Source organism: Anopheles cruzii, chromosome 2, assembly GCF_943734635.1.
Source record: "Anopheles cruzii chromosome 2, idAnoCruzAS_RS32_06, whole genome shotgun sequence".
Classification (NCBI taxonomy): domain Eukaryota; kingdom Metazoa; phylum Arthropoda; class Insecta; order Diptera; family Culicidae; genus Anopheles; species Anopheles cruzii.
This window is the reverse complement of record NC_069144.1, coordinates 11,258,876-11,396,747: the sequence shown is the minus strand read 5'-3', so window position 1 is coordinate 11,396,747 and position 137,872 is coordinate 11,258,876. Positions and strand designations below refer to the sequence as shown.

The following is a 137,872-nucleotide window of genomic DNA, read 5'->3' as shown; positions in this document are numbered from 1 at the left end:
CCGGTTGCTAGATACGGTGGGAAGCGAGCGGTCCTTCGCTTGTCAATCCAATACCAATTTACATTATTATGCTATGCCCTCATATGCTATGTAGTAATGGACGAACGCGGAAGCAATCCCGTCCCTACGAAAGCACACCCGAAGAAAATGAAGTACATTGTAGCCTGATGGTTGGATGGTACATTGTTCCGAAGGGACGCTACGAACAATTTTGCAAGCCGCGCGCTAGTGTTTCATCAAAGTAAACCATGCGCACGGTTCCCTGCAGCTCGATCCGTCGATTCACGGCCATGCATCAAGGGCGACAGCGGCGAACGACATCACGCCATTAATAGGACGGACTGGTGCCACTGTCAAGTGCAATATGCCGGCCGGCCGGCAGAATGACCTTCGCGCCAATCGGGGGGCGCACCGACGAACTGGAAAGAGTTACGACGACGGCCACTATGCGGATCCGCCATTTTAGTTGGCCCCTTTGACGACGCGCGAGCGATTTTGGTGGTCCACGGCGCGCGCCGCGGTGGGCGATCTGTGTGACATTTAGTTCTTTCTTTTTTCTTTTCTCTCCACTAAACTCGCGCCATGCCTCTCTCTCTCTTTCTCACACGCTGCTGATGCTGATAGCGCGATTACGCATACCATAGCGATTCAATGATTCGGAGGTTCTATATAGCTTCCTTATCTATTTAGCGAGCACGGGGCGGTGACCAACACTAGCGCGCGCCTTAGGTCGAAGAATCTACGGACTTCTGTTAACGTTTCTGTGTTCTTTGCATGTGTTTTGATTAAGTTCAACGTTTTACGTGTGTTTTTTGCGTTCAAGTATGATAAATAGGGAATTATTATTGATTTTTTTTAAACCATACAAAGTTTTGTTGCGTACTGTAACTGAATGTTTTAGTGTGAATTAAAGAAAAAATGAAATCAATTAACAAAACATTATTTGGTGGATAAATTTTTCTAACGCATGTAACCCGCAACAATCGCGTAACGCGTTGTTGTCAAGTAATTGTAACGCCGTAACGCCAAATGATCGACCGTTTGTGGGAATTTAGAAAGTATTTATTACCATTCGAAGTATCCAACCCAGGAACTATTGTTTAAACGTTTGATAGAATACTTGTTAGTTTATTTCTTCTTCCAAACTTAAATCGATATTATCTACTTGAATCAATGCATGATCAATCGCGATATCGTCATTAATGTTTTCCTCCATGAAAAAACAATCTTTAACTACATCTTTTTATATAAGGAATACTAAGTTTATGGTTTTTCGCTGCCTATGACCCAATGAAATAGAACAAATTTTTGGGTCACTGCAATGTACTGTCCGAATGAAAGTGAAAATTGTTCTCTCTGAAAGATTAACTTCTTTCTGACGGCTCATTGTTATTAAAATATTCCTAATCCTTTCTATCGAGTTTTTATCGCTCAGGATCTGACAATATTCTTTCATTATATCGACAGAATTCTACTTATTAGCTGCAAAAATACTTATTACCGGCACGGCCACGCAACATCCGTGCCGGGCGTGAAATTTTCGCCCCCCAATGTTGCCCTCCCCGGTTCGCGGCCATGTGGCGCAAGTGGAGAGTTGGGTCCCCCCGGGCGGGCAAGCCTTTTACAACTACCACCTCATCAGCTTCGGTCCCCAGCAGGGTTCGGGTTTCCAATGGGGGGGAATCGGGGTTTACGCAATCCAACCCCTTCGCCCCTGCGTGTTACGCGTACACACACAAAACCGCGGAGGGTGCGCGCGCACACACTGCGGCGCCGCGTGTCAGCTTTCGAAAAGGGGGGCGACAGACACAGTGGAGCAGTAAATGGCCACGGCTAGATTGGGGCTAGTGAGCGACCGCGCCACCCGGTGAACGCGGTGCGCGTATGAGTGTGCGCACGCGGCGAGATTCGAAACACTCACCAAATTTTGACCGAATTTTCTCGACCATCTTCGGGGGCCGAACCTCCTCCAACCTCACTCCCCGCCCCGCCACCAGGCCTTGGGCCGACCGACGTCTGCTTCGCGGTTTTGTTCTTTTTGCCCCGCCGCGCACCCGGCTTTGCGGACGAACGTCGGACATTTTGGCAAATAATCGGGGCCACCCAAAGGCAGAACGCGCGCGAAGCGGGGAGCGGAACAAAACAGCAACAGCAACCAAGAGCACGAAATCGCAGTGGCTGCGCACGCGCGGCCCGCTTTTGGGTTGGAATGTGTTGGCCGAAGCGAACGATGCGAAAAGAGTAGCCGCAACCGATCCGATTCACCGATTCGGAAGCGCATCTTTTGGTGGTCAGAATTCAAGGTTCATGCGCGGGGAGAATGGTTCGTTGCATCGGAAGATTCAACGGCAGATTTGCTTCCGGCCCGAGGTTTACCGTGTGCACCAGAATTCGGGTTGGTATCTAGAAAAACGACGAAAAACAATGCAGATTAATCGGAGCGCACACGTATCGCGCGGGGTACGGCTTACCGACACCGATAATTTTGGACAACATTCGCACGATGGGCAACCTCAATGATGTGTCCGCTCGCTGATTGCGTATCTGGTTGCGTACGTTCTCGTGACCGCCTTTGGCTCGGAACATTGAGATTACCGGAACCGTTGGAAATTGTGTGCATCAGGCTCGTGCCCTACTTTCTGGTCATTCCAAAGGGCAAGGGCACCCCCTCCACAGACTAGCTTTGTTGATCCACCGTGGCCTACGCTGGTCCTTCGGTGTCCTGTCCCAGCGGTGGATGTGAGAAACTAGTATCCAATTAGTGAGATGCGTCGCCTGGAGAAAGAGAGAGTGTGGTGAGATTAGAGAAAGGGGTCACGGCGCGGCTGCTGAGTACTAAAACACACTACCCCGCGTTCGTGCCGCCACCCCGCAGTCCTCCAACATCCTTCTCTATCGTGCTCTCTCTCTCACACACACGCACACCGGAGCGTAGATTGTTTCTCTCTGCCTGCTTCGATCTCGTCCTGCTCTATCGGAGCGATCTGTGTGCCGTACTTCGTCAGCACTTCAGCTAGCTGGCTCTTTCTGGGGCCCGTAAAGTACCACCACTACCACTACTGCACTGCGGCGGTTCCATGTGTGTGGAGAGGACACGACGCCGCCACTTCCCTTCCCCCGCTTCCGTGTGGAGTAGTCTCGTCGTCGCTTGCATTTTAATCTCAACGCCGAACCTCTCTCTCACCTACCTCGCATCCTAGCACCCGTAGACGGCCGTCGACTGGCTAAAGGTGTGTGCAGTGATGGTCGCGCGCCTTCACCCCCCCACACATTGCACTCCGTCGGACCGACCCTTGGCTCGACTTTGTATGCGTGTCCGTGCGTGTGCGTTGTAGATGTGAGGTTATAGAGAGTGGATCCGATCGGCACTCAGGCATGTGGTGAGAACATCCGGACCCCGTCGTCGTCGTCGTCGTTCGTACACATCCGTACACTTGCTTGCTTTGGGGCCAGTTTTAAGTTATTTGTGAACGGTAGAAGGAACGCGCGCTCCAACCTTTCCGTCTTCGTCGTGCTGGTGTATTTTTTACCGTTCGATTCGATTCTTCCGGTCGTGATCGTTCCCTGGCAACACCGGGTTGGTTGGTTACTTATTGGCCCACTCGCGGCGGGTTCCATATGCTAACATACTTAGCGGACCCGTTTCCGGGAGCGTGCTGCTGCAACAGTGCAAAGAGTGTTGTCATATATTGGTTCTGCTTTTGACAGGCAGCTTTTCGCCACCAAATCGCCGAGTCGAGCCGAACCGAGCGCTCTCATCTCAGTCACCAGCGGAGTAGACTCTGTCACGTAACAGCAGCCGCAACGCGGTTTCCTCAGGTGTTCATCCACGACGATCATTTCGCGGTAGTCACACACAGGAAGGGTTAGTCCTTTTTCGGACGTGAACCCGAATATCTGACTCGTACTGACGTTGGGAAAGTGTGTGCTGTTTCCGAAGCAGTCGCCGGTGGAGCTTTAGTGGCCATCGTTTCACAGGATACGATAGTGCGTGACGTTTCGCGTAGAGTACACTCTATTAAAATTATATTTGGGTTTTTTTGTCCTGTCAGTGGCTAGCAGCACCAGCAGTGACTGTGTGTGAGTGCGAAGCAAATACAAAGTGGAAGTAGTAACCCTCTCGACAGTCAGTGGCTCAGAGCAGTGCGGTGGCAGTGACCGGCACCAACAGCAACAGCAACAGCGGCAGTAGAGTGAGAGAGATTGCGGGTGTTAGATACCGAAAGCGAGTGTGTGCTACTAAAACCTGGCGCGAGTGAGCGAGGGCGAAGCAAGAATGAATTACACTAGCAGCTTTGCAACAGGTATGTAACCTCCGATCAAAGCAAACACAGACCGTTCGCGTGGCTCTCTCGCAACGCTTTCGGCTCCTTTTTTAGTCGACCCCGGTTGCTAGGATTGTGCCGGGTACACGTCGTGAAAGCGAAGCTGGCACCAAGGCCAACCGGCCACAGACCGTCCCGTAAAAGGATCGGATTTATCTGGACCATATTTGCACAAAAATGCGCAAATGTGTTGCGAATTCGTCATCCACCTTCGTTCAGGCACGACGACGACGACGGAGCTTACCCCCGGCCCCCCCGGTATCCAGACCGATCCATCCGGATACGCTCGGCGACGGGGAGGCGGGGAGGTGCTACGATCGCGCTTGGCGCATTTTTGGCGCTGTGTGCAATTTTGTGTTCTTTTTGTTCGGTCTGCTGGTGGCTAAAAATCTTAGTCTTTCTTTTTCTCACGTGTACCCGCCGAAACTTTTTTACGCGATGGGGCACACACACACCCGCCGGCCGGTGTGTGTTGGTGAGCGAACACGTGTTTGTGTGTGGTGGCGGCGTTCGCTCATGTAACTCAAAAATGGGGAAACGGCGGGGTGATCGGTCATGCGGCCGCGTGCTTCAACTATTTGGGGAGTATACACGGGGACTCAGACGGGACGGCCCCAGTTCGCCTTGCACGCACACAGAGTAACACAGACCCCTTTCCCTCTCTGAATGGCGAGACACTCATACTCATTCTCACGCCGCACGCCGTGAGTGAGATCTGGCAAGTCACGTTGTTTACTTTGGTGAACCCCGTGAAGCGTTTTCCGGCGTGAGAAATGAGTGAGCCGGTTTTTGCGTGCGACTGTCGCGCGAATTTTACGCGAGACGCGCGCTCCACGTGTTGTACGCAATGTGTGTGTTTCGGGAGTGTGCGCAACGCGCGGGCGCCGTCTTTTGAAATACTAGGAAGTAGAAGATTAAATCTTTGTTTCCGGTTTCGGAATCGGAAATGGTTGCTGGTCCGCTCTCTGATTCTGGTTGGCAAAAACGTTTCTTTTCCGGCCACGCTCTAACATCTTTCTTCCGTTTATGGCGCCAATTCCAGGTGGTGGTTCCAGCAGCAGCGGGTTGAACGGTGTAAATTATGCAGCTGGTTCTGACCTAAGGTACGTACTGATCGCGGATTTTCATTATCTTCTCGGAACCCGTGCCCACTTTTCTCGCTTCAACCAAAATGCACCCACCCAGCGGCTGGGTTGATCCTGCCATCGGCAGCCTGCGCCATAATCCGATCGTAAAATCGATTTCTTTCTGCAACTCAGCTAAGCCCTGAAGGCACACCGGACACAGAAATAAAAATTAGCAATCATTTGACAACAGACCGCGCGGTCTGCAGCTTTTTATGATCATCCTCCGGAGAGGGCGCCCCCGGATGCCAATCGGTTGTTGTCCGATGTCTCCTTTTTCTAATGACGCGCGCGACGGCGCAGAGGAGGAGCACATCGGCACACCGGGTTTTTATTTGAGTTTCATTTCAGTTTTGCTTTATTCCATGTTTTAAACACACGAGAACAATAACACGCCGCGGAGCAGGTGCGCGCAGGTGGACCCTACTCTCTCTCTCTTTCTCTCTCTCTGTCTCTCTTGCTCTTCGGGCTTTTGGATCCTTTGGCGGAGGGATAATAATTGTGTGACCACAGCGCCGCCCCACTCGGACCCGGACGGACCAACTGTTTCGGCAATCCTCGCGGCGCGACGGTCACGAGACGATTAGGAACCGTGCGATTGGAACATTCAGCTAACATTTGGCAACATTTTTGTAAAGGTTTAGACCCACTGAACCACTCTCCGGAGCTTCCTGGACTTCGAACAAATATTATCGCTCCCCGGACGTCTCGTTATCGCGCCCGAATCTTGCGCCCTCCCGAACCTGGGGACCCTGCGGCCGAGCGAAAGAGAAAACCTGTCTACGTCCAGCGGCCAGCAGTAATTGAAAACCGTGTGCTGCTGCCTAGCCTCTTTGTGGCGTTGAAGCGCTAACCCTGAACGCTTAGAACATTCCGTTTTCGTTAACTTCTCGTTTCGCGAAGTCGCTCTACCCACCGGCAGCAGCAGCTGACGCCGATTGCGCTGGCCTGACCCGGACCGGATCAGCTGCTGCTGCTGCTGCGCTGCGCCTTAGAATTGTCTGTGCGCCCGGCAAAGGGAGCGAAAAAGGAGTGTTTTATGTGTGGATAGCACTGTGCACTTCGAGGAGGAGCACCAACACACGACCGCCCGGACCCGTATCCGCCGGTGGCGTGGTCCTAAGCACGGTCCAATTATCCTATCATGCGCTTGGCAGGCAGGACCCCCATCGACATATGCGGCCCGGCGCGGCGCGTGGCCCTAAGTCGCCGATTGTCTCGGCGATCGGTCAACTCCCCCCGGGGACAGGGGACCCACCTTTGGACTCCCGATCGAACATCCATAATTCATTCCAGCTACCCCACTTCTTCTCGGGCCAGTGGCGGCGATTTTGACCGGCCCAATACCGTTCCGTGGCGATTTTCCGAGCCAGAAGCGGGGAACGTGGCGTAATTTATGGTCTGAAGTACGGAGAGGAAGTCCTGTGCGAGGACCTGAACTGGGTCCAGTGTCTGTGGGACCCCGGGTTCCCGGTCTCCTTTTTCCGGTCTGATAAAGACCCGACGACTGACGCGCGATCGATACCACCACCAGGACGGTGTTTGCTGCCGTGTAATGAGACCTCTAAATGCACGGAAAATAGGCAGACAGGAAGGCCCGCTGCTGTCTGTCGGGGACGCAGCAGACCGAACTGTCTGCGTCTGGTGCACCGCGGACACCGAACTTAGGCGGGCACACAACAAGTTTAGAGAGAGAGGGCAAAACGAACCTCCGAAAAGGTAATTCTAACCCTACCCCAATTCCAGCAAGGCTCGTTGATCACTTGCAACGGCTCTTTGGAGGGCTATTAGTCGATCGGTCGATCGATCGGAAAATCAATCGATCGCTTGCGCACAATTACGGAACGGGCGGACGTGTTAAGGATTAGATTTATCGTTTCGCCCACCCCGCAAAATGATCTCGGTGGCAGATGGATAAAAATCGACAGTTTTAAGATTACAGACCCCAACAATCGTTGGGCCCCCAAGGCTGATTTGGCAGCGTGCTCGTTACATGGCGGTCGCCGGGGGATACGACAGAAATAAACGGCTTTTTGTGGTCGGACCGACGGGCGACTGATGAGCGCGACCCTTTTTTTTGCAAGCAGCCTCAAAACCTCAAACCCCATCGTCCTGCCCATCTGGTCACGATTTTCCTGGCCGGTCGGGCGACGGCAAGGCAACCACGTCAGGCGTCAGGCGCCGCTGAAATAAATTACTTCGTTTATGACCGTCCTTAAGTACCTGTTAGTGTTGATAATGGACTTTTGCCTGGACACAGTGCGCGGCAGCGGCCTGGCCACTCTGAACTGGCCTCTGCGGTCAACCCCCGGCAGAAGGATCGCAAGGATCAGGAGGACGCAACGATAATAAACCGGATGGAATGTGCGGATGTCTTCTCTACTTCGCCTCTTCACCTCTTCGCTCGCCATTGGCCATTAACATTTCGATTCGCGTCCCGACGACGATGATGACCGAAAAAACACAGAAACAGTTCGCTCGCAAGACTAGGAGCCGCCCGGGATGTTGTTGACCTAACAGTGCGCCGGACGCTCACGGCCACAGGACATTAATTTATTTTTAATTTTAAATTAAACAAAACTTACCACCGTACTCCCGGCCGTGATGTGTGCGGTTTCGGAGCACGCGCGGTGGAGGCCCGCCCAAAGTGTCGCGTGTCGGGCCCTCAGCTTTTGCTTCGTTATCTAATGATGTTTGATAATGCCCCAAGGGCCACGGACCGGGGCTTTGATCGATTAAGGACGCTCTACTCCTGGGCTGAGTTATGACCCACAGCTGAAAACATTTTAATTGGAGCGCTTCTTTTGGATACTTTGTAGGACACACGACGGAAGAGAAAACTTGAACAGGAACAGGCGCCCGCAAGATTTGTTGCTTGTAGCCTTGGCCACCGCTTTTGAAGATGTACGCGGGTAAATTCCGCGCGCGGTGATGAGAATGCTAATTTTTATGATCAAACTGTGCACAAGATGACAGCCGACAAATGGAACGAAACGGAGACGTATTATGGAAATGCTGTAACGATTATGTCAAGAGCGCAGGCAAAGTGTGTATTGGACTAGGGCTACTGAGATTGACATGGCTTGCTGCAAATGCGACGACGTTGGCTGATGGCTAAGGATCTGTCATACGAGGATGACTTGATAGGTTGAATGCCTCAGCTTGATGTTGATGGCAGCGCCAGTGAATGAAAGATTGTCGAGGTGTCATTAAATATAATATTGGAGAAAATGTGATCCATTCCTTTCTCGGTAGATGACTTTAGTGATCGATATCTTACGAAGTATCAATCGTACAGTTTCATGTTTATGCTCGTTTTAAAGCTGACTCTTTACACTTCAAAAAATGCTTTCGTTGTTTTTTTGGTGGGACTGTTCACAAGGTGGGACTTGAGAGGAATCGTTTATTATGAGTTGCTTCAAATCAGAGATTGCTAGAGTTGTTCGCCAATAACGAGCAAAACTTCAAAAAATAGCTAAAAACTTCAATAACGAGCAAAACTACAACAGAAATTTTGGACAGCTAAATTTAAATGTCACTGTAAGAGGGGACTTGGGAGACGACGATGAAAGTTTGCGGGACGCCCAAAAACTGCAATTACACCGCCGAAAACATCGCCTCTGAGTTCAGCAAATGGTATACGACGTTCGAATTGCGAGTCTTGCAGACGTTACGAACATGCTCAAAAAACGTGTTTGTCACATTTAACATCAACATTTGGACAAGAGAAAGCTACGTTGGCCCTGCGGTGGCCGTCCGCGCGCGTTGCTCATAACGAAAATCCACGAATTAAGGTTCGAGCTGCTTGACTATTCACGCCTTATTCACGCGGATCTAGCGCAAAGCGACTTCTTTCCCCCGGAATATTATTTGGACGTGTTACAGAGCCTCAGTGCGAAGGTAATTTGTGATTGTCGGGCATTAACAAATGAACTTTATCGTCGAATCCGCTTTTTTCGGTCCTTATTTCGGTCCCCCTTTTTCATTCTTCGGATCTTCCGATCGCAAAAGTGACTCTTTTGCCCACCAACCAATACGCGTAATATGGCGCGCGCGCGAGGCTCTGTTGCTGCCGGAGCGCCGGAGTGCAAGTGCAATTGCATTTCGATGCATGCGGCGAGCGCGCGCGCGGTCATTTCCCTTTCGCCGGTGGAATGACACATCCCAAGGAGCGAGGGAAAAATAAAAAAACGTCCACAAATACACACACACACCGGGGGCACCGGGTCCACACAATTAGGAGTCCTTTTGCGCACGAGCCAAAAGCACGTGCACACACACAATCGTAATGCTGAAAATCAGCAGGAGGACTCGACCGGGAGCACTGGGACTTTTTTGTGGACTCGACAGAGAGCGGGAGAGAGAGAGGTAAGATCGCATAGATGACGCGAAAGGGACAATGCACTTTGCTGCACTTTTCGAGTGCAGTGCAGTGCACACGGATCCGGTGCACTCCCTTTGCTCGTGTCGCGCGCGCGCACTGCGCGGAACCCGTTCCTCTGTCTCGCTCGCACGCCTGTTGCATCGGCGCGCGTGTGCACTGTTGCATCTCGCAAAAGGATGCAACTGCACTCAAGGCACCGAGGGCGAACAATATGGTGTGTGACAGGCCGGCCGGCCGGTCTCTCTCTGTTTGTAGTGGTTAGTTTCAAAGGATACGCGCGCAGGCCACAGGCGGGGCGGGGGGAACAACGTCGTTGGCCGCGAAGGGCGCAAAAAAGCGAAAGAAACGGGCGCGCGCGTTTGCCAAGTGCTTCGTCGTCGTCGTCGTCTGGTTTTATTTACCTTCAGCTTTGGTGGTTGTTTTGTGTTGGCTTTTGACGCACTTCCTTCCAGGTTTTTTTTTGGTTCCTCCATGGGGTTGCTCGCCCCCTTTCGCTCGGCACGCGCCACGTCGAAGCGATAAAATGCATCTGCGCGCATCGTCTGTGCCCCGCAGGCTGCACTCGCCTGCCGGTCGGGTCCCGTCCCGGAAACCTTGGCCTTGTACTGCGAGTTGCGGTGCGGTGCGAAAGGAAAGTGATGCACTTCGGACCGCGGGCCGGTGCACTTGACACGGGGCAACGCTACGTTCGCGGGGCATTTGATTTTGGCTGTTTAATTGGCGTATTCGTCCACCTTTCGGAGTCATCTCCCGAAGTGATCTCGATTCCTACAAAAGTGTCCAAATGTTGGAGATTGTTCCTGCACCCTATTTGTCGTTGAATGTTGTTAAAATAATCGACCCACTTGTGGGAGAAGAATGCAACAGAGCCAGAGAGCGGCAGCAATCAGACGAGAGAACAGCTTCAAACCCTAGGTCTCGGTGGCTGGCGGTCTCTTTGAAGCTTTTAATCAGCCCCCAATCGAGAGCGGTGGCCAAAAGGTGGCTTATGACACGCTCCGGGTTACGATTCGAGTTCTCTGTTTTCTCAAGTGGCACTCGGCTTTGGCGGCAAACCACTGGGCCACTGCCGAGGCTTTTGGGCTTTTTGATTCAAAACTTTTGTCGGCTTTTATTGACGCACCGCAACTCCACGAATTACTGGTGTGTGTCACAACGATCCTTTATTGTCTATGTGTCGTACGTATAATCTTTGTTCGTCTCATATTGACAATAACATGTCTTTTCGTCAGTGTCGTACTTTCCTCGCGCCCGTCAGATCTAGCGTCCTTTTAATGTACGGTTAACGGCTTTTTGTCCTCTCGTCTTCGCCAGTAGTCGTTTTCAATCAGCTAAGGCTTTTCTTTCGTTAGCTAAGTTTATTCTTTGTCAACTAGGCTCTGTTTCCCATTTTCTTATGTTATACTAAATAAATAAATATATAGATCTAAAACACAATGATATGCAACACGCGGGATACGGGTACGAGTTCCGTCCGGTGATCCGCGTTTGCGTGTGTTCTGTGTCTGATGAAGACGACTTCGCCGCTTAAAACAGGACGGACTTTCGGTTAGCTTTGTGCGCTGCGTTTCCTCTCTCAACCTGTGACACGACAAAGTCATCGCGATAGTTTTGACAATAAAAGCAATCCGCTCCGCTTTACACCGACAATTTTGCGATGATCCCTTCTCCTTCGAGCAAGGGGAAAGATCGATAAAGTTTGTGTGGATATCTTCAATTCGATAAAAAGCGGTTGAATATTTTTCGATGGTTAAACATTTATTTGAGCGGTTGATTCGTCAAATGAATGTATAAAATACAGTTTTGGTTGCAGAAAATTGGGAAATATGAAAAATCTATTTTCAAAGTGGTAGGTCTTCAACTCAAACGGTGCGATATTTGAAAAGCACATTACGATACGCGAAGTTAGGCGAACAAATCAGCAACCATTCGCGACTTTAAGACATAATTTCAAATTACCATTGCCAAAATGAAACCAGATCGAAAATGTACTCAAAACACCGGTCGACCGAATGGCTGTGGTTTTTTTACCAAAATTGTTTTTCACAAAAAAATGTTTTGAGTGAACTTTTCAAATAAATGTTCAACCATCGAAAACTATTCAGCCGCTTGTATTATTATTGGCCCCTTTTGTGGTTGGTCCCAATCTTTAACACGTTTTCCATCCACATTTTAAAGACCCCATCACATCGCCCGGGACCCTCGAACCCAAGTCGATCAGAAAGCCGTGGTGGGTGCATCCAAGAAGAAGTGCGCGTCGAATGCAAAAAACTGCATCGCCGTCGTCGATCCGTTTTTGCGCGTTGCGAATCCGCGAACCACACAGAGAGAAAGAGAGAGAGACAGAGAGAGAGGGTGATCTTGAAATTCTTCGATTTCAAGGTTAAAGCCGAAAAAGCGGCGGCGGGTGAGCCAAGCCGAGCCGTGTTTCACTTTTCAACGGCCGCGCAGCGGCAGCGTCAGCAGGAGGATGTTGTTGTGGCGCTGTGTCCTGGCCCTCCTCTTCTGTTGCCTTTTTGGTGGAACGTGGGAAGAAAAACGGAAGAATATTCTGCCGATGGTCGCGTCTCGATCTGCTTTTGGCTGGCGCGAACTTCTCCGCGGGTGCAAACGTTCGCATTAATGCTGTTGACGGAAAGCTGATTCACGCGAAATCTCGCGGGCTTTCCGGGGGTTCGCTCGTTGAGTCACTTTCTTGGAAGCTTGGAATGTTGCAGCTCGACGTCCACTGCAGAGGATGCATTCCCGGGCGCATTTTTGTGTTCCGCATTCACCGGAAGTGAATCACAACCCGGGAAAATACGCGCGCGCTCGTTCTACGGTCAACCAGCAGCATCCAGGATCCCCGTCGAAAGTCGTAAGCCGGGCATTTTCGGTTGGCTCACGCGCGCCTAGCCAGGATTTCTATTCCGCTGTGTGTGCGAGTGCGACTAGGCAATCGTAGATGGCTGTGTGTGAGTACGGTTGGGAGAAAGTGTGACGCTCAGCAGCGCTTTCTCACATCCATTTTCTTCGTTCTCGTCCGGACAAATCTTTGAGCGCAGGGCTTCATTCGTCTTTCTTAGTTGGCTGTTGTGGTCGATATTTGAAGTTGTTGCTAGTTGTAGTTTATCTGAAAGTATCCAGATTTGGGTGTATAATCCCGCTATTCTGAGGAAATTTTAAACGCTCTTTGTTAGAATGGTCGAAGAAGAATTGCGATATGTCTTGGTCTATTTTACAAATTGATCTTTCTGAGGAGTAGCCATAGCAGTCCAAAAGGATGTGGGCTACTGTGATGGTAACTCCACTCCACGAATGCGTTCAGCACACCTAACCTCCAAATTGATCCTTCAAGCGTCGTGTCTATTGGTCAACAAACGGTCCCCTTTAAAGACAAGGAATACGGCGCCAATGCTGCCGGCCGGGTCGGTCACAGGATCTTCGTACTCTCTAGGCCCGCTGTTACCTCCTCTCCCGAGTGTGTGTTTGGTGGAATAGAAAGTGTTACCCCTAACTCTGCCGATGTGCGGTTGTGTGTGTGAGTTTTTTGTGACGTTCATCGTCCTCTCGACGTCTATCCTTGTACGGGGCTCCCTGTGTGTACGGTGTGCTCCGTCTCGCTCCCTCTGCCATTATCTGCTAGTGCGCCTGCGTCGGGCAGCTCCTAATACCGGTGTGTGCGTGTGTGTGTGTGCGTGGGTCAAACAAACGTTGTGCACCGCGATGGCGTCCTTTTGCGCGACCCCTTGCTCCTTGCTGTGGTGTGTAGCCCGCCCCACGGGGAACAATGGGGGATCCACACAGGCGAGAGAATCCTTGCAGCTTTTTCGATTGCAATTTCGCGCTGTGTCCTCGCTGCTCGCTGATTCCTTCACGCTCTCTTCCCCTGTTCGTTCGTTCGTTCTAACGCCGGGTAGTGAAGGGTCCCGGACACGGAAAGCGTCCTGGAAGCGAACTCCTCGCGGATGTTACGCTTGTTGGCGCGTATCCTCTGCCAATGGCGGCTTTCTTGCCGGGTCGCTACTGGGTCTCTGTGTGTGTGTGTGTGTGTGTGTGTGTGTGGACGAGCGGACGTTTGTTGTCGGCCCGTCGTCAACCGATGATGGGACACGCATTGATTCTATCACTTTCTCACGACGCGGCTCAGTCAGTCACAGTAGTATGAGTGTGGTCCGAAAGATGGATGGTGACACACGCCACGCCGCTCCATTCGGATATTGACGTTTGGCGGGGAACAAAATTGTCCTTTGCGGCGCCCCCCCATGACAATTGGTTTAAAGAGTCCCCGAGCTCCCCATTCGGCTTGTGTCACTCTCGCTTTTCTCCGTTGGATTGTTGGAAAAGTCCCCGGCCACACCAGCCGGTTCCAGTTGTTCGGGGACACGCACACGACGCTCGCTTACCCATACACGCACGCCGGAACCGGGCCCGTGTTCCCGAGGGTGGTGGTGTCCCGTCCCGAGAGGACGCGCCGCGCGTGGTGGCGAAAGAGAGTCGCTCGCCAGGCTGACAGTTTCATCGGCACTCGGTTCCAAACCAGACGCGCGCGGGGCTCGTATTACGTTCCCAAAAACAAAACCCATAGCTAAATCAGAAGCAAAAAAACCTAATAAGGCAACAGGACCCCGGATCTGGAAAAAAATCCTTCACCCCCTTTTGGCGCCAGCAGCACCCATCACCTCCCTCTTTTGGCTTTCCAAGTTCGCGCGCGGCGGAACAAACGCGGATTTCGTGTTCAGTTTTCGTCGGTGGCTTTCGGTTCATCATTTCGCGTTCATTCGAGGCATTCAGTGTTTCAGATTTTCGGCAGCCAGTCCTTTTGTTTCCAAAAATTGCGGTACCCCCAGCGCCTTGGTTGGTACACACTTCCAGGATACCCTCTATTCTCCGGTGCGCGCAAAACCAGCAAACCTCAGGGTACGCAATCCTCATCCGACGACGGAGCGACGACGGTGCGTGTCACGCCGAACCACACACACACACACACCAACGCGTGCATCCGAGGAAAAGGGGGCGCCGAGAGGTCTCGGCGTCCGGGGACAACAGTTTTCCCGCTTGACGTCACTACATCAGGCGCATCGGCACGCGCGCCATGTTGCTTTATTGGTTCGAGCGTTCGAATTGTGGTTTGGTGTTCCGATCGTAGTGTGCACCGGTTGCTGTGGGTTTCAGTGCTTCGATGTATTGTCGTCCTTGAGAACTGCTCGAGCTGGTGGAAATCGATAATGGTGGAAAACTGAACAATTTGTGTGAAATGGCAACGCATAAAATGTGTGGTCTAATGGTTCCGCACACACACACACACAGACCGGGGTCCGGGGAGCTCTCACGGTGTCACGCGGATCGGATTTTCACGCGGCCAGAGGCGGGGATGCGTTCTCTCTCTCTCCTGGGGGTCGATGAACTTCCGAATCCGAGCGGGTGAAAAACCGGGGAACGGAAGGGCCGGATTGCGCGTTTTCCCGCCAGGTTCATCGTCCTGTGTTTTTCGGCACAATCACCACCGGCACCGGCACACACCTCCTCTCTCACAGGCGCACTAGATGAACGACCAATGAACACTGTAGAGATGAACTCTTCTTATACTCCGGAACAGTTTGCCGGAAGTTTCTTTCCGGGCAGAAAGATCGTCCCCCAGGCCGGGATGGGAAATCAGTGCCCATCGCTCAAAGATCCGGCTTTGCGACACACACGAGAGACGGGTTTTTGACACTTTATAACGTTAGCATGGAAAAGCATGGCGGTTCTCATCTCTCTCTCTCTCTAGGGCGCACGACGAAAGGTTATTGGCTTACTCCACAAGGAGCGGGTGGCGGCTCACGGCCCGGCCACTATTTAAAGGTTATGTCGCGCGGTGTTTTTTCGCTGCCCTGGTTAAAGATCTTCGATTTTGCCTCTTTCGGGGGTCGGCCCCCGGGTGTTGCGGCTTCGTCGTCGTTCCGATGACCCGATGCGCAGATCGTTAGCAAAAACAGTCAAATTGTTGGAGGAGCCCAACCGCAAAACGTGGCTCTCCTGTGGTTGCTCCGGCGGGTCCTTCTGACACTCGATTTGTTTTTCGAACTCCACGAGCGGCGGGAGGCGGAAGAGATTAGGAAAACGGAAACCACAGGAACGGGACAGGACAGGAACACCCAGCCACGGGTTCAATGCCAGTTAATGGGTGGGGCGCCGCACATACGAGGGCTGTCCAAAAAGTAGTAAGACATTTTATTTTCCGCAGGCTTCGTATGTTCGATTCTCGTTTTTTTTGCGCCAGGTTGCTGACAAGTTCGGCTATTTTGAGTAATCGATCAATTTTTGACAGACGTTTTACTTGGACGTGTTTTGGCTCATTTTCGATTTTCGATGTCTGCTCAAAAAAATGGATGGCAAAGAATCTGTATCAAATTTTGTGTGAAAAACGAAATTAAGTGCGCGGACGCATTCCGAATGTTGACTGTGGCTTATGGTGAAGCTTTTAAGACCAAAAGCAGCGTTTATTGGTGGTTCAACATTTTTTCAGAGGGCCGACAAGATGTGAACGTCGAAAAGCCAAGTTTGGTCGAATATGATGGTTTTGCTTATAGTTTTCTTCGATTGCAGGGTCGTGGTGCATCTTCGGTTGTTGCCAAAAGATAGAACAGTCAATAACGAATATTTCCTGCAAGTTATGCGCAATTCGCCCGGATTTGTGGGAAACCCAAAATTCGCGCTCCAGCTCAAATATCGTGATTTCTACGCGAATTTTTGGCCAAAACAACACACTAATGATGCCAATGCTATCGTATTCTTCAGATCTGGCCCCAGGTGACTTTTTCTTATTCCGGAAACTGAAGGAGGCCATGAAAGGACGAGTTTACGATACGATTAGGAGATAAAGACGGCATCGCCGATGAGCCAAATCTTGTCCAAGCAAAACAGTTGTCAAAAATTGACCGATTACTCAAAATGGACGAACTTTCCACCATAAGTCACTGACATATTTAGCAACCTAGCGCAACAAATTGATAATCGGATATACGTTGCCCGCGGAAATTCGAATGTCGCGAAACTTTTTGATCAGACCAAGTATGTGTGTCGATACCGACGGGTGGTGCCTCAAAAACATTGTTTTTTCGGTCGCTATAGGCGTTTTGTGGCTCTCGAGGCTCTCGAGTCGTTACACTTGAAGCTTGCATGCAGCTAATGCACTTTCTAGCCACGTTCTGCCCACCACACTTGTACACTGTGCCCGCCGTGGGGCAACTATTTACGTGTAGTTGATGGGGTAATGAGGTACCATTCACGATAATTCGATTAGCAAAACAAGCACCTCTGGGGCTCTGGTGTCCCTTCGGGCTATGACCGTGTCTCGCTTTCGCTGTACTTCTTGTGCAAACAAGCCGGGGCCGGGTCAAGATTTTGTCTAAATCCTTTACGTGTTTGGTTCCCGTTAACACACAGACTCTCTGGGACTTGGCTGCCTGGGATCGAAAAGAGGATGCATTCGTTGAGTGCGGCAACAATTGAACATAATTGGCGCTGGGCTGGACTGGGCGCAGCGAACAATGATTGGCGCACGCAACGCTGATCCTTCCGCCCCGGAATTCGGAAGGTTCTTTTTCACAACGCATTCGTTTCCGTTTGCAACGTTATTGATCCAAACGCACTTCAATCTTGCTTTAATGTTCAAAATGTTCGGTAACATCGCTTCCAATTCCTTTGGGTGGTGCCCTCGAGGGGCTGGTGAAGGGCTCCGATGTGTATCCGATACGCGCCCATTAATTTAAGTCGATTTACGATGGCATATTTTCCAAAAATAAATATTCGTCGCTGCCCGATGGGAAAGTGTGACCCTCCTCAGTGGCTATGGCTGGCTGAGAATGAGACCGATTGATATGCCACCTGCGGTTATGCTTGCGGCTATGCTTGCTTGCTATTTTGGCTATGCTTGCGGCTATGCCGAAGCATAGCCAAAATTTCTCCTAATTGCTGCCAGCGATAGCGATATCGTTCGGCGATCCTTTAATGGCGCCTTTAGAGGGCGTATATTAATTATCTAGAATTGTGTCCAAGATACGTTTGCATAAGAGATACGTTCTGTTCGAAGGACTTACTTTTGGAAGCGTTTCCATTGCCATCATCCCAACGCATCCCAAACCGTGGAAACCGGATCGAATTTTGCGTGAGGTTACTTCTTCTGGCGTGTCGGGTTGGTGTTGGTGCGACTGTTAGACAACTGTTCCCTCGGAATAGAAGGGTGATTAGAGAGGGTCGTGGCACACGGGTGTCATTTCACCAAACTCTCCCGAATTTAGGGGTCGCGGTCGCCCGGAGTCTTAGACTACGCGAGACAGGACGGGACCAGTGGTATAAAAAACCCTGTTGGCCTGTTCCTAGGCGGCCCCTCTCCAACGTACGGCTGCTGGCACTGAGTCTGGCAAAAAAGGATTTTTTATTCTTCTCATTTCTCAAACGTGTTTAAATACACGCCTGAATGACTTTCCGGGGCTTGTTGCCTCGGCCGGAGTAGAGAGGCAAATGATGGTGGGGTAAGAATTGAAAAACTATATATTGTGAAGAATAACGGCGCGCAAGCAGAAAACACGTTTGGGCCGGCGTTCCGAAACTAACATTATGTATTAAGTAACAACTAACAATGTCTTTTGAACTATTATAAGAATATTACTACGAATATGTTCATTTTATGTAATTTATATTGAAATAACCCTGTGGCCAATATGTCGGTGATTTACGTTCGCTGTTTTAAACTTTTCGTTTAACGAAATTATCCAAAATCCACGAAAAGGTTCCTGGCGAGCCTCAAATTCCACCAGGACACAGTACACAGAGGAGTGTCCACAGGCGGGACACGGCGGCGGGAGTTCCTGTGCGCGGCTTAACGCGTTTCTGCGAAACGACGATGATCCGCCATTTGCTTTCTAGGAAAGAGTCACTCTTTCACCATCGCGAGCGCGCGCGTCTTCATTTTGACGCATCTTTCTTTCATCTTTCGCACTACCATTGTGTTAGAGCTCCCCGATTATATACACGGTGCCGGCGCCGGCGGCGTGTCGTGGGCACACGCACGCCTCTGTCTGTCCTATGATTAGCGAATCTGTGCACACGCAAACTCGCGCTCAGCGGATACGCAAACAATCAAAGCGCGAAGAGTTCTCTCTCGCGCATGCGCGCGCGTTATCTCGCGCGACTGGCTTATTGTGAGTGTCTCTCGGTCTCCTCCCGCGTGTGCCAGATACCACCACCCCCCCGGCGGCGAGTGTGATTTACGCTCACCGCGCACACGCGACCGCGAGACTTCAATTTTTGCCGTGGTTTGCCAATTTAGGCAACGAACTCGGTTTTACCGTTACTACTTTCGAAGAGGTGTTGTAAAATGCTGAATGCCCGATTGTGGTGTTGTTCCACTGTGGCTGTTCCTCCGGCTTTGTTTAGTGGTCACTTGAACGATACCGCCCCAATCAAAGAACTGGCCTTACGCGCGTATCCTTTACAGGCGTTACCTTTCAATTGATCGATGTCCTGAAGAACAGAAAGCTTCTTTCCGAAGCCGACGCAGCTTTTAATTCGCATCGCAGTACCCTTTGACAGCGCGGTATGGTGTGAAGCCCCCCGACAGTGATTGCTAACAAAAGCAACCCTGCTCGGCGTGGTGGAGTGCACAGTAGTCTATCTTTTCGTCTATTTTTGACATTTTCATCCAAGTGAGCTTCCGATGGAGGTGAAACCGGTCAGTACTTATTAAATCGCCGAACTAAAATTGGAAATTGATTGGAATTGTAATGGTGATAACGCTATTGGGCGTGAGTAATGTGCACAGTTAGTTAAGGATTACTAACGAAATTACTGTCTCGAGTGCAGAGTCGTCTATCTTCTGAAATTTGCATCCAAGTAATCTTCCGCAGGACGAAGAAGAAATCGGTCAGTAGTTCAATTCGTCGAACGCACAGAAGGAAGGAACTAAAAGTGAAGATTTTTTGGAATGTTAATAGTGATAACGCTATCATGGGCGTGAGTAACGCGTGCACGAGGAGGTTAGTGCACGTGAGAATGCGTGAGCAAGCAGTGTGAGCTCATGTTGGTGGCGCTTGAGAATCGCGAGGAACGCTTTGGCGTTGTGATGGGGTTGATGAAACGCTTGAATCCGGTTGAAAGATTCCGGCTGTGAAGATCGCTCAGCGCCGCGCGGATTATCACACGACGAAGCAAGCGTAGAGTGGTGAGTGCTTTGTGAGTCCGAGAGTCGGATTCAATGAAACGCGCCGATGGTGACCCACCTTTTCGGGCGCCTGTGCCTGTGCCAGTGTGTGCGTTTCTAAGCGATTATATTATATTTTTCAGGCCAAAAACGTTCCCCGATGCCGCACGATCCAGAACTTGTATAGTGGTCCAACAATTCTCCGCATGCTCTTCGTCGATTCGATGTTGTAAACGCCACCGGCCGGCCTTTTCCGGGGCATCATCTCGGGAGTTGTGTGTCTCTCGTTTGGACCTTTGTGCCAAAGGTTTTTTCCACCGCTATAGGGATTTTAATTTCTCTTTTGGGCACGACGAATACAGGGCAGGCCGACACACCCTACCGCATTTGTCTTGCTGGCCCGCTGCTGTGGCCGCTCCTTTGCTCCGTGCACTGCGTGTATGCATTGCCTACCTGCAATAATGCGATCCGTTTTTGGCAAGATCGTTAGAGAGAGCATTATATGTTCCGGACCGGGACAAGCCGGGCGTTTGTTTTTGGGCCTGCGAAGGGCAAAAAGAATTGGAGAATGATCCTACGAGTGCGTGCGTGCGTGTGTGCGACCACGCTCGGCTCAGCTTCTTTCTCAGTCGTTCGCTCGGCCGTTCTAAGAAGCTCTCTCTGCCTCTTCCGCCGCCAAGGGGCAGCGCTGCTTGCTGCCATCCTTTTGTTTCTTGCATGCCGCAGCCGCAGTCCAAGATTCACGTCCCGCACCACTCGTTCGCACCGTTCTTGCTCTCTCGTTCTCTCTCGTTCTCTCGCTGTTTCCTTTCGCTAGAAGCAGCATTTCCCGTCGGATCAGATCGGTTGGTCGGGTTACGTTCTGTTCTCTTTTCCTGCGCTGTGCTGCGAACGGGGTGTTGTGTGCGTTCGCAACGTGGAATCAAAAACGTGGCTGTGTGTGCGTGTGCGGTTGTGTGAACCGGGGATGACAAAAAACCGTTCCATTGGCACATCAGGAGACAAGAGCTAGAGAGAGCGAGTGAGAGCGAGGGAATGGTAAGAGTGATGGAGAGTCGAAAAAGCTGGTGCTGTTGCTTCGCGAAGCAATTACCGCTCCGGATCCGGAGTCCGGGGCCGGGTTGCGCACTGCCTGAAGCCGATGAGTCAGTTTTAGTTCTCAAAGTACAACCGACCGGTGAAGACAACACGCGGGATCGAGGAGCCAACGGCACGACCGACGTCACGGAGAACCGACACAGAGTGTGCGGAGTGCGCGTTGCGTTTCTTTTTCGTTCCGTTTCGTTTCGTTTCGAATCGTGATTTGTTTGCTCCCTTCCGATTTTGGCAACTCCCCACACACAGCGAAAGAGACCTTATACTGTGAGCACCTTAAACGCGCGGCCAATGTGTTGTTGCCGGTTGTGTTGGTAGCGCAGAGTGTTTGTTGTGTGGCTCGAAAATTCCAAATTGTTCGTCCCGCTTTTCGTCGTCGCCGTCGTCGCCGTCGTCGTGCCCCCTTTCGGTGGAGTTTTCTAATTTTCCAAATTTTGTGCGCGGTGCCGACCGAAGGAAGCAAAAAGATAGAGAGAGAGGTTAAAAAGGCGCGCGCGCTCCTACCTCCTGAGCTGTGTGAGGTACTTTTTCCCTCACAATAATCGCAGCACCGCGCCGCGCGATTCAGCAACAACAAAGTGTGGGTTTTTAGTTCTTAGAAAATCTGTGTTCTGTGTTTGAGCAAAAACCAAAAACGAAAAAAACCCGACACACACAATCCACGCGGCGGACGCGCATTTTTACTCACCACCGTCGTCACCATAGAAATGCACACACACCCGGGAAAGAACGGAACAGCAAGGGCGACAGAGCGAGAGAGAGGGAGTGAGAGAGAACAGATGTATGAATATGAGTAGTGGAACGCCGCCAAAGGGAAATAGAGAGAAGTTGGTCGAGGTAGGCGAGAGCGAGAAAGCCTCTAGCTAATATGTGGGACGCGCACGCGAGAGGAGCAAAGGAAAGTTAGGGAATTCATCTTCGAAAACGCCATCCTCCGCGTGTGTAGGAACCCTCTCAGTTTGTAGGATTTTCCGTACTACTTCTGTCAATCGGTGGCGGCGGCGGCGGCAGTGCTTTAAGGGGCGTGTGTGCATCCGGGAAATAACCGGGCGATTCTAAAAATTCGGACTCCTGTAGAGCTCCCCCCACAGGGTCCGTTCCCCGACGACGTTTTGGAGTCACAAGCCTTTTGGGGTTAGCTTAGGAACTTAGGAATGTTCCGGCAGCTGGCTATGATGGATGGATGAGCTCTCCCTTCCGCTAGCGAGCCGGCCGGGGTGTATATGTGTGTGGGAATCGATGATCATGCATTGAATTTATCGTGCGTATCGTTTTTACCCGGAGCTACCGATAAAGTTTGAACTACACAACTACAGTCGCAGTCTGCCATCGGCAGTCCCCAATACCGCCGCACGTCCAAAACAGACCGGCACCGGGCTCTTGCTGTCACTTGCTTTCAGAGTAACGGGCACCATCACAATTCGTTTCCGCTATGTCCTGCGGATATGGAGTATATTACCAAAATTAGTTCAGAAGAGAAGTTCAATAATAGGAACTAATTAGCCATGAAAGGGGTGAACACTTTTTTGGGAACGTGTGTGTGTGTGTGGTTAAAAGGCGTGTGTTTCGTACCATTATCTATTGTCTACAACTTCACTAACTGTCTTTTCTCTACTTTACGGATCTACCATCCTGTTTCGTCGGACCCCCACAGAACCTCTAAGAAGGTCGGTCAGTTTCGAAAGATTTGAGCCAACCAGCGCGCCAGCACCGACCGAACCGGAACCGGAAACGAGGTCGGACCGGAAAAAAACGAGAAAACCTCCGCCGTCGCCGTGTGCTGCGCTCTCGAGTTTTGTTATCCGCAGCTTTATGTTTTATTGCTATTATTATTACTACCATTATTGTTGTTACTACTGGTTTAAGCGGCATAAAACGTTTGCGAAACGAAGATACTTTTAGTGTTTGGGGCGCGATCGAGTTGTCGAACAGCACACCACCATAATCGATCGAACGCAACAGAAAAATCGCAAAAACAACGAACCATTTTGGAGAGAAAGTACACACACCGGGCGCGGCCGCCGGTTCATCATCTCATATCGATCTTTCTCCACCTCGCGAGATCCTCGTCGTCATCGTCGTCGTCGTCGTCGGTGGTGTGTGTGTGTGTTTGTGTTGTGTGTGAAAGTGCCACTGAAAGTGGGAGGCGGTGTTGGAGGTGTGTCGTACGTCACCCGAGACCCGTCCGTCAGCATTATTGATCGATCGATCGCGCGCTCGCTTGGGCTAGAGAGAGGAGGAGTTCGTGCGACAACAGGAGGAAGATCAAAAGTGCATTCTATTGGCCTAAGGCTTGAAAGCAGCCCCATTCCAAGGTCGAGGTGCGCGCGTGCGTGTGAATCAAATCGAGCGCAGCCCGGAAAAGGAGTAGCTAACGCGCGCACATAACACGATGGCGTCGAATATGGAGCAATTTTCCGAACTAGAGCTATCGAAGGAGGATCGCGAGCAAATCTTCGACCCACCGCTGGACGCTCCGAAAGCACAAAATGGTTCCAGGTGAATATCGAAAGCAGTTTTAAAATGTAGCTCTCTTGTTAGCTTTTTCTTGTAGGAGAAGAATGTGGACACGTAACCCGTGACTGGATGGCGCAGTGAGTGGACGCCACAGGGAATCATCTCCAAACCACCCTCTCTTTAGGGGTGTGAATCATATTATTTCGTCCTTAATTCGTACTCTCGTTGCGCCACTAGTGGGCCTGTGGCTTAGGGGCTGCAGTGTTTGTAATAAACTACCTTCCCTTCCTGTGAGACACAGAGCCCGCTAAATACACTCACAAATGTTCGCAAAAACGCGCGGCGCCGCCATCAACAAGGACTTTTTAGGTTCAGCCACCACTGGGCATGGTTTCCGTGGTGGCAGCAGCAGCCGCCGTGTAGCCCTCTTTCTTCGTTGGCTCGGCGCTTCCTACACACAGAACACGGCCCAATTCACTTTCATAGTGCTACTCTCCCTCGCGTTTCCCTCTCGCCCATGAACCTTGGTTCGGCGGGCCCGGGTTCGTTGTTAGAATTCGGTACCATTCATTTTCTCATTACTTCCTTCGCCCTTCGCTCGCTCTGATGGAACATGCGGATCTCGATCGTCGTCGTCGTCGTTCCTTTGGCAAAAACCCGACGTGGCGAAACAACAACCAAACGAGAGGGAAAAAAAACCATTGCCGAAAACCCATTCCGTTTCGGGGCCCCCCGGATCATGTCGTACCTTTTTTTTGCGGCACGGTCTATTTAAGCACATGTGTATTTGAAGGTTAGGTTAGGTTGCCCCGCGCGCTCGCTTCCGTCGTTCCGACGACGAGGAACGGACCAATTGAAAGCCCAAAATTTTAACCGCCACTGCTGCGCTGCAGTTGCTTTTAACCGCGCTCTTCTGCTGCTGCTGTTGCTGTTGATTTCACCGTCTTAGGGGTGAATAAGGAGCGCCAACACGAGAAAGAGAGCAGTCTCTTTTGGTATGGTTTTGAATTTTTGGCCTAACAGCGAACCCGAGCGCCCCCGGTAACATCATTCACCGGATCCGGATACCTGCTCACACGGCGGCCCGGCCCCGGGAGTGCTTACAGAAGGATGCTTGCTTATCCATCTGCGCTTGTCCCGCGCGGTTTGAAGACAGCAAAAATAGGCCTGTTTGTTTAAATATATGGTCTGTACCGAGAAAATTCCCAAACGATCCACAACTACTGGTGGAGGTGATGTGCCTAAGAAAGTTGGCCAAGGTTCGATGGGCTCGCGTCTCATAAAAAACGCGAGTCTAGGTGGGGGACGATGGACGATGATTTGGTGTGCATTTCCACACAAGACGCTTTGTTAATGGCCCACAAACTTGAAGAACTAACTGTTTACTAGTTTTTGAAATTGATTTTAATTCGCCATCCCATCGGCCAAGGTCCGCGTGGCCTTTCTCAGACGATAGTGGCGACTCTCTAACTGTGCTATCCAGTATTTGTGTTTGTTTCTTCTGCATCCGCAATGGAGATCCTCTTCGACCTGTTCTCTTGGTGAGACAAGATAGCAAATGGCATGACAGAGAAGGAGAACAGAACCAGAACAGGAGGGCTATGGCTGCATTTATCACCTGTTCGTTTCCTGTGTTTGTCTGGCGCAATTGGTGGTGGGCCAGCAATCTGGTTTGGAAATCCAGGGCTTTGGAGCACTGGAACCACCGACCGACCGCGGGGTAATTTGCTTTATTTTTCAATTTCCCTTTCTTGCGTGTCTGCGATCAGCGACACAGCAGCGGCAGCAGCAGGAGCATCCCGAAAATCTGCACTTGCCAATTGGTGCGACTATCAGGACCTCCTCCACCGTATGTTGCGCCGTGTGCAGCGGAACGCGAGCATCGGATCGCGTCGGACCCGCGTCGCAATCTTCACTCTCCTAACCTTGATTGTGCACCACTTATACTATCATCATCATGCCGCGGGAGTCGTGTCTAGAACCGTTTTTTTTTGGGTCGGTTTGTTTCGGACGCTCGAAAGGGAAAAGCGCGACTGAACGCGAACCTTCTGTCTGCCTCGGCTCAGCTCAACCTTGGCCACAGGACACGACACAAGCAAAAGGTGCGAACGTCGTCGTCGTCGTCATAGCTGTTGTTTTTTTTCGCAAACCACCGTCTGCTGGCTTTCTTCCCATCCACGATCAATTTCGTTCCTTCAGATTCGGTTTGAGGCCCTCCGCTTGTGTGTGTGTGTGTGATTGGAATTGATTCTTTAACTACTATTTTCTCGTTTATTTTTTATTGTCTCTGGCTGGCCCCTCGGGCGCGTCCCGATCTACGGCTGGGGATGGTGTAGGGGGAGGTGTGTGTGGAATCCGCAGACTGCAGCAGAATGCATGCATCCTTCCGAGAATCGGCGCGGATGGGTCGGCTTTTTGGCTGTCTTTTCTCAGGGTGCAGACTAACCCGCCGGTTATTTCCGTCGCGATGGCAGCAGCGACCTTGAATTTTTGGACAGGATTTAAGGTTTGCGATTTCTCTGCCTCGGTCGTCGGCGTCGTTGTGATGTTAGAAGCCAGTTCGCCGAAAATGGCGCCAAATAAAATCATTCTACACATCACTTCACTTTCCCTAACTTGTGAGCGTGAGAGCAAGCGTGATTTAAATACCATTTTCAGCAATTCGTTCAGCAACGGTCATTTTAACCATCGGACACGTTGCGCTTTGCGAGCCGATGGGAAAAGAAACGGACGGAATATGCAGCAGAATGTGCAATCTTAGCAAATGCCGCCGACGAGCGCGCGCGTATCGTCTTCAGTTTCGCGCGCCAAGAAAAGAAGCATTATTTTTTGCTGCAATGGCACAAAAATTGGATCTCTTCGTACCGTGGAGAACCGTTGACACAGTTCCCACCACACACACTCCTCCCACTGCCTGCTGTCGATCCGCGACCGATCCTGTGCCGATCCGAGAGGTATGCGCGAGAGAGGTGTTGGTTCTTGAATCTGAGCGCGGCTATGGCAAAATGCGCGGCCCTGAATGGAGATCAAACCCATTCACGTGTTATTATGTAAGTGGAACCCGCAGCAGGGTATATCGTTACGCCACGAGCGACCGTGCTCGGCCACGTCCTGCTCCCTCGGGGAGAGGAAGTCGGGAGCGCACAGGACACAGGAGGAGGACAAAAAGTGCAATGTACGTGTTGCTCTGTTACTCAAGCAACCACGGCGGTTCTTGGAGAATGGAGCGGATGTGGTGATACCTTTTCTTGCGTCCGCCGCTTACGCGGGTTTCCAGGACTTTTGTGCGCGGCGGAGTACTGTTTCAGGCTACTTTTTGTGGTTGAGTACTGGAAGTACTAAGAAAGCCAATTTCACTGGCCATCTTCGAGCAGTTCTCCGCCTAGATCAGCCTATCCGGAACCTTCGTCGAACCGTTCGGAGAGAAGGAAATTCGCTTTCTAACCAAGTAGATCATCAAGAAGATCGCACTTTTCGCGCAAGGACAGACGGGAAGTAGGAGGTAGTGTAGCGCCCTTTTCATATATTTCCAAAAACCAGGGCCAGGGAAACGAACTTTGCTTCAAGTGTCAATCATCGCTCGTTTGGGGTTATTACGCGAACGCGGACGTCTTTTTCGCTCCGCTCGCAGATTCCCAACCGAAACAGATATCCCTGTTTGAGTCGCTCCATCCTGTTCGGTCCGGGTCTCGTATGAATATCCTTTTCTTGCCTTGCCGCTTTGCGCTGCTTTGTAGATTCTCCTTCCCAACCAAACCGACCGACCAAACCACATTCAAAAAAAGTTTCCAAATTTCTAAACCATCCTGTGTCGAGCGAGCCCCGTAGAGAGAGAGCGAGAGAGAGCACGTGCAAATCATCGGTGATGGTGCATCGCTGCCGAAAACGGGAAGCTCTCCTTCTCAGTGGCCTTTTTCGGTAGAAAGGGTCTTTAGCCCTGGACTCTGGCGCCCAACGGGTTTGCGTTGCCTGCCTGTGAGTTGTGTGTGAGCTAACTAACTGGACACTGAAGGGCCTTATACGCGGTGATAGTATAGGCGACACCGAAACGAATGAAAGAGTGCGGAAGCCGTCACAACCCGGGCTGATCGACGGGTCGACGAAAGCGGTGTAACGCGCCGAAAAAAAAAATGCAGGCAACGAACGAAGAAAGATGGAAATTGGACAGATTCTCATCAAAATTTGGCACTGGCTTGGAACGGAAGAGATCGGGCTTTTTTTCTAGCTTTTCAAGCAGGCGCCGCCGCGCTTCCCTTCTCGGTGTTCTGACGGCCACGAGGACGCGGCGGGGACCGCGGAACGATGCGCGCGGTGGATCTTAACGAGATTTCGGAACGGGAATTCCGAAACGGCGGTCAAGCTAAAACTTCGCCAAATTTTGTGTGTATTCCAAGCCTCTTCGAGCGGTTAAAGGGAAGAGCGAGCAGCAGTATGACTGTGGATTCAACATTTTTCCGCGGTAGAGAGGAGGAAGCCGAGGAAGGATAATCGCGCCTAGAACAAAGATGTGTGATCCCTCACGTCATGTACGACAACGAGTTTACCAGGGCGTTAAAATGCGTTTCGCTCCAGGCGCTGCCGCCGCCTCCTGCTGAGAGCCTTTGAGTCCTCGGACATACAGGTACTTGGCAACAAAGAAGAACCGAAGATCGATCGGTATAGGATTGGGTCCAATCACAACAAAATTTGAATACTGATCGGTAAGCAGCCAGCTGCTGGGTACTGATCGAACAAGATATTGGGCCTCTTGTACTACACGGGGCCGTGTGTAATGATCTCCATCGCTGATAGAGAGAGTGTTGCAAGGAGGAGCGTGCAACGATCGACTGAAATCGACTGAAGGTGTGCTGGGAAATGGAAAGGCTCTAAAACACTTCCCACAGAAACCTAGACCCGGGTACAAAGACAGATGCGCAGACGCTGACGCTCTCTCTATCCCTGATTAACGAGAATCAAATAAGGACTCTGTTCGAAGTCATCTGCTGCACATGCAAAGAGGCAAACAGGAACAGGAAACACATCACAACACTTACCAGAGAGAAAATGTTTATGCGACATTATGAGTTCAGCCTTCAGCCACTGGTGTGCTGTGCCGAAATAGGGTGAGAACCAGAGAGGAGCGGACATAGGGAGGACCTCTCCGGTCGCCGCCATGATTGTCAGTTATCTTTTCTTAGTGTCGGCGCGCGCTGGGGAGTAATTCGGATTCGCCGTTCTTCAGCCGCCGAGGGGCTTTTTCTTGTGCTACAAATTGAGAGACCCCTCGCGAGGCGATCTCTCTGTGTTCCTCATCATCTCTAGAAGAAGGACCTGTGGATCAATTCGTGATCTTCTCCCGGGGTGTCCCCCGTGCAGTAAAAATTATTGCAATTCTTCGTCAGGTGTGTCAATGATGGGCGTACATGAATGGATCGAGTCCCTGTACTGGCTCTGGTGGTGGTCGTGGCGATAGGGAGCGTGAATTGGCGAAGGGCGAACCGCCGAAAATCTGGAAAATAATAACACATTCCGTGCGCCGTCTCCGCGCGGATGCAATTTTGTTGTTTGGCTTGCTGATGATCACATTCATTCACATGTTTTTGTTCCAATACTTGTGACGTGATCTTCTGCAATTTATTTATTTATTTATTACAAAAAAATAATAACGGGCCTAACTGTGACAATTAATAACTTAACATAACTCTTTGAACTAGAACTAACACTAAAACTAAACACAGCTGGCGAGAAAGGAACGCGAAAAACTCTAGCAATCTTTTTGAACAATTCTTTCTTGATTTCAATTTTTCATCACTCAGGATGTTTTGTAATGCGTGGTGCAAGGTCCGTATTAAGGTGATGGAAGGTGGATGCATTAAAACTTCTCAACCAAGCTCCCGGACTTTCTAGCGAGTCACTATAGACGTGTCTGTCCTTTCGTGTGTGTCGATGGAACACAACACCTCTTCTGTTGGCCGATTCCTGTCGTTTCTGGTCAATCGCTAGCTTCAAACTGCGCGGTTGTTGACAGTAGAGATCTGAATTTAGTGTTTAGCCATACGGAAGCAACTCATAATAAACGATTCCTTTCAAGTCCCACAGTACAAGTACACAGTAGAAGCTTCCTGGCCTTTAGTCCCGGTTTGCCAACCGATTAAGCTGGTTCATCACGCTTAGACCACGCGATCGTTTTCACACAGTATTGTCGTATGTATCCCATTTCACATCCCCAGTACCCATCCGTTTAAGAAATGGGTCGATTTCGTTCCGTTTGGCCAAAAATTCCTAGTGGAAATTCGATCCATCATGATTTTTTGTGTAAATTGGCGTGGCATCCCAACATCGAGCTTCTTTTCAAATCTATCTTTGCGCAAATGACTTAAAACTGTTTGATGCTTAATCTTTAGCTCCTGGCCGGTGCTCTGACTACTAACATGCCGATCAACTTTGATTATTTCTGTGATTTTATCATTTTTCTGGGCGAGGTGCATCTTTAACATCAAGAGCTAGTTACGGGTCATTATGTCCGGTGGGGCGCATTTATTCTGAGTTCCAGTTTGGGTTGTCATCTCAAAACAGGAACAGAAGCAGAGAAGTAAAAGTGAGCAAGGATTGTCGGCGTTTTAATACGGGAAGTCAAGATCTTAAGTGGAAACACAGCTTGAACCGGACCGTCTACGGTGTTGGAGTTTTTGTTTTGGAGAGTGTTTGGATAATTAGAATAACATTGGGACATTTAGGACAATTTCATGCCCCTGAAACTGCGATTTACGCCACATTCCATCATCAATATTTGCGCGACCTTCGAACGGTTTCTGGTCGAAGTAACACGAGGCTTCAGCAACGCGAACCCCACGCGGCCTAGGCAACAAACTATTTGGGCGCAGAGCGGCACGCGTTATATGTTGGATTGAATGGACGAAACGCGCACCGCGCTCTGGTGGTGGGCCATAACCGTTCGCCCCGAAAAACCGTTCCCCGAAAAAACATCCCATGTGCTAATGGAAAGCTCAGCTCACCATCGTCTGGGGTCCGTTCACCTCCGTGAAATATATAACTGGGCCAGGGCCCCCGGGACGGGACTTTGGGCGGTGATGAAAATTCACCGTTTATCGATGGTTCACTATTTTTATATAGCACCGTGCTTTATGCTGGAGAGATTACCATTGGTTCTCTCCACCCGTCCTATCACATATCAGTTAATTAATAATTAATGTTTTCTTTACGCCACCTCTTTTCTTCTCTTTTCTTCCAGGTAAGCATACAACGCTCCGAGTGCGCCCAAGATACCGGTTTAAGTCACGGTTGTTTACGACAACCTAGCGGGGCGCTGCTCTCTCCCTTGTTTATGGGGTAGCAATGGACAAAAATGTGGTGGACCGTCGTCGTCGGAACACTGTAGAGGAGAGAAGGTTTAACGGGTTTGTTATATGAAATTGATTGCGCCTAGTTGTTACGCCCTGCTGCGGGATGAGAGTTTGAACGGTAAGTTTGGAGCGAACAGTGCGTTTACCCATCATCACTCCGGGCCCCCCGGCACACATTCTGGCCACTGGGTCAGTCTCTTGCGCGCCCATTCACAAACTCACGGACACTTTTTGAATCAACCAATCTGTTTCGCCAACCAACGCCCGGGGTCTCTGCGGTTGTGCACTCTCAATTTTCGATTATTATTCATACAAATGTACCCGTGTGATGCCGGTCGGGAAGCAAATGGCTGTGGAAGCAAATTTGTTAGAAGTAGAAAAAAAAACATGAGAATATTAAAAGAAGATGAACGCGCGCGCGCGCGCGCGATGGCGGACGACGACGGGGCTGGCCGGGCCGGAACACACGGCCGAAGGATTATTCTGCGCGCGCATAAAAGGGACAGAACGCGGGGACGCGAGGGACTTTTGTACGCGCCCGTGTGTGTGTGCGTATGTCTTTTCTTCTTACTATTACACGCGGGATATGTTCTACTTCCTTCCTGTCTCCCCAAACGTCGCGTCTCCACTCCGGCTGCTCCTAATTCTCCCCTCTCGACGGTATGCTTGACCTTGTTTTCTAGTTGTATTTTTCGTTTACCGTCTTCAAGTTTAGTTCTTCCGTTCCTTTCCCGTTTTCCATTTCCTGATCCTTGCGGCCCCGGCTTCTCTCGGTGCGCGCGGTGGCGCTCTCTTCTTGAGCCCCGCACGCCGCGCCACGCCGCGGATTTCTGTATTAGTTTTCATTTTCGGGTGGCCCCTCCAGCAGCAGCAGCAACAGCAGAATGGCCGTCAATCGCTGGCTTATGCTTCTCTTTCTATCTCTTCGTATTTGGTTCTCTAGCCAAAAATGTGTGCGTTTGTGTCCACCGCGCCCTCCGGTTGGCCCTCTGGTGCCCTGCCGGCCGCGGCCGCGGTGTCTCCTTTTTCGGGTTGGCGATTGCGCGCCCTATTTTATTTTGGCACACACGTGCATTGTGCTCCTCGTTTTGGGATTTTCGCGATAAAAAACGGATTAACTAGAGAGAGAAAGAGTGCGAGTAGCGATCCTTTTTCTCCGGGCGGTGTCTCCTGTTTTGGCTTCATTGAACCGAATGATGTTATAGATTTATGTATTTATCCATTTCAAATTAAGTCAACGGAGCAAGTGGCCTAGTTGACACCAGTTGAGCATGACAGTAGAGAAACTTAAAGCTAGTTACAAGAAGTTTACGATGGGACAGAACCTATAAGAACCAGATAGGAGCCTTAGCACCTTGGAATGCGGATAATAAACGGTAGAGAACAAATAGATAGCGTTCTTGCACTGATTGATGGACTCTTTGCTCTTTGCTTGTTAAGTCATAATCGCCATTTTTAATGCTTTTAAATTGCTCTCAAAGCACTGCGATCTTCTAGAAGCATGATCACCGTAAGATTCGACAAGCATTTGATGCAACTCTGTAGCAGTTCCTTCACCAGTTAACCAAAAAACAATGACCCCCGGAAACGCCATTTTCAACCACAAAAGTCGACATGGTCTAACCTCTTCAAAGATAAGTTGCAAACTAAATAAACCAATTTAATTTGTTTACATCAAATCATTTGCCTGTTGTCAAAACAAGGTAATGTTGCAAAAAAAACATAATAAGCATTGATCTATAAATGTAAGCCTAGAATCAACTTCTAACACAACGCGCCTAAGTCAAACGAACCACATCGGGGACTTCGGCGATAATTGATCCCTTCGTTAGGAAATCTCCGTTTTCTCGTGTGCTCTGACTAATTGGTAAGAAGTTTGGAAATTGGCATAAAAAATGACTTCTTATCGTCCCGAGGTCTCCCAATTAGCGCATTTCTGTGCAAATGCAGCAACTAAAGGCAGTACTCCGTCCGAGAGATTCAAATCTGGCACCCACCCCGCCGGCCGACGTGCAGAGCAGCGTCGGGCGCACCTGTGTGTTCCGTGCTGCGGGACGGGTCAAGAAAAGTTCGAAAGTTCACTTTAATATGCACCTCATTTGTTGCAGACGATTAATTGCACATTCATATTCGCTTCTTATTTACGCGCACCCCGAGATCGAAAGGCGGAGCTTTCGGCTGCTGCTGCCGGAGCGCGCCGGAAAGAGAGGGCCATAAACACGGCGACCCCTTCCGTGGTGGACGCGCGCAAGGAGGGTTACTGCGCGTCGCGCGCACTGCAACCAGCGCAACAGGTCCCGCTGATGCAATTTGCAATGCAATTTTTTATCCCTAAATAATGCGTAGACATTTTCCGGGCCCCGCCGCCGCCTCGTTATGCTGTGTGGAGGGAGGAAGGCGGCACTACATTTGGGTGTTGCACTTTTTCGGACGCGCTGCGGCCACAGCAGGAAATTGGCAACAGTTGGTTGTTGTTTGGCCGATGATTCCGCCGACGCGCGTTGAGTGAGGGGTGATTTTCACGTTTTTCTCGGTCACACTCCATGGTTGGTGAGCGAAAAAGAGACAGAGGGGACAACAACCACACCGAGTACATTGCCTTTAATGATTTGTTGATACTTGCGCTGTGTTTCTTCGTCATGTGAATAATGTTTTTGAGAAAAGTGGCCGCCACAAAATGGCATACTTCTCTCTGCATGGTCGCATGGTTGCGCTCAAAGCTCCCATTGCATTGTTGTTCCTTTTGTAACTTTGGTTGCAACTCGAGTGTACACTTCTGTCCCTGTTGCGACTGTCGGTTTTGCTCCTCTTGCCGGTCATTCGATGTGAAGGATTCGATTGGGTTAATGTGTAGAAAGCTCGCTTTAGCGTTTGTGTAGTAACTGCGCGTCGTATTTGGTATTTTGGTGACACTCCACCGCTGCCACCGTCAAGAGCTATTCCATCATGGGCATTTCGTGACTTGAGGACGTGTTGCTTCTCTTGCTTTTCGAGGTTCTCTCGAATCATGCAGACGAATAATGTGCCCGCCGCACGACAATGTGTGATTGGTTATATTATTGTGACCAAAAAATATCGGGTATTCGCTTCCGGAGAACTCACACATTCTTCATTTATTATTCTATTAGGTGTAGAACTTAATTCTTGGGGGTTTTATGCGAAGTTTGTGACCTAACGACAACAACAAAACGTATGACTACCTTAATGACAGTATTGCCCGTCGTTAGCTACTAATTTCTGCCATCTTTCAGGTAGTTCCTCGATTCCGTGTCGATAGAACTTCTTATCTTATCTCAGAGACCCATTTTTCAATACTTTTATAATAAGTGAACCCCTGTGCTGCCAACTCGTTACTCATGTAACGGAACAAGTAGTAGTTCGAAGGAACAACATCTGGTGAATAGAGCGGGGAGGTTAACAGTTCCCAACCGACACGTTCGGGATAGGTTTTGACCGGTTTTGCGATGTGTGGTCGAGCGTTGTCACGTTGAAAAATCAGTTTATCATGTATAAAAGACGTGACCCATTCTCGTCGTTAAATGACCAAAGCTTGCTTCAAACGCATTGATTGTTGTTGATGGGATTGTCCTTCAATAATTTCATTAGGTTTTAAAAGCTCAAAGTACACCACACCTTTCATATCCCATCATATGCACAGTATATGCGTTGCGCAAAGAACATTTCGCTTTGGTATCGGTGGACATGGTTCATCAGGCTATATCCAGGCTTTTTTGCGTGTAGGATTCTCGTTACAAATCCCCTTTTAATCCCCAGTGACGATTCGGTACAAAACCCCCTTTTTTCTGCCGAGCAAGCAGCAATGAAGAAGTACTCGCCGCAAAAACACTTTATCAGGAACAAACCTCGACATTTTCAGATGTTTAAAACAGGTGTTGTTTAAACTTTGACCGAACAATCTATACTGACGTTGGATGCGTAATTCCAGCAGCTGTCAAACACATATTTCATTAAAAAAATGGTGACATTTAGTGAGTAATGCGATCTATTTTGAAAACCGCACGAATTAAGTCCTACACTTAGTACATTTCTCTTGCTTTTCGTAGTTCTCGAATCATACAGACGAATAATGTCCCGCAGCACGACAATGTGTGATGAATATCGGAAAAATATCGAAAAAATCGCTTCGAGAGAACTCAAATCTAAAGTGATAAACTAAAGTGATTACTACTAAACTACTAAAGTGATTACAATTCTATGCAATACACCGCATTACTCAAACAACGATTATTTGTTGACAGTTTGCGGCCGCCATTTGGCCTGGCCGCGTTTGTTTTTGATCCCAGTAGCACACCAAAAACGCGATCGAACCTGTTTTTGGGGGATATGCACACTACGACGATCATTTACACGCCTGCCGCAGCAGCAAGGGCATTTAAACGAAATCTGCTCACACCGAACTTTCTCTCTCTCTCGATGAATGCGCGGCGGCATCGTGATAAAATCAAAAAATGCATCGCGGAGAGCGCGACTACGCGATCGGATGGCCGGACGGACTTATTGTCGGGCACTGATTTCGGTTTCGGGCAGCTGCCTTTTCGAGTAGTCGCGAGAGCGTTCGCCGAAGCAGTATCTCTCTGGCTCTCTCTGCCTGTGGGGCCCTCTCTCTGTTAGGGCTTCTCTGCGGCCTGGTGTTGGTGTGTGTCCAACTTTTGTTCCCCAAGAGTGTGTGTCTCGTCCCCAATCTGTTTCACTCTCGGTCTCTTTACGCACCGTGGACACCAAAACGGGGCATTTGCCGAACAGAGCCGCACTGTAACTCCGATGATGACGTTTACAGCAGAGTATGACAACGCGCGGCGCAAGCCCTTCTCTCGCTCTCGAGTGCATCGGGGTCCGCACCGCAATTGGATTACAGAACATCATGGCAAATTCCAAACCTCGCAGGGGACACAACAGACAGGCAGTGGGCACAGCGAGGGGCGATAGATACGGATTCCGCGTCACTGCATTGGGGAGACAAACATTTACTGTGCGGCGGGGCCGTGTTCAGAGTGCTTCGAGTACGTCAGCAAAAAATCGCCAGTCAGTGGCGCAGAAAAGATGGTGTTGGGGGGACACTCTCGTAATCATCGTCGCCATCGGGTGTTCACGAACACAGCCGCACTTCCTGGCATTGAGACGAATTATGCTGATTTCGCACAGCGAGTCCGTCCGTCGCGCCGAATGCAACGACGACGACGATCGTCGCGCCGCCGAGAACAGGAAGAGAAGAGTGTACATAGCTGGGCGCGGACAGGGCGGGGAGTCGCGACAGGTGGAATGACGGCGACAAACGTCTCTGGGTCGGCTGTGGCTGTGTCGGTGGCCGGTCGCTAATGTGATTTAGTTCGGTTTCGGCTCAGCTCCGGTTCGGTACACGACACTCCTCTCTGGCTCTGCGCTCCGGTTCTGGGTTTTCCGCGCTCCGGTTCGGGTTTTCCGCGCGGCACACAGGGTTTGTGCGCGGGGCGCTCGGTGCGCTCGGTGTTATCGCGCGTTGCGCGCAGTGTAGTTGTGCAATCACCCGGCGGTGTGGTGGCCAAAGTTTCGGCGCCTCACTCACATCGTTGCCCGGCTCCGTGTTCCGTGTAAAGAGAAGACCTACAAAAATGTTACTTTAAACCGTGTGTTTCGGAGGAGTAAGATCGCTTTCCCTTCGGATTATGGTTTTCCTTTTCCGGTGCCAAAACACTTGTAATCCCTTTGGCTGACCAGTCTCTTCGTAGGGCGAAAGTGGAATGTGTTGCGCTCTCTGTGTATATTAGCCAGCCACAGTATTTGTGAATGGCTGAAACCCTCGCTCTAGTAGAGAGTGGAGTGATCTCTCTCGCTCTGGGGGAGCGACAATCGGCACAATCTCTGTGTGGAATGCATTGCTCCGGCGGAGCACCGGAAAAGTGCGCACCGGATTGTACCACGCGCGATTGGTCGGTGCCCGCTGCTGCTAGTAGCGAAGATCAATCGGCCATTTTGATGCAAAAGTTCGCGACGGCTGCGGTCGCTGTGCGATCGATCGATCGATGATCTTTTTCGTGTCCGACAAGATCGATGGATAATGGAAGCCCCTGGCGGATGTTTACAGCGTTCGTTCTCCGTGGCCACACATGCCCCCCACCCCCCTTGATGACAATAACATAAACAATACAAACTAATTGATAAAATCAAAGACATCCCAACAGAGCGGTACTTTCCGTTGCAAAAATGTGACGGAAGCCGGTTTGTCAAATTCGAGTCTCCGTTTGAAAACCATAATGCCGTGACAACTCCCCAGTGAACAATTTTGAGTGCCCGAGCCGAAAATCCACGATGACGTCGACGGTTCGACGGCGCCTCGACATCGCTTCGGCAACGGTCCTATGTATATTTTCTTGAGCAAATTGTTCTAAACCGTTGTTTAGCCGCCGAAGGGCCCAAGGCGCGCGCCGTCGATATAAATTCTCTCGAGCGTTCTCTCTCCCTCTCTTCTATGTGTCCCCTCTCTTCTTTGTATTCCCCCATTTTCTTTCTCTTCTATTCCGACCCCAAATAAAATAGTTCGTGTTTGGTCGGTTTCGAATCGGTATATTTTTTTCTCTCTTTTCTTTGGATCACTCTCACTGTCACTTTTCACTATCGGTATGATGCGGTGCGGATGATGCTTGGTGACGACGCAGACACTTGTTGTTGCATGTTTTGTGTTGGAATCCCATCAATCCATTTAGTCGGGCATCTGAAACGAGCAGAGTGAAAACTTTTGAACACTATTTGAACATTACTGAACACTGTCCAATAAACTTACCTGGATTATTTCTATCAGGATCACACATGATTGAACGAAAAGCACTGAACGAGAACTTGACACTTAGGAAATACCAAGTCAGAAGCTTCGCCCCGACACGAAAATTGAACTAAGTCCTAACCGAACAAAATAGATACTGACTGTCGTCGGTGGTCCCGAACATAGAATTTCTTCGCTACCCTTCCCTACCTACCTCACCATGCACTCGGACTTGTAAAAATTTCCGAATGCCCGGCGACACAGACCCGGCGACTGCCGGGTCTGTGTGTCGCTCTGTCTCTTTTTTTCTATTCCTTTCCCTTTCCCTCGTCCGTTCGTCTTCCACTTGCTCCGTTCGCTTCGTTTCTCGGCCCTTCCTCCCTTCCCTCTCCGGGTAAATGAAACCCACAAGCTCGCGTTCGGCCCGTCTCGGCTCTTTTGCCCTTCCATCTCCAGGTAATTCAAACCCACAAGCTCGCGCGTGGAACTCCCTCCTCTCATGGTTTCCTCCGCTCTTTTCCGCCGCTGCCTACGAGCGGACCCTCACGAGCCCGCCTGCCCGACTTTTCTCTTCCTCGTCGCAGGCAGAGGGGGTTCGGTTTCAGCCTTCCTCATCCCTTCCTCAGGCCGAGGGGTACCTCGGGCACTCAAAATTGTTCACTGGGTCGATCAATCGACAGAAAAAGTTCATCCAGTTGAAAACTTTCCGCAGAAAGAGTTCATCCAGTCCACTCGAAAGCTCAAACGCTGCGGTGATAGCAAAATGAACGATCCAGTGAACGTTCAAGTTTGATAATAGGGCCCATGGTCGCGGCGCGAACTGTGTTATCATCTCTGTACACGGGGGCTGTCCAGAATTCTCGCGCGTGTATGTGTGGCTTCGTAGCAAACTAGCTGATGCGTGTGCGAAACTCCCGGGCGGCCAACACATTTGACCTGTTTTTAGTCGCCGTGCGGCGCGGAGATCGACCGGCTCGGCTGGCTGGCGGGCGGGTGGCGTGTCGAATTACGTCGCAACATTGTTGCAAACCCCTTCGCCACCTCGCCGTCGTGCCCACCGGCTGTGCAGAGGCCCTGCTGCACGTGGTCTTACAGTGGCGACCATATTGAGAGACCGTCTCCTGTTTTGGACAATAATATCGTTTGCAGAATTTGTTTGACGAGCGTCGGAGTCCTAAAGTTTATGATCTTTCTTTTACAAGCAGCGAGTGTTACTTATCAAAACGTGCTCAAGTTTCATGAAAACACCACATGTGCACCCACAAACACAAACAGACATTCTTTACAGGCGTCAATTTTGTTTGCTTCCACAACGTCACAAGGAAACATCGTTTCCAGTGTGTGGGTGTGTGGCCACCAAGTAGAAGAAAAGGAAGAAAAACAGACATTGAGTTGAAGAGCAAAAGCATAAACACAAAACACAGTTTTCCCGGCATTTAATAATATGGCCCACCACCATCAGTATCAACAAGCGCCTCATCATCAACAACAGCAACCACTACAGCAACAACAGCAGTACCACCCGTACCACCACCAGCACCACCATCAGTCGCATCCGCACCAACAGCACCGTCAGGACACACACTACGTTGCCGGCGGTGGCAGTTGGAAGAAATCATTTTACCCAACGTCGTCTGCGTCACTGGATGGTGGGCCGGTTGATAAGGTTTTCGCCACGCTAGAAACCAGATCGGCGCCGTTCACAACCGTTCACCACCACCACCAGCGGTACGAGGGAGGATCTACTGGCGCTAGTACTAGCGGGAACCAGAACCATCATCGCTGGCAACATCGCCAGCGCCATCACTCTCACGGGTCCAATAACGCATCGCCACCGCCGCCCCTTAGTAGGTAGGTCAGGTCCTCCTCCGTGGCGCAGGTTTTGCTATACTGGATTAAGACTGACCAGCAACCACCCCCAAGGCCAGGAATTCGATTTCGACCCCGGCAAGAATGTAAACAACAGTTGTTATCAACACTACAATTCCAACCATTTCCGGGTCGCACCTAATGACGGTACCACTCGATCAATGCGTGCGTAGACCGTGGCTAGGACTTGGCAGTGTTGGTTAGAGTTGGCTGTTGTGTTAGGATACACAGGACTTGTGGAATGTCTTCATCAACTCTGCTCCGGGTTCAAATTTGGTGCAGACAATTGGTGGACAATGAGTTATTGAATGGATGGATGGTGTGCAAAGAACGAGAAAGACAGGGAAAGAGAGAGTGCTTTAACAAGAAGCAGAAGGGCATTCGAAATTGGGGCCAAGAGGGCTTTGTGTACGAAGTGGAATGGAGCTTGTAAAAGACAATATTTTCACTCATTAATTGGCGATTCCTGGAGCCTATTCGGGTCCTTCAAAAAGTATCGCGACATTTGAATTTCCGGGGGCTTACGTACATATTCCATTCGATTCGATCACTAGCTTATGGTGACAAGTTCGGCCATTTCGAGTTATCAGTCAATTTTTGACCGCTGTTTTGCTTGGACCTGTTTTGGCTCAACGACTTTTTTTGCCTGCTCCAAAAAATGGATGACAAGGAATCTGTATCAAATTTCGTGTGGGTTATTTTTTTTGGTTATTTTGGCCCAAAAGCAGCGTTTATCGGTGGTTCAAAATGTTCTCAGAAGGCCGAGAAGATGTGAACGACGAAGAGTCAAGTTTGGTCGAATGTGAAGGTTTTGCTTACAGTTTTGTTCGATTGCAGGGGCGTGGTGCATCATGAGTTGTTGCCAAAGGGTAGAACGGTCAATAAGGAATATTATCGGCAAATGGTGCGTTTTGGAATTTAGAAAAGAATGTGCACACTTCTGGTACACTCCGAGAAGGGACTCCAGGCGATCGAGGACCCCCCCACCAAGAGCGAGATCATGCGCGCCACAAAGCAAGCACTACGACGACGACGACCATCGATCGATGCATTTTTGTGCAGCGCCGCGCATACACTCGCGTCGCTGTCTTGGACATTGTTTGTGCAACATAACACACTTTAAATACACAGCTCGCGTAAAATGCGGTCACCCGGCGGCGGCAGCGGCGGTGGCTGCTGTATCCGTTCGATTTTTGTCGAACCGCCGAATCCGGTTACCGTCGTCGTTGCGCCTTGTCCAGGGCAGGCCAGCAGCGTAGCACCCCATGACCATGGCGGCAGAGTGAAAGAGGAAGACAGAGGCGCTGGTCAAGAAAAGAGGTGCATCGATTCCAAAGGAGTTCCGCGTCGCGAGTGGTGGTCCCGGTTGACGCGGCGGTTTTAGCCACGTTTGCGCGCGCTTGTGTGTGTGTCTGAGGCACGCCAATAGAAAGCGACGAGGAGCAGCGAGGAGTCCGCGCGGGACGACGGCACTCCTGCTTCCTCCAGCACGACAGGAATTCAGTTGCAGCAGTCGCCGGGCATGTCTTAAAACGTGAGCCATCGCCGCTGTCGCACGCTGGCTGGCTGGCAAACATCTATTTTCTCCATTTCTCCAATACTTTCTCTGCGTTCTCTGCGGTCCCGTTCTTTCACCGGGCGCGTTGCGTTGATGCTACCACCAGAGGTTGAGCCTAGTGAAACATTTCTCATACAAAATTCGCACGAGCAGAGCGTGTTCGAGGCTGGCTGGTCGGTGGGGCAGGCGGGCGCGTTCTAGAAACCGAACCTGATTTTCATCTTGTGAAACCGCGCGACGACGACGAGTTAAAGTGGACGAGGTTATCTCCATCCTCTCGCGGTCGCGGTCTGTCTGTGGCATTCGTTTGTTTTTACCGCGCGGATTTCTCAGCAGCGCGTGTAACGGTTTCTCGCATATTTTCGCTTTTCCTTGTTCGACGAACGGCTAATCTCGGCCCAAATACTAATGCTTGGTGGTGGGGGTCCTTTAGTGGAGAAAGACGCATATGTAGGGCATGCAAATTCCAATTCTTGGACTCGGACCCGAATTTGATTTCTGGGAGCGCATTTATGGACGAAGTGGACTCCAAAACCTTCTGGGGTGAAACGCTGAAGAAAGTTCTGAACTTCTGAATGAGCAGCGCGCAGCGAGTGAGACTCAGACTTGAAGAATGTTGAACTCACCGGGAACGGGAAACCATCCCACCGCCCCACCGATCATCCTGCCGCGATCGCGTCTCAGCGCAGTCAGCGACGAAGAAACTCTGTTGCATTACTACCGCGGTCGTCGCCGTCGTCGCCGCCATTCCGATCCACGAGAAAAGCGAGTTTGTGGTAAGCAAAATGGACACACCAAAAGGGAACGCGCGGCACGCGAGGAAGGCAGAATTTTCTATCTCGCACCACACACTCACTCTCGGACCCCCGGCTCGACTCGATCCGACTTGACTCGAGTTGGCTATAGATACTACCTTCCTTGTGCCCTTCCCTACGCAGCCAGCCAACCGCAGGGGAGGCGTGGAATTTGACGATTTCGCAGCGGGCGCGCGAGCGCGAGAAAATGGCGAAAGAAGAAAAAGATCAGCGCGCCCTGATCGCACCGATGTATCGAGCGAAAGACCGGTCGAAGAAGTCATTAAGAGAAAGATCGAATCATAAGATACGCGAGGAGGAGACACAGCGACGAGCGACGAGAATGCGAGGCCCCACAACCCGGCAGCAGCGGCGCAGGATTGGGGCCTCTCTCTAGATGATGCAGCAGCGGCGCGTACGATTGAAGGAGACATGATCGCACCGAGAGAGGGACACGTCCCACAAGGAGCAGCAGTGTGGTGATAAAACACACAACACAGACAGACTAGAGGGGAGCGCCCCGTCCCGCTACGGCGGGGACAGCAAAAGCATGAGAACGATCGCGCGACGATCGGATCTGTGAGACGACAAGAAGAGGCGGGAGAGAAAGCACCCGTGCCGTGCATCGTCGTCGTCGTCCGTCGTCGTAAGACAGTCGTGTCGCCGTCTGCGCGTAGTTCATTCACTTTTGTGGCGTCCCTTTTCTTTGTTCATTTGTTTATTTTTGAAACATTTCATCGTCAGCAACCGTCCGCGTGCCGTGCGGCCGCCGGCGGCGATCGTGAAGGCACGCCGCGTGTCTCGGTCTCGTCGCGCGCATACGACAGCAATTTTCATGCCTTTAATGAATACCGCGCGATTTCCATTTACGACGACGACGGCGACCGGGGAGCAGATTGATGAGCGCGCCTCTCGTCTTCGGCCGGTAATGAGCACTTCGATGGATCCTTCGCGCGTCGTCCACTGTGCGTGGGTTTCAGGATTCCGCCCCATACGCGCGTCCTATTTACTTTGTCAACTCGGCTTGGTGGAACTCGAACTTCCTCCTGTGCCGTTTTCTTCGGCCTAGAATGGCTCTTGTCTGTCGTGTCTCGATAAGCGTAAACACCCCTCACTCGTGGCTTTGCGATCGGTCGTACTCTTGGCGCTTATCGCGTCCATTTGCGCCATTCGTGCGCCTCTAATGGTGGCCCCCCTGCCGGATGAATGGAAAAAACTCATGAATGGGGGTCCCTTTCTTCTTTCCAATCCGACGCCGTTCGCCGTCGAGTCGTTTGATCTGTGGCAGCACTCGCTCCTCCTCGCACGACATAACGCGTGAGCGTGTGTTGGTGCGCAGGCGGACATCCGTAACTGGCGTAATTTGTTTTTCTGCCGCTCCTCCTGCTTCATTCTCCTACGCCACTCTTGATCTAAGCTCCTCGGCTCGGCGATTGTGAATTTGTGCAAATACTAGGCTGGTCAATTCATTCGTGGTCTATGTTTTTGTTATGTTGGTACACTCTTCATATGAACGTATGTGAAGTTTCATTGTAATCGGTTACTTAATTTTTTCTTAAAAGCCATTTAGTATCGACGTGTAACAGAATTTTTTAGAATCAGAAAAAATCAAGCATCGTGCAGTGAATTTTTATTTTTGGAAGCTTTAAAAGCAACGGAAATTTGGGAACGAATGTTGAAAGTATATAAGGACTCTGCGTCTTCAATTAGTACATTAAAAAGATTGATTGCTGAATTTAAACGTGGTCGTACCAACCAACGTCAAAGACGTCCAAAAACAGCAACTGCTGAAATCGTAGAAAAAATACAGAATATCGTATTGGAAAATCGTCGAAGGACTGAAAGAAATTTAGTACAAGGCCTAGCCATCTCATTGAGCAGTGTACCCAATATTTTGATTGAAGTATTGGGTTTCAAAAAGCTCTGTGCAAAATGGGTAAAATTCGCTAAAAATGGAACAAAAACGCATTCGAATGCAACTTTCTCGGCAACATTTAGAGCTTTTTCGAAAGGATAAAGAGGATTTTGTGCGTTGACTCATCACTGTGGACAAGACTCGCGTCTATCACCATGATCCTGAATCAAAACAAGAGGCTAACAAGAGGTGAACCTCTGGTTCTTCGGCTCTGAAACTAGTCCGTGTCCAGAAATCGTCCAAGAAGGTGTTCAGTTTTTTGTGAATGGAATTTTGTTTGCGGATTACTGGCAAACTGGTAAAGCAATTAATTTCGATTATTGTTGTAACCTTTTTTAGCAGAAGTTTAAATAGAAAACTCGTGAAAAAAGACCCGGTTTGCAGAACAGAAAAAACATCCTCTTTTATCTGTCACAAGCGCATTTTCAAAATGACAAAAACCACGAATAAAAGTTCGAATTGTTGGAGATACTTCACCGTATTCACTAGATGTGGCCCCTAGCGACTTCCATATGTTTTTAGTCCCTGAAAAAATCATGCGTGGAAAGCGTTTTTGAAGCCCTTCCAGATTCTCCTGACTTCAGGAATGGAATTTATGAATTGGAGTCCCCTTGGAACAAATGTATTGATGTTCAGGGAGGCCATACTGAATAATTACCATAAAAATGTGTTTTTCTTATCGATCATCCCGAACTTATTGACCAGCCTAGTAACACTCGGCGGCCGGCTGTGTCACTATCGCGCATCGGTGGCTCGCAAGCAGAGGGGCTCCTCTCCTGCGGGGAGAGGGCAAACACATGGTTCTTTGGGCCCACGATCGTGGATCGTGATGGACTACTGTACACGGTCGCGACGGCGGATGTGGAAATCGTGTCGTGCACAACACACACGCCTCTCTATCAGAAAGGCACGTATGTGCGACAAACGGTCCAAATGGTGGCGATTGCCCCGAGAGAGAGAGACAGAGAAAGATCAGGGACCGAGCGAGACCAGGCAAATCATAACTTGCGAGATTATGTTGATCATCGCTGGGCCCAGGGGCCTGAGGGCGGGCGGTGTTGGGGATGAAGAAATGTGTTTAACGAGCATAACTTTTTCCGCATATGTTCTGGTGATCCGTATGGGTGTGTGTGTTGGTGATCTTTCCCACTTGATTGCGCTCTGGTGTGTTCGTTCGGCGCTCGGAGTTCGAAGTTCGAAGTTCGGACTGCCCTAGCTCCTCTCTGTATGTGGGGCTCGGTCGGCCAGTGTCCAGATATACCCTGTGCCGTCGTCCCCCACATGCAATAGTCTGCTCTTATCGTTCGGCAATCGTCATCGCGCGCGCGCGTCACTCGCGCGTTCTTCAACGACGACAGCTGGCCGGTTTTTACATAGAGTTCCGGTCGCTCGCTTCCAGTCGTGTGTGTGTACTCAGGAAGGGCTACTTCCGGTTTCGCGTGGCAGCCTAGAGCGCGCATTGTTGCACTTTCATTGATCGCGCTTGGTGCGGTGGTGCGATAGACGATTGCAAAAGAGCCGCGTGGCGGCTCGCTCGACGGCGCGTGGTGGGTGGTAATAATTGGCGGAATGCGAATTGTTTCCGTTCACGTTCACGCTTGTGTGGTGACTCACTGTGGCGACGGTACTGACGGCACAGGTCTTATTCTTCCATTGCGCTGCTTCTGTTTTCACAGCACCACGGCCAAAATCGTCATCAGTGGAATACCGCAGCACGCCAAGTTCGACGATATCGAGCCGCTGCTGAAACCGTACGGTAAGGTGGAGCACTGCGAGGCGGGCACTAGCAAAGACCCGAACACCCAGACCGTCCATATCACGTTCGAGAACCACGATCAGGCACAAAGGTAAGTGCCAGGGCAATGGCATGGGGTGCGTCTACTCTCTTTGCAACTTAATGTCCTTTTCCTTCGCAGAGCGGTTTCCGGTTTGAACGGAATCGAGTTCGACAGCTCCAAGCTGCTGGTGGAGCTGTCCGAGGCGAACAAACAGGCACGCCGGGCGCAGCGCAACCGTTCGCAGTACGGCGTGGGCGGAATGCCGGGCGGAGGCGGCGGCCCCGGTCGCCAGACTGACTTCCCGCTGCGGGTGCTGGTGGCGAGCGAGATGGTCGGGGCCATCATTGGGCGCCAGGGCAGCACGATACGGCACATTACGCAGCAGAGCCGGGCGCGCGTCGACGTCCACCGGAAGGACAACGTCGGTTCGGTTGAGAAAGCCATCACGATCTACGGCAACCCGGAGAACTGCACGATGGCCTGCAAGAAGATCCTGGAGGTGATGCAGCAGGAGGCAAACAGCACGAACAAGGGCGAGATCTGCCTGAAGATCCTGGCGCACAACAACTTGATCGGGCGCATCATCGGCAAGAGCGGCAACACGATCAAGCGGATAATGCAGGACACCGACACGAAGATCACCGTCAGCTCGATCAACGACATCAGCAGCTTCAACCTGGAGCGCATCATCACGGTGAAGGGCACGATCGACAACATGTCGAAGGGCGAGAGCCAGATCAGCGCCAAGCTGCGCCAGAGCTACGAAAATGATCTGCAAGCACTCGCCCCGCAGAGCATCATGTTCCCGGGCCTGCACCCGATGGCTATGATGTCGACCGCCGGCAACGGCATGGGCTTCACGGGCCGCACTGGTGGCGGCGGCGGTGGAGCGGCCGGCGCCGGTGCCGGTGGAGCGGGCGGCGGAGCCGGTGGCATGTATCCAGGGTCCAACTTCCCCATGTACCAGCCGCCGGCCGGTGGTCCGGCGGCGGCCGGCGTGCCGTCCGGCTCGAGCGAGGTCCAGGAGACGACCTTCCTCTACATCCCAAACAATGCGGTCGGCGCCATCATAGGAACCAAAGGATTGCACATTCGCAATATCATCCGCTTCTCCGGTGCGTCCGTCAAGATTGCGCCGCTCGAGGCGGACAAACCGCAGGAGCAGCAGACCGAACGCAAAGTTACCATTATCGGCACACCGGAGGCCCAGTGGAAGGCACAATACCTGATCTTCGAGAAGATGCGGGAAGAAGGCTTCGTGTCCGGCACCGACGACGTTAGGCTGACGGTGGAGATCTTTGTACCGAGCGCACAGGTAAGGCTCCGCGCTCGTGCCTTTCGTGTCTCCATTCGATTAATGCGATTTACGCTGATTAATTCAGGTTGGTCGCATCATCGGCAAGGGAGGCCAGAATGTACGAGAACTGCAGCGTGTCACTGGCAGCATAATTAAGCTTCCCGAGCACACGGCCAGCACGCCGGTCGACGAGGAAACCACGGTGCACATCATTGGACCGTTCTTCAGTGTACAGGTGAGTCAGGGGAGAGTCAGCGGAAGAGTACTAAGAATATGTCTCCGAACCCCTTCTCCTTGTTCCACTACATTATCCTCCGCAGTCGGCCCAGCGGCGCATTCGCACGATGATGCAGGCCACGAATCCACCTCCGGCAACGAAACGGCAATCCACTCAGAAAGCCAAGGATCAGTCAACGGTGGCAGTGGGTGGTACGGCGGGTGCGGGTGCAGTCACCACAGCCAGCGCCGCCAGCACCAGTCCCGGTGCGACGGCCCCCGCCGCCGGTTCCACCAGCCCACCAAGTACGCCACCGCAGCAGCAGCAGTCGTCCAGTACCAGTGCATAATCAAAACACTGCTGTTAACCTGCTGCGGCGGAACCCGCTGCACAGCAGGTATCGTCACGGCCGCGGTCAGTTGGTCGCGACCGGAATAGAGGAAAGGGAAGCAGAACGAAAGAAGGCGGCGGCGATGAGTGTTGTAGCAGTTCCATCGATGATACCGCCAACTGCAATTGCACGGTGCCTCAAAGATCACCAAACGCGGGAAAAGAAGATTAACACAAGTGAGAATGATAGAGAGAGGGAGACGGGGAGGCATTAGAACGAAGGAGCGAGAGCAGTACGAGGCATGGACGTAAGTGTGATTGTTAGAAATTAGCAAGTGCAACGAATTGTGACCTCTCATCAGCGCCACCACCACCAAGAACAACAACAACCCGCACCACCACCTTCTCTTTCGCCACATACTGAAGAGAAAGCCAGCAGCAGCAGCAGCAGCAGCAGCAGCGGCTGCATGATGAAGCCAAATACAGACCCAACCCAACCAATCAACACCACGAATGCAATAGCCCAGCAACGTCAACTTTACCACCGTCCGCACGCGCCACGCGTCGATAATAGTAAAAACCGGGGCGAGAACAGTGTCGTCACCTGGTCCTGGCCCTGGTCACACACAATAATGGCCCAGCCACAATCTCCCGACTGCATGTCGTCTCCCGATTGCAGACTTCCATCGACCAGCCGCTCCCGGAACATTAGTTATGTTTTTATATACAATGTTATATTTACACCAAGTACACCCTTCTACCCATCGCACTTCCAACCCTCTTACAATAGCCATATACAAGCGTGCAACGTGGGAGCACGCGCTCTCGGCGATGGCACGATACCCGTTTTACCATCGCCGATCGACCGACCGCTCAAGGATATATATAGTGAATGGCAGAAGAAGGTGGCCTCGCGCAGCAGTGCACTAGCTGTGGGGTGCACTCTGCGGAGGCTTCCGATCTCTCGTCCGATGAAATCATCCACAGTTTTGTTAAACCGCGCATATAATCAAAATAGCCAAAACTACCATATTTACTTTATCATATTTACTATCAGTAAGTGTTCCCTTCCTAGATTTCTGTCCACTTATTAGCAGCGGCACTAAAGCACACACTCTGTGTCCTGTCGCTCCCCGAGTGTTGTTTGCCGCCGAAAAGGAGAATTGTGTTATTGTATATGAACTTGTTTAGTTTTTGGCTGGAATAAGAGATAGTACACGAAAGTATCTGGAAGAAGTACCATTGTGAGCGCGGCAGCACACAACAACAATCCTCAGCACTCAATCATCATATGGTGTATGACAAACATACTCTAGAAGAAGCCAACTCTAGGACAGGTACCAACCACCACAGCGCATTACCTCTGTGCGGTGTGTGTGTGTTGGGCTACCTAAATATGATTTTGTTATACACAAATAGCGAAGTAAGGTCGAGCTATACCCGTAAAAGATTCACTAGCGCCCGAAAGTTTACTATAAATAGAAGTTAAATCAAAATGGAAAACAATTATGTGAAATAAACCTGTCGTCTCTGTAAACCAATAGCGCAGAACCACAAGCAGACAAACAGTACGATTGATCGAATGTGAAGATCATCGCTCTCGAGCTAGAGTAGAGCCACATCGACACGCGAAGAATGAATCGTCGTCTGGTTCATTCACGAGAATTACACGCCGCGCAGACTCGCGAAATGCGATAGATGCGATAGAATACCTAAACATATGTACCCCATCATTAACCATGAAAACATACTTACCCAGCAGTCAGCCAGTCACACGAAGACTGGTGGTAGAAATGAGCAAATTACAATTTGAGGAACATTCCTAACCTTTCACCGAAATCGCGAACCGCGTGAACATCCAAGAAAATGAGAGCAAACAGAGCAGCATCTCTCGGGGGTCGGATCGCTGTTGTCATATTCTGCATGTATAAAAAAATGGTTTTGCGAGGAGCAACCACCAGTGTTTGTTTCCAAACACCAAAAATCACCCTCGGCAAAAGCGCCAGAAATCCAGCAAAAAAAAAAACGAACCATTTAGAACGACAGCATTTCTGATATTCACCCGTGGCTGGCAAAAAATGGCCACATGCCCCCGCGAAGGATAAAGAAGGAAAAGGAAGAAATATTTTTAAGGTTGTTGAAATCGTCCTATTTCGATAATTTATTCGATTGATGGAGAAAGAAACGTAAGGAGGAGACACCGCAAAGAAGTGCAGATCAATCAGCGTTTGTCAGGTAGCGAGGTGTGCGCTGCGTGCTTATAAGCTAAGAAACTGATGCAGATCACGACGGGGCCGGGGAGAGTAGAAGGTGATCGTTTAAACGATCACGGACAGAGAGAGAGAGAGTAATGTTCAAGTTAATCGATAATCGATGGCAGTATCAATGGCAAAATGTTCTCGTCTTTTCTTAAACGATCGCGCAATGAGAGATTTAAAACTTTAGTGTTTAATTTTTTTTTGTAGGGCGTCTTTAGGGTTTTTAAGTGCGACCGAAAGCGTGTGAAAGATGGATGCGTGTCTGGCGAGTATGAATATGAGGCAAAAAGAGCGCGTTTGGTTTTGATGTGAGTGCATGTGAGAGAAAACATTTAGAAATAGTGCTCTAAATAAGCAGACGCGGGAGCAGGAGAGAATACAAAGCAAAAGCAAAGAGTATTACGTGGCGAGAGACCTGACACGGTTTTTGTTTGTTATTGAAGAATAAGGATGGGGCGATCGACAGGAAGCAATCCTGTGCGCCACGTTATCACACCGACCCCAGAGAGGCGCCCAGAAAGCTAGCAGGAGGAGGAGGACACACGGCACGCTTGTGTGTGCGACCGGATGGGCGCCGGTGTGGCTGTTGTTTATATTGTTCCTACCGGGGGGCGCCACCAACGCCACGTGACAGCGCAGTGCACGACGATAAACGATGAGCAGCCATTTCGATAGTGTGCGGGGCTAACCAAAGATTATCGGAACAGACGTGTGTCAGACGTGTGGGAGATATTTTGTTTTGCTGAATACCAATGAAACAGAGATGCACGCACACGCGTCCTGTGTATGTGTGTGTGTGTGTGTAGGGACACGAATCTTGCTCGAATGTGGACACCGGAAGACCGGGTGGTACAATCTCGTAGAGAGTGAAAGATAGAGAAGGCCCCGGTCATACTGCCATGAACCCGTGCTCAGGTATCCAAGAGTGTTATGCCATTGCGGCGACGAACAGACCTCAAGATAGTACATCGACCAGCTGTGCGAGGAAGCGCGAGGGTTTGTTTGTGTTTCTGTTTTTCTATTATTCAAACAGTATGTCGCCTTAGCTTTTTCTACTGATATGATGATGGATAATAGTGGTACAATGATTTCCAATGACTGTGACCGGCCAAAGCCGGTTTTCATGCCAGTCGGCAAATCAAGTACACGCACGCCACGACGACGCCAAGTACGCATTCTTCGTGTTTTTGAAGAACGCGGAACGGTCCAAGCCAGAGCAGAGCGTGCGAGCGCGAGAGAGCGAGAAAACACAGGGAATCAAGACACGAGTACCACGAGAGGCACCTACCTGTTGTTACGCAGCGTAAGAGTTTAAAATGTAAGATAGCTAGGTAGCCCAGTCAGTGGGGCTCAATCACACATGTACCACGCGTGGTGCGGAATGTTATATGTAATTTGGTATTAAAAAGGAGACCCTGCACCCTGCAGGGTCTCCTTTTTAGGTTCGGTGCTGACATGCAGCACCCGCGGTTGCATAGGAAAAGAAGAAGCCATTAACGAATAGAAACGGACATGCCTTATTATCTATTTATTACGAATCAGAGAGCAGAGGGAACGGCCAGCGCACGGAACAGCCGATCCGAGTGTGGACACACTCGACCCCCGACCCGATCCGACCCGACCTGTGTAAGAGAGTATATTGGGCGAAAAAACGGGCTATGGAATGACACGAGATCGGCCGGGAACCGTTAGGACCGGGAGTGTAAAACGTTGCGATTAGTGATCGATCGATCGATCGATCGAGTCGTGGCACACCGCGCGGCCATCTTGGGGTCCCATATCTTCCACAATTGATTTTTAGAAAGCACACAAACCCGGCGGAACAGAAGTAAAAGAACAAGCACACTCTTAGACCAGGCAGCCAGGTGTTGCCAAACGCTCTCAATATCATGTCTCACAGCGAACAGCAAATACCTCGACAGAAAGTGCATTATCCAGCAACAAAAAACCCTCTTATTAAGAACTGCTCCCCCGTCATCGTCTCCAGCAAATCGAACGAAATCAGTATAGCGCCGCGTGCGCTGCAGAAGAAAAAACCAATCGAATCGCGCGCCCTCCAGAAGAGAGAAACCACACGAGTCGATGAGGAGACCCCGGGTTCCGCGTTGCACACAGCTCTACCTCAAAGCACACACACGTGGTTCGACCTGTAGAAAACCATCCACACATCGACACCGACACAGAGAGAAACACTAGAGAGCAGCCAAAATAATGTCTCCGTGGATGAACTTTCCGTAATTTGAATCACCTTTGAATGACTTTTTGGTCGGGCTTTCCTTGAGCTTTCCTTGAGATCCTAATTGCTACCATTACTGCTACTTCGTTGCAACTTCCTTATTATTATCCTATTACGTGTACGCTGAACATTTCTAATGCAGTGAATCTTATTTGATTAGTAATTGTTGATCACTAAATGTTGATATGATGACTAAGTGTAGGGTTAACTTGTTAACTATTTCTCCTGTAGGGCTGCCCCACCTTTACTCTATTGTGTACCTCCGCGAACCATCAGTATCCCGAATCATCCCACAGACACACACACGCACGATTGTTTGTTGAAATAGAGTTTTTCTTGCACTTATGTTTTTGGGCAGTACTGAGGGCTTAATACCTGTAATGTACCTAAATATGTGTACGCGAGAGCAAAGATGGAGATGGATAATCAAAATAGTTTATTTTTTCTTTTGTTTGCTCTAATGCTCTTGTCTCTTTCATAGCATTTCTATTTATATACATCGCAACAAACACGAACAGTTCGCGTTAACAATAACTACCTTCCCATAGTTCAGCCAGCCATAGAAAAAGAAACCAATAGTCCCCGAAAAGGTTGAGACACGCAAACACAAACCATGTGGATGGTGGTGGTGGTGTGTGTGTGTGTGTGTGTAGCCAAACAAGCCGCCAAAAGCTAGATCAACAGAGAACGATCGTGGTCGTGGGGAACGTTGAGCTACCAGATAGCGGGAGGGAGCGACCGTCGTCAGCAGCACACTCGGGCCGCAAAAGGAGAAGACGTTTCACTTTCACTTTTTCTTACAGTACACACTCGGTTTCAGTATATTGGTAGGGAAACAAGGATGTTCACAAAACGCTACTACATTTCGGCTACTTTTCGGTGACAGGAGACGTGCTGCGCCTGCTCTCTAACCATGCGCGATGGCACATGCACCACGAAATTGGGACATAAACTCGGCGACGACCACACGAAACTAAAATCCCCCCTGGGGGTCAACTAAACACCCCCCCTGGGGGTCAACTAAACACCCCGTTTGAAAAGGAAAACCTCGTGGACATATATATTTGAAGATATGCTTATCATTCCCCGCGCGCCGCCGCCTCAACGTGAAATCGAATCGAGACCGAAACCGGAATTGCGTGTCAACGTACGTGCCACGTGACACACAGGTAAAAAGAACGATATTTGACTGATCCTCGGGGATGGCGCGTGAAAACGGATACCAAAAGAGTGAAACACAACACAAAACACGAAAAGAGGACGATGAGAGCGCGCGCGCGTAACGTGCGTGTTTTTTAATATTTAAACGAAGCCGGGAAGAATCGGAAAACAAAAAGGGCCCCGGGCGAAAATGGGCGAAGAAAGTTGCAGTGTTTTGAAGAAAAGCGCAAAAACAGTGAGAAAACTCTTAAAAGCTGCTGCGGCCTGTGTACGACGCCAGGACGACGCGGCACAGGCACACTGATGAAAAGAGCATGGAAACAGAGAACAGAAGAGACAGAGAGAGAGAGAGTTGGGCAAGAAAACAAACCCGAAGACGAAGTAAAAGTAAGAGAGACAAAGTGACTAAAATCAATTGTTAGATTTTTTTATTATATATATTATATTGAAAATATATTATATATATATACACGAAGCGTCGCCAGGGAAACAAAAGAAACTGGATTCTTATGCACCGAGCCGACCGCGAGGAACTATGAAGGTGTTGCATAAGTTAGTAGTGTATGCGTGTGTGAGAGAGAAGAAGATAACAAGTGATAACGAAACACAGCAGACAACTCGAGCGGAACGAACGGGATATTCGAGAATTTGAGAGGATGTGTGTGGTGTTTTTTGGGTAAATTACGTGGAAAAAACGCAAACATTTTGTGTGTGCTGTTGTGCTCGCTGCTGCGTGTACGCACGACGACGCGCTGAAGGAGAAGGAAACACGACGTGAGTGAAAACACGATCAGCGCAAAACGATGATGAACAAATCAGTAACCGGGACATGGATATGTGTGAGGATATGAAACTGATGAGCAGCGTGGTGTTTAGCTTACAACTTTACTATTTATTGAACATACTAGAGGCTATAAATATCGTTGAATATTTGTAATGAAGGAACAAAAGTGTGAAAACCATTCAACTGATGGAAACGAGACGGCGAGACGGGTGCTGCAGGCGCTAATGCGTGTTCATATGTTAACGGTCCAAAGAGAGGTGTATAGAATAGAGCGGGGAAAACAAACCAGTTTCGCCACCCCGCGTTTGTTGCGATTGCTGCGAGGCGCGAGGCGAGGACAAAGGCACAGTATATGGTGGACAGTCCTTTCCTCCTTTTCCGCCTGAAGACTTTTCTGATTACCTTTTGTTTTTTGTTTTTGCGCGCAACGATCTCGATCGTTTCGATTCGCGAGATCGATCGATCGAAGGCGCCGAGACGTGCGTGCGTGCGTGCGTGTGTTATTGTGTCCCATTCGTTGTGATATGTTGAGTAAGGCATTCTTTTGATGTTGATCGGTTGATATTTGTTTACATTTTCCTCGTCTGGGTCCTTGTTTTTTGATTTGCACGACCACCGACGAAGACGCTCCCTGAAAGTGGCTTGAAAGCCATGAAATGCAATAGAATGTGTTTTTGAAATTGTTCGGCCTTAACGGCCCAGTACCTCCACCAAACACCACCACCAAGTAGATTACGGTTTTTACAAACTCAGCTTTCGGTTCAATTCTTTTCCCGACACGCCGCCGCTCCACTTGCATCCGCCTGATTCTCCGCCCTATGATCGGCGCAGCGCGCATATCGGAATCAAACGACACCGTCCTCGTTACACACGTATATGTTACGTGTTTTTGCGCGGAAGGAAACGGAATTGTGTTTCCATATCTCGTCTCTTTTATTATTTTGTTTTTTATTTGACCCTCTTGCAAAGGCCTCTGGTTGCTTAAAGACGCGCAGCTGCACGCACGCAGAGTTGCGCGGGAGTCACATTTAAACTTTTTGACCATTTTGGTACAAATCGAACCAAAGTACAAACTTCTTTTCCTTCGAGAGGAGGGAGTCCATCATCAGTCGGATGAGATGTGAAGCAGTTTTTTTAATGACACAGCGACAGGATGAAGAGATTGAGAGGGAGAGAAAGAGAGAGAGAAAGAGTTAGAGTTCCGCATTCCATGCAAGCCGACCCACAACAGCAACACAAAACACACACGCAAATGAACCTCCGAAGAATGTTGATCTGAACCCGTTAAATGTAACCGAATGTGTGAAATCGTACGAATCGAATGATGAAGAAAAAAACGGAAAAAACAATGGTAAATAACATCTAAAAACAATTCACCATCACAAGGAAGGAAAACGAAAGTTTATTCTTCACAGCTTCTCTCTCGAACACAAATAAAATGAAGGTGGATCATTGGACACATGGGAATATAGATAAAACAAACCACCCAGAATGTAGAACACAGAGGAGGTGTACACACCGTACGGGGGAGAGGCTCCTCCAAAGAAGCCAGAACTCAAAAAACAGCAAGCCCATTGGTCAGACAAAAGAAGAACACAAGAACGGTAGCAACACGGTGCATTACCACGAAAAAGAAACACGCAACGCAACGCAACGCAGTATAACAAACATCACTGCCAGTATAAGTATAAAAAAATCTTACCCGACATGACAACAACGCAAAAGCGCGCAAAACGCAAAAATTGGATTCGATCTGTTTTTCCCCACCACCAGCAGAATCAAAACATAATGGTGACGCGCGCTCATCCAGGATATTGCCTCAACCTGAGCGCACCAACAAAACACAGGAAGATAAAGAAACTATCCGCCACACTCGCGCGCGCCAGTGGGACAAGGTGATCAATCAAAAAAACGATCTTCAATAGGACGCGCGTTCATTGGGCAGCAGTTTAGTTAAAGAGAATCTTGGCGCGGAAACAAAACACGCGCGCAAGTCGCTGCGATTATAAAACACAAAACATTATTTATTACAAACAGTAACGGATTGATTGTGATTATGATTATGAAAAAAGCAGCGGCCCCCTGTCATATCATCTAATGAAGCAAAAACAAATAATATGACAACAAATAATATATGGTGTGTTACTAAACACGACGTGTGTAGGTAGAGAACAAACGGAATCACTGAGACCCGATCACTGAAACCGCCTCCCGTTTTGATTTTGATGCAAACCAAACAAATGTGTGTTACAGCAAAAAAAGATAAAAAAGCAAACAAAAAAATTATCATAATAAGAGCAAATGTGGATTTAAGTTTGGCTCCGTTTCGAATTTCCACACAACACATATACTACATACTAACAGGTAATGCAATAACGGAAAAAACATAGCAACGTAATGAAACTATAAATGTATTTATTTTATAAAATGGGCGCGACGAGGAAGGCCATCAAAAACATATGATATAATATTCTCTTGACACACACGCGGTGGAACCAGATTGCAAATTAAACCTCTAAAATTAACTAAACGTAAATGATATGTTTCCGTAACAGAAGAAAACCGGCTGCTTTGGCGATAATTGGTATAGTACTATATTGTGGCGTGTTTGGTTTAATTACCTATCACTTTATCATTGTATATCCCTCTTTCAAAACGGGCAAACATATTTACATAGGATTACTCAACACTTCTCTTAGGCCACTACACCACCGCCGCCGCTCTACGTACGGCACACTAAATAAATGTAGTGCCGCAGCCGCAAACAAAATTGGAAAAATAGCAAAAAAAAACAGAAGTAGAGATCACCTTGTCCTGTTGTGAAGCAGCTCTTTTTATGATGTAAGTGAGGTGAACGAAGAAGACAAAAAGATAAACACCCAAAAAAAAGCTACACACATTGAACGTTTATAATTGGGCTCAACACGGCAGCGACCAGCTTGAACTGATGAAACCCACTTACCTCATGTTTGGATTAGAGCAACTAGAAGAAATAAAACATAAACACTATAAAAAAAATAAACAAGAAAACAACCGCAGGAAGCATATAAAAGAGAGAAGCAGTGAAACTATAGCCGAGCATATAAAAGTAACTATTAAGGCATAAACGATAAACTGTTCCACCATCCCGGATTATAAACACACACGCTCCACACGATCCAGAGACGATCCTTCGAACGAATACGTGTATGATTTCACTTATTGTGCTTGCCGCCTAGTAAACAACACGTGCGTCACCGACGAAAACAGAGAAAGAGAGAGAAAGCGTGTTTAAGCAAAAAGGAAACATAAATCATTAGCTATGCGATCTTTCTGGATAGGAACTGGAACTTTTACCACAACCACATACACCGCGCCCCGAGTCTTCGAAAACGGCTCAAAAATTAAGCTAAATTTGTTTTAAGAGAAACCACACACCGCGCAAGTTCTGTCAATCAATCAGACACTAGCCGAAAGCCGCCGTGTGTGTGTGCGAATTGATCCTCCTGATCTGTTGACGGAGACACAGCAAAAATCAATCACCGAATTCGCGAAGCGCGCAATCCAATAGTAGTTTGTTGGATAATTAGTTTGTACCCGGTTCTTCTCTCTACACGCACGCGACTGTGTGTGTCGCAAATGTTGTGTACCAGCTACTTGTATTGTTTTTCCTTTCTTAAGTTGGTTCATCGCCGTTCACCCAACGTCTCAACAGAACACTACGCTACGAGCGATTTTGCGGCGAAAATAGAAGGAAAACAGGAAAAATGCAAAACAGCAGACGCAACACACAACAGAAGAACGAAGGAGAAAGGAATATAAATTTAAATTTAGATTTTTCACATTTTGTGTGTAATATGTAGAGTGTGTAAAACGCGCGCGAAGCAAACAAACAAACAAACGCCCCACAGAGCAGCAAACGACCCCCACAATTGCGGAGGTTATTGAAACCTTCTAAGCTACAGGCACACACACCTACATATTACTACTACTACTACTACTACTACTACTACTACTGCTACTACGACTACTACTGCGCTATAAGATGATACTTTACTAATGCTCTATATTTTGTACTTCTTGTTCTTGCTACTTTTTTGTATTAATGGATAATGTTATGTTTAATTTCTTTTATTCTCAAGCCAAGCAAAGGTATGAAACACATGAAACAAAAGATGCTTCGTTATGTTTAGGAATGCTTTTGTAAAAGGGCGCAATAATATTTAACTCCCGTCCCGTCCCCGCCAATAATTTTGCTTGATTTTTGCCCCACCCCCGTTTGAGTTCCCTCCCTGAGTGTGTTATCTCTCCTTATCATACGTTCTAAATTTGCTCGATACTTCATTGCTCTGTTCACAAAATCATGGCGAGACAGGCGACTGACAGCAGAGTAACAGTAACTAGATCGTACGCATAGTAACCTGGAGAGAGAGAGAGAGATGTTAGTTCCATTTTCCAACCCGAAGCACTCAGCTGCTCTTTTATATAGTGTTTCGTTTTCGTTTTAATTATGTTTCATACGCGTTTTGTTCTTAATACTTTGCCCTGTGCTGTTTATTAGTTTTGGCCGGTCCGCCGGGATACCCGCTCCTCGTTCCCCCCACGAGAGACCTCTCTGAGCTTGTTTTTTTCTGGAGAGGAAGGAAGATGATGATGTTACTGATGGTGGGGCTTAACAGATAGGAAGGGCCGCATAGACCACCGCACCGAACCGCCGCAAACCAGACAGACACACACACCCCTTGGCGTTCGCACGGCCCGTTTTTCGTACCATAACTCAGATAGCCCATCAGAGATATTCGCATCCCCCGGGAACGCGGACAGGAGCGCACGCCTTTACCGACGACCACTGAAAGGAGACTGAACTACAACCGACACCCGTGTGGTTTGAACGGTGGCGCGCACGCCCTCCGTGGGCCTCCAAGTTGGATCCTCTCAGGGCCCCCGAAATCCTAGAGTAGCCTCGTGCCACAGCCCCCCCAACAACGCCCCTGCTACTGCTGCTGCTGCAACTTTCGGCAAACGATCCGACGATCCCCATTTCCCCATTTGCATCTACGTCAGACGACCACAACGGACGGACACGCCACTTTGCCACAGGAATGAAGCCTTGCTCAAAATTCATTCGAACGAATTCGAATTCGAGGGCGCGCAGAGTGTCAGGAGAGAGAGAATCCATTCGAATTGCCGTGATCGCGCCACGTGGCCCACTCGCGCCGCGCCACGCCTGGTCCTGGGCCGCGGGATTATGCCAACCCTCCCGCCGCGCACCGCCAGCCCGGTTCGTTCACTTGCAGCGCCTCCCTCCGATCGATAGAGATCATCGATGATGATGTTGATACTGAGAGTGTGTGTTCTTATATAGGATATAATGCAAATAATTGACATGCCTGTGTGATAATAGTTTATATTCCTGTCATTATCTGTATTTATATTCTTCGGGGAAAGACCAACTCCCCACCACCCCCGCGTCGTGGGAGGAAGCGTTTTTTTGAGGAGGTAGAAGAAATGGATGGCGCCGAGCCGCGAACCACCGAAATGGACGGTGGTGGATCGCGGTTTGATCGCGCGCACATGATCTCCGGAACTACTTTCTCCGCAGATCATCGCGCAGCGTGCGTTGTGGCTGGTCGACAAACGAATGACGACGTGCGTGTGTTCGTTTGTATGTTTTTTTGTTGTTGTAAAAAAGAACTAGCGAGAGTGAGAGAGTGAGAGAGAGAGGGAAAGCGAAAAGAAACGCGGGGGACAAAACCTTCCAGTGTGGTTGTTTCAGGGTGGGTTGAAAGGAAACCAATTTATATATATACATAGGGAGGGAGAGAGTATATATAAAGAGGGATAAAGATTTATATATAAATATATATACATATTTTTTCGTAAGAGTTGAAACAACACACACTAAAGAGAGAGAGCTAGGGTGAGTGAGAGAGAGAGCGAGAGAGAGGTAATCGGTAAAATTATTCTCATCTGGATTCGACATATTATGTTTAAACTCTAATCGGTTGCGTATAGCTTGTAGCTATTATTACATCAATTATGTTTTATGTTAGTTCTAATTATCACCATTATTATTGCCCTCCCTCCGCCGCCGCTGCCCTCCTTTTCACAATCATCAGTTACTATTATTGCGCCTCAGCACAACACAGGTATAGTTTTTTTCTTCTTTCGTTTGTTTTGAACCAAAAAAAATACGAAAATAGGCAAAGAACAAAATTTGTGTAAATGATAAATGAAAAAAAATTATGTCTCTGCCTAAAAAAAACAAATCAAAACACAAAAAAATATAAAGAAAGTGCAGCAGAATTTATTAATCATACATTGGGCGCCCTTTAGACACGAAGCTACAAAGGTACAAAGTAGTAGAAACATAAAGAACCGATTGGTTCCGATTGGAGAACCCCCGCCCCTGGTCAGTACGTTTCGATTCGTTTGTTTCTTCTAGCTCTTGCCCCGTCAAGGGCTAAAAGCTCCATTTATTCTCGCATGAGCATACTACTCACATCCAAGTCACCGTAGAGAAATGGAAACGCAAACTAGCAGCCAGATGCAACTACTCTCTTTGCTTCGGTCCCACAACCCATGCCAACAACAATCGTATAATCGGCCAGCCGCCAATCATTCTCTCCGTTAAAAAACTGGAAACACAGTGCAAAAGCGTTTTATCTAAAGTTTAGCTCCCGAAGAAACCTGGCAAAATGATGTGTGTGCGTATCCAAGGTGTTTCGGTTTCGAGTACTGTGATTCGAGCACACTATGAACCGGTTCCAATGCAAACAAGAAATAAATGGACACAACCAAGAAAGGCGATTTGATCAGAAGCAGCTTGAGAAAAATTAAAAAATTACAACCACATAAAATAGAAACATAAGCGCGTGCAGAGACCATATTGGAGAAGAACCTAACCGAACCTCTTCCCGTACGGCGGAAAATCGGAAGATCGAAAAATTTCATTGGGATTTGAATTGCGAGCGACAGTGCAGAAAAGGGAAAAGGTGTACCAGAAATATTGGAAACGAATGTCGGATAGGAATGGCGATAAAACTACCTCAATACCTCTTATAATTGTAAAGTAACGCGAGAGTGTGGAGCAGAAAAGAACGGAAAATGGAGCAAAGGGAAAATAATTTAACAAAAATACAAAAAAAGAGCAAAACCCATTATTATTATCATTATTAAATATATTCACACCTGACACAAGGTCTCTGCGAAGGGAAGCGCCGCGCAGCGCAACAGTAAAGTGAAGATTTTGATTTGACATTGTGTCACACATTGCTGGAAATTCACAGTTCTACACACCACCCCATATCTGCGCGTGTTCCCTCACAGAGCTCAGAGGACTTTCACCGTTTCGCGCTGAAACGAACTCTTCTGAGTTGGCCAAGAATCTGCGCCGCCGCGTTTGGCATCAGACGTCCAGAAGAGCCAGCAGCCAAACATCCGTGAAATGGAAAGAGAAAATAATCATAGTTTAAAAAGGAACGGAACGCCAGATACAATCGACGGACGAATAAAAGCAATCAAGAAAGTAGGCCCGAACAGCGCAAATAAGACAGAGAGCGAGAGAGAGAGAGAGAGAACGCGAGAGAGAGAGAAAGAGAGAGAGGGAGAGAAGTGTGTAAAAGTATGACATAACAAAAAACCCAGGAAGCCCAAACGTGATTAACGGACTCTCAGCAACACGCAAAATGTGCTGAAGTTCTTTAACATTGACGATGAAAAAACAAAGAAATGAAACAAGCTCTTCAATATTATAAACTCTAAATATGAACAGAATTTTTAATTTTTCTGAATAAATTTAATTTTTTCAAAAAAGACGGCGTTGTGGTTGTTCTGTTACGATCTGATGACACTTCAATGGTTATGGGTAAGATGACACAAATGTTAAACGAACTCATTTGAAGCACCTTAAATACCTTAAAAAACTACCTTGAAAAAATTTAATATTAAATATCGGTTAAATTGGGAAGTCTCTAACTTCAGCTACCCACGCCGGTTGCCCTGGTCATGCTGCCCTGGTATTTTGCCGACCGAAAATCGCAAAAGTTACAACCAAAATCGGGTTTTGCATCAGCCGTAAAATACTAGGAGAGCATGACTCGGCTACTGCGAAGCGGTAGCGGGCAATTTACTCGAACGAATCGAGTAGTTGTGTCTGATTCGAGGACTTTTGTTCGAGCACTTGCGCTACCCGCCGCAGCAGCCGGGTCATGCTCTCCTAGTATTTTGGTGCTGGTGCAAAACCCGATTTTGGTTTAAACTTTTGCGAGTTTCGGTCGGCAAAATACCAGGGCAGCATGCCCAGATCAACCGGCACGGGTAGCGCCATGGGTTCCAAAGACACCGAGTTCAGAGACTTGCTTAATGAATCGAATAAGAAGCACCGCTCCTCTGAGAGTGCCAAATAAAGAACTAAATAAAGTGGTCATTGATCAGTTGGCTGTGCATTCGAAGCAAAGTTTATTTAATCAGTTTTTTATGTCTAAGAACGGACAATTGGCTGCCATATTTGCTACCATCGAATTACTAATTAATTTAAACGTAATTAAAAGATTCAGTTCGATGCTCTAACGTTACGGAGAAGAAATAAGACATTTAATTAGTAAATATAGGTCTTCCCACTTTCCGCGCTATTGGTCAACCTCTCCGTCCGCGTAGGACGCCATCGCGGCTTGTCTTAACGTGACCGAAAACATTCGTTCCATACCGGAAGCGAACCGTGCACCATTCTCGGACCCGCCCGCGCCCGCCTAACGGTCGCCTCCGCCGGGACTGCTGCCGACTTTCTTTTCAAACATTTTCTTCGAATCACAGAATCCATGCTTCGTTTTGCCGAAAGAGTTCGGTCCGGACGAGGTGGGCGTCTCGCGACCGATATTACGCATCCGCATCCGGCATTCGGCTGGCATTTCTTCCGGCTCGCTGTCGTCACTATCATCCGCCTGCCGGAACGCGTTCGCGATCGGTCGCATCAGTTTCGGCGGCTCTTTGCTGGACGGCGCGGCCAGCTTCATCTGTATGCCCCCGACGGGGGGCTTTAACGACCCCAAGGACGGTGCACCACTCGCGTTTCGCTTGCCCACCAACAACGTGCCTTGAAACGAGAGTGTGGTGTTCCTCGGAACGATTAACCAACGCTACTGAGTGCGGGCAGAAGGATGGGAGACTGAGGTTGCAGGACAGGGGAAATGATCTCACCGCCGGGACCGGTTCCGGTGCCGTTGGAGTTGCGCCCGCGACTTTCGAGCGCTTCCTGCCGTCGGCGCCGTTCTTCTTCCTGCTGACGGTGATGATTCCGTTGGTGCACCCGCTGTGACGCGACGGGTGAAGCAGATCGCGAACGCGAGCGGTCACGGAAACCGGAACTCGGTGAGCTTCCCGAGGAATCTGGCGACGGCGATCGGGACCGTAGTCTCTGTTGTGGCTTGGCATCTTGTCGCTGTCGTTGTTGCTGATGTTGCCCTGAAATGGCACGCAAAAGCACCAGAGTAGTTAGCACACGTATCGTCGGTGGCCACCAACTTCTTACCATCGTGTCGATCCCAGCGGCTCATTCTGTTTCTGTGTGCTTGTTGTGTTTGGTTTCGTTGTGCGTCGAACAAGATCAGCTGCGGGAGAGTACGCTCCGAACGAGAAAGCCCTTTCACTCGTAAACTGGCCGAGTCATTGGTCAGGCCGATGCCTGAGAATCCGTCGAATCCGTAATCCGTTGTTTCCGAAACCGCAATCCCCAGCTGAACAGTTTTCCAACAAAATGTTCTGAAAACTTCGGCTGTGACATTTGCACAAGCACATTTCGATGTTTTCTCAAGGTGTATATGAAACATCGAAACCGGAAGATTTGCTCAAATCATCGAATAAAAGATTATAAGATACGAAACCCGATGGAAATCCTCGTTGCTGCGTTCTTTCATTAAAACTTTCTCGACTGAGAGAAATAGAAGTGGTGCGAATCGCTGCTTGATGGAATAGTTGGGCCGGAGGCTTGGTTTTGTATTTTGACGCATTTTTAGTTTTCTTATTCGTCCTTTTCACTTTCTGCTCTGTCCCTTCTTACATCGCTAGAAAATACGTGTGCAGCTCGAACGCACTAGAAGAAAAGTAGCTCCCGACGATGCCAAAGCGAGTCCATTCCATCATAATCGCCCCCGACAATCAAGAACCTCCACCAGAACTCCGGATGCGCTTCGCTCAGGTGACGGTGCGAAGAGGTAGAACCGCCGCGGGTTAGGCAGCAGCCTTACTTGCGCTGAGCGTTCTGCTGTCGGTTCATGTCCTTCGGGAAGGATCGCTGCGGCGGTGTACGGATGCGACGAGCTTCCTTCGAGCGATTGCGGACAACCTTCGAGTGGATAGCGCACGATACGCAGTAATGCAGCTTGGCATACAGTTTCGGCAGTACGTACGCTACGAGAAAATAACAAATGTTAACCTTCGTTGTGACATAGCGCGCCCGACGCGTGTGACACGATCATAGTAAGCACACTTCGTCAGATAGCAAATATTCGAGTTTCATTTCTCGCAAGATCCTAGTAGGTATGTTGTCCTCACGTAATGTGCGTGCGGCTATGAATCGTGTGGCTCGGGGTTCAACCTAACTGACTGGCTACTTACAGCTGTATACCGAAGCATCGGAGATGTCCCGCACGGCAGCGGCTTCCACGATGTTGCGGATGACGAACTTCTTGATCGCTTTGTCCTTTGGAACGCAGCGAGCACAGTTCGTGCAGCGGACGGCTTTCACATGGCCGCGGTTGTGCTTGCAGCGTCCTCCATTACGCCTCTTTTTAGTCTACGATGTTCCGGCGCACGTCGATAAATGAAAGCAAGAGGAAGAAACGAAGAAAATTAGATCCGGCGGTAGTTAGACGGAAACGCCATGTTGAAACACATGCCGTTTCGTTAACCAAACACACTGGCTGTGACTGTGTGCGAGGATGTGTGTGCGTTTACCGCACCGCAGAACCACCGGACCGGGCCAATGCGATTTTGCCCTTTTTCTGGCTCACATACTACTGAATTAACTGTTCACCATTGCAGAAACGAACGGTCCGATGGAAATGCGACCCTTTTCACAGCGGAAAAGGGTGAATTTACGCCGGATTTTAGATATTTTACAAAGCTCTTACCATTTTGGTGACAGATCGTTAACAGTGCCACGGAAGTAGAGACCAGTAAGGGCTGGTTCACACTTGCTCGAAGCCTGCACTTTGACAGCTTCACACGTTTACCACAGTTGATCTCTGAAAATCGATGCTTTTTATTCGAGGATATTATCTGTCTTTATCAATAAGAACAACACGAAATTTAACACAGAGACCAATTTTCACTATGTTTTACGCTGGATTTGGCTTTCTCGCATGACAAACGGTTATCCGCAATCAAACCACTTCCGGTCATTTGAAACGGTTTCATCGACAAAACACAGGGACGGGTTTCGTCGAAAGTTGTAGCCACAGTAAAATGTGTGCCGGTGGATTGTTTACTTTTGCCCCCTCGGTGTCAGTTCCCACGCAATTGTGTGTGTTAGCGTTCGCCTTTAGGGATTTTACGCACGGAGATTAAACGAACTTCGTGCTCCAGACAATAGAGGAATATCTATATCTTGTTTGTGCCACTTGATCTCGAGTTCCAGTCCCAACATTCGTTTTCCAACACCTTGAATCGGCTGTCGAACAAAACTCGGTCGACACGACGCAGGTGAGTAGTGAGTAGTTTGATCAGCTGCTCTGTCCGTTATTCGTGGCCATCCTTTGAGAAGGAGCTCAAGCAGAAGTATTGTGAAACATTCTTGAGTCATCGAATCTTGTAAATCGTGTTCGATCTCGCGTAGTACCGGCCAACCGCGGTTTTATTTACCATACCCATCTCGCTCTCACTCTTGCTCGACACGATCATCTTATGTTGTCAAACCTGTGCATAGCAACGTGCATGTGTGAGTGAATGTGCAAGGAGATTCCTATCGGCGCTTCGCGTGAAACGGCAGCATCGCAGTACACCGCAAAAGATCAGCAGTCCCAATCGGCGCGGGTCAACGAGGAGGAATCTACTGGGGCCTCGAGTTATCTCTCGAGCCGCTTATCATCACCGAGTACACCGGTTATCGGAAGAACAACGTACACCCGCCGCTTGAAAGGTGTGTTTCATTCGGAGTGAAAAGCTACGAATCCAATTATGGCCACATCCGTGCTACGGTCTTGTACCCGCAATATGGCCACGGCATCGAAAATCAATAACGTTGTGGTGGTCGGCGGTGGCCTTATGGGTTCCGGCATTGCACAGGTAAGAGATGGTCGATCTCCGGTGGCATTTTATACGGTGGTCCAAAGTCCAAAGTACCGGGTCAAAGATCGCCGGTGAGAGATGAACTGTTGCCCCTGTTGAACAAGCCGCATCTCTATTGCCGTGTTGCTGTTTCAGGTGGCCGCCGCAACTGGCCACAATGTGACGCTGGTGGAGATGAACGATGCGTTGGTCGAGAAGGCGCTAGGGGGAATCCGGAAAAGTTTGGAGCGCGTCGCTAAGAAGCAGTTCAAGGAGGACACGGTTAAGGGCAAGCAGTTTATCGACAGCACGCTGGCAAAGATCCGTGGCGCGACGCAACCGGAGGGCGCTGTCGAGCAGGCCGATCTCGTGGTGGAGGCGATCGTCGAGAAGATGGAAGTGAAACATCAGCTGTTTGCCAAGCTCGACGTTGCCGCACCGGCCCACACGATCTTCGCGAGCAACACGTCGTCGTTATCGATCACCGAGATAGGGTCGGTGACGAAGCGCCAGGATCGTTTCGGAGGGTTACACTTTTTCAATCCGGTGCCGATGATGAAGCTTTTGGAAGTCATTCGCACCGATCGCACCTCGGACGATACGTTCAACAGCATGGTGGCGTTCGGCGAACGGATGGGCAAGAGTTGCATCACCTGCAAGGATACGCCCGGGTTCGTGGTCAACCGGCTGCTGGTGCCGTACATGGCGGAAGCGGTTCGCCTGCTCGAACGGGGAGACGCCTCGGCCCGGGACATCGACACGGCCATGAAGCTGGGCGCCGGCTACCCGATGGGACCGATCGAGTTGACCGATTACGTTGGCGTGGACCTGACCAAAAACATTCTGCAGGGCTGGCACGAAAAGGATCCCGAAAATCCTCTCTACGTTCCGATCAAGCTGATCGACAAGATGGTTAGCGAGGGAAAACTCGGCGTCAAATCGGGCGAGGGTTTCTATTCGTACAAGAAGTGAAACGAGGCGGTCGCCGCGATCGTTGCACGAAGCAATAAAGCACGCATTTAACGTAGAGTAACGCGTAAAGTGTGTAGTCATTTGAGTGACGCCTTGGCCCGGCCGTTTTTAATCTTCTTCAGGCTGGTTCTTCGCCTTTATGCCTTTTTTGTTATCAGATAAGCGGTGGTGCTCTGATTGTCTGGGGCTCATTCGTGTGCACCCAAATCTCAGGCGACTCAGTTGGTTCCTGCCAGAGTGATCCAGCAAACTAACGGCCACCTAACTAACTACTCATCCAGCAGCAGCATGTCTGCAGGAGCGGTACCGATCAAGCATGTTACCGTCGTTGGTGGCGGAGTGATGGGATCGGGTATAGCATTGGTAAGCAAAGCCCGGTCGATCTGGTCGCCTACGTGTAATATGACTTCTCCCTTTCCCCCGCAACACTGCGTACAGATAACGGCGGCCAATGGGTACCGGGTGACGGTGGTAGATTTGAACGAGCAAGTGCTGGCAGCGGCGCAGCGTCAGCTGGAGAAGGACATGAAACGAACGGCCATGCACGTCACGAAGGGTGACAAGGATGCGGCACAAGCATTCTTCGTGGCAGCCTGGGCACGGGTCAGTTTCAGTGTCGATCTGGAGAAGTCCGTTACATCGACCGATTTGGTGATTGAGGCCATCGTGGAAAAGCTGGACATAAAACAAACCCTCTTCAAAGCCCTCGATCAGGTGTGTGTGCTGCAGATCGAAAGAAGCGAAAACGCGATCGTAACCGTCATCGATCACATTGTAGATTGCCCCGGCGCACACCATTTTGGCCAGCAACACTTCGTCGCTGTCGGTGGCGGAGATCGGGTCCTTGACCCAGCGCCAGGACCGTGTCGGTGGGTTACACTTCTTCAATCCCGTCCCACTGATGAAGCTGGTTGAAGTGGTTCGAACCGATCACACATCCAGCGGCACGGTCGAGGCACTGCTGGCGTTCGGAAAGAGTCTTCGCAAAACGTGCATCACTTGTAAGGATACACCCGGGTTCATCGTTAACCGTTTGCTGTTCCCGGTAACATCGGAGGCACTGGCGATGGTCGAACGGGGTGACGCTACGCCGCGCGACATCGATGTGGCGATGAAGCTGGGCCTCGGACATCCGATGGGACCGTTCGAGCTGATGGACATCGTCGGGCTCGATACGATTCAGAATATTCAGGCCGAACGACAAGCGCGAAACCCGGGTGACTTCAAACCCAGTGCCCTGGTGAGCGACATGGTGAAGCAGAATAAGTTGGGCTTGAAAACGGGTGAAGGCTTCTATAGCTACAAATAAAGAACAGCAAATTTTAAACTCTTCGTTTTGTCATTTCGTAGCAAGAAAGATGAAAGAAATGAAAAAATACGTGTCGTTTTTGTGGTAACGTGCATGTTCAAATTTCTATCTTGTAGCCCTCCCTTGCACAATGGACGTTCAGCAGTGAAAGGATCGAGTATGCATTGGTACGGTGACGCTCGCGAGGAACTGCCGGATGGGATCACACTGTGCGAAACGCAAGTCGCCGGTCACACAGCCGCACAGGGGTGCCTCGGGTTGCTGAAATCGGCCACCGACGGGACGGTCCTGAAACCGACGGGAAAAGTACTCTGTGGCATCCGAGAGATTGGCTTCTATGAACGGTTGGAAGCGGCCCAACGGTTGGAAAACGGTAGCGACAATGACAATGGTTGCTACGATTGGATGCTGCTAGAGCTAAGCAAATTGGTACCACGTTACTATGGACACCCGAAGCTGCCCATCGACGGAAAGGAGGTGGAATTTATCCAGCTGGAAGACCTAACCGAGGGCTACGAGCGGCCGTGCATAATGGACGTGAAAATAGGACGCCGCACGTGGGACCCACTGGCCACGCCTGAGAAGCGGAAAGCGGAAGAGAGCAAGTATCGAGCGTGTCGGCAGCACCTTGGGCTATGCATCCCGGGCCTGCAGGCATACTCCGTGCACGACCATGGCCGACTGATACGGCACGGCCGGGATTATGGCAAAAAGTTAACCGAGGTCAACATTCGTGACGGTGAGGCACACAGTGCATGATTGGTGGCCGGTTCCGGGGATGGCTCGTCGTAAAGAATTCCCTTCTCCGTGTTCCCTCTATACTTGCAGCATTCCTAGTGTTCCTGAACGCCGATCGGAATGGGCACGTTTGCAGGGAACTGGTCGAGTCTTTGCTACAGGCTGTGCGTCCCATCCAAGACTGGGCCCACCGGCAAACCACATTCCGACTGTACTCAAGCTCCGTGCTGTTGGTGTACGATGCGGCACGGCTAAAGCAAAAAATCCACAAAAGTCTGACTAGAGATAATATTTCCCCGGCTGCGATGCAGCGGCCATTGGCCGTGGCAAAAATGATCGATTTTGCACATGCCTTTACGACTGAAGAGTCGGAACCAGCTGCGGGTTCAGAGAGCACCGTAGACGCCAACTACATACACGGAGTAGACAGTCTGGTGGCCATATTGGAACAGTTTCTCGATAGCGGCCCGCTCTGAGAACCGCGTCCAAAGTTGTACGTGACTTAAGTAGGTAAACGTGTAACCATACCAAAATCCCAACAAATTGCCATTCACTTTTAGGCATCGCGAGGAGGGTCCTCGCGGTGCCCCCTTTAGGTTTCGGCTCCTTTTACGAATATACTGCGTCATACCAAACTGTGCACAACAAGCATTTGGGGCACAAAGCCCGACTGAGGGCCTGATGAATAAAAGTAAAAGTATCTACACCCGGAAACACTGTGAATGTGATTCACTTCGGCACCCTTTTGCGCCTTTGTTTCGGATGTTCTTTCGCGCGTCAACTGGCCATTCCTAATCTATCGGCACCCGTATCGGAAGAGCATCGATGTTATCTCTTTACGATATACATTTCGTGCCACGTGGTGGGATTTAGATCGTTCCGACCGCTCAGCTAGGCCTGCCCAGGGGGCACGGCAGGAGCAAAAAAAGCTGAGGAAGGTTTTGCACGATAATTCCGCTGGATAATGATAAAAATGATAGTGTCGCTTCCGTCGAATTCGATCAGCGTCCGGTCAGTTTGGATGCGTGTACCGTACCGACAGCAGCAGCAGAAGGAAGCGTCAGAAAGATGAGCCAGTTAAAGCTGCCACCATACCAAAAGCGCAAATGTTCCACAAATCGGCCATCAACGCTAAGCATCGGTGGCGGTGCCGTGTCGCCGACGGTGACGTCGCGATCTCCACTTGGGTACGGGCTCCACAGTCCCGATGAGTGTCCTTCGCTTCCTGAGGGTATCGTTCCGTTCAACAGTCAAGTGGCGGGCCACGCGTTTCACAAAGGCACCGGCTCTTTGGGTAAGGATGGGGTGTGCATGAAAAAGCGGCAAGAGTTGGGAGGATAAACTTTGCGGCCTCTGAATCGCAGGTCTACTGAAGTGTACCGACGATGGGTCCGTCCTCAAACCGGCCGCCAAACTGCTGGCGGGCGCCAGGGAGATTCGGTTCTACGAGCAAATAAAAGGAGCCCCAGGCGATCGGAAAGAGTTGTTGCTGTTGCGTGAAATTACTCCCCAGTACCGGGGACACCAGGTGTTGCCGGTGAATGGTGAGTTGATGGAATTCCTTAAGCTCGAAGACTTAACCCACGGCATGCTGGACCCGTGCATAATGGACATTAAAATCGGTCGCCGATCGTGGGACCCGATGGCCACGGAGGAGAAGCGTGCCTACGAGACGTCGAAATACGTCGAAAGCCGCGAAGCGTACGGTTTCTGCATTCCGGGGTTCCAGTTCCGTTCGCTGCACAATGGACGGCTTTTGCGGTACGGCAAGGAGTACGGTAAGAAGCTGAACGAGGTAACGGTGAAGGATGCAGTGCGCAAGTTTCTCAACGCCGACCAGGGCCTCTGCCGGCAGCAGTTGATACAGCTGCTGACCGATCTGTGGAACATTCAGAAATGGGCCCGAACGCAGACGGCGTACCGGCTGTACGCCAGCTCGGTGCTCCTGGTGTACGATGCGCGTCGCCTGAAACCGGTGCTGCAGAAACGATCGCCACGAACTCCTACGACTCCCGCGGGGCTTCTGTCAACCGGTGGGACGGCGGTTTCGACGCCGACCGGTCGCCAAAGTGGAAGCAACACTCCGATAAGCACGCCGACCTTCTGTACGACCACCGTCAACGAAATGGGGGACGTGGAACCGTTGCAGCACTATTTCAAGATTCAGCGCAGTCACTCGAGTAACCACGACTACGACGAGGCAAGTCTGGGCCATCCTTTTCCTCTCCCTCTTTCGCGCTCTTTCTCCTTCGATGCTCACCAGTAACCGGGCCACTCTTTACACACCTCCGGCAGGACATTAAAGTGATGAAGGAAAACTACACCTTCATGTTGGACAACCTGGCGGGCTCGTACGAGGAGAAGATCTGGGCCAGGGCGCGCATGATTGACTTTGCGCACGCCTTTCCCGTCCAGCCGTCCGCCGATGACAGGCCGGCCACGGTGGACCGAAACTACCTGGAAGGCATCGACAACCTGGTGAAACTGTTCGAGGGCTTCCTGCGGGACTGTGAAATTCAAAACATCCCCAAACAAGGCGTCGCCTAGCCCGAAACGCGCCTCCGTTGTTGCCTATTATACTCTACCCGGCCCGGAACGGGGAAAAATATATGTGTATTTGTGTACGAGTTTTTCTTCTAAAAGCTAATGGTTTAATGTTCCCTGAAAACAGGCAACCCCTGCACTTGTGTGCGCGTTTGCACGTTTCTAAAACTATCCCGCACATATTGTCACAATCTCTCTCACAAGCTCTCCATCTTCTCGAAATGCACGGCCGGAAACGCGATAGAACATTCCAACCATTTTGCGCGTCACGTCATGCTCGAGATTGGTATGGCGCCAGCGTCAGCGTCACTTGGCTGGCGGCCAGGGACGCTCGAACCGTGAACCGGCCACGAAAGCAACAAAAAACAAGCAAACGAAAATGAATGAAGAGTGGGATTGTGCTTACCAGCCGCCGTATACGTGTTGGCCAACAGGTGCCGCCGTGTGGCCTTGGGGGTGGAACATTGCAAAACAAGAAACAAAAACTATTCAAAAACACGAGCAACCAAAATGATACAATTACAATTGCCATCGAAACAAATGCTGCACAGCTTGCTGTGCGATCCGCGATGTGACCGGAACCCGATCCGAATCCGGACGGATTGTATCCCGGTCCGGCCCAGGGGTTGGATGATTACAGTCCAGACTTGGAACCCTCGACGCCCATCACGTGCTTGTTGTACAGTCCGTTCAACTGCTCCAGAATGATGAACGTAAGCACCGTGTGCGGACCAAGCCGGCCGTAGTAGGCAGTGAAACCCTTCCACAGCGCGAACAAACCTTCGTGTCGCGTTACCTTGACGATGACGTCGATTGTGCTCTTGTACGGCGGTACTTCACCGGGTGCTACCTTCATGTTTTGAATTCTGGAAAACGGGGCGGATCGGTGAAATTGGTTGGACACCATTTGAGGGGACACCAAGCGTGGCTTACCTAGTCTTGGCAATGTCAACCGGCAGCGAAGCGGCCGTGGTGATCAACCCCGAAAACATACTGGCAGTGAAGTGTAGCCCGATACCCTCCTGCAGAAGCTCGGCGCTCAGCAGGTACGCCTTCGCCTGGGAGTACGATGCGAGCTGGGCGGCGTTTACCACCATGGCACGGCCCATGGTCGGTATGCAACCGCGCCATAGCGACACAACACTCTCTTCCTTCGCGATACGGAACAGGGCGTTTAGAAATCCGGTATAGTTGCGCCGTTCCGCTACCGGTAGCCGGCCGTCGGCGGTCATTCGAATCAAGATCAGCTCGCTGGGATTGCCGACAAACGATCCAACGGCACCCGCCATCATCCCCATGCCCATCGACGCCAGCAGATTTGGGGTTTTGTTCATTTTTCTAAAATGCACATACCGATGAGAGGCGAAAGGGTTTGCGGAAGGCTCTTATCTGTTGCCAATGCTTACTGTTTGTAGGTATCGTTAAGTGACGTGTACACACCGAGCCGGGTCGTTGTGTAGGTGGCTTGCCGCATAATTGCCGCGCTCAGCCCTTTGTACATTGCGAGCGGACCTTCGCGGCGGACTATTTTGCCGATCGCATCGAACGTGTTGTTGTACTCCTTGGCCGCTCCGCCCATGCCGGAGATCTGCATACGGGTTTTCACCAAATCCAACGGTTGGACAACGCATGTTGCTCCGATGCTAGTAGAGGACAAGACAAAACGGAAACCATCTGAATTACTTACAAATACCAACCTTCAGAATTCAAGACGCCCCAAGCGACGCAGTGGTGCTAACTGGCTTATTGATTCTATAAGCGAGATCAACGCATGGTCAATAGCCCTCCATGCGTTGCCAGAGCGGTCTAATTCACAGGTCGTGTTACGCAAGACACTTTTCTCGTTTCCCGGCATGGTAACAAGAGGTTTTGGAAGCCATCATTACCGTGACTGCGGTCCGTTACGCATGATCACCTTTCGAAATTTGTGTCGAAAACTGGGCCACACCCTCCCCCACCATCTTTTCAACGTGGGACTCAATTTGCAGCATCTACTTTTGCAGCAACGCCCCGGAGCATTACTGATAAGATATGTGCAACCTTTGCCCATTTCGCGGTGTCCCTGATTAACTGATTTGCAATATTTGGCGGCCCTTTTGTGGGCCCAAAACGACCAGCACGGGGCCCACATCAGCTGACGAAATGATCGCGATGTGACCTTGGGCCCGGCTCCGATCATATTTCAAGTTCTCGCGCTCGCTGGCAATGCTTTTCGTCACATCAACGCATCTCGCATGACACCACCTTCGTCAAAGGCAGTAGGCCATGCTACGCCCCATGTGGCTATATTTAAACTGCGCGAGCGTCGCCGGCTTCGTCTTCCGCTACCATTTGCGCAAAAATAAGGCAACACAGGCGGCAACCAGGACAATGCTCCACGCGCACGGCGGCGGGGCGTACGTTCAATCCCATTGACGCACTAGCGGTCACACGCGGCAATTACGCGCAAGGTCACACGCCATTCTTTTATGTTTTCACGTACCATTTTTGGGTTTTCACTTGATCTAAAAGTTACAGCAAAACCAGGGATCGCGATCGCGCACTCCGCCCCTGTCAGCGGGTGGTTAGTACTTCTAATGGTACACTATGGAACCCCACTTACCCAGAGAGTCCTCCGAGCACATACTGGACATAAACGGGTCGTTTCTTGTCGGACATTTTGCTTTCGAAAGTTGTCGAAGGTCGTTGTGTTGTCTCTCAGGCGATCTTCAGTAAGCCGTGCCGGAAACTGCCGCGAGTCTGAGATTTCGGTGAATGGGATCCGAGATTCCTTTCGCCGACGTGTTTTTTACGTTGGGGAAAGGTACGGGGAGCGTTGCTGTCTAAACTGAAGCCTGTGCTATCGCAGCCAACACGGAGGAGAATGCAAATGCAACATGCGGCACGGCTTGTCACTATTTTCGGTGGATCAGCTGTGGACAACTTTTATTTCACCGGCGGCCGTAAACAGGTTGCCGATTCGATGCTGCTCTCGAAGTAAAATGAACTAAGCGCTCACTAAATACGCAATGTTTGCCATCACTCGCACGGTGACTCGGAGATTACTTGCGTCTCTTTCACTCGCCGCTCCCAACTGTCACTGTACACTGTAAACGTTTTTGGCATGTTTTTGTAGTAACCATTGGCCCCAGAAACTAGCCGTTACTTCGTCCGAAAGTATTCTCAATATTTTCACGCGAATCACTACAGAAGAAAAAAATACTTGCTTCACATTTAAATTGTCTTTATCGTACAACAACGTTGTAAGCTTCTACTAGTTCGGCACCGATTTTGGAGTGCACTGCGTTCACTTCGGCCTGCGTCAATGTGCGCTCCATGTGCCGATAAACGATCCGGAAGCAAAGGCTACTTTTGCCCGACTTTGGGTGCGTGAAGCGATCGATCAGTGTTACCTGCAATACAGAAAAATTCGACATTCATTCCCAAAACGGCCCCAACATGCTTGTGCTCGAGCTCGTACCTGTTCGATAATATCACCCCCAACGGTCCGCACCGTATCGTAGAAGTCGTTTAGTGAGAACTGGTCCGCCGACATCCCTTCCGGAAGCCAGAACGACAAATCGTTGCTACACTGCGGGTACAATGAAACGGGCCGATACTTGACGATGCGATCGTCGCGGAATTGGTTCAGGAATCCACTGTCGGTGCTCCAGAACAGCCGGATGTCCGGGATATCAAACAGTATCATGGCTAACCGCTCCAGGCCCAACCCAAAGGCGAAAGCAATCGAGTTGTGGACGCCGGCCCGTTCCAAAATTTCGTTGCGCGTAATTCCACAACCGAGAATCTCGAGCCAGTTGCCGTTGAAGAATATTTCGAGCTCCCACGAGGGCTGCGTGAAGGGAAAGTATGCGTCCACCCAACGGTACTCGATGTTTTCACCGAAAAACTTTTGCACCAACCCGACCAGAAGCTTCTTCATTTCGTGCTCCGTCAGCTTCACGGCCTCCAGCGTGTGGCACGGCTGTTTGTGCTGATCGATACAATCGGCCAGCGGGCTGCTGGTGCCCGTGTCGGGCCTCCCGTTGGCCAGGTGCGTCTTGAAGCGCGTTTCCAAGATTTTCAGCTCCGGATTCCGCTCGAACAGCTTGTCCTGGTGGACGATCCGAACGGCGTCCAGTTGGTGGAACACGGGGTAGTGTGTGGCGTCGATTTCATCGCGCCGGTACACGTCGCCGACGATCAGAAAGTTGTCCAGTCCCGCCTGAATCAGCTCCACCTGGTGGGCGGTCGTGTGCGCCCGCAGCAAGTAGTCCTTGTTGACGTAGTAACAATCACTCTTGGCCCGGCTCGGGTGGTTCTCGGGTATTAGCAGATGGTCAAAGTTTTGCTCCACCGACACGACCGGGCTTAGGTTGTCGTACACACTGAACAGTGGGTTTCCGCGGGGGCTCAGGTACGCTCCGTAGAAGTATTTCACTATTTTCTCCCGCACGATCGACAGCGGGTGGTGCCGTTTCAGGTGCAAGTTCCGGTCCAGATGTGAGAGCACCTTCGGCGTAAGATTCGTCCACGAGTCGCGCACGTACTGCTGGCGGTACAGATCGATCGTGTCTTTACTGATGTTAGCTTGGCTGCCATAGTGGCGCGGGTACTGCTTGCCACATCCCACCCCTAGCCGCCCGTACCGACAAGCTAGTACCGGTCGTAAGCTGCGGAACAACATTTGCACAAAACCGTCTTCGAACCAATAGTCGCGGCAGTTTCATAACAATGAGTGTCCGAAGGGCTCTCTTAAAAATAAACAACCTGGTGATGTCAAAAGTGAGTGTCTCACGTTAGAGCCGCTGTAAACGAGTTCGGTGACAGCGGCTCACTGCTCACGTCGTCAAGGGTTAAAAGGAAAGGACAGTTGGTTGGTTAAACTTTTTATCTGCTTTATTTTTCACATATTCTATTGGTTTCTTGGTTTTAATTTCTTCAAAGTTTCTCGTTACACAGTTTCTTATTATTCCACAGTTTCCGTATCGCCGCCTTTCTTTGAGAGGGGAAGCCGAGATCGGCCAGAGCTCGCCACTAGAGTGTGTTTATGATTTGTTGGTAGTTTTGGTTGGTATCATTTGTTTTGCCTCCAACTGGTTTTGTCGGCTCGATCTCTCGTTTAACGGCTCTTTTAGTTCTGTTTTGTTTACTTTTTGTTTTGCCATATTCTGTTTTAATCATGTGTTTTTTTTCTCGTTTTGTCTAGGTTTTTGTTCTCGATTTTGTTGCTTTTTCTTTGTGCGACTGTTCGTGTTCCACCAGCTGGTTCCACTACGGTACACGATGGTAGAGTATGACTATTTGCTTCGGTGTGATGGCTCTCGCGCGGCTTCCGCTGTCTTTTGTGATCTCCGCCCGCCTCATTGATTGCACACCCGGGTGTAGTGTTTTGTTCTTGCTATAATTCTTTTATTTTACTTATGCTGTGCTGTGTGTGTTGGTGTGTGTAGTTTAACATTACCAACTTTGCCAGTTTCTGCTCTACCACACACCGCGTCGTTCGTTTCAGCAAACCTCACGTTTCCCCACTTTTTTTCCCCCCATTTGAATCGTTTGCCCTTTTTATCGTACATCAATCGTTTTACTTTACCTCGGCCGCTTTCACTTGCTTTCTACCTTGTGGAGCGGTGTTTCTGTTATGTTCTTTTTCTATACAGCTATATAAAAGAGTTATACACTTGCGCGCGCATTTTTGCTCAAAGTGATTCTGTTTTGTTACTACTATCTCCCCACCGTGCGCCATTGTTTTCGCGATGCAGCTTGCAGCTTGTTCATATTTCTCGGTTCTCGGTTCAGCTTCTTCTTGCAGATAGTTTATGCATTTATATCAATCTGTTGCGGATGAACACTCGTTTGCGCACGTGTGTGCGGTCCCACACACGCGAGCACTATCTTGTCTACACTTACTCCTATAGCTCCTACAGCGCGGCGCCTTCGCAGCCAAGTTAGCCTACTTTGTTCGATTATTCTCAACACCGGAGAATTGCCCCCTAGGAGAGAGGTGTGTGCTGTGGTTCAACACACACACGCGTCCTGTGGTGATCTTAGCGTGATCTTACCTTTTATTACTACCACTTATGCTCTTTCCGCCGCCGCCTTTCGCCGTTAGTTGCAGGCGCGACACTGAACGTAAGACCAAAACTGAAACATTGTTCCTCTAGAAGGAGCCACGGGGGTTAAACGACAGCATCAGCAAGAGTCCTATCGAGTAAGTGCGCCTGAATGTGGTTGTGTGTTGTGGGGTTGGTGGATTGTTATCTTACTCCTTGCGCTTCGGTTGCGCGCCCGGGCTTTATGATGCTACATGTGCAACCATCACCATCATGTTGTGGAATATTGCACGCGATCCAACGGCTATCTGTAGTGTGTGTGTGTGTGTCTGGTAGTGGTAGCGAATTCTAATGCTCCACGGATGAAACGCGCGCGTACTTAGTAGTAGTAGGGTGCAATATTTAGATCACTCGATCATTTGTTCGCTTTCGCGGGTTTCACAAGAGCCGGTACACTACGCGAGGACCCTGAAAAGACTGTCCAGTGGGGCCAAATTGACTAGCACAGCACAGAAGAAAGGTACTAAGGTGGTGGGTGCTGGTACTATGAAATCGGCAGAATCGGAATCTTTACACGAGAACAATGAATTTGGAACAAAAAATAGAGTACATCTTTTGCATTTGCTGTTTCTCCTGTGTTGACTTTGCTAAATATATATAATTATATACATATATAGACTACACTACACATACACATGTTCGTATATACACAATAGCTGCATATATACAAAACACACATATGCGTGCGCATGTATACGTATGTATAACGACATATATTTTTTATTTCACTGTAAATGGGATTCTTTTACTTTACTCTCTTTCTCTATCTCTCTCTCTCTCTCTCTCTCTCTCTCTCTCTCTCTCTCTCTCTCTCTCTCTCTTGATCATCTTCTTCGCATGGTTTCTTCATGTTTGGTGATTTAGTTTAAGTATGTCCTTAAACGAGGCGATTGTATATTGTTTGCTAGTATACGGAGCAATGTGTGTGTGTAGTATGATTTGCATATGTGACTGGTTTGTTTCATTCGTTCGTGTTTGTGTGTGTGTACGTGATCTTGATTTCCATATAGCAATAGCAATAAAATAAATAACAACAGTAACCGCACACATCCACGCATCTTCCATCCACCGCTCTCTCTAGCGTCATCGATCCACAAATCGATCTTCATCCTACCGCTTCGCGATCTGATCGTCAGGACCTCGCGTCTAACTAAAAGTAAGCAACAAAACGGTGCCGAAATAGCAAACCAAAACAACATGCCGGCTGCACAATGTTGCGCAGTGCCAAAACGAAACATTCGCGGCGAGAGCGCGTTCAAAAATCATTCGAAATCAACTTTTCCTCGTACAACGAGCGTATTTAATTCGTAATTCGAGAGGAACGGCTTTGTGCGGACTCTGGTCTGCAAACAATCAACAAAAAACAGCATAATAAACAACAATAGAAACAAAACAAAACAAATGCCGGCAGCGCACAAAAGATCGCACGGTGCCGTGTGTCAAGTAATTTTGGTAATAAGGTGCGTAACGTATGCGCAGGTTTTGTGTGTTTGCTTGAATGTTCATGCTTGGCTTCATTCGTGGGACAACAGCCCGTGATGCCCGTGTTCCGTGGAGCAGTGGAGAGAAGACATTACTATTTACAAAGTGGTTTGTTTGGTACTCCGCTGCTAGTTTGTTGTTCACACACATTCTTTCTTATGTTTTATGCTTATTACGCCACACGCCTTTTCTGCTGCCTCGTGTGCTGACGCGTCCACTGGGGAAAAGGTGTTCCCGCCATTTTCGGTGTGTCCATATCATGGTTTAATTTTAATTTTGTAAAGTTGGTTAGTTTTGCTTGCTTATCGTTTTCCGGTTACTGATTCTCGCTCCTTCCCGGCTTGTATTCGCTTCATTGCTTCAGCTCATAAGCGACGAGAGCATAGATTTTGTGTTGACCAGAAAAACAAAAAAACGGTAACAACAGGAGCCTCGGTGGTACACTTGTTACTTACACCCCCCCTTGGGAGGAGCCAAGAGCTACGTACAATCCACGTTTCATCTACCTCGCGTGGATTGTGGAGATCGCCAATTCATTCAAGAAAATATGCAATTTCGATCAGCGGTGCGGTGCGGTCTGTGGCTTTTTCCTTTTCCTAGTGCTTTTACGCGATTTGGTGATTTGGAACTTAAGTGTTGGAAGCGTTTCGAAAATTCGGTGTAAATCCAAACCTAACCCTACCAACGAAAAGCCGCGCCCGTGGGCTTTGAATGAATTTGCGCGCTACAACACACACACACACACACACACCGCAAAATGGCCGGCACTCGCTCTATCGCTTATCTTCGCTGCCCTCTGCACCTCCACTGTCGCCTGTTTCGCCTTCCTTTACGGTTTTTGTTTTAGTTGACTACTGTGTAACATTTATATTAAACATCATTCACTTTGACTATCATTTGTCCGCTCGGATATTTGTGTTCGCTCTTGTTTGTTGTCTATGCCATCGATAAAGCTATACAAAATTGCCATCTGATTCTGAATCCGCTTATAAGTTGTGTGTTGTGTGTGTTTCGTCTTGTTTGCTTTTGTTTTGTAATGCTATGGTTTTGTTTGTTGTTGTTTGTTTTTTACGGTTTCGTTTCTGATTTCCTCTACGCCACATCATCACTGTGTTTGTCACATTCACAAATACATTTTACACTAACACCACCGTTGTTGCGTCCAACCATGCGCCACGGTTTTGAGTCTGATCAAACACAGGCGCTAGTAGGCTAGTTGCTACAGAGCTCGCCCCACTACGAGCACTCTGGAGCCTCTTCGATCGCCGATTTTAGCAAGCCACCCCGCCGCGGTCATGTGGCCATTTTCCGCAACTGATCCGAGAGATTCAAAACACGCTGCTGCTACAGAAAAAAATGCATAAGAAGTACGGCACGGTGGGAAAGACCGGCGCGCGTTAGCGACAAAACAATCATTCGCAGCAGAATGGTTCAGAATCAGCACACTGCAGCACAAACCCGGGCCACATAGCACCGGAGATAATTTTGCGGCCGTTCGTCCAATTGCGCGCAAATGCTTCATCTACATTTACGCTGAATAAATCGCGAAAATATAATGCTTTTATCTAGTGTATCATTTTGACTAATTACGCACACACACACACACCAACAATGCTATCCTAGCTGCCATCATTCAAGACGATCACCCTTTCGCGAACGTTCCGATCAGCCAGTCCGAGAAGCGAGCAAAGAGAATTTAACTACATATTTTGCTACAATTCCATATCCTTCCTCCCTATCACGCATATACACGTTGCGGAAAAGAAACATAAACCATGTCACATTGAGGTAGATTGCGAAGCAAAATAATAACTAATAACACCATATAATGCTTGCCAAAACGCAGGAATTATCAATGTGACATGATCGGCTGCTGTTAAGAGCCAACCAAAAGGGGCGACAACCATCGTCGAGACGCCGCGTCGAGAATCGATCGAACCGGTTGAATCGTATGGAAAACCGATTTTTATCTTATGCACCGCCAACTACGCCAAACCAAAAGGTAACGTAACACACATTTACTGTTGTTGCGGATTTAGAATGGCCAACACAGTGTGTGTGTGTGTGTGTGTCTATTGGAACATATGAATAAACAATTCCTTTTCCGGGGGAGGGAAAGCTAAAACAATATGGTGCACACACCCTTGAAACGTAGCACATACTTCTTCACAAACGTGACGGTGTCGGTGTGTGTGTGTCCGTGTGAAGCTAACTAAAAATGGAACGAATACTGAAATTCCATCATCAAAGTGTGCTCCAAAACTAGGATCCAGCAGGGCAGTGCGCCATCCGCCATCATTCCGTTCCGTAACTGCCTGCCTGCCATGCTCTGCGCACGTCCCTCTATCGTTCACGCGACTTTAAGCGTGGCCTTTGGCCATACTACGTTTGGGAATGCACACGCCCACACACACGCACATATCTTGCCCCAAAAACTCTCTCTACTCTGCCATATCCTGCTTCCGTTTCACTGCACACGATGCACCATCATTCCGCACACACTCTGTTGCAACACACACACAACCTCTTATTTAGCCGGCGGTAACACACGAATAGAGAAAACGACGATGACGGCTAATGGACGTTTTCTAGTGATCGGTTCCGTCCGACGATCGATCGCGTCTCCCGCAGATGTTGAAATGGGTCGTTTTCGGTTTCATAACTAACTTTTGCGCTTTTTGACGGCAGTTGTTGCTTTGTTTATATCTGCGCTGTACGCTCTCCGTCCTTCGCCCGTTATTCCATTGTCTAAACTCTCAGTCCAGGCGCTGATCCTTATTCGCCTGTTCTGTGGCTTCTGCTCCGTTGTCCTTCGCCGGTACACCCGTATTATACAGTCGAATATGATCCTCCTCCGTTCCTCGTTTGCTCTCACGCACGCGTGTTCTTAGTGTGTTAATCCGTGAACTAGTGAGTACGTGTGTGTGTGGGTATCGGGACATTGTACGTTTGAGAGGCTGAATGTTTTATATTTGTGTGTGTGTGTGTGTGTGTGGTTTGTGTGTTGCGTGGTTTCCTTTTTTTCTTTGATTAATTCCTAATCAAACATTGGTTTTATTATAAAATTAGTATAGTTTGGCTAGGTTTGATATTTGTTTCACGGTAGACACAACTAAAATGAGACGACCAAGTGTTTGTTGAATCGAAATCATTAAGTATATCTGCAAGCAGAGACAGAGAGAGAGTGAGAAGGGTTCGGATAACTGGGTGACAGTCCGACCGGTTGAGGGGAGCCGGCCACAGCTTACCTATAACAACTCATACTGCCGCAGATGCATCCGCTGAATGATGTCCCGACAATCGTTGAAAACTCTCTTGATGTTTTCCGTGTCTACCGCACAAGTAAAATGTGGATAGCAGTAATGCTTGCCGTCACCACTCGCCGTTGATATACGCTGCACACGGTTGGGAACGCGATGAAAGAACGGGGCATTAGATAGAGTAAGATCACCCTCCCCTCACAATCGTATCTCGCTGGCGCACTCACCAAAAACTCGTCTCTTATAAAATATTTCGCTCTAATCACTTCTGGATCTTCACCCACTTCACAGACAGCGTCAGCTGCAGAAATAGAAGAGAGAGAGATAGTGAAACCCAGACTGGATGAAACAGAGTGTCCCCGCAAGGCTTCGACTTCATACCTGGCGTTTGGTAACGATTGAACTCGCCGAAGTAGTCGGACAGTTTACTTTTGCCTGCCTTTATCTTTTCCGCAAGCAAGTCCTGCTTGTTTAGAAACAATATAACGGATATGGTCCTTAACCATCTGTTCGGGAAGAAGAAAAAGGCACCGGGAAGAAGTTAGCGGAAGCACTTGCACCGAGTGTGCCGGTCGCCCGCTTTCGTCAATTACCGATTATTCCAAATACTTTTAAACAGATCCAGTGACTCTCGTAGCCGGTTCTGGGTTGGATCTTCACGCAGGACCATATTATAACTAGAGCACGCCGTCACGAAGATGATTGCTGTGACATCGTTGAAACATTGGATCCACTTACGCCGCTCGTCACGCTGACCACCAACGTCGAACATGCTGAACAAGAAGTGGGAAAGAAGTGCATTAAAACATGGAGTGCCCGGTTCTCGGTCGCGCATTCTACTTACTGGAAGTTTACTTTATCAACCTGAAACCTAGTTTCGAATATACCGGAGGTTAGCACACGACATCTAAGGATATCTTGCTCGGTTGGAGTATAGTTAGGCTGCTTGATTTCACTAACACGGTCCAGAAAGCTGCAACGACGCAAAACCGGGAACGGAAAATATCGCATCAATGTATCGGGTTAATGGTGAGTGACAGCAGCGCGAGGCCTGCGGCTCAAAGGCCACACGACGCGGTGGCCGTCGCCGGCCATCGCCGCCCATTACTTACTATTTAGCACAATCGATTAATTGATACTCATTCGATCGCTCGTATGTTTGCTGCACTCCGCGATCTTTCCACAGCTCCTCGGTATGCTCGTAGAACTCCGGTGGATAATTGAAATCGGGGCCTAGAACGAGAAACGCAACGTGAGGCTACGCCGCCGTGTGGACCAAAGTGCCCCGTGGTGGCGCCCCGCCTTACCTGACGCATAATCCTGAATGTAGTCTACTCGGGCCTGATTTTCCGGTTTCTCTAATTGAATAGGCGGTGTCAGCGTGCTCATTGCACCGGTAATTGTCTGCAGCCGGTCGCGCGCGAGTGAGAGAGAGAGGTCGAGGTTGTCCGTTCAGAAAACAGAGGACCGAAGTGGTCACCGCGCCAGATACTTACCAAAATTGCATCGCGAATATTCTTCTTGATGTCCTCTATCTTTTGCTTCCGCTCGCTGTCGGAAAACCCGTTCACGTGCAGTATTCTCATTTGCTTTACAATGGTGGACTTGCCGGACTCGCCGGCACCGAGTAGAAGAAGTCTATGAGTGGCTCTGTACACCTGTAAGAGAGCGAACATGTTAGAACGCACAGCCGACATGGTGGCCCCAAAGGGTGGCCGTCACTTACTTGTTTGTCCTTCTGCAGTTGCCGCGTGATGGCATCGCTGCGTCGTTTCTGACTTTTCGTGTCCTCGGAGCTGTTCGAGTCCGACTGTTTCGATCCGGCCGAACCAAAGCAACCCATTGCTGACCACGGAGCCCACCAGCAGGTGGCGCCGCCTTCCGGTGACGTATCGGGAGACTCGGCCCCCCGGGCTTCACCGTTGCGAGCCAGCGTCTAGCGATGGGATGCGAGCGTTCCCTGGAACCCCTGCTCTGCCCAGCCTTCGCCTGTCCCGGTTCGCTGTCCTCGCGTTGTGTGCTCGTCGTTACACGCGCAGCCCGTTACAAACACTCGTCGTTCCGTTCCGATCTTTGGCGTCAGCGCGGTGTTCAATATTTTGTGTCGTCTTCTGCGTCGCGCTACCACTCGCGTCTAGCGTACATCCGGAGCGTATTGTGCAACAGAGTGCTCCGCGCGCGCACCGTCCCCGTCCGCCTCTGCGTCCACCGCGCGTTGCAGCGCGGCAAGCGCGTTAGTGTTCTTAATATAGAGCCGTCCCCACGCAGCGCCTGTTATCTCTGTTCACATGGCTACCGCAGACGGTCAGAGACGGTTGCAATCGGTTTCGACAATCGGTTCGGACTGCCCTGTACTGGCCAGTTACGCGCTCTCGCCTCCGGCTGGACTCCTGGACTCCTGCTCTTTCGGGCTTCGGGCGGTTTACGGAGCAGCAGCAGCAGCAGCAGCTGTAGTAGTAGTTAGTGCCCAACGGAGTCAGCTCGGTCGTACCACATCCAGTGGCGGTAGCGACCGATACTAGCGAACGACTACTACACGCCCCGGATACTCTCTGGAAGAGAAAAGAGATACGCTGTTATTGATGACTGTGTACAAACGCTTCGCACTTCGAGACACAATTCAAGTCACGCACATATTAGACACAAGGCGCGCCTGAACTACTGCGAGCGATCGCTATCCCCCCCTCCCGGGCGGGCGATCCTCATTCCGATTGACCAGCTCGCACCCGGTCAGACGCAAACGGGTCATTAAAAAATTCGCACCCACCGCTTCTCCCCCCATGGCTCGATCGCTCGCGGTTCCGATCAACCGGAACCGCGATCCTTGGAGGCATGATGAGGCGATCGTTGGAGGACTCCGATTTTTGACCACCAACTAAAAATCGGGTCTAACGGTTGGAAGCAATTGCAAACCATCTTTTACTAGCTAAAGAGGGTCTTAAAATCGGCCATCGCTCAAGTCTCGGTGTCAGTGCGCCTAGCATCGTAGCTCCCCGGCCGCTAATACCAGAGTGTGCCCCTCGCGTAACTGCGATAATGCATCGTGTGAGAAAATGTGTTCGCTGAATCAATGGCACAATGATGTTGGAGCGCGTGTCCGTGATTATGAAGCACTCGGTGCCCCCTTTTTCCCCGTTTCCCCTCCCGATCAGAAATTACTTCCCAGGCGCGATCGAGCGTTTTCTACCACGAGCAGCACCGTCGTCGATCGAAATGATTCCATCCGGTTTGGAGCAAAAAAGGTTGCCCCCTCCGGCGGTTCCTTATTCTCGCGGGACACTTTCCCCGAACAGTGTGTCTCTCTGGGGCCCTCTCTCTTGTCTAACACTGTCCTGTCTCTGTGTGGACGCGATCTTAGTGATCGTCGTGCACCGTGCGTCGTCGTCGTCGTATCTGGCCTTGCCGCGGTCCCCCGAGCCGTGATGATCATTGATTTGACCTCATTTACCGCTGATTGACTTCGGAAACGGTCAACAAGACAACGATATGCAGCGTGGCGCACACTGTGAACAAGTTAAGTCACGCAACGCGTTGCAAGAGGGTGCAGCCGTACACAGCCGAAACGGCCACACATTTTGGCCACATTCATTCGCAGGTGTAAGAACCGACATTCGAGAGGCACCGACGGAATGATGATAATTGCGGATGATTGTTTAGAAAATTTCCTCGCCATTCTGTGACGGACAATTGTGTCCGGTGGCGTCGTGGGCATGATTATTGTGTCGTCGTCGTCGTCGGCCCTTTCACCAACTCAGACATTGTGGCTTGGGCACAAAACATTCCACACGACGGAGGCAGGCAGGGCATGAAGCGCCATTAGCGCCGTCGCCACGCCGGAATTATTTTTTTCCATTCCCAATGACCAATCAACTGGCCCCGCCGTTCGCGGCGGCGAACGATTACCTTCGATAGGCAAACAATCGTTGGTCAGCGACGCCAGCCAACCAGAGTGCGTATCGATCGAGCTCGGTTGAACGATTTCTAGACTGCCGGACATGGACGACACACAAAATCCTGGCCAGGCAAACTTCATTCATTCATCGCGCTTCGCCGATGATCGTCATCAAAACACAGTCGCAGTCGCTGTGGTTAGGGAACGCCTACGACGATCACGAGCTGCGGGCGCGGGGCGAATGGATTGTGACCGACGATTATGTGACCGGACTGCTTAATTCTAGCGAACCCCAACGGTCCGCCCGCCGCCAGTGGAGAATTAAACGTTTCGTTGCTTTCTTCACTGCGGTCATCGTTTCAGTGCGGTTGGTCGTTTGTAATTCAAATGTGTGATCGTTGAATGTCGCGCTACTTGGAGTGTGGCATCAACGATCAACGATTTTTCGCAAATGGCGTTCACTTTCTCGATGCGTGTCGCTGCATTGTTTGCTCGCTCACTACTTTATGCTTGTTTTGGGGTAATTTCAGGGCAAAGCAAAACATGTGGTTGACGTACACGCCCTCGATTCACGAGGCACCAGGCAGCTCCATCGGGAGTTGCTGATAAATAATTGTAAACATATTTGGGACCATGAAATGATCGAACAGGTGGCAGTCATTTAGCGAAGCACGGAAATCCTTTAACGTGCACTTAACCTGGGCCAATAAAAGGCATGTCTTCCTGTTTCCTTGGAAATTGTTAGAAATTGCATAGCTAAACACGCCTTGCACCGGGACCGGGACCGGGACACAGTGTGTCTGCTTTTGCAGTTGATTGAACCATTGCTTCCCGTTTATGGTCAGAGGACAGCTCCCACTTTTTTTGCCATCCCTACCCCGAAAGCCCGACAAGGAGTAGACCAAAAATAAACATGCCGACCCCGCCGACGCGAAGCAGCGGTAAAGTCCCCGCCCCGACCCGGCCATCTATTGTTACGTTACGTCACCGTCACCGACGCAACGCAACAACGATGACGATGAACCCTGCGGCCGCGGCGGGGCACGATAACTTTTATCGTCAGCCCCGGCGCGGCGCTCACCCGAGCCGAAAAAAAGCCTCCAACACCCACCCACCTGTATCTTTTGACCTTCTCTCGCAAGGGTCTCCTCCTCCGCGCGTGGGAGTACTCAATTCTCGATGTGTCGTCCTCCGGGGGCGGCGCTCCCTATGCTCACAGGTAGCCGCTTAGCAGTGACACGCACAAAAGCGCCGACCTCGTTGGAGTCTCTTCGTGAGAGAGAAAACTCACAGCGTTAGCGTCGTATGGGCGCGAAGGGAGACCCAATTTGGGGTAACCAGATGTTTTTTTAACCCGACACGGGATAAGGACCGGGAAAACGACCAAACGCAGGCTACACCGAACTTACTCGTTCCGTAAATCTCCCGCAAACGAAAGATCGGTCCTTTAATGTGTTAACCGATGCGGGGTTCCACTAAATAGCTGGGGAACCGTGAACCCACTGAAAGGTTGCTGGCCCAACGACATTGTATAAGACTTTGCAAGGAAAACAGTAACAACTTTTGGTTGACATAATTTCTGTGCGGGGTCAGTCGCTGGCAGGGTGACTTTCGGAAACAATCGCTCTATTTTTAGATTCGAATGAAAGCGTGCACGATAAAGGACAACGGAACCAGGAACACTGGTGGACAAAGCACAAAGAGAGCACAGAGAACGTCCTCTGCCAAAGCCCCGGAGAGGGTTATCTCCCCTTTAACTCACTTCCCGCGCCGGACATTTTCAAACAATTTTGGAGTTAATTATTAAAATAGAAATAACGGTATGCCGTAGGCACCAAACCAACAGTTTACATTGAAAGGAAGCATTCAAGAAACGGTTTTCCCATCAACGACCGGGCGCCTCCATTAACAGCCGATCACTTGCCCGATGCATGGAGGGACATCCTGAATTATTCGATCGATTTGCGTCCGTGCGATCGGTCGATCGCCAAGTGGACACCAAAAGGACACCGCTTGCACTGCCTTTCCTCACAATCTTCAGGGTTTTTATGTTCCATCAAGTGCGCTGAATCGCGTCACAAGTAAGTTGAGTCCCGGTGTCGGCATCCGATTCGTTTTCATTTCGTCCCCGCGAGCCGCTTCTCACTCTGCGTGCATGTGTTTCGTGTGGACGCGCGTACGCTGTTGCTGTGGGTGACTCACACGAAGCCGCGTACGCCTGTGTGTGTGTGTGTAAGAGTGAGAGCGTTTGTATACTCTAGAGCAAAGATATCGCACCTCGGTGGCTGCTTCTGAAAACATCTATACGTCCGTAGAACCGTGTAGTACCCGTTCACGGTGAGATGAGATAACCAAAGAGTGTACACTCACACGTGAGAAGGAGCCCCCCCACAATTTGGGAGCGATAAAGTGCGTTTTGTGCAGAGAACCAAACAGTTACTATAAGAAGCCACTCTCCACCACTCATCCAAGCATGCGATCAAATTATTTCCCATCACGCGTGTGCAGCGCGGAAAGATCAAGATGGAGTGTGCGAAGGCACAGTTTGACAGTGACACACTACTACCCCGTGAAGAGTGCAATAATCGTGCCAGCGATTTTGCCGAGAGCGAAAGCTGGAAGAGCGAAAGCGATTTGCTCACTATTTTGCCGTCGAGCAACACAGCAACATATGGAAAGCTCTCGGCAATTGCACGACGGTGGCACTCTCTCACGCCATCCGGATTGGAAAAACAGAGAAAAAAGGGACACGGGCAACCTTTCTTCTGACACCACCGAAGTTCTCGTGTGGTGTTGACGATGCGAAAACAGTTACAGGACCCCCAGCGGGCAACTATTGAAGGGACGTTCGAATTATTACAAAATCAAAGTAACCATCGGACTGTCATATTCACGTCCGCGAGGTCAACACGAGAGACACGGCTGCCCGGATACGAGAGATTAGGCCACAGGCGACCGTGCTTCGCAGGAGAGGCTGAGCGAAGCTGGCAAATCATGGAAGGAGCACCGACACTGACCAAAAACCGAAGTTTTAGCTCGCCCCAAGTGAAGTCACACCACCCCCTTTCTGTCGTGTTGACCCCTAGGAGCATCCATCGGAAACAATAGGAACAGCACTTTGTTGACAGTAGCATCGATTTAGAACAAATTTTTCTCCGAGAAACGTAGCGACAGACCGAGGACAATTTCGATTTCCAGAAGGTCAACGTACCACACACACCAAAGGTTCTCTCTCACTACCCGATACCCGCCAGCGAGCGTGTAACTATTAGTTTATCCTCCTGTGTTATCCCGCCTAGCATTCTGAAACCAAGGGCACCGCACCACAACGAGCGCGATAGGCCAACGAATCGATTCTTTTTTTAGGAACTTATCTGTTACCAACTCTTAGGTCAAACAAAAACTCAAACTCAAACGCCCTTGATTGACCATTGGATACACTGAGGCCAAACGGAGCAGAAGTAAAAGCTGAAAAATGTAGAATGTTACCCTTTCTTGCTAGAGCCCAGGAATTCAGGATGCTAGCGGGTGGGCTGTTCCCATTGAACAGTTGGCTTGACGCACGGGCTTGCCGGCGAGCGGCCGGAACAGCATTCGCGGCAAACTGCCTACTGCGATCGACCGAAACGACTCCCCGATGGTTGGTAGATTCTGTAAACGCTCACCAGTTTCACGAACTTATTCACACTTCGGCTAGTCACTTTTCAATTAACAACACAATAAAAGGCTTATCCTCGTCTTGGACGATTTATCAGGAAACACTCACAAGAATCACACACACACACACGCACGCTGTGCATAAGAAGAAGATTTATACAGACACGGTGCTGCAGATTATCGCCCGCCACCCAGAGGACTTGGAATATTAGCAGCTGCCTCTTTTGCTTACTGGGGACTGGGTTGCCTGCAAGGACGAGAACAATTTTTTCAATGCTTTTCGGGTGCCAATGTTGTTGTTGTCTTCACAGCCCACTGTGTGCGCTAGTATTCTGGAAAAAGTCGGGTAGAAGGTCACGAATCGCTAGATTTATTCGAAAAGAAGCGTACAATGAGGAAAAATGCACCCAACGCAATTCGAGGTTTTCACGGCCTCGTCGTCGGGGTCCCGTTTGACATTTTGTAACAAACCACACCACGACACGGCGCGCAGTGACTACACATTTTGGTCGCACACCGCCTACTAACACACTAGCAAACGCGCCCACTGCACTTAACAATACCCGCGCGCGACATTTCGACACACGCTTCTCGTAAAACCGAATTCCCCCAAAAACAATTGGTTATATTTTAAAACAATATGTGCCAGCATAAACTCTACTCCGGAGGTTGGCTTTGCCACAAGAAGCGCTTCGAAAGGGATTGTTTTCGTGCCCCGTTGTTAATGGTCCAGAATGTGTTTGGCCAAATTGCACACACATGCATTTATTCATTGGGTCCTTTCGCTGGTGCTCATTTTTCTAAATTTTCACTCACTGAAGGACACAGTGGTTTATTTTTTTACTTTCTTCGATGTTCTAATTCAAAGTGCCGTGGACACTGAAAACGCACTTCAGTGACAGCGGCACGACTGTGAGCACGGTCTGCTGTCACAACGATTAGTTGTTTTATTGCTTTCGCTCTCACATGCAATAAAGTTCACTCTCTCTCACTCCCCGTGCACTGTGCGTTTAGACTCTGTCTCTTGTTCTTCCTATCATCTCTTCACACCACGGGCCACAAAGCGGGGGTGGGGGAGAAAGACGGGGTCCCGAATCATTTGGAGGGCACACTTTCCGATTCTTACGAACGCGCCACGGAAACGCAGGCCCAGGGACCACGGGACGGGCGACGGTGGAAGAAAAAAGAGTTTAAGCCCCAACATAGATACACACACAAACGTGCACAAATTTGCCGTGCAATGCCATGGAACCGATTTTTTCACAGCCTGCCTTCCCCCTGCTCGGCCCGTCTGCCATGGTTTGCTACTCCTTTCGGACGGCAAGAGGAAGCAATCACACTTTTGGGAGTCCCTTGTTGTTTTCGAACACTCCCACTCAACAATGAATACGGGCGCGGACACACACACGCACACAGGCTAGCAGGTTGAGCACACAGGCGCACAGATGTTCACATAATTCTTCCACTTGCCGTTGCTGTAGTAGTGTTACCTACTTCCAGACACAATACTCCCCCAGTCGGACCAACATCCTGCCAGGGGGGATTCAGTAATATAGATCCGGGCTCTAGAAACACAAACAACCTCCGAAAACATGAACCGACAGAAACGGGCGAATTAGCATTGACTCACTGCCTGCCTGCCTGCTTCGATGGAGCGATTACGGAAAATCAGCAGCCTTTCACAGCATGCCGCGGATTCACGGACACGGGCGCTTCGCAGAGCAGCACAGAAACCCTTTTATCCTCACGGGAACTAACCGTTGGCGCATCGGGTGAAACTGGAACCGATTATTTTCTGGCCCTCCAGGTGGATTTTCGGTGTCCACCCTTTTTACTTCAGCTTTTGCTGTGTGTTACTTAGTACTACTCTTCTGGTGCTGCTGATACTACTAGCACCAACACTACTACTACTCGCCTGCTACTGTGTGACCGTGCTCTTTCTCCTTTCTCACTTCTCACGCTCGGTGTGACTCGCGGTCTCCCCAGTTATTTCACACCGACGCTCTCTCACTCTGTCGCTGCGATTCTCGGTTCTCTTGCATCCCATCTCTTTCTCTCTCCGGTTACCACATTCAACTTCGATCCACACACACACACACGCCCCGTCGCTTTGCTCTCTTTCGCTCGCTCGGTTCTTCACTCGCCGTTTTCTTCCTTCAAGCTCGGGTAAAGCGCACATACACAACACTGCGGCCGTTCGTCGTTGTCGTGATCTTTTGCTTCGAATAACTTTTTTCTTCACTTTTCGTCACTAATTCGACCCGTGCGAAGGAATCGGCCGCAACTTACACGCTCCGGGCCTAGCTCGGCTTAAAGCACTGGGCAAACACGGCGCTCACAGGGCTCCCCATCAGCAAACACACATTCTCAGACGTTCAGTTTGCACGAACGCACAGCAGCACTATTATCACTATCGGCAGCGCTCTCCTCGCTGGCCGTGGGATCGTGATGTGTTTCCAGCTTATTGCGAACCTCTCGACGATTAGACAATTGACACACGAAAAGCTCGGTGGAGCTCGCGCGAATGCAGAAAAGTCGCAACGATTCTCTGGACTACTGAACTAAACTCGAGATGGAGAATTATCGTGACCGATTCGCTTTTCCCTCGTTCTCTGCTCTCTCCATTCTCTCGTTCTCTCTCGCGCGCACAGCCTATGACATTTGATCGGAGAGCGCACAATCACATCATTTCGTGAGCCGTGCGTGAACGTGAGATTTTTCTCTCGTATTTATATTTTCTCTCACTCAATCGTACATTTACACTGTAAATGTACTGTACAATAATATGTATTTATTTGGGTTCACAATTGTTCTTCAATTGTTTTCAATCTCTGCACGCGCCAAAAGGAGAGCGAGAGTGCGAACAAATGTGGAACAGAGGAGAAAATCTACTTTCGTTTGCAAATATCGCGTGACTCAGCCAGCAAATCGATCGTCTCTTTCCGACCAATTTTCAAACATCAAAATGTCAAATTAAGCGAACAACCCACTCACGGGTCTGTGAGATACCTGAACGCGTTCAGCGGCCTAAGGGTGTGCTCTACCTGCAAAACGGCTTCGGATGTCGTTTGAAATAATCCACAATCCCTTTTTTAACGTTATTGTGCCAGTGTTTCCTGTCTCGGATTGGAGCAGGCATTCATAACAAACGTTCGGTTTTCTTTAAGCTATCTTAGTTTAAACAAATAGAGCAATATTCGCCACCCCGCTGGTGTAAAGTGTGACTAGCGAGCTTCTGGCAGCCGGCTTCGTTTCTGTGCTCTACAATTATGGATGTCATTTTTATTAGGACGCATAAATACGATTCTGTGTGTGTGTGTGAACGGCGTTAGGGACACTTATGGTAAACCACTGCCACTGCCACCGCCACCGCCACCGCCACTGCCAGTTGTTTCACTGTCGCCAAACAGCTCCAATGCCAGTTGCTTCTTGTTGATCTTGCCCATCGCGTTGCGTGGAACCGTTTCCACGACGTGAACCTCCTTCGGGAGGGCCTGTTTTGGCAGCTTCTGCTCCAGCCACACCAGCAGCTTCGGAATGCTGAACGTCTCGCGAGCCACCTGGTCCCGCAGGCTAATCACAGCAACCACCCGCTGTCCCCAGGTATCGTCCGGAAGGCCCAGCACAGCAACATCGCCCGTATCGGGATGCTCGTGCAGAGCCGTTTCGATTTCGAGCGCCGACAGCTTGAAGCCGCCAGATTTGATAATATCGACCGACGTGCGGCCCAAAATGCGTATCGTTCCGTCTTCGTACTGTGCCGTGTCACCGGTTCGGAACCAACCCTCGGCATCAAACTCGCTGGCCGTTTCCTGTGGTTTCTTCCAGTACTCCTTAAACACTGAGCGTCCCTTGACGTACAGCTGGCCCGTAATCGATTCTGTCGGATTCGCGTGCTGTGCACCAGCCGCCGTTCCGCTGTCTTTCCCACCCTCCCACAGGCCTTCATTTGGCGTACCCTCCAGCGTTAGCTTATGGCCACTCTCTGGATCCACAATCCGTACGCTTACACCCGGTAGTGGCATTCCGACGCATCCTTGCCGACGTCGGCGCATTCCGGTGTCTTGCACGTACGGATTGGAAATGGACATGCCTGTCTCCGTCATCCCATACCGTTCCAGCAACCGGTGACCCGTGATTTCGTTCCAACGCTCAAATATGGTGCCCGGCAGTGGCGCCGAGCCGGATATCATCAGGCGGATCTTGTTCTTGCAGTGTGTTTTCACGTAATCGCACATTCTGGCGTTGCGACTGAACACACTTTCGTACTCGCGGATCAGCAGTCCGTACATCGTCGGAACGCCCATAAACACATTCACTCGCTCCTTGGTGGTCATGTTGACGTTAAGCAAGTAGCTCCACACGCTGCTGCTGTCAAACTTTGGGAGCATCACACACTTGGCGCCGGCCGACAGTGGCAGGTTGAGCGCGTTGATCGTTCCGTGGACGTGGTTCAGTGGAAGTGCGTGGAGCACCGAGTCGCCGGCCGTTACCTGCCACGCATTGGTGAGGGCGCCAAGCTGAGCGTCAAGATTGGCGTAGCTCAGGACGACACCTTTCGGTTTGCCGGTAGTTCCGGACGTGTACAGAATCAACGCGTTCGCATCGCGGTAAAACTCTCCGTTGAGAGCGCTTTCCAACAGGAGCGTACCATTGAGCTGCAGTAAATTTTCACGCCGTGGATCAAGATACGACACGATGTCCTCTGTACGATCGGTTGGCGCTTCCGGTTGACCGCTGGTCGAAGGCGTCGCCGCATTGAGTAACTCGTGGCTTGCCAGAAGTAGCGGTATTTGAAGCTTTACGGCCAGTGGTTCGGCCTGCGCTAGAAACTCCTGCGTACTGATCAGTAGGGACGCCTCGGAATCTTTAATATAATACTCCAACAGGTCCGCTGGATATTTTGCGTTCAACGGAACAGCTGAAAATAGACGATAGGAGACAAATGATTCGACCTAATGTGTGACGGGGTAACGTTGACGGTCGTCCACTTACCTATTTGTCCCGAAAACCAGCAGGCCCACTGGGCGATGACGTACGTTGCATTGTTCGGACACAGGAACGCCACTCGGGACTGGGATGCACTACCTGCGCGTGGTAATAAAAAGCATTTAATCAGGCGATATCTTCTTTTAAAATCACCATCTATTCGGTGCTAACACCAGCATCACCGAAGAATGGCCTAAGAGTCACCAGACGCACAGACATAAACAACGAATGCTTCGGTTCAGAGGGCGGAATGCTCGATTAAGCCGTGACTTGTGCACGTCACACGACCGCTCGGTAAGGGAGATAAGAGCCGCAACAGGCTCACCGTTGTTTGGGAAGAAACAGAAATCTGATGGCGCTTCTACTACTAAAAATAGCGTCCTCCCCCATACTAGAGTGGCGGGGAGGTGGTTTGTTTTGCTCGACGGATCATTCGGTTCGCCTTGCTTCGCTGCGTTGCAAATATGCCAAACAATCTCAGGCAGCGACGGCCCGGGAGTTAGACGGAGTGTGGATTTAGTACTTCGATTCCGCCAGCGGAAATAAAACATTAACATTGAAATGGGATCTCTAGCGCTCTTTTCACACCGCGCTGTGTTCCGTTCCGCTGCTTCCCAACCAAGGACAGTTCAAAGTGTCTCGAAAATTGCGTCGCAACCCAAACATCATCGAGCAGACACCTTTTCTTAACCGGTTCCAAGGCCAACCGGGGACCGACCAGCGACATGACAGATGATTGGTGCAAAACATCATGCGGCATACTAGATGCGCTAAAGTGACTTCATTTTTGCAGCCTCCTTTCGGTTTCGACCGGCCGGCGCCAGTTCATGGCCGTTGACGGACAGAGCGACGGAGCAGTAAGCAGACATGATTGACCTTGAACGTGACGGTTTCTCAAAAACAAAAGAAACAAGTGTTCGAAAACATGCGAAATCGGATGGGCGCAGACTTCGGGTTGCATCATTGTTTTGCTGTTTTTTTTTGCCACTCACCGCAATGGTGCGATATTTGCATCGCGAGACGTTTGACGGCTTCGTAGAGCTGAATGAAACTGAAATCACCCAATTGATCGCGAACCGCTGATTTATGGCCGTACAAAAGCGCCCGCTTGAACGGGGGTACGATCAGATTCCGGGCCACCTCCTGGTCGTACAGCTTCGTTAGCCGCCTCAGAAGATCTGCATGCACCGCTTCCGGATCAGACGGAGGTCGATCACCGTCGTCGAAGTCCCTCACAGCTGCTTTGCGGTTATCGGCTTGTGTGGAGTAAGAATGGCCATTGCTGACTGGAGCGACGGCGCTGCTCTGGATTGCGGGCCACGAGCGGTACTGCCTAATCCACGTAGCACACTTTAACTGCGAGGCCATCAAAGGCGATGGTTTCCCAAAGGTGCCGGTAGCCACATCCACCAGACATCGTCTGGCTAGCACAAATTTCGTCATCGCTTCTGCTGTTCTTGAAAAGGTTGGCAAAAATCTTTCTACCACCGGAAAACAATGTTGTGCGTGGAACGCACCCTATTTTCTTGCACCGATCGTCCACTAGCCTTAGAAACGCACTTTCCAAGGGGAACCAAGAGCAATGTCGCTGTGACCAAATACGTTTTCTCGTTTTGCGACCTCGAAACCCCGTTTTTGGGTAGAATCGTTAAGCACTCTTCGCAACCACTTCAGAAACCAACATTCTCCAACTCTTGCTTCGTTTGCGCGCTACAAAGATGACTAGATTACGGAGCGAACGGGAACATTCCGGGAAACAGTTTCAGCTCAAAAAGCAGACTGAACAACAAAACGCGACAAGAAGAAGAAACTCGTGTTTACCTCGCCACGCGAACTTGACAGCAAGCAATGACGTTCGAACGTCAGAAAACTGCGTGTTTGAATTGCGGTACGTTTGGCCGTTACACCATTTGGATTTGCTATCGTGAACAAGTGGCACGAACGGGCGTTGACAATGGTTTTCCAAATAAGGTGTGTTCTAAGGTTTTCAGGTGATCTTCCTTACCCCTACGGTTAAGTTTGTAGGATGTGCAATGTTAGTCTGGCTTTCCTAAAATCAAATAAAGTTAACAAAAGAGATCACGAAAAGAATGGATTTGTTCAATTTTGTTCCTTTTTATTTCATCTCCCGGGTTTTGTCCCATTAATGCCTAGGAGAGCAGCGTGTTCACGTTGTTGACAGGAAACAGGGTTCCAGAACAGAACAATCCGTTTAGGTGTTAGATGAAGCCAAAACGCACGTGCCTCGGAAAGCACATGTCCAGATGTCCAGAGAGATAGTATATATTTCACTCTATGCCATTAGTTTGCACTGCGCTTACAAATAAAAACTACAACCCATCGAACGCGCGTCATTTGTCAATAAATTAAAACATTAGGAGATTTTCGATCACGAACAACGCAAAAAAAACAAGAGATAATGGGATGGCGGCGGATGTGAATTTCAAGACACAACATCATTTAACTAGCTTTCGTGTCCAGTGAGAATACCAGTAAAATCGTTCGTTACGTATACTACGAGCTTCATGGAGGCGAATGTGCTTAGAAAATGGTCAGTATAAAGATAAAAGAAGTCCGCGTAACAGCCGACTGGCCGCTGTGATCCTCGTGTGGGTGTTTTCTTTTTACAAACTCAACATACAGCTGCTCGGGTGTAGCATAAGCAATATGAGGGCGATAAATGGTAAATGGTTAGGATGCGTGAGTACTATTTTATGATTGACGGTCTGAATTTTTACGCACATAACTACTTGCTTCAGTTCTCACCGCGCTTCTGTCCTGCTTGCTCAGGCGCCTGTCCGTCCAAGATACGAGCACTCTGTCATTACTGTCCTGACGCCTCTCTGCGCGCCGGGATTCGGGCGAATTTCGACCATTTCCGATTTTACTCGATCCGTTCTAGTTGTCCCTTGTTTTGTTCATCAAGCCCTTTCTGTTATACAACATACAACAAGTACAGTATCAAACTGCGTTGGGAATACTAAATATTGTCCTTAATTTTCACGCCACTCTCGTCGTCTTTCTACGTGCCGTCCGTTTCTCGCTCGCTAGTCACTGCTCTACAGGACCGAATGTCCCTCGCCTTACTTTACTTTTTGCAACAGCAAAAATAAAACCCGTACACAGACTACAAACTACCGGTCGCGGCGGCGTCATCGGCGGCAGCAACTGTGTCTCAGACAAACGGCAACCCGTCTTCGCGCCTTCGGTTTCATTGTTAAGTTTTTACGTTCTTAATACACTACGATAATAATTGTTCTGAAGTAAGTATAATTTGATTCCAGTTTTTATCTCCTTTTTGTATATTGACACATCAGCCGCCGGGTTCGTTACTGTATGCGGCGCGATAGCTGCTAAAGGTTGGAAGCACCATTTGCACCGCCGAACTGCAAACCGGCCATCTTTCCGGAGTGTATGTGTGTACGGTGGACCTTCAAGAAAAGGTCTCTTCTTCCTCATCCCATCAAGTGTCGGTGCTAAAAGGCAGCGATCGTTGATCGTTTTTGCTTCGATCCTCCTCCTTCTGTCCTAATGGATAAGATTCTAGTATTCTCCAAGTGATGTGATAGCGCGTGTTACGACTCTGTGCCACGTCACCAGATACCGTCCAGCTGGTCGTTGTTATATGCTTTCGTTGCGTTCATCGGCCATTGCGTAACACTAGAGTAAACTATTTTTTCCTCGAAATATGCTATGATATAAGGTTTGGTTTGCCTGTCTAACGATGTCCCTTCAAGTAGCCCTCTCTCTTTTAGCATAGGATGAATTATTAGGCACCCCGTTCCTCCTCGGACCGTTGTGCTGTGACTTTTAGAGTGTTACAATTATCAAGCGCATTTAACTATAATATGTTCATACTGTGAATCGCTTGTGGAGAACGCTTCTCTCCCCAACAAAGAGATAGTTTATGGTTGGTAACTTTACTGTTGTTTGAGTAGCGATTGCAACCATGTGACGACCATTGCCAGGAATGGCCTCTTCTGGGGCGCTTTCTAGAGTAGGAATATGAACGCAACAAATGCACGCAGAAACGCACACAGTATGTGGAATAAGCGAAAGTGTGTGTGTGTGTATGTTTTATTTTGTAGATCGTAGTTACTAACTTGTTTTTTTTTGTTCTTTTTTCATAGTACCTAGAGAGTAAGGTTAAAGGGACTGTAAGGAATTGATCGTTGTAGAAATATTGTTTGTAGGATGTTTCCCCGTCGTAATTACTAGATTACTATCTGTTTACAAGTTACGTCCTGCACACATACACACATACACTCGCACAAAGGGCAAACACAACTGGGAAACCCAATGGGGGCGCCCCAATCTCTGGGCTGTGGTTGAAAAATGGTGACCAAATATATTGCTCATAACATCAATTGGCCTTCTGGCGACCCAGCTCACATTTATTGTTGTGTTTGAGTGATCGGACTAATTACGGTGTCGTCGCCGCCCTCTCATAATTGAAACGCCGGGTTCCCAGGCCACATCTCGGGTCGGGTTGATTTGAGACGGGACAGAGCAAATAAAAAAACAAACTTGAAACGAATTAAGAAGCTTTTGTTCACTTTAAAGAGATCATAAATTATCGCTAAGCACCCCTCTCCCGGACACAAAACCGTGTAGATAACTCAGAGGGACATTCCTCGGAACGTGCACGGTGAAACTACCGGCTTTAGAGCTTGAAGTGCGCATATATTATTGCAGATTTTGACACTCTTTCTCCAACGTTCAACTAACGGTATATGGCGTAGTGTTAAAACAAATAAACAAAAGGTGGGCTCACAAAGCATCCGAACTGCGGCGCACGTGCCTCTCCGGCAGCGGAGGCCTCAGGCAGAACGATGGCCGATTCCGTTCGAACACTGAACGAATGTTCAACAATTTGGAGAAATATTTCAGGAAACTGTAAACAGGCAAAAAAGGGCACGGCATTAGTGAAACACGTGGCACTAGCACAGCTACATGCCGCCATGGTGAAGATACCATTATGAATCGTAACTGGAACTCAATCGATCATTCGTCGGCGACGGTGGAGTCGAAACGGAACTGGAGTTATTGCTCGCAACACTTTGCCGCGACTCAGACTGCATGTCGGCGACCGAAACCTGGAAACCATGGAGCTTTATCAGTGGAGTTGTCATAGTGCATCCCCGCACCAACCTACCTTTAAGACGTCATGTAATGAAGACATGCTTCCCAGTGGACTAGGTGAACGTGGTAACGATGGTGGTTGATCGCGTGGCCTTGCCGGTGCCGTACGTTTAGCGCCGGGCAAAGAGTTGTTTGAACCTTCTTGGGGGTAAACGAACGTCTTCATTATTGGGGACATCCGAGGACGCAGCGGCCGCGGAAAGCCGGTACACTTACCATTGTGTGGATGGATCATCGATGGACGAGGAGGTGCACGAGGAGGCGGCGGTGCATGACGCATAGTTGAAATCTGTCCCCAAATAATAGTTCATGAACAATAAGAAAATAGATCCCATTTCGCTGCTTTCGCAGTCTTCCCTACCCGTTGCTGTTGGATACTTTGATCGGCGGTCTCGATCGTGGTCGGTAGGTCTAGTAGTCGCTGCTTTTGAATGCCATCTCCGGGGCCCATATGGGAAATGTGATTGAAATTGGTTGGGGCTGAGATAAGCTTCGAGCGGCGATCGGTGCTCCTGTAGATGTACGGCACGGTAAACGATCTCGGTCTTGTCGTGCGATCTCTGCGATCATACTTACGTGCGGATGGTGCGGTTCGGTTCCCTTAGTGAGAAGCGTTTCGTCTTTAGGCGCCCATCACGATCACACGGGGACAGATTGAGCAATTCTCCTGCAAAACCAAATCACATACAATTGCGAATCACATGCATTACGATTACGGCCCGCAATGACTTACTCGTGTGCATGTTTGCTAAATAGACGACGTGAACGGTATCGTTAAGATAGGTTAACGTAAGGCTGCCATTGTTCATGAGCGGACGGGAACGTTTCAAACCGATCGATTGCACCCATTCGGCAGTTTGCGTGTTGAAAATGTCCAAATGAGTTTCCGAGTAGACTAGTAGGTGACCGTCACAGTACGCTAAACATTGGTTTGGAAAACATTGTCAATGAATCAGAATTGTGTCTTTGGGTGCAAATCATTTGAGCGCTCGGCGTGACACTCACTGATATGCTTCGGAACGGCCGGGTACATGATCTCGCGATCGCGCGATTTGCGCCCCTGAAGATCGACATAGATGGCGAGCGTCTGAAACACGAGCAAATATTCACCGTGCACTGTAAAAGAAGACCGGCCGGTAGCCGCTTGAGTTAGAGGTCCACACAGATCGAATATTCTAAGCCATTGTCATTACCATTGTTACCATGACCGGACTGAATTTCGATCACCCGCCACGCATCAACGCCGGAAAAGTTGAGGAAGTTGTTTAATTGATTCTCAGGATGCACCAGGGCTGAAAGCATAAAACCATTGGTACAAAAACTGTGCGAAGAAAACGAATTGACCTCGGTATACGTACGCATAGCTTGCGCAGCGCCTTGTAGGCAGTACGCAGTGAACCCACTCTGGTGCCCCACGGCCAGCCGCATATCGGAAAGCACCTGCAGGCTCTGAACCGGATAGGCAACGGTGAACTCGCACATCTTGTGATGCCGGCTGCGGTTCCGGTTGACCACGTACACGACGATCTGCGATGTGTTCTGGCGCTTCAGAGCGAGCACGATGCAAAAGACGGGCTGTGGCCCGCGCTCGATCACGCCGGTGCAGGCGGTGATGCAGTTTTTCGATTCGGCCACCTTGATCCACTCGACGTCCGCCGTTTCGAGCGCCCGGATCGGTAGCAGCCGAAGGTGCCGCTGCTTCCCACACAGGATGACCAGCAGCTGCTCTTCGGCGATGTACCACAGCTGGTACACCTTCTTGCTCTCGCCTATCCGTGCGATTTGACTGCGATCCAGATCGAGACAGAACAGACCATCTTCGGTGCCGAGCAGTATCCGTTCCGGGTCGATGATTAGCGCACTGAGCGCGCTACGGATCGCCGACACTTTGCTGTCCAGCACCTCACGCACCCGAAATATGGCCGTATTGGGAAGGTTGTTTCGCTTCAGTATGCGGTGCAGCTCGCTCAGGGCGACCACCCACTTGGCCTTCTCCGATTCCGTGTCCGCCAGCATCAGTGTTTGCAGCGAGGGTCCACCGTCTAGCAGCGATGTCGTTATCTGGAAGGCAATGGGCGTTTACCGTCAGATGATCTACCGGCCCAGTGCCCTTTACTTACTCTAAATATACAGGGGACATCTTTCTTTGTTGCATGAATAACATCGCTCTCCCGTACGCCTGAAACCGTGAATTCTGGATCTCGCATATCCAGTACCTGTGGGCGGATGGGTGATCGTTAGATATCTGTCCCCAACAAGCCACGCGTGCGGGCGCAAGGCGATCGAAGCCTACCTGAGTAACGTGAACACTTGGCAAGGCGCTCCGATCAGCGGAAATGTCGTACAAGAACAGCTTGAAATCACACACCACGACAAACTGGCGCACCCAGCCGCGCTTGACGGCATCCAGCTTCGGTACCTTGACGTAACCCTCGTAGGCCGTACCGATGCCACGCGTCGGATCGATTCCGAGTGGACGCTTCGTTTGATCCGACGGAACCGGGCACTGGGTGGGCACTTTCGGGCAGCAGATCATGTGGCACGCGAAACCACACAGTTCACAGACCACGCCCTGCCGCGTCAGGCCAACCATCAGCGAGGTGCAGTGGTTGCACTTGGTCGGACTGGAGAAGGTGCGCACGAGGAACTGGTGCACCTTCGGCTTCTGGGGCCGATGCGGATGCAGGTCCTGCTGGTGGGACATCATCACGCTGTGCATGCTCTGTATGGAAATGTGGATGGAATCAATTCAACTCCGGCACACACACTGATCACCCCTTCGACGACCTACCAGCGAATGGTCGCTCAAATTGCTCTTTGAACTGGACAAGGAATGCCCGCGGTTGTTGTCCTCCACATCGCCGTCCTCGCTTTCCATCGAGTAGTTTGAATGATGCATCGGGGGTTGCTGTTGCTGCTGCTGCAGTTGGTGTTCCTGTTGTTGTTGTTGCTGCTGCTGCTGCTGCTGCTGAAGCAACAGCTGCTGGTTGCTGTAGGTGTGATGGGACTGGAGCTGCTGTTGCGCCGGCGGCTGAGGCGTCGACGACGGTGGCTGCACCTGTTGGTGGTGTAATTGTTGTTTATGCAAAGATGAGAGGCTTTGGTTATGCTGTTGGTTGAGGTGCGACGGTGCATTGGTGGTTAGATTGTTCGAGGATGAGCTAGTCGACGTGTTTACGTGCTGCTGACTACCGCCACTACTTTTGCGGTGCGATTGCTGCCCCGCAGCGCCACTGCTACCCGACGGCTGCTTGGGGTGGTACAAGTGAAGAGAAAGTTGTGCGAAAAAGTTATTAAACAATTGCACACGCCCACCGGGGGTTGGTCGGAGGTGCAAAGAGTGCAATGCGCGGCGGAGGCGGATGAGAGAAAGGCCGTAATCCGTCGGGGATCGTCAGATCGTTAAACACTCACCATGTTGATGGCCAACGTTGAGTTTGTGTGCGTCGTTGAGCTGGAGCCAGCGCCGCCACCACCGCTGCCAACACCGCCGGATTCTTTCAGGAAGTGATCCAGATAGGACATTTGCGAAGAGGGCCTCTCCAGGACTAGTTTTCACGGCCGGCGTTTTGGGATCATCCACAGGTGTGTCCACCAAATACAAAACACAGACGTTGGTTGGTTTGGTATGTTGAACATTAGGGGAACAGAAAATAAAGCAATCGAAACGAACGGGTATAACGCAAAACAACACAAATTAATCCGGAACGGAACCGAGTAGTACACAGAAAAAGTCACAAAAATTAATGCGAGCAATTCGTTTTAGGGCCGCGCAGCAGCGAAATAAAATAATGGCAAAAATGTCGATGTTGTTGGAAACACACGGTTGTTGTTGTGTTGTGGTCATAGCGCGTTGGTTGAGTTCGGTTTGGAATGTGGGTGCGATAAAATTGCGATGAAACAGAGAGAGAAAAGAAAAAGAGAACGCAAACACGCTTTGTTAGATTATTTGGCAGAAAATGTTGCTCGAGAGCTAAAAGAAGTGTAATCAGTACAACATGTTCAGTATAAAGAGAAGTAACAACAACCAAGCGGCTTGTTTTGCTTCTAAGCAATGATAAGACTGCGAATGGAAGAGCGGAACACACTTTTAACACACTTTTCTGGAGCAGTACACCGACGGGTACAGGGGGGGCCGCCCGGGTCACGTTTGGCGCGTCGGACGCGGTGTGTGTACAAATGTTACTGTATCGTGTACGCTTCATAAATAACGTTTCTACAATGTCGCGTACAGTATGACGCGCGGGGAGCGATGGATTATCACAATGGGTTTAGTATCGCGACACGAAACAAGAAACACCACCCTTTGTACCTACCACACCAACCTACCACAGAGACAAAGAGACGGGGACTTAAACACAAAACCCCCTGCGAAAGGTCCTTTGAGCCGAGGTTCGTTCAAAAACGCCGCCATCAAAATTCCACAAACGATGCTTTGTCATAGTTTTCTCCTCTATGATCTGGATATATATTTTTCTAACGCTTCTCTCGCAACAACCTCGTTGTTGGCAATTCTGTTCGCCCTCTTTCAGTAACACTAACTCAACAATGCTAAGCTAAACTGTCCCCTGCACAGCCATGTACAGAAGTGGGGACACAAAGTTGGAAACTATTACGATATGATCTCTTTACAAAACCCCAAAACGAACGATCGTAACTGAGTTCAACGATATAGTGCGTAGCGCACACACCTAGAGGCACCGAGATTTGCGAGGCTTGGCCGTGAGTACCATAACGTGTGAAAAGCGCCGGACCTGGATCACCTGGACCACTTTTACACTACTAGCGACGATTTCGATCGTTCAACATTTTGTGGGGAGATTCGCAGCTCGTGTGGTCACTTTTCGCACACTTTCACGCAGCACGTGAAGCCTTCCGTGGTTTATTCCGTTTTGTTTTTGTTCGGTTCTTTCGTTCTGACTAGAAGCTAGACACAACCGCCGGGGGCTAACAGACTATCATTGCGTGTGGGTGTGTGTGTGTGGGCTACTATTTCCGGTGTCGATCACGGCGCTTCTTGCGCTTCCGGTAGCTCCCTTTGCGGCGATTCCTTGCAAAAGAAAGTATCGCAATAGTGGCCGATTCCGAGAGTGGTGGTGTGGTGGTGTTTGCTGGAGATGATGAAGATAATGACGATGAGGATGATGATGATGATGAGGACGATGCGAGCGACGTCAGTGATTCGGTCCGTGATGACGGGACCGAGCGCTCCAGCCGACGGTTGGAAGCAGATTCGTGTGGAAGCAGATCATCGTCTCCGGAAGCAGCCTCCTGCTGATCCGGCATACTGATCTTTGGTGATGCGCTTTCATCCCTTTCGGCAGCCTTTTCGCGGCAGCCAACTGTCGATTGTGGCGTTACCGGTGGAGTCAATACCACTGCGGACAGGGTTTGAGCAATCAATACTTCGCAAGCGTGGCCAGGTTCCGCCACCGGAGCAGCTGTCACGCATTGCAGCATCGTGTTTGGAATCGATGAGCATGAGAAGGAGAGGCAAGTTGGTGACGAGCGTGGCGAGGGTGAGAGACCATTGACCGCCATCGTCGTCATAGTTGTGGACGTCGAGGATATGGCATGAGTGAGGCGATCGATGTTGTTTGCGTCTGGTGCGTCGTTCGAGAGGTAACAGTGTTGATCAGTGTCAGCGCCGCCACCATCATCGGTCGTGCTGACGGTGGTCGTGGTCGTGGTGGTGGTGATTGTTGTCGTTACTTTTCTGGTATGGCAACTACAACATTGTTCGAGTTTATTATTGTTACCACGATCTGCAAGGAAGAAACATCACAACAGAACAACACTTGTAGAGAGCGATCGGATGTGTGGTGGGGTGTGTGGCCGCCAAACGGGGTTTTTAGAAAGGTATGCGGGCGGGCGGGCGAGCGAGCGGCGAGCGGGCACGGGCACGCTTCACAGCCACAAACAGTGCAACCGCGGATGCTGATGGCAACTACTCTGATAGATGATTCGACGGGATGATGAGATTTTGAGAGATGCATGTTTGCGACTGCGAGTTTCGTATGAGCATGGAAGTATTAAATGATCTGGGCGCGGCAGCCCAATCGGCGGCTGTTAAGCTCTCATTTTCGATCGTTTTGATCGTGCCGCTCGCGCTGCCTTGTTTCGGGTGCCTAGGCATACTTTGCGCACCGAGCGATGAGGCGGACGATGAGACGAGCTAAGATCATGGATGGATGGAGCGAGCGAGACGTGGCGCAATCGAGCAAATGTTACAGGCAGTTACAGGACGGAAGTTTGGCACACGGTTATCAATCGAGGCTACAATTAGAGGTTTTTTTGTATGGCCTTTTGTTCGATAGTCTGTTTTTGCTTATTCTATTTCTTCGCACAGCACAGAAAGCCGTTGATACGGAAAATTGCAGTTAACGTGACGTGAGAATGCTTTGGATTAAACGTTAATATTTATGTGTGGTGATGCTCTTGTTGATCAGTACAGTTAGGCAAGTTGTTGTTCTCCTTTCGAGTGTATTACTACGCGTTGCTAGATAAAAACACGTGCTTTCATGAAGTACTATTGCGCGACAGCAGCGACCGACTTGGAAAAAACACGTTACAAGGCACCAAGTAATGCTCTTACCTAATTCGGTGCGTATATAAACATGAACTATAGTTTTCTTTTCCTAAAAATGGCATCCACACCGCAATCATTTACTTCAAAACCACTCCTCTTATTCCATTGATCAACTGCAACAATCCAAAGAAGTGCCACTGTGTACGCGTATCGAAGGAACGAAATGAAACAAAACATTACAGATGGATATGCGTAGTATTAGCCAACAAAATAAAACGGAAAAACGCACAATGGAAAACTCTTCGTGTGTTAATGATACGGACGACAAACGAACAAAATAAGACAAAAATCAAACGAAACAAAGCAACAAAACAGTAAAACGAAAACAAAACGGGTATTATAAACAAAAAGACGTAACATAATAAACAAGTAACGAGGCCGAAAGTGGGCCGAAGAAATGCGCGTTCAACAAAGCTTTGAGTGACACAAAAAGAAAGAGCAGTAGCGGGCAACAATGTACATGACTTTGGCCAAAGTAGCACAGTTATCAAGTCAAACAAATTAACCACGACATAGAAAGTAAAAGAAAATATTACGTATACGATTTGATTAGATAGAGTAACAGGCCCCAGACGCAAGACGTTACACCGACCCACACGGAAAAGTTGCGTCTCATTGCTCGATTGCGTGTCGCTACTGTCGCCGTAGTTGCCATTGGTGCCGCCGTCGCCGTCGCCACCGTGCTGCCGCCGTCGCCTACTGCGTCCGTTGTGCCAAAGACGATTGTCGGTTTTTCTTGCACGTTTTCTTGACGATCCGCCACCACGTTATTGCTTACGGTCGCGGTCTCGGATGATGACTTACTGCGTTGTTCGGCGGCCACATCCGGTGCAGAAGCAGTAGTGGTAGTAGTAGTAGCGGTAGTAGTAGTGCTAGCAACACCCGAACTTTGGCAGCGATTATGATCGTTAGCATCAGCGCTCGCACGGTCTGGGTTTGGTCTGAGTGGAGTGCCAATGGAAGTGTCAACGTCGTCCTTCGACGGATGATCAGCGTGATCGTGGTTAGCGGCAGTGCTGCTGTTGCTAGTGGGCATATTTTTTGCGTATAAAACCACCTTCGGTTGCGTTGCTGCGCCCGTTACCGTGTCGTCCTCCGATCGAGACGAATGTTCACGCCTTTCACCACGATCATCCGCCGGATCAGTAGCGGCGTGCGCCGCGTGGCTTTGTTCGCGGCATCGTTGTTCCTCTTGCATTGGTCCCGTTACGGGATGCTCCGAAGAGATCTTTGCCTTATGGCCGTTACCACAGACGTATGTTAAAGCATTGCCATTTTCATCCAGCTGCCGTCCGGTTCCGCTTAGGCTACTATCACGACCAATCTCACCATCACCTTGTTTATCACTTGATTCGACCGCTGCCGATGCCTGCGATGATGCCATCATCCTTCCACCATCCAGCTCCCCAATGTATTTGGACAAAACGGCACGTTCGAAATCGGTCAGTTCATCCGTGGCCGGGATCGCGCCAGTATGATCGGTGCCGACATCGGTTTGATGAAGCTCCTTCAACAAATTCGCCACCAATCCGTCATCATCGAGCTCGTCGGCCGAGCGTTGGGCAGGTACTGCCTCGTTGGGCGTGCAACTCCCCAACGTGTGCTGTTGTTTTCTCGCCGTCTCCATGATGTCTCGCAGTTCCACTTCGCGCGAGCTCCTGGAACGGCCACCTGACTCGCTAATGCTTTGGCGGGAATTAGTTCCCGTCCGACAACCACTCAAGAATGTTAGCTCCTCAAAACTCGTAAGCTGAACGACCGGAAGTGGCACTGCTGTCCGTTTTATGTGTGTCGGGTGCAGTTTCAGCAGTCGTAGAAATGCATGTCGATTTTACGGTATTTCAGGTTTCGTAGAGCGCGCAAATCGGCAGAGAAACAAAGTCAAGACATTTAATTCAATGATGGAATATAGAAACAAATCGGTACACGCCACAGCCACACATAAACACACACACACACACGCGCGCACAACCACATATGTTTCGACGGTACAAGGGGATCAAGAGGATCAAGAGTTTTGCTTGTGGTTTCAGCTAAGAAATGATGTGGCGTCTACTCTATTTTAAGCGCCCAACAAGCAGGAACATTGAGCCAATGAATGATTGATCATACAAATTTCCGTTCCACTGTCCAGACGACGTTGCGAAGCAAACGTCACAAGAGAGCCTTTCTCTTGTCCATGCCCATGGCCGGGGGAAAGGATACATACACACTGGAACTGGGGGTTGTACACTTTTGGCGGGTTTTGGATCGAACACAAGGGGAAGGTCCACTTTGAGTGCATTGGACACTTGGTCACGAAGCAATTGTGCATAAAATGTGGCATATAATAGAATGGTGTTTACCTATCCGTATTTGCAACCCGCAACATAAACGTTCGACTACTTGGACACGGCGCCGGTAGTGACCGTCTTACAGTCAACGTACATTTGAAGGAGTTAGTATGGTTGTTAAATGAGATTGTTGATCAAAAGATTCGCAGACAGATTCGCTTTATAAGTGAGCTCAGAGAATGTGACCACACGCATGATGCGTTATCCATCCCACCATAAGGAGTAAGCTTTTCCACACACCTTTTCCTTCCAAACGTGTCTAAGACAGTGACAAATGGTACAATACGTGTTATACGCCTGCGAAACCTCTTTACCGACACCGGATTCTCCTAGACCGTTTAGAGCGACCGTTAAGCGCGCGCAAGAGAGGGCCCCGCACACATCCCGCTCACTTGAGCTTCAAAGAAGCTCTCTTTCCTTTGAGCGATAGGTTCGAGAACCAACAATCAAACGGACCATGGTCTTAAACCATTTCCGACGAAATCGAAAGCGTTGAAAGTTATCTGGTGTTAATCAATAGTAAGCAACCACCGTCACCAGCGTTGTGTACTCACATCCTTCGTTTGATTCAAGCCGCTGTTGCAACTCTTTGATGGCGTTCTCTTTGCGTTTCAGTTCCCCGCCGATGCTGTCGCAAATTTGACGAGTCTCTAACAGATCCCTAAAAGAAAAAGCAAACGAATCAATAGAGAGCGCTGTCGTAAGCCACCGCCGCAAGTCCGGACAACAAGCCGCCACTGCGCTTCCCCTACGCACTTCTGTGCGGCCAACAGGTCCGTCCTGGTGCGTGTCAGTTCCTCCGAAATCGCTGCCTTGGCCTGGATTTCGTTCTGCAGCGAGCTCTGCAGATTGAGTAGTTCCATCTTGTCGAGCTTCTGCGAGCGCCGGTTGCGCCAGTTCTTGTTGTCGCTCGCGCTGTGATTCAGTGGCCCAGAGTGCTTCAGGTACTCAAGCTCCTCGGTCATCTTGGTGGCGAGCGCCTGCAGATAACCGCGGGCGTCCTTTTCGTCCGACACCCACTGAATGATCTCCGAAATCTGACGTTCCCATTGACTGAATGCTTGGCGTTTATTCCTGTGAGGGGTGGAGAGTTGTTACTAATATTTTCTCGTCAACCACACACACACACACATACCTTAGGTCTTCATATTCGCTTTCCATTTGCAGTCGTTCGGCCGTCAGACGTCGGTTCGATTCACTGATCATCTCGAGATCGGTGATCAGTTTGCGGTTATCGTCCAGCAGCAGCTTCTTCTCCCGCTCGTGGTGCTTGCGCAGCTCGAGGATCGTTTCCTCCGAGTCCGTCAGCGACTCTAGGCGGCTCGAGTCCAGCTTCTCGCGGGCCTGCTGCAGTTCCCGCTGCAACATCTCCCGGTGGTTGTCGGCCTCGTTGAGCTGGTCACGCAGGGCCGATATCTCAATGTTGTAGCGAGTCTGCTGTTGGTTGATCTTCTCGCTGTACTCCACCTCCAGCCGATCGATTTCCAGGCGGATCGAGTCGGACGACGAAATGCCCAGCGAATTCGAGGAGCCCAGTTCCGACGAACTGCGGCTGCGTGCCTCGACTTGCAACTGCCGGTAGCACTCCTCGGACCGTTCGCGCTGTTGCCTTTCGCGGTTCAGCTCCGAAACCAGGTCCTGCACGCGGGCATCTTGCTCGCGGCGTAGCTTGTCCGTTTTGCGGAGTTCACTGCGCAACGTGTCCACCTTCTGCATCGTTACCTCCAGCTCCTCCTCCTTATCGCGCACCTGACGGGACAGCTTCTGCTTCTGCTGCCGAAGGTCGGACAGCTTGTCCGTGACCTCGGTATACTCGGTCATGGCCAGCTTGCGTTGCTCCAACGCATCCTTCAGCTCCTTGTCCTGCTGCTTCAAGCGGTCCAGCGAATCCTGGTGCTCCTTCTGCAGGTCCTCTTTGTCTTGGCGCAAGAAGCGAATCGTTTTCTCGCACTCCTTCACCTTCGCATCGACTTGCCCGTCGACCGAATCGGACGCACCGGTTCCCACGGACATGGCGCCCACCCGTTCGAAGCTCTTGATTTGACTTTCGAGCTCACAGTTGCGCTTCGTCAGCATGTTGATCTCATCCTGCAGCTTGCGCGTACTGTCCGGACTGAGGCGCTGTTTCTCGCTCTCCGAGCCGTGCTTTTCTAGCTTGAGCGGCGCCAGTGGACCACCCCCTGTGACGCCACCGGCTCCCGTAGCTTGATTCGTAATGCTGCTACTGATGGCACGCGAAAGTTTCCCTACGTCCGACAGCGAGCTGTCCTTGGTAAACGTGAAGCCTACGAACGGCAGGTGGTGCCCGGAGAAGGCCGGATTCGTGGTCGGCGGTACGGCATCGGACAGCTTGATGTCGGCGTCGTCCACGTCGAAGTTGGACGTGTCGGTTGGACTAGAAACCTCCGGTATGTACGGTGCCTGCCCGTTCCGTATCGTGGCCCAGTTAATGCCCTCGAACCACGGGTGCGTCTTGAAGTCCTCGATACCGTTCTGCCCGAGCCGATACTCGGGAGCGCAGATCAATCGGCGTATCAGTTCCTTGGCCTGCTCGCTCACCCCGTACTCCTCGTCGTCGTTCGGGAAATCGAATGAGTTCTTGTGGTTCATAATTTTGCCGTACGTTTCAACGAGACTTTCCGCGTAGAACGGGGTCTCGCCGAACAGCATCTCGTACATGCACACCCCGAGCGACCACCAGTCGCACTCAGGCCCATACTTGCCCTGGCCGTCCTCCATGGCGCGCAGAATTTCGGGCGAAATGTAGTCCGGTGTGCCGACCGCCACGTTCGACTGTACCGTGCCGTGGGGGCCAAGCCGCAGACACGACCCGAAATCGGCCAACCGAACGTGGCCGCTCGCATCGAGCACGATGTTGTCCGGCTTGATGTCTCGGTGCACGTACTTTAGCTCGTGTATGCTGTGTATCGCCAGCACCATCTCGGCAATGTAAAACCGGGCCATATCCTCCGGCAGCCGGTCCTCAAACTTGCTCAGCAGGGTCAGCAAATCTCCGCCACAATAGTAATCCATTATGAGATACTACGGGGAGCAAAGAACGAGAAAGGAGTGTTAAACAATACTTCTGTCCCCGTTGAGGTTGAGTTCTCCAGTTCTCTTACCAGATTGATATCGTCCTGGAAAGCATAATGCAGGTTGGTGATCCATCTTCGATCGCCAAACACGAGCACATCGCGTTCCTCGCGGAAGCAAGCCGTTTCCGCTCGCTGTAAGGACAGAAAGGAAGCGGTTTAAAGGAAGGTCCTTCTGAAGAGTACACCAGAGATCACACTCACCTTTAGCATTTCCCATTTGTTCAGTATCTTCATTGCGTAGATCTGACTAGTGTGGTGCATCCGGACGACGCACACCTCGCCGAACGCACCCCGTCCTATCACCTTGAGCACCTCGAAGTCTTCCCGGGACAGCCGCAACTGTTTGACGCTCTGCACGACCGATTTCATCAGATCGATAAACTCGGACACCGTCTTCTCGCGGCGGAGCGACGAGTTGGAACACTCATCGTACAGCACCAGCAAACAGTCCAGCATCGTTTCGACGGACAGGAACTTTTCTGCCGACAGCCCGGCGGCAGCGATCGCTCCGCCCAGGATGCTGCCAAACAGGGGACTGTTCGTACCGTTGCTGCTACTGCTGTTGATGTTATTGTTCGTGTTGGACACGTTAACCTGATCGAGGATCAGATTTTCAAGCTCCTTCAGTCGAACGGCGGGAGATAATACTGAAACAAACAAACGAAAGTAACGTTGCTGATAAAGTAATGACCACACGAGATTTTCGACAAACACTTACCCGACAGCTTGGACAAATTCAGTCCCGCAAGAACGTCCTTCGAATCAGAGGCCATTTTGGAGCGGTTTGGTGGTGTGTTACTCACTCTTCCTCCCCAAGTAACGTGTGCAACCTAACAACTTGCGCGCCCTGAGTGCCGATTTATGTGAGGGTCACTAAAATTTGTTGCTAGCTAAGCCGCAGGACTCCGGCGGAATCGAGAGTGCAAATGGCTAGAAAAGTGTGGCCCACTTTTCAGTGGCAGAATGAATCGGTGCAGGGGAAAATGCTACCAGGGGTTTCACAACCGAATGGCGGTGGCGATGGCCCTCCGGTTGGCATTAGGACAACCGCCACCACCGGCACGGAGGCTGCGTAGCACGGCTACCCAGTACCATCTGATCGTCCGTCACGGTTCGGCTGCCCGACGCCCATAGATCGACACCTGTGAAACAAAGAAATGATACCACGGATTAGTACAAATCGGATTGCGGATAAATTCATGCGTATCTATGGTCATCGGCTGGGAGCTTCTTATGTTAGAGTTAAGTTAGAGTTAACAGAAACGAATGGAGACCAAAGACAAACTCTCCTAAGGGGAGCCTCGAACAGCATTCACGGTCAGTGCCCGTTAGCAAGCGTCTAGGAACCGTGTGTGCCATGCCAACCGATTGTGAGAAATCCGGGCCTTATCGTGCAAATAAAATGCACACGCAAAGCCTCGACTCCTCGTCCTAGGCTCCGTCCGTCCAGAAACAAAGCGCATAAAAGCAGCTACAACTGGGAATGGGAATTATTGGGGTGGAAACACGTTTGGCTCGGCTTTTTCTTGCCATCGCGTCGTTCATTGCATTTCCTGCATTTTCCGTCGGTGGCGGTGGTGGCGGAGGCGTCTGCTCATGGCTGCTAATGAAATGCTAATGGCCGACGGAGATTCCACGCAATTAATAACGTGATTAGTGAATGAAATGGATGCCACAGGAAGTGTGTGCAACAGAAATGTGTGGCATTTTTCGCATTCAGAATTCATGAAAGGAAGGTCCGCTTCGCTCCCGAATTCTGACTGCCCCAAAAAGGGCTTGGAAAGGCACTTCAGATACCTAACTTCAGAACTATTACTCGTCGGCAGTGCCTGTGGTCAGCTAATAGAGCAAAGGCCAATTACACGAGCAATAATGAGTAAAAAAAGCCCAACACGTGCGTGACAAGAGGATGCAGTCAAACGTAAATACATGGCACGTCGCCGGCTCATCTTGAACCACTCAGTGCGCTGAAATGTGCATTAAGCGCCGGTAAAGGTACTGGTGCGGCACAAGTTATGAAATGAAGTGCCCACGATAGCCCAAAGAGAGGGTTATGCAATACGCGGTGGCGGCGGTGACCGAGGAGCACTACCTAATTTTCGATCGTTTCTTTCGACCACTGGGCCTTGTGGAACGTGGCCGGGAATTTTCCCGATCGCAGACGGCCAAAACACCGGCCCGATTAAGCTGTGGTGGTGGTCGTCGTTACGTTACGCACCGTAAGAGAGATATTTTCACGCACTTCAATTAGTTGTCTATACTTCTTTCGAAAGGAACGCGTAACGCCCGGTGGTCCCATGAGGAACGTAGGGCGTAGCTTGATGTAGGATGGTCAAGAAGCTTGCCAAGTTTTTGCCAATCCAACCTACAGCTTTTTCGATTGACAGTGACACGTTACACGGTGTCCGTGGAGGTTGCTCTGTAGAGGAATGAACTCCGCACTGTCAACGAACTAATTCATTGCCGGAACAGGAGCAGGACCAGGAGAACGCAAAAATGGCTAGAGCTTGGCCGAAAATCGCCTGAAAAGACTGAACAAAACGTGCAAAGTGAGTTAATTGAATGAACTACCAGGTCTGACTGGCCTGGCCGGTACTGCCCGTTTGCCAGCAGTAACGTGATAATCCGGTACCACGGTTCAAGTTAGTGCTCGGGTGCGATGAGCCAAGGATTAAAGCGGTAATACAGTATCGCGTGCAGTATTGGTGCAGGATTATGCGAGGCACCACTTGAGCGCGTGAACTAATCACGCGATTGATTGCCAACGATCAGAGAGAGGGCCACCGGTAATCGGTTAGGTGTTTAAAAGATGATTTTTCTTCAACCTTCTACTGCGCGCCACATTGACGGGGGAGTGGTTCCGGCTTGAAGCATCCCTGCGATGGCAAAAAAACGGCCAAAAGGTGTTGTTTATTCAGACCGAAAAGAAAACACCGGAACGGGCACACTTCGGGCAGTCTAGACCAAAAGTCTGGAAGCATAATGAAATGACCACCCGGTCGTGCCGGTGTCTGCGTACTCTCTCGCCCGTGTACGTGGCGCGCATGCAGTGATTCGCATCGCTACACCGCCGCCTTGGTACACAAAAATCGATACTTCAAACCATATTCCGGAGTGTGATGGATCGGAAACACACGCGCGGATTCGTATCGATTTTGCACAACCATTAGAGGGACGGTTTTGGGGAAGTTTTCGTTATCGGGTGGTTTAAAAACCGGATCTGTTCGCCAACAGATGGGCTTCAAATCAGTTTTTCAAGGCAAGTCAACCCCCCAACAACAGGTCCCTGCTCCATCAGAACTCTACTCCTTGCGCTCCAGTGTACCCCGGTCTGGGTGGAGGTCCAAATTGGAAATAAATGGTGGCCCCGGTGTCTTCTTTTACTCCTAAAGCTACGTAAAAGAAGCGCACAAAATCCACAACGTGGCACTGTGTGGCTATGAGTCACGGCCATCCGGGCCGCACGTTACACAGAAAAGGTGTCGCCCCGTTGACGGGTGGCGCTTTTCGCACATTTCCGCCAGCGGCACGGTGCCAAAAGTGCGTCAATTCGGGACGAAACTTGATCGCACATTGTAATGATTGTGGCTGAAGTGACTCTCTCTCTCAGTCTCTGTCTCTCTACCCTACCGCCACCGTGTGCCAAACTGGTCGACATTTATGATGGCGAAGAAGCCCAGTGAGAACTTTTCCATTCCCTTCTTAGGAGGACGTGGCATGGCGCGAGCGCACACGCGCCATGTTGTCGCCACGTGGTCCACGCCACAGATGATGTGAGAAGGCAATGGCAGTAATAGCACCGTCGCCCTGGCACGTAAATGGCAGCCACAACGGCGGCCACGGCGGCGGCGGTCAGGTGTGAAACTTGCTGTTCGCGTTAGGGGTTCGCGGTATCGATCCTTTAGGTCACACGCGGCGATCATCATCGCGGCGATCGGTTTCGTTTTCATCACGATTTGGTGCGACGCGCGCCCTCTCAAGGGAATTATGCGAAATTTATGCCCCGACGGCGGCGGCGGCCACAAATGTCATCGTTGTCGGAGACATCGTCCGATTTCGCCTGGCACAGTAAACTGCAACACAGTTTACTTCCTTCTAAGGCTGCGGTGGCGCGCCCGGGGCCGTAAGTCCAAGTAACAGAGGGTTGAACGATAATTGGCAAATTCTTAGTATGTCGCCAGGACACTCGCCAAATACGTTGAGAGAGAGATTCGGTTTCGTGTTGGGTGAACAAATTAAAACAACACGCGCGTTTGAATGGGCAAGATGAGGTCAACGCTGCGAGCTAATTGAGGACTCTAACGCTCTAAACAGGGAAGCCACCGCCACACGTCAACATGTCGTAAAGTCGCGAGGTGCGATCGTGTATAGGCCAAACCACTCCCCGCCACGTCCCCGACAATTCCCCATCATAAAAGATGATTGATCCACCCGAAAGGTGGTTGCGGAAAATGTGTGCTCCGCTCGGCACTCATCAGCTGTGAGGGGGTCGGTCCGCTCGGCTCGGCTCCAATGAGAGTTAAGAAACTGGCCACGGCGCGCGCTACATAATTGGCTGTCTTTTGCGCGCCATCGCCATCATCATCATCAGCTGGGCTGCAGCAACATATTGACCAACATTCGTGCGTGCGTTTCCCGCAAAAACTACGCTTCACTTCCTGGCACAGGCGCACGTGCCAGTGAGTAATTTGAGTTAGCTGCGGCCGCATCAGTGGCCTCTTAAAACACCACTGGGGGGGAAGGAAGATTACGCGCGATCGCGATTTTGCTTTGTGAATTTGCTGGTTTTAAAAGGAAAACAAACGATCGCGGCATTAGTTTCCCTCGATATTGGCGGCGAACGATTTAATAACGCCTAGACACACCCCGACACATCGCGGATCGGAGCGGATGGCGGAAAATGCAAATAGACGATCTTCACAGCTCGTTTGAGGGGATCTACGCGGCATCCGCGCGATTCATCATCGCATCGCGCGCTATTTGTGAGGATAATTATAACGCCCGCCCCGTCCCGTCCCGACACGCTACCAACCGAAAACACGCGAATTCGGTGCCTCTCAAACGACGGACGAGACAGAAAATCAACAACATATTTCTCTCCTATGCGGGTTCGCGAACGGGACAAGGACACGGAACAGCGACACTATTGCGCATCTTGTACGCGCGGCGCGCGCACCAAAGGACCTCTCGCAGCGAAATCATCCGTCGAGCGTCGAGTGAACAAACAGATGTGTGAAATTACAAAATAAATACCGCGGCTCCCGTTTGCCGAAGAGATTCACACCGAGTCTGGCACAAGTTCCGGCGGATCATTGCCGCCGATTTAAGCTGTGCTTTTGAAGCTCGAACTAATGTTCCACTTCAGCTCCCGTTCGCTATTAAAACGCCGATCTCCGTGTGGTACCTCCGTTCCCGTTTGCCATTGACCCCAAAAAATGCTCAGAAGGAGGACACAGGCGCGCGTGTTTCTTGTGCAAGGAACCACGTGCGGCAAAACAAATGCGTTTTTTGCGCCTCCAGAGCTGCGACATAAGAAATTGCATAACTGCGAACTGGCCTTTTAGTGGATTTTTTGAGGGCTTTAAAAAAGTGGTTGAGACTGTCTTTTGCGCCGTTACAGTCTGCCATTATGAAGCGGTGCAGCGTAACGACGAATCTTCAACCAAACACCGCCATTTATGTGTTGCTTTTGGCGTGTTTCTTTCCTAATTTTGTAATGCCAAACAACACACAGTCCACGCTGGGTGATTCACTTTTCTGTCGTACGCGCGGCGCCGCCTTGCGCTGGTGTGCCAATAGGAGGGGACGTAAAATTGAACTGGTTTTCGGTGGCGGCGGCGTAGTGAGGCGCCAACAACACACAGAGAGACCCCTAACAAGATTGTGCGATGTGGGTTTTGTTGTGTTCGATTCGGTTTTACTTGCTTTCTAACACCAACAGCGCGGCCCAACTACTAAGACGGTGCGGTGCAGCATTCGCATCAACTGCACCGCGAACCCGATCGTTTAGACAGGGGTTGCATTTTGTGTCCTCACTTTGTGCTCAGAGCGCCATTCAACAACAATCTCTTCATCCCCTGTGTGTGGAGGGTGAAAAAACAAGGTGTGTGTGGCCCGCAGATCTCTAGCAGCGGCAAAGAGACGCGAAGCGTCGCATTTAACCTACCTCTCTAAAGGGCTAATAATCAACTGGTAGTGTATGTGTGTGGTGGGTGGCGTTTTACCCCGGCACACCGCAAGCCGTGCGCCGGAATGGCGAATGAAGCCAAATTAATTGCATCTATTTTCAGCGTATCGTGACGACTTCATACACCGCGACATTCCTACCCTATGAGAGGTGCGCGCACAACGTGCAACGAATGCTGCTGCCGTTGCCGTTCCCGAGAACCCGTACCCACCACCAGTTATCTCGCAGAACGTGCGCCGAAGGCACAACAAACGGCCGCCGCTCTGGTTCTTGTTAAAACCGCGCGTTAAATCCATTTTGCTTTCACTTTCACAAACGGCACAATTCAATCCAGTTCGGTTTTTTAAAAACGCTTCAAAGGGCTTCACGGTGCACACGTGCACACCAGTGCTTAAATAATGCTGGTCGGCACATCGAGTATGATAAGGAAACGGTTGAGGTCACGATTGCAAGCGTGTTAAGAGGGGAAGACAAGCTGCACAACGCGGGGTGTGCGGCTCGCCGGGCACGTTTCGTTTCATAAATCGAAAAAAATAAAGAACCTTCTGTACGACACGACGACGCCGACCACCGGGCGCGACGTTTCTGGCGGAATTGAGTAGCAACAAACCAAACGTTTCTTAAATTATTTTCAGAAACTCGTCGGTACTTCGAGCATCACCCTTTCGGAGAAGCCCGGAGCTTCGCTGGCCTTCGGTTCAGAGAATCGCTAAAATAGTAAATATTAGGTGTTTGAATTAATTCTTGCCGTTTTCTTTCGACATTTGTGGCCTAACTACAACAACAAAACATATGATTATTTTAATAACAGTATTTTCCGTCGTTGGCTAGTACATTAACCCATCGTGCAGATGATTCCCGGATTCCGTGTCAACAGAACTCCTCATCTTTAGAAGCGATCCAATCAGAGAACATGTTGAAAAATCAGTTTATTATGTCTTCTATCCCATTCTGGTAGTTTTGTCGCCAAATCTTTCTTCAAAAGCATTAATTGTTGTCGATAGCTTGTCCATCAATAATTTTATTCGATTTAAAAAGCTTATAGTACACCACACCTTTCATATCCCACCATATGCACAGCATAAACGTTACAAAGTGAATATTTAGCTTTGGTTGCGATTGCCCTGGTTCACCAGCACCTGGTTCACCTGGTGCTTCCAGACCCTTTTGCGTTTAGGATTCTCGTAATAACTCTCCTTTTCATCACCAGTGACGATTCGGTACAAGAACCGCTTTCTTTTTGGCTGCGCAAGCAGAAATTCGCAAATGGGTTTCCTTCAATTCATGTGGAACCCATAAGACATTTTTCTAAACATTCCCACGCCCCTCAGACGATGGGAAATTGTTGTGTGGTCAACTCCTAACATTTTAGCAAGCTCTTTTTGCGTCTCATCACTCGCAAGAATGACTTCCTCGATTGCGCACCGCGAAGCACAGCAGCAATGCTAACTACTCCGTCAAAGATTTCGCCCTAAAACTGGGACATGACCATGGACCACTACGTCATTTACTATGTCATTTGCGTTGTTACGCAGCGAAAGCTGCGTGAATAGTGGCCGCCAAATGAGCCAAAAATGTCGATCGATCTTCCGGCACGCCGCGAGGCAGCAAAAGCCATTGACGTCATCTTGGAAGGGAGCGGACAACCGCCGCAGAAAATCGCCGCAAATCGTTAACCAGTATCGCGCGCGTGTACCTCTTCTTCTTCATCCGTGTCCTCGCGCGGCGTACGGGGGACGTGTTAGCGGACAATTGTTGAGTAACGCCCGTCCGCCAAAGGGGTGTGCGAAGTGCGGGATTTAACTCGCGCGCTTAAGGTCAACGGCATTTGAGATTGTGCAATACTAAATTTATCCCTCCACACCATCCAATGGCGGAAGCCAACCGCGAGGCGAGGCGAGGGTTGGCCGTAAACATAGAACAGGAATCGAGGAGGCGTCGTCACATGTGACAAACCGATCGATACCCGATCCACTTCTTGAGGGATGAATCCTCCTGTGGATGGGTGCCGAGAAAAGGGTAATGACCGTCTCTTACTTTTCGGCTGATTGTTTTCGCGGATCGCTCCGTGGCGAGGAAAATTAAATTTCCGGTACGCCGAGCATTCCCAATAGGCATCAACGTGGCGTTTTCAGAACACAGCAAGGCGAAGAAGAGTGACCCCGTGCTGCTCACGTCTCGTTATCGTGGGTCAATGGGTGTGGAGTGTTAAATAAACGACGTCAAGTGGTGCAGCTCGTGTGAGAGAAGATAAATGGTGGTGGCGCTAAAGCGAAACAAAAATCAGGGCCACCACGAAGGATCGATACTTGCCTGAAATTAGCACCCAGAGTGAGCGCTCGTCTTCACGTCCACACATTGGCCAGCGGCCAAGTGTACAAGCAGAACCCGTTTGCCCGTTACAACCGAGAACTCAAGAGATATCCAACCAATCACTACAAACTATTGCTGACGTGACTCACAGTTACCATCCAAATCAAAGCAATCAATGCGCCCGTGGTGCTCAAATATGATTTCATTCTGCCCCGGCGGGTGTTTTGGGCCGTTAACGAAACGCTGCGAAGACAGTGACCCTTGACAAAGCCGAGTGGATGACGCAAAACTGTCCAAAATTCAACACACGACAAACATCGATCCGCGAAGCGGTCCGGTAACATTTCAACGTCGGCCGGTTCAATGTTTTGGAACTGTTCAAATGAGTCATCGACCGGGTAGCTGTTACCTCATTTGTGTCTGAAGAGTGCGTGAAGCACTTCGCGACACCGTGATTCCATTATTTGATCAATCGCAGAGACAAAACACATGGCAAGGACGCAGCAACAGCAATGTCTGGACGTTGGTTTCGGGGTGCGTGATGCGCGTTCTTGAAAAAATAAGCAAATAAGCACGTCGGTCGGTTCTCGAAGTACTCACCTCAGCAACCGCCTCCAATTCCGGAACGGTTGATGTGGTCACGAAAGAGAGGCAGCGCGAGACCAAACTGTTTTAAGTAAAATACGAGGTTTCGCGTTAAGTGATTTTCCCGAAGCCTACTGACGGAGCAACCAAATCACTTCTTGGCACGCCCGTCGAATGAAGTCGACCACAATTGTGAACGACGCACAGCAGAAAAACAAATCAATAAATTTATAAAATAATACATTCTACAGCACTTAGCATCGAGTATCATCTACCTACAACCGCAAGCAGCAGCAGCAGCGGGCAGCAGCCAATAAAATGGCGTCCGCCGTCTTGTATTATGCCCGGTGGTTTCGCGGATCAACGAATTAATCCTTCAGCTTTTTTCAAAACACGACACCGGCTACAAACAAGCGGTTTGTCCAAGTTGAGTGGGACGAGCCGGTTGTGCCGAACTGCCGCCACCATATTTGCATTTGAGTGAAAATCAATTTGTTAAACTTACTCTGCGTGCGCCGCGTCGTGTCTCAGCAACCTGCGTCGTCAGAAGACGAATGAAGATTGAACGCAAAGATTGCTGAGATTTTGTCGCCCGTGCAATCTAATGCAAAAGCACAGCCAAAAGCTGGACAGTTTTTCGTCTGGCTTTGTGGCCGATTCGAAATGATTCAAAGCTTTTTGTCCAACATCACAAAAATCAGGAACAAAATTGGTTATGGTATTGGTATTTCGAGTGCCGCTCCGTTAACTAAGCTCGACGTCGGGTGTCAGAGATTCACCGCATTCTACGTTTTTACGTTAAAGCGCATAGCATCACTGCCATTCCGATGTGACGTGACTGGCCTCCGCGCTTCGTTTAATCAGATGCACATTTGCCCCATCGATAATGTATCCGCGCCCTTCCTCGTCGCGGGCGGTTCATAAAAGGAATCGTCCGATGGAGTCCGATCCGACTCAGGCAGGCACCTCGCTCACACTTTGGGCCCGCCGTGATTCAACTCGGTACACACGACGCCCGGAAAGGAATTCGAGACTTCGCTTCCACTAACTCATTTGTCTACGCAAGACGCTACTGCCCGACAACAAGCCTTCAGAAGACCTCACCACACCGGACCACCGCGGACGGGTGGCGCGGACCTTTTCAAGCTCGCACTTTTAGCGCCAACTTACGCGCCACCCCGCACGCCACCATTCCGAGTCGCGGCTCAACGTAGGAAGCGCCCGGCCAGGCCTAATACAGTGCGCGCGCCAGTACCGCACCCGCTCCCGCGTCCGCGAGAATGCTCACTTCAGCAAAACGAACTCGAGATCTGCTCTCGATCGGCGCGCATTTGTCGAAACCACACGCGACAAATTGGGAGCAGATTATGCGCGACGAGACGCTACAGATTGACGGGCGGCCACTGATAAGCATCGAGAGCAAATGGGATGTGTACCCCGCGCCGCCGTAAACGGATATTTATTGTAATTAATGTGCTTCTCCACTGTGCGGCCAAGAGGGACGCCGGGGGGAGAACACGATCGTGTTGAATGAAAAGTTCGATTCAATTTGCCATTTGCCAATTTAATAACTACTAGGTTGTTTACTAAGTTTTGCGGGTCGATACCAAAGGGCGCTGCTACGAGTCCAATTTTTATGTTGGTACACTGTTCATATGAACGCATGTGAAGTTTCATTTCAATCGGTCACTTAATTTTTTTCTAAAGCCATTAAGTAACCGCATTCGAATGCAACTTTCTCGGCAACATTTAGAGCTTTTTTGATAGGATAAAGTGGATTGAATCATCACTATGGATGAGACTTGGATCTATCACCGTGATCCTGAATCAAAACAAGAGCCTAAAGCGTGATGTGAACCTTGTTCTTCGGGTCCGAAACGAGTTCGTGTCCAGTTAGCATCAGGTTTTTGGGATGCGAATGGAATCTTGCGAATGGATTATTGTTGTAACGTATTGCGGAAGCGTATTTTGAAGCCCTTCCAGTTCCTCACTTCGGGGAAGGAATTTATAAATTGGAGTCTCCTTGGGACAAGTGTATTGATATTCAGGAAGGTCATTCTGAATAATAAAGTGTGTTTAAAAGCATAAAAATGTGTCCTTCTTATCGACCCGCAAAACTTAGTATACAACCTAGTAGCCAGCAGCAAGACGGCGCGTTTTCGCCATGAGAATACCTGTCTTGTTTCATCAATTGGAACTACCTTCAACATTCCTCGCCCGTGTTCCGCGCTCCGCTTTTATGAACTTCCCTTCCACCCCCGGGGAAAATTCGGAGCTCACCTATACACACCTCTTCGCTTCGCAATTAGGACGTCGAAGATTCGTGGTAAATCTAAAATTGGACACTTTTGCCCGCGCGGGAGCGCACCACTTTTCTACCGACCGTCCCGACTACCGATACAAAAATAACTCGCGCTCCTCTTGAGCAACTTGAGTCCGGGTCCCTACCACCACCAAACACACTCCCGAACGGTATATTTAACACATGGAGGCGGTGCGGCCGCGGCGGCAGTGAGTAAAACTCAACAAAAACATACCCCAATTCCGCGTTTATGAAATGCTGGTGCGGGAATCTCGCGTGCACCGCGCGTCTTCGCCCCGTGGAAATGGGTGGAAAACAAAGAAAATTTGAGGGACACACAGTCGCCCACGAAAAAGGGGGTCAGTATTCGTGCGGAATGACGGATAAATGGGTTGCTGCGTAGCGTTAATGCGCACTGCAGCAGTCCGCGCGCGCTCGGTGCGTAGATTTCGACGCCAAACCAGTCGCGTAATTTACCTCTTCCTATTGGGGCGATCCGAAACTAAACTTAAACCCGCGACATGAATGATTCCAAAACACACACTCCAACATTATTGTGTGATCTCATGTTGCGGTACAGAGTGGACACAGAGCCCCGCCGGATACTAACCCACCCGGTTACTCAAACTCTTTGCGCGCCTCACACTTACGTGTGTGCGCCAGCGCCCGCGCGCGCATGTGGTGAGGTCACTTCCACTTACCTTGCTCCGTGCCAGCAGAGTGGTGTTTGGTTTTGTTTGAATTCACGCTTCGACTCACGGTCGACTCGACATAAAAGGCGACACGACAAACTAGTCACAGGCGCCCCCGGAGAGTGGTGGCCGCGTCGTGTGCCCCCCGCCGCCGGTACACGGCAGATCCCATGGTGCCAAACGAGATCAATTTCATCAAATTTGCGTGGGAGGACTATGATTTGAATCGTTTTTTCCCCGCTTGGTGTGAGTGAAGCACCGCACGACAACGACGGCCACGGAATGGACAATGATGACGCGTCAGTGTCGATTCGCGATCAACGATCGTCAACGCACTTCTGAAGACAAAATCTGTGAATCGTCCCTGAGCGCAAACAATGCCAGTTCTTGGCACACAACCCACAACAGAAATGTATTTTATTTTTGCTCAAATCTCGCGGACCCCACGGACAGCGCATGAATAAATTCTCCCCCGAAGAAACGGTTAGAAAACGCGGCCGACACAATGGTGGCGCAGAATTAAAACAATTCACAGGCGGCGGTGATGCACAATAGGGCAACACACGAACCCCGCGCGCAGAACGCGGAATGGCGGACAAAAGCTGCACGGTTAAATGCACATTGTGTTTGCCACAGAATCTCGCAGCGAGATGGGGTTTGGTTCTACTTGTTGGCCAGTTCGTCGTACTACCTGTGTCCTGGCGGTGTTTCAGCAGCTAATTTATACGTTTAGTCGACAGCCGATTGGCGGTGGCGGCGGCCAGGAGTTAATAAATAATAGATGACTTCAACCCGCGTACCTTTCGGTGCCCTCTTCGCATCCCCGTTGACCAACGAAAAACGCAACACACGCAATCGAACCATTTGTCCGGGTGAATACGTAATGCACTAGGCCAGAGAGTACACTGCTAAGGTGCCCACCTCTTGCGCAACGGCGGCAGATTTCGTCGGACAATGGAGTCGGAATCTAGCACAGCCCTTGAGCCAATCGATCCTACTCTAAGACGACAGTAATCAGCTACGAGTCTAGCGAGAGGTTCTGGCCAAATCAGTGCCAATCGAAACTCCTGTTCGATTGCGACATTGATAAAAACGCCATGCCGCCATCGGATACTAGGGCACTAAAAAGATAGTGGAAAGATAGTAAAAACAGTAGTGAGCGATAATAATGAATGACATTGGCAGTCGACGGACGGACCACACATACAAAGCTGGTCGGCTGGTCAAGTGTGTATACATGCAGCAGGAATTCATGCGCGTTTCTGTTTTCTTTGCGGCACCCCCGCACTAATGTCGTGTTCGGAAAATGGGCCTCACGGCGAAGATAAAGTGGTGTTCCCTCTAACTTGCCGAAAGTAAACCTCTGTGGTTCCTCTGGTTCCTCTGTACCCGTCGGTCACGTTTTACCATTTAGCTCACCTTTTATGGGTGCCTCTGTGTTGGTGCTATTGTAATATTCTTCTCAGGTCTTATTCTCTTCCAGCAAGTCGGCGGCACGGCACGGCACGGATACGCAAATGTTGCTCGCGTTTTTGAATGGCGGCGATGATGGTATTTCGTCTCACGACGCGGTTCGGTTGTGCGGCCTTAAGAAAACTCGTTGCTGGGGCGAAAAGAAGACCAATTTCATAACATCTCCACTCACTCTCCGAATGCGCCGACGGTACGCGTGGCCACTTGAAGGAATCGCCGCTTCCCTTCCCGTTGCGGGCACGATTGTTTCACGCACCCACAAGTTCCCGCACGTCACTGGTCTCGGGGGTGATTTTGACACTGAAAAATGGAAATAAACCGTGGAACACTTGAGAATAACGCACGACGCGCTTCCTTCGAGCAAAACAAACACCATGCGGAACCACCGGAACGGACGGACGGGCGGTAACCTGCTGATTTGCACTACTACTACCCAGCCTACTAGGAACGAACGCTAACTTGATCGTGCGCTAAACAGGGCCTCGAATTTTCGAGTCAAAACAACGAAAACACAAAGAAATAAACTACGCGGCGATGTTGCCGTGATCCCAGCAATCAGACAGAGTGCACACACATACAGACACACACACACCAGTTCACAGTCGCACCGATTGTGTGATAAATAAGGCAGGATCCCGTAGGTGAGATTTTACCGATATCGTTTCCGTTGCCTCCGCGTCTCCGACTGAAAACTATTTTTCACTCTCACTCTCGCTAGTGGCCCCCGTTTTTCCACACACACACACACACACTTTTCATTCATGAGCAATTTTCCATCCCATCGATCCCCCGGCGGCGACTGCTTGAGATGTTAGATTCCGGATTTGGCTTTTCCATCACTCAGCGCCTGCCCCGGCTATGGCATGCAAATGTGACGCGAACTCGTCGGTGAAGAGGAATTCCTGACACCAATCTCCTCCACCACCGGACACATGAAACACAAAAAACCGGTACCACTTTCGCTCGCCTCGGGTTTTGACTGCCCCCGCAACCATAATTTGGCGATTTCGTTTCCCCTTAAACTGCCGCCGCAACACAGAATATTGTTTAGCACTCGCGAGTCCTTTGACTATGGAAATGTGGGCATCAAAGGAGTTCACCTCTAAAAGGAGACCTATGCAAAATATGGCGCTCTGTTTTTTTCTACTTCTGTAGCGGCCCCGACGTGCCCGCTAATTTCGCCACATTTTTCTAGGCTAAAAGGTCCCTCTGATGGCCGACGACGAAAAGGTGCATTTGGTGCTTTCTTTTTTCCGTGTTCTATAATCGGCCGCAGGCAGATTGCGTTTCTCTCGGGCAGAAACACACAGAGCTTTCTTCGGCGCACACACACTTCGATGCTTCGATGCCCACCATCGTTTAGCCAAGTAGGCTAACGCTAACTCCCGAAAGGGAACCTGCCTGCTCTTCCGCCAGAAGGGGTCACGTTGGCATACGGCATTTAGAGACAACCAACATCTCGGAATCGAAAGATTGATTTATCCAACTAAGCGCACACTCTCTTCGCAGAGTTCACCAGGTAATTCCGTTCCGAATACGAATGCGAATCAGTCCGAATTTAATAGGAAATACACCAAATACACCAAATTTACCGTGTCCGTGTGTTGCCACCGCGAGATCTGAGGACAAAGTGAGAAACGTTGCTCACCAAAACCACGCGACTGCAGCATTCGAGCAGTGAGTAGCCATTACAGGTTTATACAAGCACCGGATCGAGAGTTCAAGTTATTATTATTATTTTTTATTATTATTATTGTGACATTTCGGGCTAATGGGAAGCCGAAACGTCAAAAACCGACTTTTTTTTTTGAGAAAATAAGTAAATATTTTTCACCTAACGTTGAATTTCAGTGGAAATGGCCGTGTGTTTGTTGGTGAAGCATTTTTAACCAGCTAAAGCCGGCAGCACGAAAAAGGCCAAGTGTGAAATGTCCAATCACTATGAAATTCCTTCGTGGTAGGCACCGAACACAAAACCCAGACCAAAACACAGCCTGCCGATAACGATAGCTAAACACTATTTTTCAGGGCCGGCAAGCCTCCCACTGGTCTTCATCTGGATGTGATGAAGGAGGACAAGTTGATCCAGAAGCTGATGATCGATGAAAAACGCTGCTATCTATTCGGGCGCAACCCTCAGATGAACGACTTTTGCATTGATCACGCTTCATGTTCCCGCGTCCACGCTGCGTTCGTCTACCACAAACATCTTCACATTGCTTATCTGGTAGATCTGGGCAGCAGTAAGTGAAGCGTCGTTTGCAAAATCGGCATTCTTCATTCATTTGCCTTTGTCCGCAGCACACGGAACGTTCATAGGATCAGTTCGGCTGGAGGGCCACAAACCTACGCAGTTGCAGATTAACAGTCAGTTTAGCTTTGGTGCTTCCACGCGCCATTACATTCTCCGCGAAAGACCCACTGTGGGGTCGCGAACAAACATCATGGAAGATATTCCCATGACCATGATGGACACCAGTGACGGTACATTTCTGGGGCTACCGGAAAGCCAAACCGAGCTGGATAATCTCACCGAGTACAACACGGCGCACAACAGACGCATATCCATGTTGGGAATTTCTGATGACAGTGGCACAGGCGGAGGGGCTGGCGGCCCCGGTGGTCCGGGCGTGGTCAGCGGGGGTTCATACAAGAAGAACAAAAAACGTAAGCGGAAAGGGGTGGCTTTCAACGAGGATGAAATTATTATCAATCCCGAAGACATCGACCCATCGATTGGACGCTTCCGCAACCTAATCCAGTCAACTGTCGTGCCGGTGTCGGCGAAACGTGCGAAAATGGAGGGACAGAACAGTATGGGCATCATTACTTCTCCCCCCTGCAGCAGCAAGCCGGCGGGTTTCCCTCTCCATCCGCATCATCCCATTCACCCGGGGCAGAGCCATCAGTCGCTCTACCACGGCATCGATCCGTCCGATGGAGCATCGTCGTCCGTTGCCGGCCACGATGGGCGCAGCTTCGACATGGACACACTGGTGAGTGGTCTGACCACCAAGCTGGGCATATTGCTTCCCAATCCGGCGCCGGATGTGAACCCGACCCCGGTAGCAGCCCGTGAAACTGCCGCAGTCGTCAACGTTTTCGCTACACCCGGACACTCATCTGCACCTGGTGGTGGTTTGAATAGCAACGGTAAGTTAGCCGCTGTAAAAAAAATCATTTCCGCTCTTAACCCCCCGCTTTTTCTGCAGTCAATTTGAGCGACAAACCGAACGAGACGTCTGAGGAGCCGAAGAAGAAGAAGTACGCCAAGGAGCAGTGGCCTGGACGAAAGCCGCTTGGATTGGGAAGTTTTTAAGCAACATCATACCTACGTGGTACACGGATTAGCCGTCGTTGTGTGCGTTTCTTCTCGCTGACTCTAACTTTAACCCCATACAATGTACAAAAGCATGGCAGATGGCTTTTGAATAAAAGCGTTTAAACACAATTTTCCGGTTGCTCGATTGATCTAGCAAGCGTCGCTCGAACCGGTTCACTGTGAGGTAAAATTCGATTGCCTTTCGCAAGAGATTGTCCTACGGATAATATTTTTAAATACCACACTAGATACAAAGGTCAATTTATTTTCCTTCTTTTTACCATTACACATGTCCCCGCTATGGTCTGCACAGTTACCACTACGATTCCTCCATTTACTATTCTGCTACATTCGCTTAGACGATTACAACGGCGTTTTATTTGATCAACGCTCTCTTGCACATAAGTTATACTTTATTGACAATTTCTTTATCTACCGGAAAAACGATTAAACGCAATATCCGATTTAGTGTATTGTTTTTCCTTTTTTTCTGCGTTTGCACAGAAGCATCTCCCAGTGTACGTACCTTCAGCACAGTTCCTAAAGATTACGATTCCTATCAGTAACAGTGTAATAGCTAAAAACCGTTCAAATGTACCGAGACTGCGCCAACGTACGCTCTCTCTCGTTAGTGCCCTTAGCGAAATATTTTTATGTTCCCTTACTTATAAACTTTTAATAGTGACCTGTTTCTTGCTTCCATCTGATTCGGCCTCGCTAAGCCTTGAGGCTTCCGTAACGGAGGAATGGAAAGTATTCGCCGCCGAAAAATAACCTTTCCTTAGGATGATGATATCGGAACACCGTCGAATAAGAATCGACCGAGTGTGGAGCTTTCAGGGTTTGTGTGAGTGTGGATTGTGTACTAAATATTTTCATCTTTCTGTGTTGGTAATTTTGTCTTAGCAAGTGAGTAATTGTCCTATATCGTGTGTCATAAGTTCTACGTACGGAATAGATCATCCATCGGTTGGCCGGAGTGAAAAGGATAAGTTAGTTGGCCACGACATCCAAATCGCAGGACCGGGGAGTCAGGTTGGGAACTGGTTTGGCACCATTTCCTATTGCCACACGTCGCGCAGGTTCATCGTGCCGAATTGATTGCTTAGCTTGTCACTGGTGGCAGGTTGCGGCTGCTGCTGCGGGACGGATTTAGGAAAAGTAGCAAAGGCCGGAACTCCACCGACCACCGGTGGTTGCTGCATCCCGATGGGAACTGCTCCCATGTTCGGGAAATGGCCCATCACCGATTGCTGCTGGTGCGGATGCGGATTACCGGGATGTTGCTGGTGAATAAGATTGTTCGCCCCGTACGGCGGCATTGCACCGAATGGCGGCATCATCCCGTGTGCGTGCACCGCTTGCGGTTGTGGAGGGAACATGGACGGCGGAACCATACCGGCGGCCGCACCTGCTCCATTTGCCATGTTGTTGTACATCATCTGTCCGTGCGGTACTCCGCCACCCATCATGTACTGGCCGCCAGGTGCACCGTTCATACCACCAACTGCGGTAACCGGAAACGTCTGAAATGCCCCAAACGTACTCGTCGGTCCATTGTTGAATCCGACTGCTGCGCCACTTGCTGCCGGGGGGAATGTGCTGCCGGCGGCCTGCTGAAAGCCGCCGAAACCTGCGACGCTACTGAAACCTCCGCCACTTGCTCCCGCCGAAGTCGGGGCCGACCCATACAGAGCCATGATTTTATCTTTCGTCAGCTTTCCACCCGTGTCCGCTCCGATACCCGTCCCGCTTGATTGATTAAAAAAGTCGGCTTCCGCTTTGGCCAAATCGTCCGTGGCTGCGTTTGTTCGTTCCAACAAATCGAGTCCATTATTGTTCGCCGACACAGCAGCGACCCCGTTGGCCGACTTGCTCGTTGCGGTAATACTGTTCGTACTTCCCTCACCCAACGACAGCCCGAGCAGATCTGCCCCGGCACTGGAGTTGGCCACGGTCACCGTTCCGGTTGCGTCACTACTGTTGGCCGCGCTGGACGATTGCGTCGCACCACCTTCGGATGAAGATGAATTCCGGCTGGATGATTTCAGGCTACTGGCCGGTGCTTTCAACTTTGGCACAGACGATGATCCGCTCGAGGTCCCCCCGGAAGATGGCTTGCTGGATGTCGTACTCTTCTTCTCGGTGCCTGGTCCCAGGGGTGATGCCAGCGAAAGGCCACCGCCCGATCCAGTACCAGTTGCGGTCGAGGAAGTCTTTTTCTTGCGCTTCTGTCGCTCAATTTCTTCGTCAATCTCTCGATCCCAATCCACCTTCGGTGGCGGCGGAGGAACCCATTCGCGGGCCAAATACTTTTTGTGTTCGTACTTTGCACGGATGAAGCTCTCCAAGGCAGAATCAGTTTGAGGGCGCCTGAAACCATCCGGAACCATCGCTTCGTATACGGCACGGGCCCGGGAGTTGCCCATCTGTTCCAGAGAGACCTGCAGGCAGTAAACATTCCCGAATAAATGAAGAATCATATTACTTTTGGCATGTTCATGAGTTACTGCACTCCCTTGAAGTGAAGTCCCAAAATCAAAGAATTGTCTACAAAAAACAACCATCTGTTGCACCAAACAGACAGTGATTTGTGCAAATCCGTTTCACTAAAGTGTTCAAGTCGTGACGATAATTCAGCACGCAAAGTATATTTGAAGCAAACAAAAAGTAATCAATGCAAAAGCCTGAAACAAGGCGCAGTGCTTTTGGGCGGAAATAAAGCAATTAATTAATAGCGGCTTCGCCTGGTGGCACTAACGGCGCATGGGCGCACGCCAACTTTACCGCTGCTGCTTCAAAGCTCCAAGGGGATAATGATGATGTCACAATCACCTGAGCCCGGACCACCGGTTATCACATCGCGTCACTTACCACCTGCTCCGGTGTCCAGCTGTCCAGATTGACCGATTTCACCCGGCTTATATGTACGCCCAGATTCCGATGAATGCCGGCGCATCGGATGCAAAGGAACACTCCCAAATTCCAGGACGCCCAACGGGGCCCTTTCGCGTCACAGTCGACACAGTACTTGTTGTCGTCATCCCGGAGCATCTTGGTAAGCATAACTTGACATTTTTCTTGTATCTGCTTCTGCCTTTCCGTTTCGTTCCTTCTGCTCATCTCGCCCTGTTTGCGGTCGCGTTCTCTGCGCTTCTTATCCGTGGTTACAGCTTTATCGTCGCCCCTTATCTGCGTGAAGGCGGCGAAAGGATTAACGGTGGTCCATCCGTCGGGCGTGGAAATGCGAAAGAAAGAAAAAACATTAGTTTAAAACATAGCACAGTTTATTTAAGAGTATTTGTTGCACAATCGGCAACAGAAGCATTGTGCCTATGCCGCAGCCAGACTCTGTATTACTGTGTGGCAAGGCTCACACTAAGGGGTTCCAAACCGATAGGCGAAAGTGCTGAACGATAGTGATAAAAGCCAATTAATATTCCGTTGCTCGTATGTCTTCGTTCCTCGCCTTATCGCCACCAAGTGAACGCTTTTCGAATTTCAGTAGGCGACGAAATCCATGAGTAATGTACAACTGTTGGTGGCAACTGAACTTTCACGAGCGATAGAAACCTATTACCGTCTTTTGTTGTTTGGACTTTCCACTTCTTTCATGCTCGGCAAACATTTTCTCCATATCGCACTCTCGTCATTGTGCGGCAGACAATGGCGTATATTCTGCAAGAGGGGAAAACTGTGTCCTCTTTCAGCATTACCCATGGCCATGAAGTAATTTTAGCACTGCAACACGAGATAACATCTGTCCCGAACAGTTCTCGGGACCAATACTTTTGTCAAGGACAGCTCTACCAGGAGTACTTCTCTTTAAAGGCTTCTTTAACATTTCTTTTCAGTTTCACAATCGACTCACGGATTGCTTTTCCAGTGCGGAGAAAGAAAGTGGAAAAGAACAGAGGCGGACAACAAAAACAATCACAGCCACTCCAGTTAGTGTGATAACACCCAGAACTAGGATTTACTTGTTTACTCGTTGGGCTAATCACTAGCTATTTCGAGAACGGTGCATTGTCCTACAAACAAATACCTGTCCCGCAAAGGCCATTGTTAGTAAGATGTGAAGGTTTTTAAAACAGAACCACACTCAGAAAAAAGCAGATTGAGTAAGAATCGCGTATGTGCCCAAATAATGCTCGCCAAAGGGGCGGACAAGGAGCGCCCTTTCTGCAGAGCAGCGGTTTTGTTTTCATTCCCCGTTGCCACGTACCTTTATGGATATTTACCACCTACACGTCAGCAAAAAGATGTGTATGTTTTTCCGTCTCACTAACGTTTCCAGTAACCTATTAAACAGTTTTCGTAGATGAATCACGGTAAAATACTGCAGTTTCTTGTTTTAACTTTCGCGTTTCAACTTCTTCTTCTCCGTTTCGGGCTTCTTCTGGACACTTTTCTTAACGTCAACATTGTGAGCTGTCATTTCGCACAGTCGACTTCGACTGCTTTTTGTCGACTTTGCTTTTTGTCGACTTCGACATTCCGTCGATGGTTTTTTGCTTTTTCGCGCAAACCCCTTTCGAACGCAAACTTATGGAATATCTAAAAATGGAATATTGGAATATCTCCAATTGCCGGTGCCGGTCCAATATTTTTCGATCATTGAATCGATTTGTACAATGTTTGAAGTTCCACCACCAAACTTGTGTTCACCTTGGCCGCACCACTCAGGTATGAAAACAAACCATGTGCGTTTTCTAACCTCGAAAGCTTAGCTGTCATTTCCGAATTCCCGGCCTCGTGTGTGTGATTGGAAACAATACGCGTGGTCGCCGAACAATAGTTCGAATTTTGTTGAAAGTTTTCTTTAAAACAGGCCAACTTTACCATGGAAGTGGGTAAGTCACGTGCAGTTCTTGCGGGATAAGCTTTGTGTTGCTATTGCCGTTGGTTTCGTTGCTATACGAATCGATTTACCAGCCGACTGTGTTTGCAGACATGCCGTCCCCGATTAAGAAGGAGAAAAAGAAGAAGAAGATCAAGCAGGAGCCCGACGCCGAAGAGATCGAAAACCTGGGAGAGCTGCAAAAGTCCGGCGACTTTCAGCTGAAGCCCTCGGAGGCGATCTCCCGGCTGGATACGTCCAAGTGGCCCCTTTTGTTGAAAAACTTTGACCGCCTGAACGTGCGCACCAACCACTACACCCCGCTGCCGTTTGGATCTTCGCCGCTGAATCGTAAAATAAAGGACTACGTCAGTGCCGGTTTCATCAACTTGGACAAACCGTCCAACCCGAGCTCGCACGAGGTTGTGGCGTGGATTAAGAAGATCCTGAAGGTCGACAAAACGGGCCATTCGGGAACGCTCGACCCGAAGGTTAGCGGTTGTCTGATCGTTTGCATCGATCGCTCGACTCGTTTGGTTAAAAGCCAGCAAAGTGCCGGCAAGGAGTACGTGGCCATTTTTAAGCTTCACTCGGCCGTAGAGAAAGTCGCCAAAGTAACGCAGGGGTTAGAGAAACTGCGCGGTGCACTATTTCAACGGCCCCCGTTAATATCCGCTGTCAAGCGTCAGCTCCGCGTGCGAACCGTGTACGAGTCGAAGCTGCTGGACTACGATGACCAACGCAACATGGGTGTGTTTTGGGTCAGTTGTGAGGCTGGTTCGTACATTCGAACGATGTGCGTCCATCTGGGATTGGTTCTTGGCGTTGGTGGTCAGATGCTGGAACTGCGGCGCGTCCGTTCCGGGATTCAGTCCGAAAAGGACGGCATGGTAACGATGCACGACGTGCTCGACGCGCAGTACTTGTACGAAAACCACAAAGACGAATCGATGCTGCGTCGGGTGATAAAACCCCTCGAAGGACTGCTCGTGGGCCACAAGCGCATCATCATGAAGGACAGTTCGGTGAATGCGGTGTGCTACGGAGCAAAGATCTTACTGCCGGGCGTACTGCGCTACGAGGACGGAATAGAGCTTGATCAAGAGATCGTGATCGTTACCTCGAAGGGCGAAGCCGTGGCACTGGCCATCGCTCTTATGACCACGGCCACAATGGCCAGTTGCGATCATGGCGTCGTGGCGAAGATTAAACGCGTAATTATGGAACGCGATACCTATCCCCGTAAGTGGGGTCTGGGACCGAAAGCATCGATGAAGAAGCAACTTATCGCTGCCGGAAAGCTAGACAAATACGGAAAGCCGAACGAGAACACTCCCAAGGAGTGGGTCACCGGCTACACTGACTTCAATCGAACAGCCAACGGTAACAGCGTCACGGCCGACGACTTGTCCGGTGGGAAGCGGAAACTAAGCATCGGTGATACATCCGCTGATAATGCGGCGCTATCCGAAGCTGCCGATGACGGCAGCGAGCAAAAGAAAAAGAAAAAGAAGAAGCAAAAGAAAGACGCCGAAGAAGCCGGCGACGCAGTGGACCAAACGGTTTCCGGGGAAGCCGATGGCGAAGAGGAGTCGAAAAAAGAGAAAAAGAAAAAGAAGAAGGACAAAAAAGATCGTCCAGAAGGGGACGAGTAGGTAGTACTAGTAGTAGTACATTTTTATTTTGCTACGACGAAAGGCGGCAACCAATGAAGTTGCCGCTATTTGCAGGATGGCGCCGTATTTTTAGCGAACTGCTGTTGTACAATGTTTGTACAACTGTTCTTTTGTACTCAAACAACCTTTAGTCACAGGTAATTTTATCATTTCTTTGATAATTTTTTGGAAATAGTGAAGTATTCCGTTCCGAAGGAGATAGTGAGTCCGCTACTTCGAATCTAGCAGAGTATAGAGCCGGTTCCGCGTGTTCCATATTTTGTTTGCGAGAAAGGCGAGGCACGGATTTCATAAGAGCATTTTCCTGGACTTGTTTGTTCGAACTATATTGAAAGAATGTCTACAACGACGAATGTCTACGTTAAGGAATAAAAATTGAAATGTAAATTAATATCTGGTTATTTTATTGCTTCACGGTAACCTGCAGATAAAGTTTCATTCCAGGAGACCAGAACAAAATCTGGCAGAAAGTTCTCAGTCTCAAGCAGAGATACTGAGTTTGTTAATTGTTGAGCAACGATTTACAACACGAGAACACGAGAAGAGCCGAATAGCGAAGGATGAAAAAATAAAGTTCAACGATCATTTAGACACTTTTTTTGATCTTCGGTAATCTGATCTAATCTAATCTAATCTGAATGATCGAATTGACAGCATCGATACTACTCACAGCATCAGTTAGCGTGTTTTGCTGTCAGTCTGTCTGCTGTCAGTCTGTCAGTGCTGTCAAAAATCGCCTTCTGACATGTTCTATAGAACTTGTTTACATTTTATGAAGGACGCGGACAAATTACAATTCGAGTCGAAACTATTCACTTTAATAAACAATTTGAGTCGAAATGAGTTCCAAATATGCATTTTCAGACGAGTAAGTTGACGGTGACCAAGGATAAACATTTATAATAGCACATTTCTTTCTAGAATCTCGCCTATATGTCGAATGTGCCTGTCGGCTGATGGCGATTTGCAGCCGATTACTTTCGATGAACGGGGCGCATCTCTTTTGCAACAAATATTCGCCTGTACGCAGGTTGAGGTAAGATGCTCTTCTTAATAGAATTTTCTGCCGCTTTGTTAGCAACGATTATGACATGCTCTCTATCTTTCTACAGATGAAACTATTGCCCGAATTTCCATCGTATTTGTGCTCAGCCTGCGAATCGCGCTTGGATTCTTTCGATAAGTTTCGCTGCCTATGCATCCTAAAGAATGAAAAAGTCGATCGGTTTCGCGAAGTATTGGACACAACCCGTTTGACCGCTGCAAAACATCCGGACGACATACACCAAACCGATGGCGTTGAATCGGTGTGGATCAAAGCGGAGGTTGTCGCAGAAGATTCTTCAGAGGATTATCAATCGAGTCAAACGGTTTCTAATTCACAACAGATAAGTAACATATGCGGTTATTATCATCGTGACGATTTGTTTGAGGCGGAGGAAGTATCACTGGAAACACTTTTGAAGCGAGAATCAATGGACGAGCAACAACAACTACAATTATCGGATGCAGATATGAAACATGAGTTCAAGACGGATCCTTCCAATTTCAACTGTAAGGTTGAAGGAGATGATTCTATGGCAGAAAAGACGATTACGAGTCCTGACGACCCTGTATTAATTTCGGATCAAAAGAATTCTTATATCACTCATACCGCCGAGGCCTCTGCAGAACATCCGGACGACATACACCAAACCGATGGCGTTGAATCGGTGTGGATCAAAACGGAGGTTGTCGCAGAAGATTCTTCAGAGGATTATCAATCACGTCAAACGGTTTCTAATTCACAACAGATAAGTAAGAAGAAATGCGGTTATTATCATCGTGACGATTTGTTTGAGGCGGAGGAAGAATCGCTGAAGGCACTTTTAAAACGTGAACCAACGGACGAGGAACAACAACTACAATTATCGGATCCTTCCAATTTCAACTTTAAGGTTGAAGGAGATGATTCTATGGCAGGAAAGACCATTACGAGTCCTGACGACTCTGTATCAGTCAAGGATCAAAACAATTCTTGTGTCACACATGGCGCCAAAGGCCCTGCATTGAGTCAAATGGATCCTAGTGCTGACGAGGATTCAGGATATCCTTGTCACCCATCTGTCTCGACAGTTGACGAACAACAATTGTTGCCATCGAATGAACAAAAAAGACCTCAACAAGATATCACCTCAGCAGAGGCTCCAGAGTTGCCAAAGCATTACTCAAAAATTAATACTGATGTCCACAAAATCAAGCAAAAACGCCATCAGTGTCCGCACTGTCCACGAGAGTTCGTGCGGGCAGCTAGTCTAAAGA

At 49.8% G+C, this 137,872-nt stretch overlaps 15 protein-coding genes across 15 annotated transcripts; 7 read left to right on the top strand and 8 right to left on the bottom strand.

Annotated features, from left to right (window-relative positions):
- Positions 1–39,091: 39,091 nt before the first annotated feature.
- LOC128278422 (insulin-like growth factor 2 mRNA-binding protein 1) lies at positions 39,092–47,424 on the top strand. The gene is made up of 5 exons (XM_053017150.1): positions 39,092–39,498; positions 45,460–45,630; positions 45,700–46,876; positions 46,944–47,093; positions 47,179–47,424. Exons 1-5 carry the CDS (start codon positions 39,092–39,094, stop codon positions 47,422–47,424), a joined length of 2,151 nt encoding a protein of 716 aa, XP_052873110.1.
- Positions 47,425–62,267: 14,843 nt separating this feature from the next.
- On the bottom strand, positions 62,268–63,555 carry LOC128267421 (uncharacterized). The gene is made up of 3 exons (XM_053004253.1): positions 63,353–63,555; positions 63,022–63,285; positions 62,268–62,917 (listed from the first exon to the last, which is right to left on the bottom strand). The coding sequence occupies exons 1-3, from the start codon at positions 63,375–63,377 to the stop codon at positions 62,574–62,576; spliced, it is 633 nt and encodes a 210-aa protein (XP_052860213.1). The 5' UTR covers positions 63,378–63,555; the 3' UTR covers positions 62,268–62,573.
- A 228-nt stretch (positions 63,556–63,783) lies between these two features.
- On the bottom strand, positions 63,784–65,027 carry LOC128277506 (40S ribosomal protein S26). The gene is made up of 3 exons (XM_053015972.1): positions 64,953–65,027; positions 64,438–64,615; positions 63,784–64,230 (listed from the first exon to the last, which is right to left on the bottom strand). The coding sequence occupies exons 1-3, from the start codon at positions 64,953–64,955 to the stop codon at positions 64,064–64,066; spliced, it is 348 nt and encodes a 115-aa protein (XP_052871932.1). The 5' UTR covers positions 64,956–65,027; the 3' UTR covers positions 63,784–64,063.
- Positions 65,028–65,819: 792 nt separating this feature from the next.
- On the top strand, positions 65,820–67,111 carry LOC128276930 (hydroxyacyl-coenzyme A dehydrogenase, mitochondrial-like). Its single transcript, XM_053015393.1, has 2 exons — positions 65,820–66,105; positions 66,244–67,111. Exons 1-2 carry the CDS (start codon positions 65,998–66,000, stop codon positions 67,057–67,059), a joined length of 924 nt encoding a protein of 307 aa, XP_052871353.1. The 5' UTR covers positions 65,820–65,997; the 3' UTR covers positions 67,060–67,111.
- Positions 67,112–67,198: 87 nt separating this feature from the next.
- Positions 67,199–68,368, top strand: LOC128278420 (hydroxyacyl-coenzyme A dehydrogenase, mitochondrial-like). Its single transcript, XM_053017149.1, has 4 exons — positions 67,199–67,209; positions 67,296–67,422; positions 67,498–67,773; positions 67,838–68,368. Exons 1-4 carry the CDS (start codon positions 67,199–67,201, stop codon positions 68,366–68,368), a joined length of 945 nt encoding a protein of 314 aa, XP_052873109.1.
- A 159-nt stretch (positions 68,369–68,527) lies between these two features.
- LOC128278419 (inositol polyphosphate multikinase-like) lies at positions 68,528–69,808 on the top strand. Its single transcript, XM_053017148.1, has 2 exons — positions 68,528–69,107; positions 69,197–69,808. Exons 1-2 carry the CDS (start codon positions 68,528–68,530, stop codon positions 69,580–69,582), a joined length of 966 nt encoding a protein of 321 aa, XP_052873108.1. The 3' UTR covers positions 69,583–69,808.
- A 366-nt stretch (positions 69,809–70,174) lies between these two features.
- Positions 70,175–71,653, top strand: LOC128278418 (inositol polyphosphate multikinase-like). The gene is made up of 3 exons (XM_053017147.1): positions 70,175–70,400; positions 70,471–71,306; positions 71,402–71,653. The coding sequence occupies exons 1-3, from the start codon at positions 70,175–70,177 to the stop codon at positions 71,651–71,653; spliced, it is 1,314 nt and encodes a 437-aa protein (XP_052873107.1).
- A 46-nt stretch (positions 71,654–71,699) lies between these two features.
- LOC128268960 (mitochondrial 2-oxoglutarate/malate carrier protein) lies at positions 71,700–74,789 on the bottom strand. The gene is made up of 4 exons (XM_053006279.1): positions 74,253–74,789; positions 73,057–73,293; positions 72,584–72,988; positions 71,700–72,516 (listed from the first exon to the last, which is right to left on the bottom strand). The coding sequence occupies exons 1-4, from the start codon at positions 74,306–74,308 to the stop codon at positions 72,285–72,287; spliced, it is 930 nt and encodes a 309-aa protein (XP_052862239.1). The 5' UTR covers positions 74,309–74,789; the 3' UTR covers positions 71,700–72,284.
- Positions 74,790–74,802: 13 nt separating this feature from the next.
- LOC128278417 (probable phenylalanine--tRNA ligase, mitochondrial) lies at positions 74,803–76,316 on the bottom strand. Its single transcript, XM_053017146.1, has 2 exons — positions 75,111–76,316; positions 74,803–75,042 (listed from the first exon to the last, which is right to left on the bottom strand). Exons 1-2 carry the CDS (start codon positions 76,314–76,316, stop codon positions 74,875–74,877), a joined length of 1,374 nt encoding a protein of 457 aa, XP_052873106.1. The 3' UTR covers positions 74,803–74,874.
- A 5,944-nt stretch (positions 76,317–82,260) lies between these two features.
- LOC128269365 (guanine nucleotide-binding protein G(s) subunit alpha) lies at positions 82,261–84,332 on the bottom strand. The gene is made up of 10 exons (XM_053006811.1): positions 84,211–84,332; positions 83,981–84,142; positions 83,792–83,888; positions 83,597–83,717; positions 83,329–83,457; positions 83,078–83,257; positions 82,866–82,990; positions 82,712–82,785; positions 82,473–82,619; positions 82,261–82,385 (listed from the first exon to the last, which is right to left on the bottom strand). Exons 1-9 carry the CDS (start codon positions 84,325–84,327, stop codon positions 82,473–82,475), a joined length of 1,152 nt encoding a protein of 383 aa, XP_052862771.1. The 5' UTR covers positions 84,328–84,332; the 3' UTR covers positions 82,261–82,385.
- Positions 84,333–93,104: 8,772 nt separating this feature from the next.
- LOC128267317 (malonate--CoA ligase ACSF3, mitochondrial) lies at positions 93,105–96,534 on the bottom strand. Its single transcript, XM_053004126.1, has 3 exons — positions 96,015–96,534; positions 95,029–95,121; positions 93,105–94,954 (listed from the first exon to the last, which is right to left on the bottom strand). The coding sequence occupies exons 1-3, from the start codon at positions 96,463–96,465 to the stop codon at positions 93,372–93,374; spliced, it is 2,127 nt and encodes a 708-aa protein (XP_052860086.1). The 5' UTR covers positions 96,466–96,534; the 3' UTR covers positions 93,105–93,371.
- A 755-nt stretch (positions 96,535–97,289) lies between these two features.
- LOC128267314 (serine/threonine-protein kinase Genghis Khan) lies at positions 97,290–113,037 on the bottom strand. The gene is made up of 20 exons (XM_053004123.1): positions 112,900–113,037; positions 112,383–112,828; positions 112,209–112,313; positions 110,222–112,128; positions 109,843–110,160; positions 109,641–109,747; positions 103,579–103,712; positions 102,956–103,411; positions 102,458–102,886; positions 102,285–102,380; positions 101,523–102,225; positions 101,358–101,456; positions 101,170–101,280; positions 100,898–101,083; positions 100,741–100,831; positions 100,526–100,676; positions 100,381–100,453; positions 100,178–100,305; positions 99,997–100,118; positions 97,290–99,916 (listed from the first exon to the last, which is right to left on the bottom strand). The coding sequence occupies exons 1-19, from the start codon at positions 112,952–112,954 to the stop codon at positions 99,999–100,001; spliced, it is 5,715 nt and encodes a 1,904-aa protein (XP_052860083.1). The 5' UTR covers positions 112,955–113,037; the 3' UTR covers positions 97,290–99,916; positions 99,997–99,998.
- A 14,562-nt stretch (positions 113,038–127,599) lies between these two features.
- On the top strand, positions 127,600–129,147 carry LOC128267325 (nuclear inhibitor of protein phosphatase 1). Its single transcript, XM_053004134.1, has 4 exons — positions 127,600–127,690; positions 127,762–127,976; positions 128,035–128,886; positions 128,946–129,147. The coding sequence occupies exons 1-4, from the start codon at positions 127,662–127,664 to the stop codon at positions 129,050–129,052; spliced, it is 1,203 nt and encodes a 400-aa protein (XP_052860094.1). The 5' UTR covers positions 127,600–127,661; the 3' UTR covers positions 129,053–129,147.
- Positions 129,148–129,327: 180 nt separating this feature from the next.
- LOC128267320 (stromal membrane-associated protein 1) lies at positions 129,328–133,394 on the bottom strand. The gene is made up of 3 exons (XM_053004128.1): positions 133,281–133,394; positions 131,930–132,247; positions 129,328–131,499 (listed from the first exon to the last, which is right to left on the bottom strand). The coding sequence occupies exons 2-3, from the start codon at positions 132,176–132,178 to the stop codon at positions 130,117–130,119; spliced, it is 1,632 nt and encodes a 543-aa protein (XP_052860088.1). The 5' UTR covers positions 132,179–132,247; positions 133,281–133,394; the 3' UTR covers positions 129,328–130,116.
- A 422-nt stretch (positions 133,395–133,816) lies between these two features.
- Positions 133,817–135,846, top strand: LOC128267322 (H/ACA ribonucleoprotein complex subunit 4). The gene is made up of 2 exons (XM_053004130.1): positions 133,817–133,908; positions 134,007–135,846. The coding sequence occupies exons 1-2, from the start codon at positions 133,899–133,901 to the stop codon at positions 135,548–135,550; spliced, it is 1,554 nt and encodes a 517-aa protein (XP_052860090.1). The 5' UTR covers positions 133,817–133,898; the 3' UTR covers positions 135,551–135,846.
- Positions 135,847–137,872: the final 2,026 nt, after the last annotated feature.

Excerpts from the sequence above, each read along its gene's own strand:
- LOC128278422 (XM_053017150.1), top strand. The coding sequence starts at position 39,092 with ATGGCCCACCACCATCAGTATCAACAAGCGCCTCATCATCAACAACAG. Across the intron at positions 39,499-45,459 it reads CCACCGCCGCCCCTTAGTAG|CACCACGGCCAAAATCGTCA; the intron begins GTAGGTCAGGTC and ends CTGTTTTCACAG. Across the intron at positions 46,877-46,943 it reads TCTTTGTACCGAGCGCACAG|GTTGGTCGCATCATCGGCAA; the intron begins GTAAGGCTCCGC and ends TGATTAATTCAG.
- LOC128267421 (XM_053004253.1), bottom strand. The coding sequence starts at position 63,377 with ATGAGCCGCTGGGATCGACACGATG. Across the intron at positions 63,286-63,352 it reads CCGCTGGGATCGACACGATG|GGCAACATCAGCAACAACGA; the intron begins GTAAGAAGTTGG and ends GTGCCATTTCAG. Across the intron at positions 62,918-63,021 it reads CACCGGAACCGGTCCCGGCG|GCACGTTGTTGGTGGGCAAG; the intron begins GTGAGATCATTT and ends TCTCGTTTCAAG.
- LOC128277506 (XM_053015972.1), bottom strand. Across the intron at positions 64,231-64,437 it reads CGATGCTTCGGTATACAGCT|CGTACGTACTGCCGAAACTG; the intron begins GTAAGTAGCCAG and ends ATTTTCTCGTAG.
- LOC128276930 (XM_053015393.1), top strand. The coding sequence starts at position 65,998 with ATGGCCACATCCGTGCTACGGTCTTGTACCCGCAATATGGCCACGGCA. Across the intron at positions 66,106-66,243 it reads TGGGTTCCGGCATTGCACAG|GTGGCCGCCGCAACTGGCCA; the intron begins GTAAGAGATGGT and ends TTGCTGTTTCAG.
- LOC128278420 (XM_053017149.1), top strand. Across the intron at positions 67,423-67,497 it reads TGGGATCGGGTATAGCATTG|ATAACGGCGGCCAATGGGTA; the intron begins GTAAGCAAAGCC and ends CACTGCGTACAG. Across the intron at positions 67,774-67,837 it reads TCTTCAAAGCCCTCGATCAG|ATTGCCCCGGCGCACACCAT; the intron begins GTGTGTGTGCTG and ends ATCACATTGTAG.
- LOC128278419 (XM_053017148.1), top strand. The coding sequence starts at position 68,528 with ATGCATTGGTACGGTGACGCTCGCGAGGAACTGCCGGATGGGATCACA. Across the intron at positions 69,108-69,196 it reads CGAGGTCAACATTCGTGACG|CATTCCTAGTGTTCCTGAAC; the intron begins GTGAGGCACACA and ends CTATACTTGCAG.
- LOC128278418 (XM_053017147.1), top strand. The coding sequence starts at position 70,175 with ATGAGCCAGTTAAAGCTGCCACCATACCAAAAGCGCAAATGTTCCACA. Across the intron at positions 70,401-70,470 it reads CAAAGGCACCGGCTCTTTGG|GTCTACTGAAGTGTACCGAC; the intron begins GTAAGGATGGGG and ends TCTGAATCGCAG. Across the intron at positions 71,307-71,401 it reads GTAACCACGACTACGACGAG|GACATTAAAGTGATGAAGGA; the intron begins GCAAGTCTGGGC and ends CACCTCCGGCAG.
- LOC128268960 (XM_053006279.1), bottom strand. The coding sequence starts at position 74,308 with ATGTCCGACAAGAAACGACCCGTTTATGTCCAGTATGTGCTCGGAGGA. Across the intron at positions 72,989-73,056 it reads CTTAACGATACCTACAAACA|AAAAATGAACAAAACCCCAA; the intron begins GTAAGCATTGGC and ends TGTGCATTTTAG. Across the intron at positions 72,517-72,583 it reads GTTGACATTGCCAAGACTAG|AATTCAAAACATGAAGGTAG; the intron begins GTAAGCCACGCT and ends CCCGTTTTCCAG.
- LOC128278417 (XM_053017146.1), bottom strand. The coding sequence starts at position 76,316 with ATGTTGTTCCGCAGCTTACGACCGGTACTAGCTTGTCGGTACGGGCGG. Across the intron at positions 75,043-75,110 it reads GGGGTGATATTATCGAACAG|GTAACACTGATCGATCGCTT; the intron begins GTACGAGCTCGA and ends TCTGTATTGCAG.
- LOC128269365 (XM_053006811.1), bottom strand. The coding sequence starts at position 84,327 with ATGGGTTGCTTTGGTTCGGCCGGATCGAAACAGTCGGACTCGAACAGC. Across the intron at positions 82,786-82,865 it reads CAATCGTTACCAAACGCCAG|CTGACGCTGTCTGTGAAGTG; the intron begins GTATGAAGTCGA and ends CTATTTCTGCAG. Across the intron at positions 82,620-82,711 it reads TTATAAGAGACGAGTTTTTG|CGTATATCAACGGCGAGTGG; the intron begins GTGAGTGCGCCA and ends AACCGTGTGCAG.
- LOC128267317 (XM_053004126.1), bottom strand. The coding sequence starts at position 96,465 with ATGACGAAATTTGTGCTAGCCAGACGATGTCTGGTGGATGTGGCTACC. Across the intron at positions 95,122-96,014 it reads GCAAATATCGCACCATTGCG|GTAGTGCATCCCAGTCCCGA; the intron begins GTGAGTGGCAAA and ends TACCACGCGCAG. Across the intron at positions 94,955-95,028 it reads CTGGTTTTCGGGACAAATAG|CTGTTCCGTTGAACGCAAAA; the intron begins GTAAGTGGACGA and ends GTCTATTTTCAG.
- LOC128267314 (XM_053004123.1), bottom strand. The coding sequence starts at position 112,954 with ATGGCCTCTGATTCGAAGGACGTTCTTGCGGGACTGAATTTGTCCAAG. Across the intron at positions 103,412-103,578 it reads CAACGTTGGCCATCAACATG|CCGTCGGGTAGCAGTGGCGC; the intron begins GTGAGTGTTTAA and ends CACCCCAAGCAG. Across the intron at positions 100,119-100,177 it reads CATTACATGACGTCTTAAAG|GTTTCGGTCGCCGACATGCA; the intron begins GTAGGTTGGTGC and ends CATGGTTTCCAG.
- LOC128267325 (XM_053004134.1), top strand. The coding sequence starts at position 127,662 with ATGTCCAATCACTATGAAATTCCTTCGTG. Across the intron at positions 127,691-127,761 it reads CACTATGAAATTCCTTCGTG|GGCCGGCAAGCCTCCCACTG; the intron begins GTAGGCACCGAA and ends ACTATTTTTCAG. Across the intron at positions 128,887-128,945 it reads TGGTGGTTTGAATAGCAACG|TCAATTTGAGCGACAAACCG; the intron begins GTAAGTTAGCCG and ends CTTTTTCTGCAG.
- LOC128267320 (XM_053004128.1), bottom strand. The coding sequence starts at position 132,178 with ATGAGCAGAAGGAACGAAACGGAAAGGCAGAAGCAGATACAAGAAAAA. Across the intron at positions 131,500-131,929 it reads GCTGGACACCGGAGCAGGTG|GTCTCTCTGGAACAGATGGG; the intron begins GTAAGTGACGCG and ends TACTGCCTGCAG.